We start from the raw sequence: 121896 nt of genomic DNA on the forward strand, positions 1-121896 counted from the left end.
TATAAACAGGTATTATCTTTTTTGAGGAAAGTGTAAAATCAGTACAAAAATAAAAGTAAAAGTAGTAAAAGTAAAATCAGGTGATATACTCTGATAACATATTAAGTCTTTTCGATATGGATGTGTGCAGGGTGTGTGCTCACTTCGTAGCTGTTTATACTTTTACCATGTCGTCTATATTCTCGTTAATTTTGCTTCTGTTACTTCTTACTCTCTGCTTTCCGTTTGACTACTTATAGGGGACATACAGTATCATGAAAACCAGACTTAAGTGTTTTTAATTACATACAACTAATTGGGTCTCTAGTGGACCTGCACATACATCAGATGTGATCTTAAAGGGACAATATGCAGTTTTTAAATAGTTGAATGAAGACTCATTTCAGTCCTCGCCATGCCCACTTCACACGTTTGCCCAGCGCAATGTTCCCAGGCTCTTTAATTTTGGGGAGCACAAAAGGACCACAAAGAGATCGGGCAGTCACAGTCACCTGGCTGCCTCGGAGTAGATCTCGGTGGACCGCAAGTGTGGACGGCCCTCTGGAATTGGCCTGGAGGAAGAAACTGCCGCGTACTGCTCACCCGCTGCTGCCTAACGATACGCCGCAGGGTTGACCACAAGCATGCAACATGACATGAATTCTTACCAATTTCATCTTGATCTTTGAATGCGCAAATCCCCACTACGACAAAATTGCGATCCATACATTATTCAAGCTGCTTATCCTCACAAGCGTCACGGGAGAGCAGGAGACTATCCCAACTAGCTTCGGGCCAAAGGCGGACTACACTCTAAACTCCTCCCCAGTCAGTCATAGGGTAGATAGACACCATCACTGAGCGGGAATCGAACCCATGCTGCCCAAACCAAAGTCAGGCGTGTGTACCATCATTGACTTGAAATGCAGATGTTTTGTGAAAATATCCTTGTCAACCTACATTCAGTTCAATACACTCCAAAAAAAAAAAAAAGTTTAATTTTCCATCTGGTGAATGTTTTTTGGGGCAAATACTCTCTCATTTTGAATTTATTGCTTTCAAAACGTTCGGGGAAAGATGTGATGGGCAATGTACGACCGGAAAAGTTAAGGAATTATCGAAAAACTTTGTTGTGGTTCTCATGAAAAATTGACATGATCTTCACGTCTTGTATAAGACCGGGTTGTTTAATGTCACAACGGTCCGTTACGCCTCGCAAAGCATAAACGCTCACCTTTCATGTCGCGCTCAATTAGTCTCCCAGAATATTTTTACCTCCGTCTCTGTGGGCCGTGTTTAGAAAACAAATTTGAATTTGCATGCTGGCATTTGGTAATTGGGTCACCCGCAGAAGCAGTATGGAGTCGAGTAGAGGTGTAATGATGAGACTTTTGAGATACACAAACACAGAGTGACAAAGCAATTATTAATGAAATGTAACTCTACAAGTTGTACAAATCTATGCATATAAAGTACATACTCTCTTTGTCTGTGTATATGTTGTCATAAAATGGCTCCGTATATTGTGTGCTAAAAGTTGGGAAGTGGAACACTTTAATCACTTATCCCAGAGCTTGTTTGGTTGCATATTACTGATGAAAATCTCAATTTTGTAGTAGGGGATTCATTTTGGTCGGATGTGGTTGATGTTTAACCCATGTGGGCACTTTGGGGCTGTGGGATCACCACCGATTCCTGGGTGGGTTGTGTCCTCTGGTCTGGTTGATACTTATGTGGGATCTTATGGGCAAACACGTGAGTGTTGCGCTGGTCGTCCCTTCACATTGTCCTGCACAGCAACTTTTTGACACCTGATAAGGAAACCCGTGAAATACTTTTCATGTTTATCACGATGACTTCCTAGACAGCCTTCTGAGGGATTAAATGGCTTGGTGCTGGGGAAGTCTCAATGGGTGTTTCTTTGATTTTAGGAACTATTGATTGTCATTTTTCTCATAAACAAAATGTCATCAAAATTATATATCCCTTACATTACTTTGCCATGTTTCTGTGAGTCAGCGCTGTGTTGCCAGGTTGGCACGCATTTTCTGTTGTGTCTCGAATTGTTGGTCTCTTTGTCTGGTGTCACCCTTCTGGTGAGTCCCTGTCTCCAGCCTCGGGCTGCATTTCCTCATAAGATGGTGGTCAAATAATGGTCTTAAATTTGAATTAAGCTGTCAAAGTTTTAAGAAATAAACTTAACGCAAGACTCTAAATAAAACCAGAGGACAAAAAGTTGGCGCTAATTACTGAATGCTTATTCAAGTAATCAAACAACCAGATCACTTCGCCTAGAGTCGATGAAAATACTGCAGAATCAGAATGAAACAGGTGTTTAAATACACTCCATCTGGGAGTTGCCCACCTTAACCTAAAACCCACCTTTTGGTCTAGATTGTCTCAATCCGAGTTTTCCCTAAAATGGGAGTTACTAATCATGACACAGCAGATTTTACCCAAAGATGTTGGTTTATAATTGTCTCTGAATCTTTCTTGATATGTTTTATCATAATCATGTCATCCAATATAAGCGCACGTATTAGTTATTTTTAATGCTATCTTCTGTTCTTTTAATACGAGGTAGCTAGATATTCCTTATTCCTTATGTCAGGGGCACGAGGCACGGGGCTGGACCCAAACGCAGGACTCCAAGTCGAGGACATAATGTTAGGCGTGGTTTTATTCAAGATGAAGTTCATACATAGTGTAGCAGTCCGACAAGGCTGAGGCACAAAGTCACTAACCAAAAGCAGGATCCAGAAACATGAAATGGGTTCTGATAACTGTGAGGCAAAACTTGAAAACATTAACAAAACTAGACTGGACTATGATGGCACAGAATCACTGTGACGAGGATAACTGAACACTACACTTACTCTCAGTGGTGGAGAATCCAACTTGCAGTGAACACAACACACTGACACAAGGCAACGAACTGGCAACGCCAGTGACAAAACTCCAAACTTAAATACATGGTCTAATTCGGGTCCACAAGGAAAACAGCTGTGGCCGGTGACAGGTGTTAGAAGTGAGTCTGCCCGAGCAGTGGCCTGGTCACGCCCCCTGTTGGCAGTGGTCCAGCCTTGCTCATGACACCTTAATCCTTGCTTCCTAATAGTGTCTGAAGTGTTAAGGTTAAGATAACCGTGTTTGGAGCATGAACATTTGAGTTTTCCACACAGACATCTCGTGCATCCTAATTTAGCCTTATTGCATGAACCGATAATAACTGCTCAGATGAAATGCATTGCATCTTCTGAGCCTTTGTGAGGATAAGCACCTCAGAAAATGGATGGATGGATAGAGGTAATTTTCTATAAACATTTTGGCCATAACCTGACTTGTTCATAAAACAGGTCATTTCCACTATGTATGTCTGTTTGCATATATGTGTGTTTTAGGGCAGCAAGTTATTTTGTTTGAGCATCGCGAGTGTGAATGAGTTTAGTGTCAAAATTTGCATTATAAACTATGAACTGAATTAGCGCTCCCATTGTTTCCCCCAGCTTCCCTTCCAATATCTAAACATGTGACTGTCTGATCTATGAAGAGAAGCTGAAGTGTGTGTGTGTGTGTGTTTGTTTGTGTTCATACAGTATTTGAATTGTATTGTTAATTTCAGTGAGTGGTGCAGCGTCACGTAATGAAGCATGCAGTCAATTGTGGCATGGTGTGTTTTTTTTTTTTATTTTGTACAGTATGTCGAGCTGAATATGGCACAAGCACAACTGGAAGTAAACAGAAACCCATCTGCACGTGCGCGCACACACATACGATGGATGAGCAATCAGCTAATGACGCTTGTGAGGGTACACAATTGGAATGGAGGAGTATGGAAGCTATGAAAAGACGGAAGGAGCGTAGTGAAGAAGGAGACGAGGTGCAACTACAAGTGAGGCGTGTCCAACATCTTGTGTTGTGTACGTCCAGCATGTTGGCTCCTGTTCAGCATGAATACGGCTGCAGCTATTGTTAGTTGTGCTGTTGTCCCAGCAAAGTCTCTGTCTTGTGTTATTAACCCGTTACTCTTTGTCTTTCTCTCTTTGACAGCAGTGCTGTCATTATGGCACTGCTACTGCTGTTGCTATGGCTGTTGTTGTCCCCGTTGTTCTCTCATCCCCCAGCATTCGCTCAGGCCCTCTATTCTGTTATATCGCTCCAACTACCCTCTGTCCCTTTATGTTGTCTCTCCTTCTCAACGCAACCGGTCGCTTGGTCGTGTGGGCTTCAGTCAGTTTTCTTTAAAGTGTGAGGAATGTGGTTCTTGACCTGTTTATGTATAAAGTGCCTTTAGATAACTTTGCTTGTGAATAAATCACATTTTCTCGACTTGTGTAGCTGAATTCAATCCGTACACTCACCCATTCATCATGCAAGGATTAAGACTTTTATGAGGATACAGATTTGGGCTCCGGTCGATCCATCTCACGAATCTACGCTCTCTACCGAAGGAAATGGATGAGCTTCTGACAAAGATCAGTCAAGACTTTAGACGTTCAGTCCCCCTATACTTTATGGAGACTTGACTTCATCTTCATCGGGCAGACTCTATCAATAGGCGAAGGGATAAGATTCCATATCAATGAAAAATGGTGTTCGAACATCACGGAGCTCAGCACACACTGGAACCCACATTTAGAGTCACCTTTTTTGAAATGTAAGCCATTCTACTCGCCTCGAGATAGTTCACGTCTATCATTCCTACCGATGCTTGCATTCTGCCCAAAGCTAATAGCTAGCGCTCATTGAACAAGTAAACGGAATCCAAAAAATAAAACCACCCAGACTCAGCCCTCATTATTCTGAGGGTTTTTAACAAAGCTAAACTCAACCCTGAACTCCCAAATTACAGGCAGCACTTTGCATATTCCACCAGGGGAAAGAACATTTTCATCCCCAGCTATACTACACTAAATAACTCAAAAGTATACCCATGAAGCAAAAATGGAACTTTAAAGCTGTCTGGCAGGGACTGGAATGTCTTTGAAAATTCAGCTGACTGTCTGGATGAATATGCGGACACTGTTTCAGTTTCTGATGGGGTGTGTATACCAACAAAGTGATTTGGTATGTTCAATAACAAAAAAACAAAAAAACAAAACTGTAAGTCACTGCCAAATCCAAGCAACTTTGCCAGGCTAAAGAGGATGGATCATTCCAGAAACGAACCATCCATTTCCAAATCGCATAATCTCACAAGGGTCACGAAATTGCTGGAGCCTATCCCAGCTATCTTGGAGCAGGAGGCGGGGTACACCCTGAACTGGTTGCCAGCCAATTACAGGGCACACTGAGACAAACAGCCACACTCACAATCACACTTAGGGGCAATTTATCTATCCATTTTCCTTAGCCGCTTATCCTCACAAGGGTCGCGGGGAGTGCTGGAGCCTATCCCAGCTGTCAACGGGCAGGAGGCGGGGTACACCCTGAACTAGTTGCCAGCCAATTGCAGGGCACACTGAGACAAACAGCCGCACTCACAATCACCCCAAGGGGCAATTTAGAGTGTCCAAATAATATTGCATTTTTTGGGATGTGGGAGGAAACTGGAGTGCACGGAGAAAACCCACGCAGGCACGGGGAGAACATGCAAATTCCACACAGGCGGGTCCGGGATTGAACCCAGGACCTCAGAACTGTCATGCTTTCCATCTGAGACACCATGCTGCCCCAGGTCATATATATATGTTTTTTTTCTCATTTGGGATCCCACCAAGGGCTTTCCCAGTTCCATGAGAAAGAGGCATCTGTTCTGGAGTGCTCTTTTCCACTCAAATCTAAGCAACTTTGTCAGGCTAAAGAGGATTGCTCATTCCAGAAACCACCCATCCATTTCCAAGTCGCCTAATCTTACAATGGTCACGAAATTGCTGCGCCTATCCCAGCTATTTTGGGGCAGGAGGCGGGGTACACCCTGAACTGGTTGCCAGCCAATTCCAGGGCACATAGAAGCCATTAACAAGTTGTACAACCAGTCACACCAACGCTTAATTGACAGTCTCTAGTTAATCTTCCAGATCCCAATTGACTATGCAATAAAGTTTGAAAAACAGTTTACCGCAAATGACATTAAATCAGTCGGCATGCATTATAATTGCTAATCAAATACAATAATACAAGCAACCAAACCCCTAAATTGAAAGGAATAAAGGACTAGCCGACGACTTGAAAACCTCCTATTGCAGATTTGGAAAGGACATTTTCACACCCCACACCCGACGAACCGCACCACCGACCAATATCACACCTCTGACTTCTGTGTTGACCATCCACGCACAGGAAGGGAGATGTTATCTTCCAACAACAAAAGATTGACAAAGTGGCAGGCCCAGACCTTGTGTCCACATCCTGTCTCAAAGTCAGTGCGGACCAGCTCGGATAAGTTTTCACACATCTTCAAAAGAACTCTCGAACTTTGCGTACTACCATCCCATTTTAAACACTCCACCATCATCCCAGAATCCTGCAATCTCGGGTTTGAATGACGACAGGCCTTTTGCGTTGACATCTGTGGTCATGAAGTACTTTGAACGCCTTGTGCTGGAGCATCTCAAGAGTGTCGCAAGTCCCCTGCTGGAACCCTTGCGGTTTGCATAGCAAGCAAACAAGTCTGCAGATAATGCAGTCAACATGGGACTGCACCTCATTCTAGAACACTTTAACACCGCTGGGACCTACGCGAAGATCCTACTCGTGAACTTCAACCCTGCAGTCAACACCATCGTCTCCTCCAAGCTTCTCTGGCTCAACGTCTCACCAGCCCTCTGCCAATGGATTTACAGCTTCCTTAAAGGCAGTACACAGCAAGTGAGGCCGGAGGACAAAACCTCACCCACATGCACCATCAGCTCCCGGGGGACCCCAAGGTTGCGCCCTTTATCCTGAAATTGCCACATTCACTGCCGTTTTTTTTTTTTTTTTTTTTAATTTCCGTTTTCCTGGCTGAATGTTGGTGGTAATGACAATCAGTTGGTTATTTCGATAGAAGAGAAACAGAAGGAGAGCACCAAATAATTGAATTGCATTGCTCTCTTCCATTCCTCCTCGTTGTTCTAATCCTGTGTGTATTTCACAAAGGCTTCAAGTACCGCAGTATTAACTAACAATAACACAAAAATACAATTGTACTAACAATGCTAACAATTTCGTTCCAACATGCTGCAACTTTTTTGTCTTGAGTTTGTTGTCACATTTCTGTTGGGCCAATTATTCATTAATCGTGCACTCACCGTAGCAGTCTCGCCACTCTGCACTATTTGCATAATGTAATGGAATATTGTTGCCCAATACTGAACACTCACGTGCTTGAGTAGCATCTGCAACATTTTCTCAATCTACTTTGTCATAGATTATTGCATTACTTGTCACTTTAAACTGCATACTTTCCTTGAAGTCACGGCAGTTTTTTGCACAATGGTCATTGTACCAGACTATTGTTCCATTAGTGAATTAAAAAAAAAAAAAACTACCGGCATTACTAGATTATGAGCAACATTTTAATGCTCAGTGACAGTTTTTTTAATGTCTTTATGTCTCAAAAGTATTCTCTGTCTCTGCCTTGTCATACTAGAGTGGCTCCACCTACCAGAGACAATTTCCTTGTGTATTTTTGACATACTTGTCAAGTAAAGATGATTCTGAAAATATTAATTATTTTTCATGTTTATGTAAAACTGGTTCCCCTCCATCTCTTTAGTGCTGTAATTTTTCCAAGAATGTTATTCTTACTTGGGGGCAAATGAAGCTGTGTCTGGATAATTATTGTTCTTGCTTGGATGTTTTTTTTTTTTTTTTTTTAATTTTGTTGTGTTTTTATGATATGATTGGTTGGGCCCAGCTTCATGACAACTGCAACTGAATTGCTTTTCTCCATCAATGTAATTTAATATGTAGGGGGGGATTCTGGTAGGGACTGTTTATTTTGAGGAAGAGATGCTGCATTTATAAGACAAAGTGTAGTTTGATTTCAGATTTGAACAGTGGCATTTTCTTAATATAATTTGAAACAGACTCACATTTTGAATTGTTAACAATAAACACTGGCAATACACAAAACGCTACTCAATGAAACAAGTCAATGAGAAGACGTAATTTCGGAAGCCGCTTATTAGTTTGAGTCTGCTGTGTTGCAAAACCACCATTTATATTATTTTGCTAAATCCCCAGATTAGTTTTTTTACTGTTAACTTAATTAAGTGTCAGAATGCAACACTTAAAACCAAATTAAAAAACCTTGGCCCAGAATAATTTAGACAAACAACACTGATGACATGATTGAATCTGCTTTAATTATTAAAGCAATAATTACTGGCAGTGGACTTTCCTTAATATTATGAATGTTTTAGGTATCGCGTTACCAAACAGCTACCCTTATGAGGTATTTATGATATGGGATTAATGACTACGTCCAAACGTGATGAAATCTTATTAGGCTGCTGCATCAGATGAAAACAACAGGAATGACGTAGTGCTTGCTATATTCTTGGCGTCTTTATCCATTAAAAGTGATAGCATCTCATTCATCGTTAATGATAAGCGTTACAGCACCAACAGCACATCAGCAAGCTATACTGTGATCCTACACCGACTGATGAGAACTGATATTTGTGACACATCTGTACTGTTTCATTGAATTGATGTTTTATAAATCCTTAATTCGACAACCATGTGCAATAGTACCACCAAAGAGGAAACGTGTAAATATGGTTATAGCAGAAAATACAACACATCTCTGTCCTTTCTGCTCACACAATATGGCAAAACAAAAACAACATGCTGACAATAATGATAATAATAATAATAATAAAAGAAAAAGAACAGACTGTACATTGTAAAGTCAGCTGTTTTTTTTTTTTTTTTTTTGGTTAAAGCAGTGGTCCCCAACCTTTTTATCACTGCAAAGCTTGACAATTTTTACCGCGCACCGGGGGTTACGTAGTTTGTTTTGAAAATTGTTTGTATTGAATATCAAATACAATAAACATCCATCCATCCATTTTCTTTTGCTGCTTATCCTCACAAGGGTTACGGGGAGTGCTGGAGGCAGGGTACACCCTGAACTGGCTGCCAGCCAATCGCAGGCCACATAGAGACAAACAGCCACACTTGCAATCACACCTATGGGCAATTTAGAATGTCCAATTAATATTGCATGATTTTGGGATGTGGGAGGAAACCGGAGTGCCCGGAGAAAACCCACCCAGGCACAGGAAGAACATGCAAACTCCACACAGACGGGTCCGGGATTGAACCTGGGACCTCAGACCTGTGAGGCCAACGCTCTACCAGCTGAAACACCGTGCCACCACAATAAACATGATAATGAATAATAAAATAAGAATATAATAATGAAATACATAAAATAAACATAAAAAATACACATGGAAAAATAAAGAACAAGAACCAGCTATTCCAAATTTATTTTTCTTTTATCTAAATTATACCTACACAACTGTTCTTTTTTTGTTTTTATTAAACGCTCCATGAATGTTATTATTCAACAGCTGAAATAAATTTGTCAGTTTGAGCCATTTCCCTCTGTTGGCGACCACAGCCCGAGCACTCTCTTAACTGGTCGCTGGAGTAACGTTTAAAACAAGCCTTCAAAATAAGATACAGATACGCCATGAAAATGAATTTCAAGTGCATGAAAATTTTAACTCACCATAACGCTAAATCAATGGGAGCCCTGAGCTTGTTTCCCTGCAACGAGATGGTAACGTAATTGGAGACAATGACACCCGAAGTGTGTTGTTTATATCCAGCCTATTACGTTGTTTTGTTTTGGTTGCTGTCACTCCAGAAAACCCTGGTTCACAGATATGTCGGAAATGAGAGATATCTTTCCAGCGGCTCTCGTAATTTAAACAATCTTGCGAGTGATTTCCCTCTGGATAACCATCTTATTTCCGTGTGTAAAAGAAGAGTCTGCGTCCATCTCTTCACAAAGCTCCTCAAAAAGGTGCGAGTTAAAAGGAGTGTTTTGATGTGGTTAATAACTTTCTTTTTCCTGTAAGTTGTAGGCTCTTCTTCAATCTCTTCACTGGGCCTTTTTCCCATTGAAAAGAAATTTTCCCAAGATGTGTTTTTTCTAGCTTGTGGGGGTAAAATTGGCGCTCAAGTGACCGAGATATAAAACAGGGAATCCGGTCATTTTTCAAAATAAAATATTTGTCAGACTCGGATAATGAATACAACGGAACTAATTATTACTTCGGTGGCCCGGTACCAATTGATCCACGGACCAGTACCGGTCCATGCCCCGATGGTTGGGGACCGCTGTCTTAAAGGCCTACAAGCTTGAATCTCCCTCTCTGTGTTCATCACTGCATTACCAGTGTTAATAATGAATAGACATTATTGTTTGAAAATTGAACTATTAAGTGGGCATACCTTCAGCAAGCCTTCCTTTCCTCACTTCTGTATTCTCTACATCACATTTCACGGAAGCGTGGGTCATTTTAGTTTACTTTCATTTTGTTAAGTCTTATAATCAGAGGTGTGGACTTGAGTCACATGACTTGGACTCAAGTCTGACTTGAGTCATGAATTTGATGGCTTTAGAGTCGACTTAATAATATGTTAAAAGACTTTCAACTCGACCTGAAGTTGAACAGCAATGACTCTTGTACACATTGACTTGAAAGACTTGAAGACTTGAAAAGACTTGCAGCTTCTTTCAGCAAAGCACTCAGAAATCAATTTTCATTAATAAGAGTAATGTTGTCAGTGTCCGTGATGATTGTCTTTGAAGGTGCAAACATTTTAATCAGCCCCCGAGTTTTATTAGAAAGGTTAAATGCACTTACCGTATTTTCTGCACTATAAGGCGCACTGCATCATAAGGCGCACCTCCAATGAATGGCCTATTTCAAAACTTTTTTTCATATATAGGGCACACCACATTATAAGGCGCATAGAATAGACACTACAGTAAAGGTTGGGGTTACGTTATGCATCCATTAGATGGAGCTGCACTAAAGGCTCAATATTGATCCATATATAAGGCACACCTGATTATAAGGCGCACTGTCAGCTTTTGAGAAAATTAAAGGGTCTTAGGTACGCCTTATAGTACGGAAAATGTGGTATTTAACAAACGTATTGTGATAAATATATGGATTTTCAAGGAGTGAACTCGAGTCCAATCAAGTAGACTGGTACCAAGGCCCAAACTGTGTGTTGAGGTGAGCCTCTACTAAATCTTGTTGGAATTTCTCAACCAGGTTTCGTAGCCAATGAGCGGACCGCAGAGGTTTCTGCCTTCAGCGGCCGGCCAGCTCTCTGGGCACCCAACCGCCTTGGCCCCTCCCACAGGTGATGAGCCCACGCGAAGCAGGTCCCATATTCCTTCTCCGGCCACTTGAGGGTAAATATGTAAGACTCACTTGTGGCTTGCAAAGCAATGACTTGGTCCCGGCTCGGTGCCATTCAAATTTTGTCACACAGTCATTCTCTCTGTGCTTCTCACTTCACCGTGGCTAAGGCAACAAACAGAGTTAAAGAAATAAATGTTAGGCAATTGACTAAATTGAATGGCTAACATATTTTACAACTGTGTGACAGTTAGTAATTACTTGATGTCAACCGGCATGCCAGAACATATTGCATTCAACCTTTAACATTGTTCATTCCTTTAACTGTTTTGATAGGCTCTGTGAAGGAAAACTAACATCTTTTTTTCCCTTTTCATCATTATTATTATTATTATTATTATTCTGTGTGTGTGTGTGTGTGTGTGTGCCTATTGCCACTGCATGACAGCAGTGCAACTGAAATGACTGAAATGTCTCCCACTCACAGTCACAACAACAGAATAACGCTTTGTCTTATGAGTCACTCTGAATGTGTCCCATACTTGTAGCCCTCCCGATGTGCAAGTTTACACTGACGCAAACAACACGACAAAAGAAAATGTCATAAAGTGCATTAAGTGCTGCAGTCATCTGCTGTCACTTACAATGAGTGACACACCAGATGCTTTGTCTGACAAATGCATCTAGCAAAACGCTGTAAATGTTTAAAAAAGAACAGGAACTTTAAAATCACCCAGAGCCAAAACTGAGTGCTTCAGAAATTTCATTGTGCCTACTTTTCATTAAGACTTTACGTTCACTGTTTTACAATTGACCAGTTTTTTTTATCTATACCAATTGGATGTCATTTTACTTTCAACTAGAAAATCCTAATTTTATTGAAACCTGCTTCCTGGTTTACCCTGTATTCCTCGAACAGTTGAATTTTCCCTTAATAACAATGTGACTGACTGTCGGTGGTGCGGTGATCAACCAGTTAGCATGTCTGGAGTGGGGTTCAAATTCCAGGCCCTTGCTCGTGTGGAGTTTGCATGTTCTCCCATTGCATGCATGAGTCTTCTCCAGGTCATCCAGTTTCCTCCCACATCTCCAAAACATGGGAACATTAACACTGATGTCAATTGCAGACTAAATTGCTTGTAGAGTGGGAGCAATTACTGCTCAGTGATGGTGTTAATTTGTCCACTGTGATTGAATGGTGACCAGTTAAGGGTGTGGTCCGCCTTTCGACCGACGTTATCTGGGATAGGCTCCGGCACTCCTGCGACCCTTGTGGGGATAAGCGGCTTGGAAAATGGGCATGGATTCAGGGTGTAACACCCCTCTTGCCTGAAGATTGCTTGGATAGACACCAGCACGCCCGTGACTCTCATGAGGATAAGTAGCAGAGAAAATGAATTAATATAATATTTCTCTGGAAATTGACAGATTAATAATGAGTTCATCCAAATTCATCTGCTCACAAGCCGCTCATTTTTTTTTTCCCTCAGGGCTCCTGGGAGCACATGTGGGTGACTCTGATGACCCCATAAGGTTAATGGCATGTATTTTTATAACTCACAACAAATGCGTTCATGCATTAACCTACACTTAGCCTTATGAGATAAAGGTCAATGTGTAAATGTATGTAAGATGGTATTTGTAATCAATCTTTTAAAGTCAAATGGAAGCACACCAGCATATCAAAGAGGATATCGAAAACTTGGACTCCTGTTTGATTACTCAATTAATAATTTTAAAACACAGGAGAGAAAAACTGAAAAAAAGTCCTCTGATCTCACTTCATCTGAAATTGTACATTGGTTGCGCATGATTGAATATGTTAAAATGACATCTCCTCAAAAACATCATTTTAATTTTCAGCATTTACAGTAGGCAGCTAAAGAATCCCATACCGGATCGGTCAACGTCCGCCCCCGGCACCGTTAACCTGCAGGGGCCGGGTGTTAAATCTGTGGAAATTCAGCAACCGTGGGTCAAAGACAAAGAAGAGGAGGAAAGCGGATTTGTCAGCAGAAGAAGTCCGAGACAAAGCGAAGTCTCCATGAAGCACAAAGCCGCAGACTGTCCAAAGTCTTTGCAGGTCTTAATCAGAAGCTGAAGTTAACCCATTTTGTTGGCTCGGGAATGTAGGTCCGCAAGATGGATCATCGGAAGCGTTAGGCGATGTCCCCTCTTTCGCAGGCGAACCTGTGTACCGGCTTGTGTCCTTCTTCGTCATGAGGCTTATAAGAGCGCCCAGACTAGCAACTCCGGAAAAAGATTCAGCGAATTGGCAAGAGTTGTCAGAAAAAAAGTCAGGAGAAGACCCTCTGATGGTTAGGAAGTCCTCTGTTGTGTACTTGAGTCCCAAGACGCCTGAAAAACACAAACAAATACAGTACCAGGGAGAACGTGCTGAAGGCTACCACACTAGTAGGCGCCACCTTGGCAATCGAGAGCAATGGTGAGTGTGGTAAGGAAGTGAAGAAACGGGTCCATGCAGGTTGGAACTGCTTGTGGAAGGTGTCTGGTGTGTTATGTGGGAGAAGAGTCTCTGCTAGGATGAAGGGTAAAGTTGATAAAACTAAGGTAAACTAACCCTAACCCATAATGTACGGATAGGAGATGGTTGCACTGAAGAGACATCAGGATGCAGAACTGGAGGTAGCAAAATGAAAATGTTGAGTTTCTCTCTAGTAGTGAGGAGGTTGGATAGGATTGCAAATGACCTCATTAGAAGGACAGCCAAAGTTGGATGTTTTGGAGACAACGTTCGAAAGAGCAGACTTCAATAGTTTGGGCATGTCCAGAGGCGGGTAGAGTGAGTATATTGGTAGAAACCTCCTGAGGATGGAGCTGCCAGGCAAAAGAGCGAGAGGAAGACCAAAGAGAAGGTTGATGGATGTGGTGGGGGAAGAAATGAGGGCAGTTGTTGTGAGAGAGGGAGATGCAGGAGATGGGGTTAGATGAAAAAAGATGACACGCTGTGGCGAAGAACCCTTATGGGACAAGCCGAAGGGAAAAGAAGATTTGGCTAGTCTACCCACCTCTGATTATAATGCTCTACAATCTCCACTTTCCAGTTAAAGGAAACTGAGAAGGTCCTCATCCTTCTTAATTGTTATTGTGTATAATCAGAGACAATTACACACGATTGTTTCAGTGTCCTTTTATAACCAATGGTTGGCTCACATTCGTAGCCGTATGTCAGTTAACAATGGCAAAACATGAGTTTAAACTTTAACAAGGAATAACAGTTTCGGGAGAGTGAAGGAGGCTGTTACTGTAATTTATTTGTTTTGAAACTTGGAAGTCAGCCAAACTGTTTTGCGGCAACCTATTACTGTAAATGTCATTAACGTTATTTGAAGCATGGTCGCTAATGGTGTACTGCAGGGGTTTAGTCGCTTGACTTCTGTACAGGTGGTCCGCGTTAGGGGCACTGCCCGATTGGTGATGGTGTGAATGTGCCTGTCTCTATATTGTACGTACCTTAAACAGGACAAGCAGTATAGGAAATAGATGGACAGATTGTAAAGGAGAATATTTAGAACGCATCTGGTGAGACTTAGAATCCATTGGTTCATTGGTCTTGAACTCTGCTAATCTGGACAAAGACATTTGGTCCCAAGCACCTTATTGTTTAACTCTTTGGTGTTTGTGTCCATTTCGAAAGACCGACTCTGAGAGGTTGAAAGAAATGGAATGGGCAGCCGATTTGAATGGACGATATGTAAGACCTTGAGTTGATTTATACAGAACGTCTGCCAACACATCTAAACACACACACAGCTCACCTTGTCATAGACGCATGACAGATGCCCCGCCCTCCTCCAGTCATCTCCTGTGTTCAAACACTCTTTGCTTGTCTCCTTCCGATCTAACTTGTCATTCCTCATCCTGATCTTCAATCTTCCCCTCACCTTCCTCCTTCTCACATGACATGTTGAATGTGATCGAAAAAGAAAAACAAGTTTTGGGTAGATTGTGTCCCAGCCAAGGTTGTCAAATGATTCCATTTGCACGTAACAATGAAACAACACCCCCACTCCACCCTGCGTCTTCTTCATCCTGAGAAAACCGGGACTTCAGTCGATCGAAAGACTCGTTTTCTCACCATGTAGCTGTATTAGACTACACATCTTCATCGTAACCTATTAGATCACTGGTTTGACCTCTATTCATTCGGATTTAATTAGTTCACATTTTTATGGCATGGAATTGGAAAGCAGGGATTAACTATAGCCATAAAACCTTTATTAACTATCGAGGAACTGATTCCAGTTCACATTTTAACAGGCTTTGTCGTTCAAGTACACAATTAAGATGACCACAATTGATGATAAACAACTGAAACGTTAAAGATTCACAAATGAAGTAAAAGTACTAAAATGAAAGTCAGTTTAGTCGTAGATGCAAGTCATGCATCGCATATTGTCGTTCTAAGACATCCAAAGTTCTGCACCATAGTGCACCAATCCAGGCAGAATGAAAATGTTCGTTAAGGGACTTAAAATCCAACAATATGTTACAGTCACTACATTCCACTTTGCATCAAAGCCAAATTCAATGTTGCAAAAAACAACTACAACATTTGTGCAGTCGTGTCAAGACAAGGTGGACACATTCGCTATTCAACGAGTGAACAACTGCCACAGTGGATCTTCTGAGATAAAAGGAGTGTCATATGTTATCCTGATCCAAACTTTCTTCTTCTGGATCCAAGGGATAAAAAAAAGAACAATAAACATATGCACAAACAAATGGTCAGCCTCCCCTCATGAAATTTGAAACAATTACTAGTATACATGTATGAACGTTTTGCAGTGGGATTAAAAATGTTATGTTTGCTTTGCTGTGGCATTGGGATCAAATCAGATGTGGAATAAAGTTTCCTTGACATTCCATAGTACAATCATTTTCATTCATTCATTTTCATTCTTCTGATTGCCTATGCTAACGGTTCATGGTTCACCACTGGTAAATTCCACAAATCACTTTTATTTTATTTCTTTGCTCAGACTCTGTTATTCACAGAAATCCACAGCTACTTCGCATTTTCTGTAACTTTGCAAGTTGTTGTACTACATCGTATCTTGTAACAACAAACAGTTACGATCAGCTTATACTGGCCCCAAAAACATCAAACGACAAAACCAATTCCAATGACTTGGGATGTTATCCATCCAGCCATCCAGTTTCTTTGCCGCTTATCCTCACAAGGAGGAGGGGTACACCCTGAACTGGTTACCAGCCAATTGCAGGGCACATTGAGACAAACAGCCACACACTCACAATCACACCTAGCGGCAATTTAGAGTATGCAATTAATGTTGCATGTTTTTGGAATGTGGGAGGAAACCGGAGTGACACGGAGGAAACCCACGCAGGCACGGGGAGAACACGCAAATGCCACACAGGCGGGGCCGGGATCGAACCCGGGACCTCAGAACTTTTAGGCCAACGCTCTGCCAGCTGACCCACCGTGCCACCCCTTGGGATGTTATGTTAAACATAAATAAAAACAATGATTTGCAAATCATGTTCGACCTATATTTAATTGAATACAGTACAAAGACTAGATAATAAGTGTTCAAACTTTATGAAGTGTACCTGAGCCCATGTGGTGAAATCCTTTACACATTGATGTCGGTTTTTGTTGCGCCTCAGGGATCGATGGTCACGGGCATTCAGTGTTGTTTTTTAGGCCTTGCCACTTACCTGCAGTGATTTCTTCAGATTTTCTGAACCTTTTGATGATATTGTGTTCAAACTAAGTCCTGCGATTGGCTCGCAACCAGCTCAGGGTGTACCCTGCCTCCTGCCCGATGACAGCTGGAATAGGCTCTTAGCACTCCTGTGACCCTCGTGAGGATAAGCAGGTCAGAAAATGGATGGATGCATGGTTCAAACTGCCCTTGGAGAACAGTTGCCCCAACGCTGAACTGGATTTGCTTCTGTAACAAAAATAGGGCTTGAACACTTTAAAAAAAGAAGAAATTTCTTTCTTGCTTTTTATCATTCCTATAATTGGGCCAATGAGTGCGGTTTTAGGTCACATTTTGCATGCAGGAGCCTGAAAGAAGCAAACAAAATCACAGTGTCAATCAGGCGCAGGAGCTACAATACATGTAAACAATTGCAGGGGTGCTTGTATTGTAGGAATCTGTTCAGATATTTGGGGTAATCTGGCCTACATTGTAGCCGGGCTCATTAAGGACGACAGCAGGCTATGTTAGCACGGGATGTGTTTTGATATTAGACTATTTCATGAGCAGTGTTTTTTTTTCCAAGATTCCACCTGAGAGTTCTGTGAAGGATTTTGTGAGACGAAAAAAACAAATTAAGACAGATAAATGAAGGATCATGCCGAGCATGAAAAATTAGCCCCTATGCTGGAAATCCCGTAATATACTCACCTCACATATCTCAGGGACCCACAATAGACACACAAAAACACGTGGTTGAGATGTCAGCTGGTACCCTCAGATTGCAGATAGCCATTCAGTCCCTGATGAAGGCCTTGCTAAATAAATTTGCCTACATGAACTATGCGATTGAGATTTACAGACATGGAATTATTATTATTACACAGTTATTTTCTAACAATTACTAACCCTCCAAGTTGACAAATGAGTCCTTCCCTTTTTCTAACAATTTTTTCACTTCTGTTCCACGTGGATTTGTCAAGCAAACCATCTCTGTCAGGTTAGTTAACAAAATAAAATACACACACACACACACACACAAACTAATACCGCCGAGGCACTCTGTGTGTGAGTTGTCAATTTACTGCTAACTGCCATTGTCTCATAGGGTTGTGTGTTGCTATGGCAACAACCGGAGACAATAATCAGGGTGAGAGAGATAAGCAGCCGAAGTGAGGTTAAACCAATAAACTTTGCCTCCCTTAGCTTTCACATGTATAGGCGGCACGGTGGTTCAGATGGAAAAGCGTTGGCCTCGCAGTTCTGAGGTCCCAGACCCGCTTGTGTGGAGTTTGCATGTTCTCCCCGTGCCTGCGTGGGTTTTCTCTGGGCACTCCGGTTTCCTCCCACATCGCAAAAATATGCATTCATTGGAGACTCTAAATTTCCCCTAGGTGTGATTGTAAGTGCGACTGTTGTCTGTCTCCATGTGCCCTGCGATAGCCTAGCAACCAGTTCAGGGAGAACCCCGCCTCCTGCCCGTTTACAGCCGGGATCGGCTCCAGCGCTCCCCGTGACCCTTGTGAGGATAAGCGGCAAAGAATATGGATGGAAATGAATTTGCTATATTTAAAAAAAAAAACCTTTTCTCACTATTTAGTAGAAGCACCATTTGAGCTAATACAGGCATGAGTCTTTTGGGGAATGATGCAACAGATTTTTCACACCTGAATTCGAGGATCATCTGCCATTCCTCCTTGCAGATCCTCTCCATGTCTGTCAGGGTGAATGGTGACCTTTTGTTGGGGAGCCATTTTCATATCCATCTAAGATATCCTCAGTTTGGTTTAAGTCTGGGCTCTGGCCGGTCCATTTAAGGACAGTCACGGAGTTGTCTGAAGTCACTCCTTCATTATTTTAGCTGTGTGCTTATGGCCATTGTCTTGTTGGAAGGTCACCAACCTTCGACACAGTCTGAATCTCCTGAGCACTCTGGAGAAGGTCTTCACCCAGCATATCCATATTCTTTCCTTCGATTGCTAGCACCCATGTCCCTGCAGCTAAAAAAACACCCCCACCCCATGATGCTGCCCCCACCATGCTTCACTGTTGGGACTTTATTGGACAGGTGATGTGTGTGCCTTGTTTTCTCCAACCATATTGCTTCGAATTAGGACTAAAAAGTTTCTTGATTTCTTTGTTGGTCCCATCAGACCAGGGAATCATATTTGGCACTAGCTTGGAATGCTTCATTTGTTTGTTTTTTTCAAACTTTATGCAGCTTCCATGTGTCTTGCATTAAAGGGATGCTTTTGTTATTTTGAAAGCAGATACACTGTTGCCTAAAATTGAGTTTATTCCCTTGTAGTCAGCCAATCTGACCCATGTTTGTTAAGTCTTTGCCTCCCTTTTAAACACCTGTGTTACGGTTGGTAACCAAATTGTATTAGACTGAACCCACAAGCTAACTGAGATGGAAGAAGGAGTTGGAAGGGAATTTATCGATGATAGGAACAAGAAGCATGCAGGAGACTGGAGCATGATCAGGTGGGTGAGCTTGAAAGATTGGATGGGGCGGGCGTCGTAGCAGGAAACAGGGGAAGGGACTGAAGGAGGAGGAAAACAAGAGAGTGAAGACCGGCACGGCATACAAGGTCATATTTCTCACAAGCAGGAGCAACGAGTTGGCCAGTATACCGCGAAGAATATTTTGACAGGCTTAAGTGCAGGCTGTGATGAATGCTTGAAACCAGGTGCACATGCAAGGAGGTCATTAGTGCTGGAGAGAGAGAAAAAGAGGAACAAAGCACCGCTCACACCCCACAGAGGAACTGCAGGGCGCAGATCATGCAATTGCTTGCCACTTACAAATACACAGTGACTGCAAATTGAACTTTTTAATAGCGAGTAACTGTGGCTCATTCTCTAATGTAGCTTTATTGATGTTTTGTGGCTGATAAAATTGCTGAGTGGTTATAACTCTGGGAAAGTACTAAACACAGTGACCGGTGAGCAAAAAATGTTGTCAAGCCCTAGGTATTTCCTTGAGAGCATAGAATGTTGTATTTGGGCTTGATTTTAGTATTAATGGCCGATTCCAAGCACTGTGTTTTGCATTCATTGCATCAGACAAAAAAGTATATCATGTTGAACAATTGTAAGATGAATTGTTGACTGTGATCTTGAGGTTTATTGAATATTGGTACTACAAGGTCATTGGCTACATTGTAGAACATTTGGATGTTGCCACACAAGCAAGGGCGAATTTGAACCTTGGTCGCCAGAATTGTGAGGCAACTATGGCGCTGCCACTCAAGTAAATCATTTGAAAACAATGAAATACATGATGGTTGTAGTTAACTTAGCTAGAAGTGATGTGTGAGTGTGTCATGATGCTTTCCTTGTCTCTTATTTTCCACATTTCTGGGCTCTGCGTCCGCTAATTGAGAACAGCATTCGGCTGACACGAATACGCGAGGCGTAAAAGGAGACGGCCAATAACTTTTGTCAATGGAAGAAAAGCTGGGCTCCTCATTGGCCCAGCAGTTTGTAGGGCAGGATGACGGCTGGCTCACTGCATGGGACTGATCCGGCACTAAATCGAGCCAATTCCACTATGGCGATATGCTGTAAAAACATGTCTCCAATTCTTGATCCTTTGAATATTTTGACAAAATGAGGTTCATTTGATTTATACAGTACTTTTCACGGATAGAGTCACCTCCTTTTGCATCTCCTATAATAAAATATATTTTAACGGATGTATCATCGTGACAAAGGACTCTTTAGTGGCTGTTAACCAGCAATGTGTACTCTGCATAATGACTGGGAAGCACATGAATATTCAAACAGGAAGCAATCTGATTCTGATTCTACATTGACGATCTCTATGGAGCAACTTGTGACATCAGAGACTTGACTCACCATGGAAAGACATTTGATGATATTACTATCTGGTCCGCATGATGAGCCACTCCTCAGTCACTGGAATAAATACAAATGAAGACAGCTAAATATGATCATAGGCAGAATAAGCGGAACCGAGCCAGAATTTCAAGCACAAAATTAACTCAACGCATGTAAGTTGTGTTTACTCTTCCCTACGAATGTGTGATATAGTGACCGAGTAAAGTTAATCTATTGAGTTTTGATTTCAGGTACATTGGAACCATATTTTCCATTCATGTACTGGAGCACCAAATACTTTTGGAGATTATTTCATATACTCTGAGGCAGGGGTGTCAAACTCATTGTAGCCCAGGGGTCACATGGAGGAAAATCTATTACCAATCTATTACCAATCTCTTACCATCTATTACCAGGCAGATATACAACAGTCAATAATGTTCATGCTTTCACCAATGGCAACTGAAAACGCAATAAATGACTTCACTTTGTGGTGTAACTAGCTGTCCGAATCCACTGAAAGATCGGAAATCTCGTCTGCAGCAGTGTTCCTCGTCAAGCTCAAATTTGCAAAAGCCTGGCTCCTTTCAGGACACACAATCTCCGCTGCCTTCATCATGCATGTTTTTACAAATTCAGCCTCATTAAATGGTTTTGAAGCCACTGCGATTTCATTAGCATCGAAGTAGCTAGCCTTCACAGCAGCGTGACTGATGTCTCTGCTGTGAGTAAACACAGACTCTTGTTTCTTCAGACCGACCAACAGTTCATTCACCTCCTTTCTCTTCCGCTGTCCTTGAAAGTTGTTGTATTTTTCGGCATGAAGACTTAAATAGCGACAACGCAGGTTGTATTCTTTCAGCACTGCAACATGCTATGAACACACAAAACAAAATAATAAATAAATTGCGTGGGCAGTGCACATAGCAGCTCATCCAGACTGCATGATTGATTTACTTTGGAAATAAAAACACGGTTTGATTGCTTGGCACAATTGTTATTGCGCCACCCAGTGGATGCAATCAAAACAGCAGTTGTTTTTATTGAAAAGTCGATGCTCAATTTGTGTCTGTGTCCATGCCATTGTTTTACACTTTGCAAAATCATCTCGCGGGCCAGATTAAACCGCTTTGCAGGGGGATCCGGCCCACGGGCCATATGTTTGACACCCCTGGTTTAGAATCTTCAACATTGTAAGGTATCTTATTATTTTTTTAAACAGTGCTTGTGGACTTTCCGGGATCCCGTCTTGATGTCAACACTTCGCTGCGACCACAGCTACCGCTTGACAGAATGAAACCATGATCGTCTCTTGTCTTGGCTTCCCGGCAGATGAACTGAGTAAACAAGGAGAATGGTGGAAAGCTCAGCCGGTGTTCTTCTTTGAATCGTGAACCAGCAGTAACCCACTTAGAATGGAAGCCAGTGGGCAGGAGTATCAAGATAGGAGAGCCCAGGTAAGAAAGCATCTTGCTTGCTGCGTTCAGTTCCATAAGGAGGTCTCCTAGTTCTCGGAGTTGATAGTTTTCTCTTGAAGACAATTTTGGAAAGTTGTCTAGCCGAAAAGGGCGTTCTCTCTGAATTCTGCGCCGGCATAACACTCTCTGAGTCTAGTCCAAGTCATCTGTAGAGCAGCACGAGGGTTGGAGAGATAGACAGCACAAATTCTTCTGGGATGGTCCGCTGATTCCTAAACTGACAAGCCCAAAAGAAAAGAAGATGAGTCTTCAAAAAAAACAACATACGAGGTTATGTAATAATCGATAACAGTACAATGAGCGAATTATACTTTTTTACAAGCATCAAAGACCTTCATTTACAACAATGTTTTGTGTAGAAATATCAAAGACAAGTGAAATTATTCAACAAGTCTGACCTATAAATTTCTATGACCATTAATCACAATTTTGAGTCATTAAAAAAAACAGCTAATAATTAATTTAAAAAAGTCAGTTTCTTTTTTATACATAATAGATTGATAATCCGGTCTTCAAAAAACCTAATGTACATTAAGTAGTTTTATAAATATCAGAGAATTTTGTGTCTTGAATTAATAAATAACAAGTGCTTTTGTAGATATTGATGATATTTCATAGTTTTCAGTTCACCTAATGGATTTTGATGGAAATGTGGAATGAAACCTGATTACAAAATGGCACAAAATGAGAGTTGAACCTTGAGTGTTCTTGATGGCAGACAAAAGTGCTAACCCCTCTTCCACTACATCAAACATAATGGCTATATTCTCACAACGTTCGCCTGTGTGAAGAGCATCTTCACATCTGTACAGGCCTGTATAAATAAAAAAACTCCCACCTGTGTCATCCAATTTTCTTCTTATTCCTTGGCACTACACTGGATTATGGGCGGCACGGTGGAGCAGCTGTAGAGCGTTGGCCTCCCAGTTCTGAGGACCGCGGGTTCAAATCCCAGCCCCGCCTTTGTGGAGTTCTCCCCGTGTCTGCGCGGGTTTTCTCCGGGTACTATAGTCTCCATGTGGCCTGTGAATGGCTGGCAACCAGTTCACGGTGTACCCCGCTTCCTGCCCGATGACAGCTGGGATTGGGTCCAGCACACCTGCGACCCTCGTGAGGATAAGTGGCTCAGAGAATGGATGGATGGATGGATGGATAATAGCCTTCTATGACCTCCCTTCAACGGTCACTAATTGATCTAATGGTTGATTGTTCCACGATGGCGCCTGTTCCAAGAGCTCCACAAACTCTCTCTGTGCCTTTGCTTTTCCACCCTTCTTTGTAGTTTTATTGTTCATTGGAACCATTGAGGACTGTTTTTGGTGGTCTTGCCTTTGGCACGTTGACCCAACTTCAAATTAACTGAAAAAAAAACGCTGGATGGATGGAGGCAAAGGTGACTAGGGAAGCATGTGCCCTGCACTTTTTCAGAGGGCAGATTTGATCCACGGCAGATGTTTAATACTCATTATATATTATTTATTAGGCTTGAGCTGATGCGGCACGGAGGCACGATTAAAACGTGGAAATGTATGTTCACTGTAAGGGATGGCTTTTGTGGATTTAGCTGGAAACTATTGTACCGAAGTTTTACTGCTTCAGGGAACATCTGCTCAAATGACTTTTCTCGAAATTTTATTCAGCATGTGCAACGATGTAATGTAATACTGTATGTTAGTTGTTACAATATCAGATTGTACAGTTTTAGAAAGTATTTGCTTCGATTTTGCATTCTTTTACTCTGTGGTCTAGCCAGGTTGGCACTTCATATCCCCTGCCTGACCTGGATTAGGTTAAATAAATAAATAAAACCACAAATATAGACAGGTTTCAGTGAGTTTTTAAGTACAGCAGTATGAAGGTATCTGTAAATATGTCTGCATGTGAAAATAAAGAAATATTGCACATTGCAAATGTTTATGTGTGCGCAAATAAACACAGACAAAAAGCCAGGCTTCATTTCCTTGTCTTACAATATCGTAAACGTGACATTTTCCGCTGGCTGGAGGTGCTGGCACAGTTTGTTGTTTATCTAAAGTTGGTTTTATTTGACTCTGCTGTCTAAAGCAAGGTCAGGGTTGCAAAGCCGAATCTGTTCTCAGTAGCATTTCCTAAGTAAAGATAAATATATGGTAAATCAAATTTAAAAAAAAAAATCTATTCAGTATATCTCGTGTGGACTCTTGTGTTGATGAATCACTCTTCCTTTGTGACTCCACACTTTTTTGATCCCTCCAGATAAACTGCTTTCATCCTCCTCCCACCCCAGATTGTTGTCTTCCTCTTCAACTCCTCCCCATAAAAAAAGAGCACTGTGGGTTGAATCCATGACCGACACCACCGCAACTGGGAGGCGTGCGTGTGAATTCTGTTTGTGAGGTCCTGAGAGCACGCATGCAATTGTGTTTCCACATATAATTGTGCCTCTCGATGTATTTACAGTAATTGCAGCTTTCTTTCCTGAGCATTTTGTCTCAAGGGAGTCGTGCTGATACCCTTTGACGTTATTAGCTCAACAACAACAAAGAAAAAACATCACCTGGATACGGTCACTCTGTTCTCTGTGCACACACATCCTCTTGTGTTTTCTGCATCCGACCACAGGCCCGAAAATGCCTGAGAGAGAAAAAAAAATGTCGTTGTTGTGGTTATTGAACGTCTGCCATTAGCTGAATGACATTGGGATCCTCGACCCCGGATGGCCCACTAGCTTCATTTGTAAGCTGTTGCGCGGGAATCTCATAAAACAAAGTCTTGTAATTTTGAAAGTCGGAAACTGTGTATGGGAACCTGTGTGTGCCCATCTTGTGTAACATTATGTGTGAAACTCGGAAAACATTAATTAGGATAATCATCAAGAGACATCTGATTTTCTGACTTTATGCCTCAATGTGGACTGTGTGCGTGCACATGCATGTGAGTGTCTGTGTGTGTGTGTGTGTGTGTGTGTGTGTGTGTGTGTGAGAAAGACAGCCTCTTCATTTGTGACAGGTGAAGCTACTTGATTTCAATAACCATGAGCATGTTAGGCACGTCTATTTTATTGATAGACTTCCAAACATGCATTCTGATTGAATTTTCATTTTCTTCACGGCTTATCCCCACGAGGTTCACGGGGAGTCCTGGAGCCTATTCCAGCTCTCAACGGGCAGAAGGTGAGGTACACCCTGAACTGGTTGCCAGTCAATCGCAGGGCACATCGAGACAAACAGCCGCACTCACAACCACACCTCGGGGCAATTTAGAGTGTCCAATTAATGTTGCATGTTTTTTGGGATGCGGGGGAAAACCAGGGTGCACGGACGAAACCCACGCAGGTACGGGGGAACAAGCAAACTCCACACAGGCGGGGCCGGGATTGAATCCGGGACCTCAGTACTGTGAGCCCAACGCTCTATCAGCTGACCCACCATGTCGCCTTACTTTTATTGGAATTACTCAAAAACATGTGCTCCTGTAAAATGTGAGCTTTTCAAACGACTACAATGACATGCACAAGTCTCAGCAAAACTCTGAGTTGAATGACTGCCAGACAAACCTCCACTGTGAACGAGTCACACCTCTGCAATCTTTATTCACAGTTTCCGCGCAGTGGGTGTGTTTGAAGTCTAAAAGGAAGAATTTGCGTGAATGAACTGAGTAAGTTCAGGGTCTTAAAAGGGACTTAGAGTACACCCAAACGGGAGAATTGGACCCTCACTTCGTAACTCCACACAGTGACACAGCAACTACCGAACCCAGATGCTTGTGTATTGATGCTATATTTCCAGGTAGTGCAATATTGATGTTTTTTTCCCAAATGTCACCTATTGTATGCTGTATACCATTAAATGTTCCTTGCCACTAGTGTAAAAGACCCAAGGGCTATGTCACCCCAAGCTGCTGGCAACCTCACACTGAATTCAGAGAAAATTGAGAGGTGCAGGACAAATGGGGTTAACTGGACACAAGATAGACTTGTCTTGGTAAATCAATGTGTATCTCTCTCAGTAATTACCCATCTGCAGTCCCCTCTAACACTGAAATATTTGAAGCCTGGCCAAAGCCTTGTATTCTGAGACAGAGTGTTCATTTGAGGAGAATTTTCTGCTTTAAAGAGATCATTATAAAGGCCTTGCAGCAAGTTCATTTCAACTAACATTTGGAGCGAGGCCAATGACAAAACCACTTATTCCTTAACACAAGAGACGATGAGCCAAACACAACAACACAGCTGGGTAAAACTCTCCAAAAATCTGTAATCCACAACAAAGATGCAGTGACGAAGAGTGTAGAAGAAGTGTAGGGCCAAACCAGCCTTACAAAAAATTCAAATGGAGAAACAGCACCAAGCTCAAGTCCAGGGCCGGCCTGGCCATTGGATGGGGTTCAAATTAGTTCAGGGCACCGGTCCCTCGCGTTGGCCTCACAGTTCTGAGGTCCCAGGTTCGATCCTGGACTCGCATGTGTGGAGTTTGCGTGTTCTCCCCGTGCCTGCGTGGGTTTTCCTCCGGGCACACACATCCCCAAAACATGCAACGTTATTTGGACACTGTAAATTGCCCATAGGTGTGATTGTGAGTGGGGCTGTATGTCTCGATGTGCCCTGCGATTGACCGGCAACCAGTTCAGGGTGTACCCCGCCTCCTGCCCGTTGACAGCTGGGATAGGCTCCAGCACTCCTCACGACCCTTGTGAGGATGGATGGATGGATGAATCTATTATATTACATATGTATTTTCAAATTATTTAATTATTTAATGCACATTGAGTATGAAATGTGTATGTGCACTGTATAAGATACCTGTCCTTTGCTTTAAATAAAATATATACATTTTTTTAAAGAGTTTTGGGACAGGAGCGGGAAATCACCTTCGATATAATTATAAAACGAAATAGTAAGTGTGTGCTCTGCGACTGACTGGCAACCAGTTCAGAAAACGGAGGATTCGCGGCTTGAAAAATGGACATGGAATTAGTAAACATAGATTCAAATTGAAAGAAATGCCCAACAATATCGTTCCAAATGATTCTAGCGAAATACTCCCTCCTCTGGTGAGGGAAAATGTATTGATGTGACCCCAGTGAACTTTGGAAACGTGTCAAAAAAGTCCCATACTGTCCAGAACACAGGAGAAGAAAGAAAATTGGAGAACGAGAGGTCACTTTCTTGCTAATTTTGTCCCATTAAAACTGTCACAACAGCAATTTACTCACATGATTTGTTTGGCTGTATCGATCCAGTAAGGAAATGAAGAGAGATACTTGTAGCTGAAATTATGTGGCATGTTATCTAAAAAAAAATGAAGAGCACTGTTAAAAACTATTGCCATTCAACATTTTTTTGTCAGCTGATGTACATCATTGATGGAACGGAGCGACGTATAAAATCTCACCTCGGGTGCCGCTTGGTCCTGGATCGGCCCTGCTTAGTCACTCAGGTGTACTTGATGGATTATTGCAATATCTTTCTAAGGGGAGCGCTACTACTTGAGGGCACTTAGCAGAAGATTAAAATGGGTTATTCGATTAATGAAGTATCGCCCACTCAACGCCTACTGGATCGACATGTATCCCGACGGACACCCAGGAGAACTCAGCTGGATATTTCACTTGGCCTCAATAAGGCCCGCCGCAAACTGAGCAACACCGGCGAAAAAGACTACGCCAAAAAAAATTGTCGGTGACTCTTCACGGCATACGGCTGTAATACAACGGAATAACTGCAACCTTGAACTGTATGTAGTTGTGAGGCGCCACATACAACCGCAGAAAAAACATGAAAAAACAAGCTGCTGTATCGTATACTTTGTGCAACACTTTACATAGCTTGGTGCTGCAAAACTCGGCTTATGATAGTCATGTTGTGACCTTTCTGTAGGCTGTTTCTTTCCTGAATATTTATATTTAAATGTAGTATTTTCTCTTTGACGCACTGTTGGACTTTTGGGATTGAACGAGATCCACTGAACCCTGAATAATAATAATGAATTGGATCTTGAGTCAGGAGTGGGAAAACCTATATAATCAAGGAGCACATTTGACTTTAAACAAAGCCCTCTAAAATCTTGCCTACAATTTAAATTCACCCAAAAGAAAATTGCTAAAGTAGACTTGGTGGCTCAGCTGGTAAAGGGTTGGCCTCACAGTTCTGAGGTCCCTGGTTCAATCCCCGACCCGCCTGTGGGGAGTTTGCATGTTCTCCCCGTACCTGCATGGGTTTTCTCTGGGCACTCCGGTTTCCTCCCACATTCCCCAAAAAACATCCAACATTAATTGGACACTCTAAATTGCCCCTAGGTGTGATTGTGAGTGCGGCTGTTTGTCTCTATGTGCCCTGCGATTGGCTGGCAACCAGTTCAGGGTGTACCCCGCCTCCTCCCCATTGACAGCTGGGATAGGCTCCAGCACTCACACAAGGAGCAGGTGGAGGAACAATTGGAAAGATGGAGGCACACAATGGAAAGGAGAGGAATGAAGATTAACCGAAGTAAAACAGAATATAGGTGCATGAATGTGAGGGGCGGAGGAGGAGGAGTGATGCTTCAGGGAGAAGTGATAGCGAGGGTGGATGACTTCATACTTCATACTTGGGGTCAACAATAGAGAGCAATGGAGAGTGTGGTAAAGAAGTGAAGAAACTGGTCCAAGCGAGGTGGAACAGTTGGCAGAGGGTGTCTGGTGTTCTATGTGACAGAAGAGTCTCCGCTAGGATGAAGGGCAAAGTTTATGAACCAGGTGTGAGGCCAGCCATGATGTACGGATTAGAGACAGTGGCACTGAAGAAACAACAGGAAGCAGAACTGAAGGAAGCAGAAATGAAGATGTTGAGGTTTTTGCTCTGAGTGAGCAGGTCGGATAGGATTAGAAATTAGCTCATTAGAAGGACAGCCACAGTTGGATGTTTTGGAGACAAGGTTAGAGAGAGCAGACTTAGATGGTTTGGGCATGTTCAGAGGCGACAGAGTGAGTATATTGGTAGAAGGATGCTGAGGATGGAGCTCCCAGGCAAAAGAGCGAGAGGAAGACCAAAGAGAAGGTTTAAGGATGTGGTGAGGGAAGACATAAGGACAGTGGGTGTTAGAGAGGAAGAGGCACGAGATATGCCTAGATGGAAAAAGATGACACGCTGTGGCGACCCCTAACGGGACAAACGGAAAGAAAAAGAAGAAGTTAGTAACCAGTTATAATAAACAGTTATTACATGCACAGAACTATATTATTATGTACATAGTATTCAACTCTATTCTTAAGAAATAAAAAAAAAGCCCTGTTCATTCAGTACAAATCACTGCCATCATTACCAAATAACAGCACTTTCTCATTTGATTCCTCACTTTGCTGTGAATGGTCAGATGTTGATATCGAAAAAAAAAATCTCCACTGTGGTTGGCCTAATTTATTAGAGGGGAATAATTTGTCAAGTTACTCTGCTTTGAAATGTCACAATAATTTTGACGCACTGACTTCGAGAACCCAACCGATTTTTGTTTTCTTTAGGGAAAGGACTCCATTTTCCTCCTACATTCCACAAACATGCATGTTAAGTTGACTAAGGACTCTAAATTGCCTGTAAGTCTGAATGTGATTTCTATTTGCCCTGTGATTGGCTGGCGACCAGTTCAGGGTGTCCCGTGCCTGTTACCCGAAGATTGCTGGAATGGGCTCCAGCATGCCCAACGACCCGTGTGAGGATAAGAATGGATGGAAGTTCTCATAGTATTTTGACAGGCTCTCGGTTGGGTGAAATCTGTCGTATTGTCACAATAATGTCAACAATTTGTCATCTGGTATATCCACAGCCTACTTCCAGTATTTTCAGTAAAAAATAAAAAAATCAGTAAAAACGATAGAACTTCTTTCTTCTTTGGGTGAATGAGGATGGGGACTGTTTCAGATCACCTGTAAGAACTTTAAATGTCCACAGTGTCTTTTTTTTTTTTAAAACAAGATGTCACCACAGAACCACCAAAGATGATAATAGATGATATTTAGATGACATACATCATATCATGTTTGTATAAATAAATGAAAGGCATACCCCCACTCCACGACTCAAGCCATAAAAAAACTTAATTTTTAGCAAGTTCTGCTTTAAACAATAATGTCAGTAATCCTAGTTAAGATTGTTAGCATAACGTTCCCAGGAAGTCACATATCCCATGTTCCGCTTCATTGATAGTTTTAGCGTGTTTAATCAGTTCGTTGAAGAATTTCAAAATCACCCTTGCATCCTTTCATAACCCTGTATAAGTGAGGAAACAGTTTGGACACCGCTAAATTGTTATTAACTCAACCTTATTGATAATGAGTGACAAACAAGCAGAATTATGGACCCCTCACATAGATACAGCTCAGTCTTCCATCTACATTGCATTGTTCTTTTCTTAACTTTTTATATGTGGCCACATATTGCCATCTTGCAGTGAGCATCCTACATAACTATATCATAATAGCTTAAATTTTGTGCTACACATTTGGTGTCTTTGCCTGCAACAAATACCCTGCTTGAATCATAACATTCTAATTATTATTATAACCTTATAATTACAAAAAAATTGGTTGAGGGTCATTTGCTTGGTCTCTTTTTGCTAGAATATAATCATTTGTGCCTCCAGTGATATGTCATGAGAAGCTGGACCACTGGAGCACATCTTAGATGACTTTAGGCGAAAGAAGGACGACACGCTGGATTGATTGCCAGTCAATCATAAAAGCACAGAGAGACAGACGATAATTTACAATATAATTCACACTGTCGCTGAGTGGGAAGTGAATCAAATCGGATGAAGGAACCATTTAGAGCATCAGTGACTTAAATATTTAAACCTGCGGCATGTACCTAGCTTGTGAGAAGAGTAGAAAAATAAATAATGAAAGTTATGTGAAGAGATGAATTCACAAAACAATTTAAAATCATAGTACCAGTGTAGCGAAAGGCAACATTATCATATTGAGTTACCTCATCTTAAGCATTGCAAAGGAAGAGCCTTAAATAAATAAATTGACTGACAAACACACAATATTCCTACATCTTTGATGGCTGATTTTTTTTTTTTTTGGGGGGGGGGGATAAATGAGACCTGGACCATGGTCTCTAAATTGAATCCTTTAATTATTGTATTCTAGTATGTTTTGCCCTCTTCAATCAGCTCCTTGAGCAATGGCGCTCACCCTGCAGACTCATGGGACACTTCATGCGCAATCTAATGAGATCCAAGAGAGCTGATTTTAAAATGACAATAATTATGTTAGGTGATCAAGTTGTACTTTGCAGTGATTGTATTACGTTATGGTGCCATGAAAAAAAGTCCCCTTCTTTCTTTCTTTCTTTCTTTCTTACTTTCGTTCGTTCTTTCTTTCTTTCTTTCTTTCTTTCTTTCTTTCTTTCTTTCTTTCTTTCTAATACCGCACAAGAACAACCAGAGTAGATGCAAAATACCGTTTCTAAATGATAATTGTACTTATTACAAAAAAACTAGTACTAAAAAATATCAAATAGAGCAAATAATATCAAAATAAAAATAAAAATAAAACTGTTATATATGGTATAAAAAGTATTAATTGAATGTGTAAATATCAAAGACTAGGTCATGTACGACATAGTAAAGGTCAGAAAACCACATCAAGACAGAGAGAGAGAGAGAGAGAGCGAGAAAGAGAGAGAGAGAGAGAGAGAGAGAAAGAGAGCGAGAGAAAGAGAGAGAGAGTGCTGAGGACAGAGGTAGAGGGGGCAGATCAGGCAGAGTTCAGATACTTGACAGCCTGATGAATAAAATACACAGACTCGGCAGTCTCCACCCTGATGGCAGCAGACTGGAGAGGCTGTGTGATGGATGGATGGATGGATGGATGGATGGATGGATGGATGGATGGATGGATGGCATCCCCCGCAATGAGGAGGACTTGTGGGTGAAGCAGGTGGTGTAAATGTCCAACAGGGAGGGAAGAGAGGTTCCACTGATCTTCTTGGCTCCCCTCACTATGTGATGGATGGTTTACTAGCAGAATGCGGTGTAGACTTTGTACCACGTCGTGATACAATTGGTCAGCATGCGCTCTATGCTCGCTCGGTAGAACAAGCACATGACGGGGGCCTGGGCTCTGGCTCTTCTCAGCTGGCGCAGGAATTAGAGACACTGGTCGGGTTTCTTGGCCATTGATGACGTGTTGCTGGTCCAGGAGAGGTCCTCGGTGATATGCACTACCAGGAATTTGGTGTCGCTCACTCTCTCCACCGCTGCACAGTATATGTTGAAGGAAGCATGCTGGGACAACAATATCCTTACTGTCTTCCACATCTAGTGAGAGATATTTGCCTGTGCACCACTTGACCAGGCGACTCATCTCACACCTGGAGTTCCGTTCCCGTTTCTGAGGAAACCCACCACAGTTGTGTTGTCTGCAAACTTGATGAAGAGTTTGGAGCAATGTGCCAGTGTGCAGTCATTGGTCAATAGCCTGAAGAGAAGGGGACTCAACACACAACCTTAACGGGGCCCCCTGTTCACAGTGATAGTTCTGGATGTGTTGCTGCCGATGCGTACTGCCTGCGGTCTCTGTCAGAAACTCCAGCAAGTTGCATATTGAAATGTTGAGCACTAGCTGGTGTGATTTGTATATCAGTTGTTGAGGGATGATGGGGATGAATCCTGAGCTGAAGTCTATGAACAGTAGTGTGGCATATGAGTCCTTATAGTCCAGGTGTGTGAGGACATAGAGGATGGTGTTGGAGATGGCATCACCAGTTGATCGGTTGAAAGGATATGCAAAGTTTAAGGAGTCCAAGGTGAGGGAGGAGGGAGGACTGGACTACGTGCATGACTAGCCACTTGAGGCACTTCTTCAATTTGAGACCAAGATGAGGGTGGCGGCTTTGAAGCAAGTTGGGGACAACACTCTGACACAAGAGGATGTTGAAGATGTTTGTGAAGACATCGGTGAGTTCAGTTACACAGTACCTCAGAACACGATCAGGTATGTTATGTAGGTATGTATGGACCCTGGTCTTCCCGTGTGTTGATCCTGTCAAGAGATCTTTTCACTCTGTGCGGGGTCAGTTTCAGCACTCGTGTGCCTCAAAGCGAGCAAAGAAGTATTTTGTCTTAGAGAGAGGTACCGCTGTTATAGGTCTGTGGTGAGGCTTAATAGTCCGTAATGCTCTGAATACCACAGACTCCGGGTGGGCCCGTAGTCCCTGAAGTGGTGGGTGATCTTCCTAAAGTACTTCCTCTTCCCCTCGCTGATTCCACAGAACAAATTCACCCTCGTCGACCTCAGAACCTCCTCATTTCCTGATCTAAAACTCACATTGCAGGCTTTCAATAGTATAGACCTTTAGTCATGGATTCTGATTAGCAGGTACAGTGATGACACCATCCATACACTTGTACTAATGTACATGGTCCAGTCTGTGGTGACGAAACATTCTTGAAGTGATTCCAGGAATCCTTCCGGCCTCCTGGCCTCGTACCTTGGGAAGGGCCTTGTAATAAGTGAGTAATTAAGTCAACGTTTGAGTAGAGTTTAGGAAACTCAGCCATTATTAAAGTCCCCAGGTAAGATGAGGAAAGCATCTGGGTGGGCTGCCAGCTGTTCACTGATATGATGGTATAGCTCGTTTAGTGCTATTATTAGCGCATCGTGTTATTGCTTGGGTTTGGAGGAATATAAACTGCCACAAGGAGTATGGCAGCGAATTCCCCTCAGTGAATAAAATGTCTGGTACTTCAGAGCAATAAATCCCAGTGGCAGTGAGCAGTGTTGACTGACCAATATAGCGTCCCGGCATCAGGCGTCATTGATGAAACATACAGTGTGGTGCCGCCGGAACGCTAAACTCCCACGGGAGTTCTGTCGGCTTGGTAGCATGCTATTCCCCCAACCTTCAGGGCCTACGATGCAGCCTGTTCCCACTCAGCCCAATGTGTGTATGTGTGTGTGTGTGGTGTGTGTGTGTGGGGGGGGGGGGGATCCCTTGTTGGAACAAATCATTGTCAAACATAGCTGGACTCCAATGAAGGTGTAGAACTGTCTTAAGAATGATCACAAGAAATGGACAGCACTTGAGTTACATAAATGAGTGTCTGAGCAAAGGGTCGGAATATTTATGGATGTGTTATAGTTCACAGTCAGAGCTACAAAAAAATCAAAGGCTATATTTTTCCCATCAATATGGGGTGCTGTGTGTACACAGGAAAAATTAACTTTAATGATTTTAGCAAATGGCTGCAATATAACGAAAATAAATCATCTGAATACTTTCTTCACCGAAAGTGTATACTGGAGAGGAAGGAATACAATATGGAAGCTCGTTGAGGTCTAGGTGAGGTGTAAAAATACGTAGAATTTAATAGTCTGTGAAATAAACAGTACATGAGGTCACATGTTTTTATTGCACAGGCCAAGTTTTCATGTACAGATTTTGAAGACTTAAATTACAAGCATAAATATACAATATGGTGATTTAAAGTTAAGATTGGATTGAATGAATTGCTTGGATGAATTGAACTCAAACAGCTGAGCTCTTTGTGCTCATTTGCGTCTTTGTGTTGAAACGGATTGCATCAACTATCTTTTTTTTTAATGTGTAATTTTGTGATTACGATGTCTGAAAAAGCACTTTGTCACTTCACACTGCAACACCGCCTCCAAATGTGGCTGGCAAACAGTTGGTGGCATCTCACTTTGGAGACCTCATGCTCATTTATGGACTTGTCCCAAGCTGGAGTGACATTCATTTTTAGCCCTGGAGTTTCATAGCCAAGAACAGACCACTTGCATGTTCGTCAGTGCACTAGAGAACCTATCCAAAGAAATGTAAAGTCCTGTGCTGACTGTTCCCTGATTAAAAACAAATGATATAGGGTTATGTGTGTGTGCGTGTGTGTGTGTGTAAGTGTGTGTGTGTGTGTGTGTGTGGTGTGTGTGTGTGTGTGTGTGTGTGTGTGTGGGTATGAGGCAGGCCACACCTTGAACAGGTCACCAGCCAACCACTGGGAACATAGAAACAAACAACCATTCGCACTCACAATCAAACCCAAGAGTAATTTAGAGTCTCCAAGTAATGCATGTTTTCGCGACATGTGAGGAAACCGGAGCGCCCAGACAAAACCCACACAGGCTGTGATTGTGAGTCCGACTGTTGTTTGTTTCTCGGTGCCCTGCGATAGATACTTTTCACGTGTCGTCAATCGTCACATGACTTTTGTTTATCACGCCTACTGGACGGACAAACTCCAATACAGACCACGTGTTGTAGTGGTCTTTTTGCGAATACTGACTTGTTTCTCAGCGTGTTACAGTCTTTTCATCATGTTTTTTTTTTTTTTTTTTATTGTGTGGCTTACGGTTGTAAGAACAAACAAAAAGGGGTTCGGTATACACTTTTATCACTTCCCAGCGAACAAAGAAAAATGCGGTGGATGGGTATCTGCCATGAAGAGGGACAACTGGGCACCCACCGTATACTCTCGGCTGTTCAGCAAGCATTTCATTTCTGGTAGGTACATGTTCTATACATATTTTGGGTGGTGGTGAGGGCTAAATTACGTAAATTACACTAGATTTGATTGCCGACAGGAATGTTTGTTACAATGTATCGGTAGTTTCTTGCCACGAACGCCGATTATGTAGAACTAAACTTTCAGCATTTTCAAAACATTGCAGTTATTTTAGCTTTGTTTTGTTATTTTTAATTTTCAGTTATGTTATATTAATATGTTAAGAAGTTTTAAAATGATGTTTTTTTTTCCATACGTAGTGATACCATCTAAAGTTGTACTGTTCAAAATTCAATTATCTGATAAATGATATATGTTTAGTCAAGTGATCTGATACCACATTAAAATAACTTCCACACGTATAATTATTCCAGGGTACTTAAACTCTTTGTCATCGGCTACATATCACAACACACAGTGACATTGTTACACATACACCTTTCGATACTAGTATATCATTTGTGACATGCAGTCTCAAATGTCACGACATAACATTTTAGGTGTTAATTATAATATACTTACTCTAGCTTTCAATACTAAGAAATCCGTACGTTCAATTGGTGAAATAACAACAAAATCAATAATCAATATCAATAAAACTAGTAAAATTGTGTAAAGGTATCCAATAGGGATAAATACTGATTGCTTGTATCTTTTCTGTATACCGTTGTTAATAATAACTATCCAAGCGTTGTGCAATATCTGATAAAACCATTGCATTTAGGTCCGACGACGACGAGTCCGCCATGAAAAGAAGGCACGATCTGTACGTCCAAAATGGCAATGTAAACAAAGACCACGTGGTCAGCGTGACATCAGTGAAAAGTATCTATTGGCTAGCAACCAGTTCAGGGTGTACCCCGCTTCCTCCCCGAAGATAGCTGGGATAGGCTCCTGCACTCCTATGACCCTTGTGAGGATAAACATATACGCAGTATATATGGAAAGAGAGAGAGAGCATACAGTATAAGACAAACATTAGGTAATCTAATTATCTGGTGACCTCTTTGTTTCTGCCCTACATCTTTTATTTTTATGATGAATTTTAATACATATAAACTTTACATAACATTATTGCTATTGTACCCCCCTCCCCCCTCATTGTTAAGATATGCGGTTACATCACATGTCTAACAAGGTCTCTGCTCCCTTGAAAAAATTATGTTTCTTGCTTTGGGTCAATGGAGATGAGCTCAGGAGACAACTTACTGCAGCGTGTCTCTGGCTCAGCTTTATGGTGCATATTTCTCTCTCATGAATTATTCAAATGCGCTCGCCAACATAAGTCACTGCAGTGGGATATGTTGACTCGGGCGTCTTGGGTGGGGAGGGTTCTGGCAACTGCGGCAGTTGCTCACAAAGTGGTCCTCCATTGTCCAAAATGCAATTGTTATAATTACTTTAGGTTCATCAAGATTGCTTCAATATTTCCTTAAAGTCCCCTTAAAGTGAAAAATAAAAAGGTCTTGTAATTTGACATACCTTAAAGAAGTTTGCTGGAAAGTTTGAATGAATAAAAAAAAAAAAAACACCTGCTAGGAGAGTACATGAAATGGGGCAGCAGAGTGGACAAATGGTTAAGACATCTGCCTCACACTTCTGACGACCTGGGTTCAAATCTAACCTCGCCGGTGCAGAGTTTGCATGTTTTCATTCCGCCTGCATGAGTTTTTTCCGGGGACTCAGGTTTCCTCCCGCACCCCAAAATCATGCATGGTAGGTTAACTGAAGACTCTAAAGTGTCCATATATGTGAATGGTTTTTGTTTTTATTTTGCCGGTGATTGGCTGGCAACCAGTGCAGGGTGTCCTCCACTTATTGCCCAAAGACAGCTGGGATGGGCGCCAGCACACACAAGTGGAAAAGTGGACCGGAAAGTGGATGGACAAATTTACATATAAAGAGGCTCGAAAGTCATGAAAAATAGAGACCTCCTCTGAGCTGTCAGTTGTGTCCACTAAATTCTAAAACCAATTGTCAACAAGGTTTTTTTTTTCCCTGTCCTAAAATTATAAGGCGGGAAGCGGCGTGGAGATTACTGATGGATGTTTGGATGAAAAATGAAAAACCCACAATGATGAAAAGAAATCGTCAAAGGGTGGGCGGAACTTTTATCACAATTTCACTATATTTTTTTCATCAATAAATGCCCACTGCACACAAGTCTGTGGTTGCAGCGACCACCACCAGGCTAATTTTGACTGAATTATTTTCATTTGATTATTATTATCCATCCATTTTCTTCTGCGCTTGTCCTCACAAGGGTTGCGGGGTGTGCTGGAGCCTATCCCAGTTGTCAATGGGCAGGAGGCGGGGTACACCCTGAAGTGGTTGCCAGCCAATCATAGGGCACATGGAGACAAACAGCCACACTCACAATCACACCTCGGGGTAATTTTCAGCGAGTGTCCAATTCATGTTGCATGTTTTTGGAATGTGGGAGAAAACTTGAGTGCCCAGAGAAAACCCAAGCATTGGGAGAACATGCAAACGCCACACAGTCGGGTCGTGGACTGAACACGGGACCTCAGAATTGTGAAACCAACACTTTCCAGCTGAGCCACCGTGCCACCATCTGAGACAGAACATTTCTTTTGCAATGGTGATCTGAACTTGACTATCTCAAATTATTTTCACATCGCCTCTTAAAAATATTTCAAAATTTAAAAAAACAACAATTCTGTTGTGTAAATTGTGTCACATTAAATTGGACAAAGTTTTATATATATATCACAAAAACCTGGTAATGGAACTGGGGTGTGTAGACATTTTATATCCACTAAACAGCATTTCTTCGATCTGAATTTGCCTTTTCAGTAAAGCCTCTGTTCTTGACTGTTTTTGAACAAATCGGTTTTCAAACGAAAATTTCAAGATTTTTTTGCTTCAGTTTTCGGATGAAAACCAGCACTCGAACATATATATACACACACACACACACACACACATATATTGCGCACGGCCAGACCAGCTGACACACAACACGCTTTGTTAACATATTGGGTCACTAAATTCATAAAGTAACATTAACAGCAATGGATAATTTTGTATGAGTGGACTGGCCTCTGTTGAGATTAAGACTAGTTTAGGAGTTCTAAAAGAAAATTTTCTTTTACTGGAGTTTTGATTTTTAAAAAGATACATCCATCCATTTTCTTTGCCACTTATCCTCACGAGGGTCACGGGGAGTGCTGGGACCTACCCCAGCTGTCAACGGGCAGGAGGCGAAGTACACCCTGAACTGGTTGCCAGCCAATCGAAGGGCACACAGAAACAAACAGTCGCACTCACAATCACTCCTCGGGACACTTTAGAGTGTACAATTCATGTTGCATGTTTTTGGGATGTGGGAGGAAACCGAAGTGCCCGGAGAAAACCCACAACAGGCATGGGAAGAACATGCAAACTCCACACAAGCGGGGCCGGGATTGAGCCCAGGTCCTTAGAACTGTGAGGCCAACACTTTACCAGCTGAGCAATGGTGCTGCCTTTTAAAACTATTATAACTATATTAATACAGTATATATAATTAGTAAAGGGTATTTGAATGTGTCCAGTAAGATATGATCACCTTTGCAGTCCCTCAATCACGAAATTTGCAAGTAGGTATAACGTAATCATACTAGTATCATCAGTAGCCTAACAGCCGAACTTCACAAAAATGAGCAATCACGGTAAATTGGTGAGCTGGCATCAGTCAACAATTTATCGTACATCTGCTTTCAATGTCCTGCTTTCAATTGCGACAAGATAATTCACTTTGTAACCCACGTGGATGAAAAGAAAGAAGGAAGTTACTCTTGACAAATCATTTTACCTTGTGCAGAAGCCAATTGCGCCTACGTTTTTATCCATTGAGGGGGAAAAAAAAATACTGAAGTCATGATCTAGTTGTCCTCGATGGTAATTGTAGCCATGATTGTGAAGAAACATCCTGAAATACGGGAACTTCACTTTCCTCCACATCTAAAAAAATCCTCCATGGTTTGTTCGTTGAAGATTCTAAATTGCCCGTAGGTATGAATGGGAGTGTGAATGGTTGTTTGCTTATATGTGCCCTGCGATTGGGTGGCGACCAGTACATTGTCTACCCCACCCCTTGGCCTAAGATAGCTGGGATAGGCTCCAGGCACTCTCGCAACATTTGTGAGGATAGGCAGTATGGAAATGGATGGATGGATGGATGGATGGATGGTGATCAGTCCAACGGTTAGGAGGGGGGAGGGATTCACCGATGGTGTAATGGTACAATCGCCTGACTGTCATGACCAGAAAACAGGGTTGGACACCAATGCCCAACTCGGGAGACGTCGAGGCGGTTCAGGAAACGTTTTTATTCAGTCCAGTGTCGGAGATCGAGCAGCCAGTCCACGGAAGCAGCAGTAAAGCAGTAAGAAGGTCGTCAGGCGTGAGAGGCAGGTCAGTGGGCAGGCAGGGGTCGGTACGCGGGAGATCAGGAACGGAATCAAGAGAGTGTGGGAACGAGGGATGAGGCAACGATCTGGCAAAGGCCAGACCTTACAAGGAGTCCTATTTGTATCTGTCGTAAATACAGGGAACGAGGTGCAGGAGATGATTTCATGCTAATTGGACTCCTTCCTTCTGTCGATGTTCTTCAATGGATCATCATAGTGTGTTCCACATATGATACAAGCAAAAGATTTCACATTTATTACAATACGCTAAATCCTGACCCTTTGGTATTTTCAGTCACCTCAAAAATGAAGAACAAAATGGAAAAGGGGGAAATGTGCCTCTAACACAAATCCAGCGACTCGTAACTGAACCAGCTTAACGTTGGTGCCTGGTGAGGCGGATAAATAGCAGCCTGATTGCGGCGCTCAGCTTCAATCAGTCAAAAAAAAAAAAAAAAGCTGCAGCGGAGCCGAGGATGCAGCTGGATTCTGAATCGTGAAGAGCACAACTCTGCTTGTCAAGCTCCAACACCTCCACCTTAATATTTCTCGCTCTTTTGAACCATTTTAACTCATGTGTGGCAGCCCGGACTCAACTGACTTCACTGTTTAAAAAAAGCACTTGAAGATGGTGTGGAAGACTAAATAGTTTGTGATATTCTCAAAGACACCTTTGTTAGCTTTCCCTCATTGTAAATGTACTTTAATCTTTCCTGTATTGAAATCCACTCGCACACATATTAATAATTTCAGCCCAGTGGGACGCGTTAAACATGACGTTTTTGCCGTGATTTGTGGGGAAACTACGGTAAATATGGAATATGCTCAATATTTGCGGTGAAAAATGTCTGTGCACCTGTGTTAGGTCGGCTGAAGGCACAAGATTCTTAAATGACAAACAAACAAAAAGGCAAGATTTGTTCGGAAAGACTTTTATTGAATGCCCGTTTGCTAACATAGCAGCAGCTAGCCTACAACCTTACACATTATTCACATGAAAGCACCGCTGGACACAATTATATTCGTTTGTCTCTGTGGTGGCTTTCCTCCCACCGGAGGCCATCACTTCCCACTTCACACGCCCTCGCATGGAGTTTAAAATCAAATGAGTTCAGTTAGCCGCTGCGCTCGCCAGATTTCGTTTTGCATTTATTAGGCGACAGTACATGGACAAGAATTGATACGGTTTATTACGGTTTGAGCGTAGGGGACTCTTAATTGTATAAACGCAGTGGATGCCAATAGTATACCCAACCCTGTTCAAATTCCAAGTTTTTGTGATGTAAAAAAGTGAGACAAAGATAAATCATTTTTTCCACCCTGTAAAAGTGATGGTAGTTATCTCTTGTAAATTCAACAAGCCACAAAAACAGTTTTCTAACACCCTTGTCAAATCCATCCATCCATCCATCCATCGATTTTCTTGGCCGCTTATCCTCACGAGGGTCACGGGGAGTGCCGGAGCCTATCCCAGCTGTCAACAGTCACAAGGCGGAGTACACCCTGAACTGCACGCCAGCCAATCGCAGGGGGCATGGAGACAAACAACCGCACTCACAATCACACCTGGGGGCAATTTAGAGTGTCAAATTAATATTGCATGTTTTTGGGATGTGGGAGGAAACCGGAGTGCCCGGCGGAAACCCACGCAGGCACGGGGAGAACATGCACACTCCACACAGGCATGGCTTGGATCGAACCCGGGTCTTCAGAACTGTGAGGCCAACGCTTTACCACACCGTTAGACACCGAGCTGCCCCCTTGTCAAATTACGTGTTTGAGCTACCAGAGTCAGAATCCAATTCTGAGGCAGAAGAAATTTAACTACAGTATCTGAACATCAACCTCATTCCTCTGTGTGTGCAGCAGTTTGTTTTTTTTTCTTCCAATTTATATCCAACAATATTATAATGTTCAGATGTTTGTTCATCATTGCTGACATTACAATCGCCAATCACCAGGCCCACAATCAAATTTATAAATGTTAAAATATGTATTATGTACTCTCTTGAGGCCTCACGTAGCCACATAAAGCTGCAATATTAATAAATACAGCAAACATATTTTGCCAATTTATCATATTGTTTTCTCAAGTAGTCCGGGAATAGGGACTCGTGCCCCAACCGGGCAGACCTTTTTGACCCGTGACCCAAAAATTACAATAACAGAAGAAGTGCAAAAAAAGAGTTTTTCAAATACAGTATACCTCTACATTTCAGTACCACAAAGCACTGCTTTGAGATCTCCACTTTTGAATATTTTATGCATTAAGTAACAAATCGATGACTTTACAGGGTCTTTAATGTGAACTATCGCTAGTAGTACAACTCCATCCATCCATCCATCCATCCATCCATTTTCTTTGCCGCTAATCCTCACGAGGGTCGCGGGGAGTGCTGGAGCCAATCCCAGCTGTCAACGGCCAGGAGGCGGGGTACACCCTGAACTGGTCGCCAGCCATTCGGAGGGCACAGAGACAAACAGTCGCACTCACAATCACACCTAGGGGCAATTTAGAGTCTACAATTAATGTTAGATGTTTTTGGAATGTGGGAGGAAACCGCAGTGCCCAGCGGAAACCCACGCAGGCATGGGGAGAACATGCAAACTCCACACAGGAGGGTCTGGGATTGAACCCGGGATTCTCAGGCCAACGCTTTACCAGGTGGCGCCCTCTTTCAAACATGCAAATACACATAACTGAAATAATGCTGCTTCACATGCTCTTATAACCAAGATGTGATTTTGTTATTAAAAAAAATAAAACACATTCAAACTCATGTCCAAAGGAGGTCAGCGCACACATTTGCCACCATTTAAAGTGCAAATGAATAACATTCAAGTCCAGTACACAAAACAATCATCATAATCCTAAATAACAAATTGCAATCTTGTTTTATTAATCTATACGTGGGTGCACGTTATATCGACATTTTGCACACAAGAGGTGCAGTTTCCGCGCACGTTGTCTGAAGCTGTTAGTAGATGAGTGATAAGAGCAGTGTTGAAGCCTCCATCGACCAGTACGAAGGCGCCGGATCCTTCACGTAGATACCACGGAGTGCATGCAACTGTAGTTTTCAAACAGTCAATATTTCGACCGTTGGCGAGTAACACATACATCTTTCACTTCGTCGTACTTCATTTCAGTCTCAGCTCTAAACCCTCTCCGCACCTCCTCTGGGACTCTTTTGGCTGCACATTGGGACAAAGCACCTCCCGGTTGCCAATTCTTGCAGTCACGACACCATAGATAAGCGGTGAAAGTCTAAAAATGCCAAAATGTTTGACTCACCAAAAAATGGGGCTATTGTGGACATGCACCTGGTGAAAGAGACGAACAACACCACCGATAGTCTTCACAAAAGAAGGGACCAAAACACAAAAAAACAGCCCACAACTGGTTTATACAGTGCAAAATCAAAGTTGAATGACGAGCACCTGCACCGAAACAGAATATGAAAATGACGTGAATATGAAATGAACACTTGAGACTTTGGTCTTTCATCTGGTACACGTTTCGTTTCAATATGGATACAGTATGTATTGATTCCAAACGAGGCAGTATATAAGTGAGTAAACAAGTCGGACATCCAACCCTGCTCTCCCCCTAATGTATAACCAATAACTGTGTGCTACATACAAACTTGACATATTATCTATTAAAAAAATAAATTGAAATAGCACATTTTATTGTACCTACACGTTCTACTTTTCATTATTCTTAGTCTTGATTTCCCTTGTTTGTAGATCTTTTTCTCTTACCCAATGGTGTTTTGTCATCATCATTCTGACCCTGTGTTGTGTGTATTTGTTTCTATGTGTACGTCCGTTGACCTTGCTTTTACCGAGGATAGCATTTTGTTATGCAACGTTTGTATGAAAAAAATGTCACGAATGATTGCAGAACTATTCTCACCAAGGCGACTTCAACGTGTGGATCTTTTGAATTGGTTTGAGTGCAAATAAATGTGGTTTTATCGAACTGTGAAAATTATGACCTTACCTTTGGGCTCACTTTGTGACCAGCTTCAAACCTGCTTCAGCGTTACCATGGTGATGGACTGCCGGTTGATGAACACTGAGGACAAATCACAAAGTGACAACACTTTTTTATTTTCTCTAACCTTGAGAGTGCTTGATCATACTCATTTTGACATTTTTTTTTCCCGGTGTATTTTATGCAAGATACCGTTGAGCTTTTCTCTCATTAACTGTTTTTTAAGCATACTGTTATGGGTTATCTATTATGAAACAAAATGATACAAATTAAATCCAATTAAATTCAATCAGATTAATGACTGCTTCTCTTGCTGCTTTTGGCAGTCACTGTGTTGTCACTGTACAATTACTGTGTTTTTACATTTGGAACAATACATTGCTATATATAATGTGTGTGTTTCTGTACCCGAGGATCGGATCGCCAAGGTCCCCACCTTTGGCCACCGCCCAGTTCACATTGCATCCGGGTGGGTGGTGCAGGGTGTGAAGCTCGGTCATCCGGGAGAGGCTCAATGTCAAGCCGCTGCTCCTTCGCATTGAGAGGAGACAGATGAGGTGGCTGGGGCATCTTATCCGGATGACTCCCTGGTGAAGTGTTCCAGGCACGACCCACCACAAAGAGACCCTGGAGACGACCCAGGGCACGCTGGAGAGACCATGTCTCTCGGATGACCTGGGAACGGCTCGAGATCCTTCCGGGAGAGCTGGAAGACGTGACTGAGGAAAGGGAAGTCTGGGTATCCTTGCTGAACTACTTCCCCCGCGATCCAACCTGGAGAAGCGGTAGAAAATGGATGGATGGATGGATGGATGGATGGAATCTATGTGTGTGTGTGTGAGAGAGAGAGAGAGAGAGAGAGAGAGAGAGAGACTGGCATCCTCTGAGATTTTTACCAACAATTTTGATCATGTGTGCATTTTTTTTATGTAAATAAATTTGAACTGAGAAAAGATGTCCACTTTTTTCATCAGTGACCGATTAGTTTTTAATGCATTCAAGATTTTAAAAGGAAAATGTGAAAATTGTTACATTATCTGTTAAGCTGTGAGTTAAGCTGTGATGAGGAACCAGCATGACTGAGGAATTCTTAGAAAGAATCAAATGTTTCTAAAAGATAGTACTCGTATCTAAAAAAGTGTAGATTGAAATGATAAAAACCAAACAACAAACCTAACATAAAAGCAACATATGTGAAGATACAAATATTCATAATAGAAAGGGAGGTATTGCAGTTTAATGCAATTAAACACACGAATAAGTTAAAGAAAAAAATCAAAACACATGGAGAAAATATATATATTAATATGTGTTCCTGTTATCTGTAATACTGTTTTTTTCATACAACGTTCTCTCTCTCTCTCTCTCTCTCTCTCTCTCTCTCTCTCTCTATATATATATATATATATATATATATATATATATATAACTGACCACTGGTCAAACTAAAAGTGTGAGGTCCACGCCATGACGTGAGAAAAAAGGGAAAAATAAAATAAAAAATCAATGCATCACACTTTAAACACCTTCTTTGATATAGGAAAATTAATTCAAGTTGTCAAAGGAAATGGAGAATAAAAGGGAAAAAAAAAAGTCTTGATACATATAGAAAACTGAAGAAAACCCATGCAAGCACGGGGAGAAAATATGCAAATTCCACACAGGCAGGACCGAGATTTGAACCCCGGTCCTCAGAACTGTGAGCTGGATGTGCTAACGAGTTGCTTACCATGCCACCTTGTTAATTTTTTCCAAAAATCTTTGTTCTGGTTTATATTAGTTACAATCATGACATGACATGATGTAGTATGTAAGATAAATGATGAAATGTAAATTATTAAATGCATCCCACGTATTACAGTTTTGAAGGAATTAAAAGACTATAATTATATTTTATAGTTGTTTTTTTTTTTATTTTATTTTACCCTGTTTGGCCTTTAGGTAAAGCAGAAAGCTTGATCCATATCCCTTTTTTTGCCAGAATAGTTTTACTGTGCCAGAGAGGAGTTTTTAAGATGCCACTGTGGTACTTTTCATTTTTATGGATTTTTCTTAAAGTTACAATACATTTTTGAATGGGAGCAACATGAAAGACAAAAGTGGGAGATAAGGACAAGATAACCAAATAATCGTCTATAGCAGGGGTGTCAAACTCGTTTTTATCGCGAGCCACATTGTACTTAAGGTTTCTGTCAGAGGGCCATTATGACTGAAACAATGAAAATCGTTAATTGAGCCATCATATTTACACATTAAAATGTTTCAACTAGTTTTGGAGCCAGAATTCAAGTGTAGTGAGTTTTGGTTGGGTTTATATGACAATTTAAATTGTTGGTCCAGATTTTAACAAAAATTATGGAATCTCACAGCGGCACAGTGGGTCAGCTGGTAAAGCATTGGCCTCACAGCTCTGAGGACCCGGGTTCGATTCCGGACCCGCCTGTGCGGAGTTTGCATGTTCTTCCCGTGCATGCATGGATTTTCTCCAGGCGCTCTGGTTTCCTCCCAGAAGCAGAACTTGAGGTCGCAGAAATGAAGATGTTGAGGGTCTCGCTCGTAGTGAGCAGGTTGGATAGGATTAGAAATGGGCTCATTAGTGGGACAGCCAAAGTTGGATGTTTTGGAGACAAGGTGAGAGAGAGCAGATGGTTTGGACATGTTCAGAGGTGAGGGAGTGAGTATATTGGTGGAAGGGTGCTGAGGATGGAGCTGCCAGGCAAAAGAGCGAGAGGAAGAGCAAAGAGAAGGTTGATGGATGTTGTGAGGGAGGACATGAGGACAACTGGAGTTAGAGGAGAAGATGCAGGAGATAGGCTTAGATGGAAAAAGATGACCCCTAAAGGGAGAAGCCAAAAGGAAAAGAAGACTCTGGTTTCCTCCCACATCCCAAAAACATATCTAAGTTGCCCAAAGGTGTGATTGTGATTGTTTGTCTCTGTGTGCCCTAACAGTCATCAGACATAGGCTTTCTTCCTATTTAGTCATTGGTAAACGTGTTATTTTTTTTTACATGAAATTAATTTATAAACCTTTGAGAGTTGCTTCCCTCCCTCCCTCCCCCCATTTTGTTTGTTTGAGAAGCTTCATTATTTGCTAAACAAACTCCAGTGACTGAAGGGTACTCCGAACTGTTGGGATTATTTTTTTTGGTCACTGTTTTTAATTTTTTTTCTGAACAATTCACCGCATGTCAGTAGTTGTTGAAGGTGGTCAATTCTACATCGTTCCCATATGTTAAAATAAAGGGATATGTTGCCAATTTCAAATTCTGAATTGTGCCTGATTATACTGGGGGCGAATTGAGATTGCGTATCTTCTAATTTTTTCCAGCAAGCCGTTAAAGTGGATGCAATTATTGGGTTCTTGAAACACTTACGGCATTTGAGACTTGTAGAAATAAATGGGAGTTTTGAGAGTTTGTTGTTATTGCATCCCGTCTGTTCCATTTCGAGCCTCCTCTTTGTGGTGCATCCATTCGATGAGGTATTGTAATCGGTTTGCTCAATAAATGTGATTAAAGTCGGGAGCATTTAGGCTTCACTCCTGTTTACTTTTCTCAAGAATGGGTAAACTAATTCCAGTTTTCTTATTCTTTCAGTCATATTTATAACTTAACGTGACAGAGGGTTGGAGCCTCAGCTGGTAAAGCGTTGGCCTCACAGTTCTGAGGACCCGAATTCAGTAGCAGCCCTACCTGTGTGGACTTTTCATGTTCTCCCTGTGCCTGTGGGGGTTTTCTCCAGGGGCTCGGGTTTCCTCCCACATCCCAAAAACATGCATTCATTGGAGACTCTAAATTGCCCTTCGGTGTTACTCTGAGAGCAAATGGTTGTTTGTCTCTGTGTGCTCCGGAATCACGTGAGAACTAATTCAGGTAGGTCCTGCCCGAAGGTAGCTGGGATAGGCTACAGCACTCAACGTGACCCTTGTGAGGATAAGCGGCTTCGAAAATGGATGGATAAATGACTGAAAGAAAATGTCACTCGCCTTGAAACAGATTTCAAAATAATAATGTGACTCACATAGCATTTTAACTTTGTATTTTCTAGCTCATTTATAAGATAATTTCTAATTGGTTGGACAAAGACTTTACAGGCTGCATCTGAAGAGTTTGTTTTCAAAATGAGACATATCCATTTTTTTCATTTTGAGAAAAGGGCTTGGTATTGAAGTGAAAACAATAAACTCAATTTATGTTTCTAACTATTGGGGATGGAAAGAGATGCTAAAAAGTAACTAAACACCATACTACAAAAAAATATTGGCTTTAATATTCACCGAGTTTTTTGATGACGAATTTCATTTTTTCTCCAAAATGAGACATATCCAAACATTCTATTCTTGGCAAAGTGAGACATATCCAAATTTCGACTTCAACCTTCAGGAGCAGCTGTATTTTTTTTAAAAAATCAGTTTCTTTTGATAGGCAATCATGAAAACTATTTGCCTTTCAACATTTCAAGCATTTTAAAATAATATTTAAGACCATGACCACCACATTTAGAGAGTTAGGTATCAGAAATAAGGGTCAGTCACCAGTCACAATTTTCACAATTAGCTCATTAATGTCAGATGTTGAAAAAGGAGATGAAAAAATGGGAATTTCTTTTAAAAAGGTGTTTTTCAGTTATTTAGAAACTGTTTGTTTGTTCAGTATGAGGTCTTGGAAAGGCTGAGTTTACATCATTGTAATTTTGTGTATCTGTATGCGATTCTGCAATCCGACATCTGCAGGCATTGTGTCACTCAGTTGATTAATTTTGTTTACAAGTTGATGTGAGATCATTAAGAAAGTAAACTGCTTCAAACCAGTCTACCAAGGTTAATATGGGTTGCGAGGGATACCAGCAGAAAAAAAATAGGTAGTCGATCTCATACACATCTCCAAAATGAAATCAGTTTCAAACTCACAAATTCACTGTTTGAAATCTGACTCATTGAGTCTGCTTTCTTTTGATTTTATTTATAGCTGTAAAATCAAACTCAGCATTAGCATCTCTCTCAAACGTGGGCGCAGCCATTTTGGATGATGATGTGGTAGATACCGGAACTTCCCTCTAGACGAATTCTGATTGGATGCTGCTTGCTTCAGCAGCGCATGCTGATTGAACGAAATTATGTCGCATTTTGCTCTAAATAAGATCTTGATATGTCGCATTTTGAAATAAAACGCGATCTTCCTTGGCTGATATAGAACGATATACCGCACTTTGAACAAAAATCAGAGTATCCCGATAACTACCATTCGGAGCTGGATAATTTTGGCGCGAGTTTCGTAAATCTGAAAAAAATGCCTATGTCGCGTTTTGAAAACAAATCTTCATCTGTATTTTGAAAGGAAACAGAAAAGAAGAAAAGAGCAGCAAGGCTGGACAGAAGAAAATGAGCAAGGAAGGAGGAGGACAATTTGGTATGCCAGAAGAAAAAAAAAAGAAAAAAAATGAATCAATCAAAAGGGCAAAAATGAGGAAAAGAATAACAGGGAGAGCATTACAGTGCTTCACACATCTGCCTCACAATCAAGTATGGTGGGTTTGTAGCCCGGCTTGAGACGCAGGAAAGAATGAATAATGAGGAAGACATGAGAGGAAAAGGACAAAGGGGAAGAAATTAATCAAGGAGAGAAAAAGCAGAGCATGAATATGAAAGCGGAAAGAAGCAAAGACAAAAAGTCTGTGGTCTTCAGAGTGAATCACGTATTCACTTTGTAAATTGCTTACTAAGTGAAACTTTTGATTGGGTCAAACGAGAATTGAAGCTATGAAATAAAATCATAGATTAAATTTGAGCTCTACCCTTAGAATTGAGCCGCAAGTTCTTTTTCTAAGACGGTCCACAGCATCGTGTGTTTTCCTGCGTTTGCGAGCACTCAGTGGAAATGGAGATGCCGAGCTTCCATCGATCTGTCAGAGTGGAGGTGAGGAAGGAGGGTGCATCTCTATCTCCTCCCTTCTCGGTCTCGCAAACCGAGCCCCCCCCTCCCGCCCCACCGGCACACCAGCCTCACCCTCCCCCCCCCCCCACACACACACACACACCCTCACCCCCTCCCCCTGCGGGTTTGCCACCCGACTGATGCGCCGCATCAGCGAGGTAAAGCCCTTCGTCCCTCCCCCTCCTGCCTCCTTCTTCCTCATCCGCACCAGTCCGACTGCTTCTGGACCAACTCGTCCCTCCACTTCTTCATCTTCTTTTTCCTCAGTTTTACGCAGGAGCAAGACGTCGCTGCAGGACGCTACAGTCAGCAGAGAACTACTTGCGGTGGTCCGTAAAGCAAAGGTAAGACCGCGACCAGCACCGGGACCTAGACTAGTAGAGGTGGGCTTCACTCGATCCAGCCCGCTGCAGCAGAACGTGAGGATGCGCCGATCGTCGCAGGGAGGTGGTTTCAGACATCCGCAGTACGTCGGCTTGTGTCAACGCGCCGTGCAGTTGTCGCGTTGAGTGTGCAGAAATGCGGCTGCAGTTTGAGTGACAGCTTGCACGCGAGACGGAGAAAAGCTGCAATGTGTTGCGTTCATTTGTGGACGTACTAATCAACACCCGTCTGTCTGGCTAGTTGACTGAGGAGACTTCTTCCACGCGTGTGCGTGATGCATTTTATTTTTGTTTGTTTTTCCTGTGATGTATGGACTCCAGTTGTTGTGTTCACTGACAGCGTGCTCCTCATTTGCATATGTCAACCAAACAAGATAGGTTTCTAACGTAATGGGCTCACCTGCACAAAAAATAACTACATGTGGAAAACACTTTTAGTGTGTGAAGTCGAGGCAAAGTGTGCACATTCATTGTGTTTGTGTTCTGGTAAGGTCAAGCACAAATTCAGTCAGAATGATATGACAGCACTGAAGCAAAATATATTAATTATGTGACTTTTTTTTTCATTTTTTTTACATAAGTTTCATTATGGCCCCAAACTTTAAACTTGTATACTGTATATATTCCGTTGGGGCGGCACTGTCAAAAAACTGGTTGGAGCGTTGGCCTCACAGTTCTGAGGTCCGGGGTCCAAATCTCAGCCCCGCCTGTGTGGGGTTTGCATGTTCTCCCTGTGGGTTTTCTCCGGGCACTCCGCTTTCCTCCTACATCCCAAAAATATGCATTCATTGGAGACTCTAAATGTCCTGCGATTGGCTGGCAACCAATTCAGGGTGTACCCCGCCTCCGTGTCTTTGTGTCTGTCTCTGTGTGTGTGTCTGTATATATCCATCAATTTTCTTTGCTGCTTATCCTCACGAGGGCCGGAGGGAGTGCTGGAGCCTATCCCAGCTGTCAACGGGCAGTAGGCTGGGTACACCCTGAACTGGTTGCCAGCCAATTGCAGGGCGCATAGGGACAGAGACAGACAGACGCAGTCACAATCACACCGAGGGGAAATTTAGAGTCTCCAATGAATGCTTATCTTTGGGATGTAGGAGGAATGCGGAGTGCCCGGAGAAAACCCACAGGGAGAACATGCAAACTCCACAGAGGCGGGGCTGAGATTTGACCCCGGACCTCAGAACTGTGAGGCCAGTGATCCACCATGCCAGGGTCGCGGGAGTGCTGGAGCCTCGAGACAAACAGCCGCACTCACAATCACACATAGGGGCAATTTAGAATGTCCAATTAATATTGCATGTTTTTGGGATGTGGGAGGTAACAAGGGTGCCTGGAAAAAAAAACCCACACAGGCACAGGGAGAACATGCAAACTCCACACAGGTTTTTATCCCCTGTCCTCAGAACTGTGAGACCAACGCTCTTACCAGTTGGACCAGCATGCACCTCACTAAATAATGTTTATTAATATTGTTTGCTGTAGTTATTGCCCTTGGAACACACCTTTTAGCAGGGAAGCCAAGACTTCCTTCTCCACAGTCACTTCCCCCAGCTCTTCCAAGGGGATCCCAAGGCTTTCCCAAGGAAGCCAAGAGACATAGTCTGTCCAGCATAACCTGGGTCGTCCCCGGGCTCTCCTCCTTGTGGAACATGCCCAGAACACATCACGAGGGAGAAATCCAAGGGGCATCCTAAACAGATACCTGAATCACCTCATCTAGCTCCTATGAGAGAAGCAGCGGGTCTACTCTGACCTCCTCCCGGATGACCAAGCTTTTCACCCTGTCTGTAAGGGAGAGGCCAGTGGAAACTCATTTTGGCCACTTGTATCTAGGATCTCATTCTTTCAATCATGAACCACAGCTTGTGACCCTAGGTGAGGGTAAGAACCTAAATCCAGTGGTAAATAGAAAGATTTGACTTACGGCTTACTTTGACTTCACCACAATGGACTGATACAAAGTCTGCATTACTGTAGAAACTGCACCGATCCACGTGTCGATCTCAACTTCCATTCTGCTCTCACTTGTGAACAATACTCCAAGATATTTGAAGGATCTCATTCCTGACCTGGAGAGCCCACTTCTCCCTTTTCAGACTGAGGACCATGCTCTCAGATTTAGAGATGCTGATTCTCCTTCACTTCACACTCAGTTTGCGAACCAACCCAACCCGTTGGACATCACAACTTGATGAAGCCAATAGAAACAGATCATGCCAAGAAATTATGTCCATAAAATTATGAACAGAATCAATGACAAGGGGCAGCCTCAGTGGAGTCCAACCCTCACTGGAAACAAGTGTGACTTACTGCTGACAATGTGAACTAAACACTGACACCGGTCGTACAGGGACCAAACAGCTCGTATCAAGGGGCCCGGTACCCCCATACTCCCGAAGCACCCCCCACAGTTGAATGCCTCGATTGGTAGATTGGTCGGCGTGAATTCTCATGCACCCTCAACGACTCTCCTCCCAGCCACGCCCTTCCAGTTCTCACTGCCATTTCTCACGTGAGCATTGAAGTCTCCCAGCAGAACATTGGAGTCTACCGTCTATAATAGTGTACAACTAACTATTCAGTCCTGAATTGTTATGTTTTTGCACATTTTCAGCACGCATCTGCAAGCTTATTGAATGTATTTTAAAAATATATATACTGAAATCCTTTTACATGGTTTTTAAATCCAAACAAAAATGTAAAGTAGTCTGAATATAGGCTCTCAATCGGAATTGCATTCACACATCTTGTATTCACTGTCTTCACTCCTTTTTCTTAGCTTGTATTCGTAACAGTTTATTGTGAGCTATAACAAGCTAGTGTGAGGTAGCAGTGGAAACAAAGGCTGTGCGTGTGCGTGGGCGCATTTGTTTCTGTGTGTTCTTTATCGTCAGTGTCATCACACCCAGATCGTAACTATTTATGTAACCAAAACCGAAGTGGTGAAGACTAAACAGTTCTATGTCTTCCATTTTCACTGAACCATTCATGTTTACAACAAGCGACCTGTTTGCACGCTTCATCACATAAGCTTAATTATAAACAATTATAAATATGCACTTTGCATTCATTAATAACATGATATTGGATTTTTTTATGTTAATAATGCAATAAATCCATCTGATTCTGATGAAAAGAGTGGCTTTGTTCTCTTATTCACTGTCATAGAAGAGAAGGAAGCCTTAAATGGACACACACTTTGGAATGACTTGAATGCATATTTATCAAAGCTCAGACATACAAATGTGTGCGAGCGCGTGTGCGCACACATACATACACACACACACGCACAGACTGAACCTGCAAAACACAACACACTCAGACAGATTTATTGACGCACAGAGCATGTGGTGTATTCATCAGACGCAGTGAGCCCGTCTTGGGCGCACATTCATTTAGGGAAAAGTCGACTGCTTTGATTACATTTTTTTTTTTTTTTTGTGACTGCTTCCTGAAAATTCACCTTTTTAAAATTGTCCATGTAAAAAGTGAAACAAAGAATGTTGTCAGCAGAATTAAAGAACTGTCGTTCCAATCCATGACACGCAATAAAAAAAAAAAAGTGTGGTGACGCAACAGAATTTTAACTTTTACTACTATTACAGTTACTCCTACTACTATGAGTATTACATGGAAACAAACCGCAACTACACAAACAATAAACTATCATGAGCAAGCTGCACAGGGGCGGACCCAAATGCAGGACTCCGAGACGAGGACATAATATTCAGCGTGTTTTTTTCCAAGCTGAGGTGGTATACCAATAAGCAGTCCAAAATAGAAAAAAACACAAAACGCTAGGCTATAGGCAAGATCCAAAAACATGAAGCAAAGTCTGATGACTATGAGGCAACACTTGACACATGAACAAAAATGTAACTAGACTAAGGAGGCGCAGATACGCAGTGACAAGTGGATGCTCTACACAACACTTGGAAACTTACGCACAGTAGCAGAGTATCCCAAAATGCAGTCATGCAAACGCAAGAAACATTCACCATTTAAATGCCTGGTCTAATTAGTGTCCATTGTACAGCAGCTGCATGACAGCTGTCAGAGGTTGGACCTACCAGGTCAGTGGTTTGCCCATACCCCTCACAGGAAGCACTCCCCAAAACGGTGCTTTGGCCATGCCCCTGACAATAAACATCATTCCTAGAATGATTTTGTTGCGTTATTCCTAATTTCGTGCTTATAAGTAAATGGTGTTTTTTTTATGGTATGGTCACAATAGTTAGAGGCCCCGTAGCTCAGTGGTTAGAGCACTAGTTTGGTAAACCAGGGGTTGTGGGTTTGTATCCCACTGGGGCCTCCACTCCCTGAGAAGGGTTGTGTCAGCAAGGGCATCCGGTGTAAAAAATTGTGCCAAAATTGAACTTCAAGTTAAGTAAATGTTCTGTTTTGTGAAGCGCTTTTTCGTTTTACAGTGAGTGGGACAAGATCAAAAGGAATTTGATTGTGGCCGATGTTTATTTACCAAAAGAGCCTCGACCCGAAGCAAATCTGAAATGTTTCCTTCTCATCTCTTGAGTGACTCATCAATGCAACAGAAACGTAACATATTATAGGGGGAAAATTGTTCCATCTTGAAATTGTTAATTATCTCTCATATAAAGATGATTTTGTATTGAGTTAATATTTTAACAATTTAATACATAAAAATAGATAAAAACCACTGTGCTGGAAAACAGTCAAAATTATTGCATTAAAGGGGCTCTGTTTTATTTTACATACATTTGTGCAATGCAAGATTTCTTTTCCAGAATTACTGTATATTTGCGTTCTTTGTCACTGTATTCTTATTTGTTTATGTTTTACAACATTTTAAAGAAAATGTACTCCATGCTAGTGTGTTTTTGATTAGTGCGTGTGTGTATGTCAGTGGTGGGCTGTTGCGCGCCAAAAGGGTGTGTTGCTCGTGGCGCCATTCAAACTAGGACCACCCCTGCATGTAGCGTAGGTTGTATAATGAGACCGCCAGGGTCAGTGACACTTTGTCCCAGGAAACTGGACAATCTCAAATTGAAGACAAAAATCACCAAAAATAATAACAAGATTTAGGTTGCAGCTGAGTTGGAGTCTCCCACTATCACTGCTGTTTTCTACTAGCCAGCTAAACACAACAAAGATTTTGTTTTTTAACTGACTTCACTGTTCCTATCTGTCTTCACCATCTCCTCGGGGATTTTAATATTCATATGGACATCTCCAGTAACATTTTCCAGTAAGTTCTCATCTGGTCTAAAGAACTTTGGTCTACTGTTTTTCCACTCATTGCAAAAGGACACAACCTGGATCTAGTATGCAGTTCTGGTGTCACTTCATCCAACTTTAATTCCCCCTCCCTTTCAGACCGTGTACTAACTACAGTACATCTTTATACTTCCACATCATTTCTCCATCTTTTTTGTCTAACCTAACCTTTACCAAAATCAATCTTCCCCATTGCAATCTCTTTTCACCAAATCACAAAAAACAGCACAGAAACTCTCCCCACTTTTATCGACAGTTTTCTCAGTACGGACTCTCTCTCCACCCCTGATGAACTGGTTACTCACTACAATGATAAGGTCCATCATCTCCTCAACATAACGTGCATCATTAACAAACAGATGTGTAGCTCTCACCGCCTCTGCGCCCTGGTTCTGCAATGCAACAATTAAAATCCGAAGGTCGTCAAGTCAAATGCGTCCTTAAGAAAATCGGCTTCCGTACACACAAGCATATTTACAATCATGATCTTGACCACTGCAAAGACTTTTTAATTCAGTCAACTCTACTGTATGTACTACGCAACCCGAATCCACAAAAACCAGGGCAACTCGAAGGCAGCGTTCACCCTGATTCTCCCACTGGACTCCCTTCCTAAAACCCTACTCCTAAATTCCAAGTCCAGGCTAGCCAAAATTGAGTTTTTACGTTACCACTTGATAATTCCTCTGTTTTCCCCTGCCCTCAGGTTAAAAGTCTGGGTGTCATCCTCAACAGCGCACTCAACATCACCCAGTCTGCATACTTTCACTTACAAAACTTCCTCCGTTCATCTCTCAGCTCCCACACTGCTGCTGTCCTTGTTTATGGTTTCATCACTTCCCGCCTGGATTATTGAAACTTCTTTCTGTTTTTTTTTCTTTCCCCCACAAATCACTACAAAAACTACACGTTCTCCAGAACTCTGCCATTGATATTACAAGGACTCCCACACACAGCACACTCCTCCGGTCCTGCATTAATTCTTCTTGCACATCCAATATAAAATACTGATCTGCACATTCAACGCCATAGATAACCTTGCCTCACCGTGTCTTGCTGACCTTCTTCACCTCTGGACTAAGGTTTTCACCTTGGACCTCTCAACTGAGAGACAGATGCACTAACCACTAAGTTTGGTGGAATTCTAAATTTTGAAAACACTTGAGTGTTTGAATTTTGTGACAATGCCGTAAATAAAAACCACAAAGTAAACATTAGAAAGACACTCCAAACACTCGGGTTGCTATTACTCGACTGTGTGGCCACAGTAACGCAAATATTGTGAGGAGTTGGAACATGACCATGGTTGGTTCAAATGCTTCCACACTCCTCCACAACTTGGTTTATACTGTCCTTGCCAGCCAAGCAACATTTTGACTAAAAGGAACTCCTCTGGCACCCACAGAGCAGTGGAACATTTCCAAACAAGAGCATTGGTTGAGATAACAAAAGAGCAGAGGCTTTTTCTTAATTCCTTCTGCTAATGAATTCACTTTTAGTTCCTGGCACTTACTAAAATTTATATGGGCAGGACAACCATTTATTTTTCTACAGTGTTTGTCCTCATTTGAGTTGTGGCTGAGCTGGAACTGAGTATACCGGCTGAGTTTGGGCGTGAGACAGGTATACCCTGGCCAGGATTGGCTGCCAGCTAATTCAGGCACATCATATATTACTGTGTACTGTATCACCCAATTGAATATATCCTTTAGGTTTTACTAAATGCTTTTCCATATATTTTTATAGGCAAACACTGAAGAACTTTGCTAAAAGGTAAAAACCCCCCATGCCCTCACCCAGTTCACCCCGGGGTTATGTGAATCATTAATGTTACAATATTTCAGCTGTGAAGAAGGTAAAGCATTATTCCCTTTGGTACCTAATGGAAAAGAACTCTCTGCAGATCAGAAAGATATGATATATGTTGTTATAAAATAGATAATGTTACTCTACATAAAGAAGGCTGTACAGACAACTTCAAATACTTGGGGTCAGCAATACAGAGCAATGGAGAGTGTGGTAAGGAAATGAAGAAATGGATCCAAGCGAGGTGGAACAGTTGGCAGAGGGTGTCTGGTGTTTTATGTGACAGAAGAGTTTCCGCTAGGATGAAGGGCAAAGTTTATTAAACGGTGGTGAGGCCGGCCATGATGTACGGATTAGAGACGGTGGCACTGAAGAGACAACAGGAAGCAGAACTGGAGGTAGCAGAAATGAAGACACTGAGGTTCTCATTCGGAGTAAGCAGGTTGGTTAGGATTAGAAATGAGCTCATTAGAGGGGCAGCCATAAGTTGGATGTTTTGGAGACAAGGTGAGAGAGAGCAGACTTCGATGGTTTGGACATGTTCAGAGGCGAGAGAGTGAGTATGTTGGTAGAAGGGTGCTGAGGATAGAGCTGCCAGGCAAAAGAGCGAGAGGAAGACCAAAGAAAAGGTTGATGGATGTTGTGAGGGAGGACATGAGGATGAGAGGAAGCTGCACGAGATAGGCTTTGATGGAAAAAGATGACACACTGTGGCGACCCCTAACAAGACAAGCCGAAAGGAAAAGAAGAAGAAGAAGGAGATACGAGCTAAATGCTGACTACTTCAATTTGTGGCAAAGTATCATTTCATCAGTGTTGTCCCTTGGAAGATATAAAATATATGCAAAATTGAGAGGGGTATACTCACGTTTGTCAATATACCAAGCTGACATTCACACCTGTCAACAATTTAGATTCAATAATTGAACAAAAAGGTATATATTTTGAGAATATGGGGGGGAATAATATGGAGAGAAAACCTAAGGAAGCACACCGAAAACATGTAAATGCCACATAAGGGGGCTGAGGCGAGATTCAATGCCGGGGCCTCTGGACTGTGAGGCAGATTTCCTAACCACAATTGCACCGTGGGAGTACTGTAGTCTCAAATCTAATCTTCAAGATGGAGGCGGGGTACACCATGAGCTGCTAATTGTAGGGAACATACAAACAGACAACCTTTTGGACACACATTCACAACCTACAAGCAATTTAGAGCCCTCAATTTAATCTCCCCTGGAAAAATGTCAAAATACCTGGAGAAAACCCAAACAGGTACCAGAAGAATAATGTCATCAACCCATAGTTATGTTCTTTAGCGTCCAATTCACAGGAAGCCAGCCGTTCGCTTTTCAGGGTTTGATCATCTGGTCTGCATATAGCAGATGAATCTACCACTTGTTGTTTATAATGAGATGAGAGACTCTCTCTTTAAACGACTGACCTCCTGTTTGAATTCCAGTGTCACTGTGAGCAAAATAATGCTTCCCGGAACATGTTGTGACAGCATAGATGTCGTGAATTTCCCACACAGACGTGTGTCACGTCCCATCGGAACGAGAGGTAGGACCCAAATGCAGGAACTCGGAAGACGCAAGGTAGTTCAAGAAGAGACACGTTTATTGTACGCAGAGGTCGGGGATCCAGCCAGCAGTCCGGTGCAGCAGTGGTAGTTGTGACGTCGGGCGAGAGAGCAGATGAGCGGACAGGCAGGAGTCGGTACACGGGGAAACAATCAACGCAGGCAGAAGTGTCAAGGAGTCAGGCTTACAGGGTTGGTCAGAGAACGGACGGAGGTCAGTACACACAGGTTCAGTCAGGAATACGAGAGTGCTGGAACGGGACATAAAGCTCAACGAACTGGCGGAGGGCCAGTCGTCACCGGGTCCTATATATACGGGGGATGATCAGGCCTCATGAGGCACAGGTGTGTGCCTCCCAATCAGCGCAGCTGCACAGCTCGTGCTGAAGCGGCAGGATCATGACAACGTGGTCTTCTTGTGTGTATTTTTTATTTTTTTTACTCGGGGAAAAAAAATGAAAACCAGTCATATGATAAGATAGTGTTGTACTTTCAGGGTTTATGTGAAGGTCATTTCTGTGTTGATGCACGTAAAGATGACAACTTTGTCAAAAGGAAACACACACAAAAAAAAAACACGAATATACTTCTCGGGGCTGTATTTGGCAATACTACATACATATGCGCACACAATATTTTTGACTACCCTTCAGTAGTGAACATGTATTAGTTTAAAGTGTGACACCTTCTGCCCAAGAGAGGGATAACTTTATTGAACATCTTTGATTATAAAAGGAACACATTGAGTTGCACTAATGCACCTTACTTATCCACTGGCAGTGTCTGGATGTGGATGAAGAAGCAGCGTTGGGGGGGGGGGGGAATGCAGAAAAAAAGGGTTGCTGAATTAATGCATATGTAGCACCCATGTATTGAGGCTGGCAGTCACCGCGGGGTTGCTGCAGCCGCAATTAAGGTTTTGATGAATATTCATGATCGGAGAGGGGGATAGTCAGTTTTGTGGCGCGAAATTGAGGTGTTGATGCAGCAGCTGATCCGGGAGAGCAAGAAGTATACAGTAGAACCCCCACATTTTCATGTTTCTTCACAACCAACCTTTGCCGGTCCTGGTTTGAATGATGCTTTGTGTAAGACTCTAGGATGGACCCACCACACCCTAACTTCCTTGGTATAACCATAGTACTCCAAAGAACCCTGTTTATGCACTTTACTTGAAATGCATATAAGAAAAAAATAACATCAAATGTTCCTGTTTGATTGAGGTCCAAGTATATAAACGATGGACAATTGGAAGTAATATTTCGTGTCTAAATCAGTTATTCTCCAAATTTGGTATGAACATCACGAGTGGTATTCTGCATTAATCTAGACTGTAAGAATGGAAAAGAATCTCAAAACTATATGCCAGTACAATTTACAAAAATGAAAATATGAAATCAAACATATTGCAACCAAGATTTGAATGTTGCACAAGGCCTGTTTCAATTTTATTTCCAAACAATACAGAACTTTTTTCACTTTAAATGTACCCTACAGTCCAATTTTTAAGTACCTTTCAGTTTTTATCTATCTATCTATCTATCTATCTATCTATCTATCTATCTATCTATCTATCTATCTATCTATCTATCTATCTATCTATCTATCTATCTATCTATCTATCTATCTATCTATGTGTGTGTGTGTGTGTGTGTGTGTACAGGACAATACATTTGAAAGGAACTATGAATAAAATTGGTAATTTTTTCCCATCATTCAACTAAAATAAATAAAATAAAAATACATTTGAAAAATTCTAAATATTTAAGTGCAGTGTTTATACACATCATATTACAGTGGCTTACAAGTATGACATGCAAAGATGTGTGTTGCTTCCCCCTCCAATTGTCAACAGTTTGTGTGTGTGCGCGCGCGCGCTTGTGTGTGTATACGTATATATTTCACCAAATATTTCACTTACACACACATACACACACACATACACACACACAGTCTAGTTTTATAGATTTTGACAAGCAGACAGAGAGTCAAAGTCTTCTTTGTGTCCTCAGGTTAAATTGATGAATTAGTGGGCATCTCCTCACCCGGTGACCTCTGACCCGCCCCGAACATGGACTTCCCCGACGAGCTCCTGCTGGCCGAGCTGAGTCACCTCCAGCTCTACAACGACTCGCTTTTCCAGCACAATTTCAGTAGCGCCTACAACGACACCGACGCCCTGCTGCCGACCGGAGTGAGGGTCACCATTGTGGTGGTCTACATGATCGTTTGTGTCATCGGCCTGGTGGGGAACTTCCTGGTCATGTATGTCATCATAAGGTGAGAAAAAACAGTTTGTTGAACTGACTTTGTCAGGATCAAAAGTTGTATAACTGAGAAACATCTGCTGTGTAGCAACAGGATAAATTGAACACCTTCTGTAATGGTGAGATCACTGTTGCTATAGCAATGATTAGTTGCTTGTTTTAAACAATATATTGGTCTCATGTGATCCAAACCTACCTACAGGCAATTTGATTATATTTCCTCTACTAGATACACCACAGCTGAGGTGCCAGAGCTCTGGCCTCATATCAAACTCTTACTATTGCTACGTCGTCATTGTACAGCTCCAAATGAGGTCTTCTTGTTTTTTAGATTGTGATTTGTGGCCAGCCGTGAGAAAATCAGCAACCACTCTCCCAAGGGACATTTTAAATTATCGATACAGTAGATTCTGAAGTTGTAATGTCTGAGCTTTTCGATGATGTCTAACATATGCTGATCTGAAATGTATATTTAAATGACTATCTGATATTTAAATGGGCAGCACGGTGGTTCAACTGGAAAGCGATTGCCTCACAGGTCTGAGGTCCCGGGTTCAATCCCAGACCCGCCTGAGTGGAGTTTGCATGTTTTCTCCATCCCTGCCTGCGTTTTCTCCGGGCACTTCGCTTTCTTCCCACGTCACAAAAATATGCAACAATAATTGGGCACTCTAAATTGCCTCTCGGCGTGACTGTGAGTGCAGCTGTTTGTCTCTCTGTGTCTTGGGATTGGCAGGCAATCAGTTGAGGGTGTACCCTGCCTCCTGCCTGTAGACAGCTAGGATAGGCTCTAGCAATCCAAGGACCCTGGTGAGGATAAGCAGCTAAAAAATGGATGGATGGATGGATGGATGGATATTTAAATAAGGTGGTTGGTGCCTGTTGTGGCTGCAATGGGTAAAACTGTTGGTGGACACTAACAGTGAGGGATGCCGTCAAGCTGAGGAAGGAGTCCTATCAGGCATTTCTGCCTGGTATCAATGAATCATGAGTAACTGCTGCATTGATGAGGATAATTATGTCATGTATTTAAGCCTTGGGTGTCGTTTCTTAGTTGGTCAGTTCGTTGTGCAAGTGGAGCCTAAATTTACAAGCTTCTTGTGAGTATATTCCTTGGTACCATGTCCCAGCATTCCTGTGCCACCACAGCCAAGTCGAGTCACGTCTTGTTTTTGCCTTGAAGTTATTGGACCTCGTTTTCATGTTTTTGGACTGCTACCTGTGTATGACCTCTGCCAGGTATTGAACCTGTCTCGAAAAAACCATGTCACTGTCTCGGAGTCCTGCATTTGGGTCCCACCCCATGCCGCTGGCTCATGACAATACCAGCTGCTGCTTGAGACACTCACTGATATTTTCACCAAAATACTTCACCTAGAGCACGAAAATAGTTAATACGCAAAGTAATTTTGCATGTGCTCGCCAGCACTTGCTGTAACATTTGAAGTCAAATTTGCACTGTACCAACCAAAAAGAACATTTCGTCCGTCAAAACTTCAAATGTAGCATAGGTACTCACCCCAGAAGAAACTGACAAGTATTTCTGCAGATGTTATTGTCTCCAAACAAAAAAGACAGGCATGAAACCTAAAGCCCGGGGGAAAGATCCAACCAGCTAAATCATTTTAGGTGGCCTGTAAAAGCAAATCATGTGTGTGTGTGAACTTCAGTGATTCCTGCAAAAATCTCTCAACATTTCAAATTGTCATACGTAATCAATTATATGGTGGCAGAGAATTATGTTAAAATAGTACAGGACATGTATGAAGGCAGCAGAACAGTGGTGAAGTGTGCCACAGGTGTGACTGAAGAATTTAAGGTGGAGGTGGGACTGCATCAGGGATCAGTTCTGAGCCTCTTCCTGTTTGCTGTGATAATGTGACAGATGAGGTTTGACTGGAATCCCCTTGGAGCATGTTGTTCACAGATGATATCGTGATATGCAGTGAAAGTACGGAGCAGGTGGATGAGGATGGAGCTGCCAGGCAAACTACCGAGAGGAAGACCAAAGAGAAGGTTGATGGATGTTGTGAGGAAAGACATGAGGACAGTGGGTGTTAGAGAGGAAGATGCACAAGATAGGGTTGGATGGAAAAAGATGCCACCCTGTGGCGACCCCGAACAGGACAAGCCGAAAGGAGAAGAAGAAGAAGAATGAATTATATGGTTCAAACAGTGAAAGCAATTTTTTAAATTCTCACAACCTTTTCTTGTAGCCACTTGCTCAATAGTTCAACAAAGTACTGTCCTTGATGACTGATTTCAAAAGTAGCTATTCATGCATTTTTTGTGTCTATGGAGTAATATGAGGAGGCGATTAAACATTTGTACGGTTTCACAGCCCTAATGGCCCTCTGAGGGAAACTATAACTACAATGTGGCCCATGACACAAATGAGCTTGAAATAAGACATCCATTAGCTTTCTTTTCATCGTTGTCGTTCACTGGTGTAGCTAAGTCAATCACTTTCTGTGACTTTTTGGAGTCAGATTTGCACCACAACTATGAATTGCTGTGCAATATGACTTCATTCAATCAATAACAAACATCGCTCTCAAAATTAGAAGTAACAATTACTAGATAACTTTCAATGCATGAACAGATGCATCATTAACCATGTTATCCTCTGAAACTGGCACGGGATTGGCTGATTGTAATATCACCATGGCCCGGAGATGCAACAAAAATTTGCCCTGCGACGTCCCATAATCTCAAGCAAAATTCAAGATTTTATGAAAAGTGAAATGAATCACCTTCACAGTAATGTTTTTCACCTTTCTATATTAACAATGTTTGTAATAATGTATTTCTGCACTTGCACGACAGTGAAGAACATCATGCATTTTTTCCCTATGATTTAAAACATTTCCAAGGTGTCTTTTGTGGTTCATTTACGCAAATGCAAAGGGATTACATCATATTTAACATTCGCTTGTAATACTCCACAGCTGGTTCTAAAATACAGTAATTTATTATACAAATCTATCCATCCATCCATTTTCTTTGCCACTTATATTCACGAGGGTCGAGGGGAGTGCTGGAGCCTATCCCAGTTGTCAACAGGCAGGAGGCGGGGTACACCCTGAACTGGTTGCCAGCCAATCGCAGGGCACATAGAGACAGACAACAGGCGCACTCACAATCACACCGAGGGGCATTTTAGAATGTCCAATTAATGTTGCATGTTTTTGGGATGTGAGAGGAAACTGGAGTGGCCAGAGAAAACCCAATCAGGCACGGGGAGAACATGCAAACTCTACACAGGCAGGGCCGGGATCGAACCTGGGTCCTCAGAACTGTGAGGCCAATGCTTTACCAGCTGAGCCACCGTGCCACTTTATTAATCTAATCAAATCATATCTGTTCCTTTGGAAACTTTGTTGTCAATTAGTTTAGGCATAAAAGGTCTACTCTGACAATCTGCCAATAGAACTAGTATGAACTGACTTGATAAGATCCTAAAAATATGATCTTGCATGACTTTTGGTCTTGCTGAATATTTAGGAGAAAAAGTCAAAGTACAGTAAGTACAGTAAGATGTTTCCACAAGTAATAAGATACATTCACTATTTTGCAGTGTTCACACTTAATTTTGCACTTGGAGTCCTCTCCAAGACACAACATAGATTGTAGAACTGATCAGAGGTACTTGAAGTGGACTTTTACCATCCATCCATCCATTTTCCTAGCCGCTTATACTCACGAGGGTCGTGGGGAGTGCTGGAGCCTATCTCAGCTGTGAAATGGCTGGAGGCGGGGTACACCCTGAACTGGTTGCCAGCCAATCGCAGGGCACACAGAGACAAAAGACTCACACCTAGGGGCAATTTGGAGGGTCCAATTAACGTTGCATGTTTTTGGAATGTGGGAGGAAACCGGAGTGGCCGGAGGAAACCCATGTAGGCACGGGGGAGAACATGCAAACTCCACACAGGCGGAGCCAGGAGTAAACCTTGGTCCTTAGAACTGTGAGGCCAACGCTTTCCAGATGAGCCACCATGCCACCCCTGGACTTTTACCACCGCTTTTAAACCTGTCGCTAACGGAGCGTGTAATGTGAAACATAGTGCCAGCTATTTGCTGTATGAGTAGATCAGGCCCAAAGTGAGGTGTTGTCATGACAACAGTGACGGAAGAAAACGTAAGGAATGATTTTGTGTAAACCTTAAGAATAACCCTTTTCAGTTATCTGTTTTCATTTTGTTGCTAAAAGGACTGTACAGCCACCAGTCTTGTTGTGTCCAGTCTCTAATTAGGGAACCTGAGCAAAGAAAGGTGTGAATTTCGAAGTAGAGGGGGCTCAAACATGATTCAAAACTTTATTTTTCTACCCTAAATCAAAACTTAAATAATGTCTGCTCTTACTCATGACCTTAGAAGGCCTCTTGTTTTAGCACCTTGAGATGTAGGAGATGGCAACCACAGACACTCGGAGGCGTGTCACAATGACTCGGCTGTGATAGAGGGAGGCAGCAACAGTGGGAGGCGGGAAAAAAGTGAAAGGGTGATTCACTTTCATAGAAGCACCCAGAGAGGGGTCGGAATGCCAATAAAGATGATGTCATGCCTTGAGAAATCCAAGACATTTGGGATATTTTGGAGGGAAGCAATCACACATTATAATGAGACATTTCAAAATCCATCCATCCATTCATCCATCATCTACCGCTTCTCCGAGGGGGTTGCGGGGGAAGTAGCTTCAGGAGGGATACCCAGACTTCCCTTTCCCCAACCACTTCTTCCAGCTCTTCCGGAAGGATCTCGAGGCGTTCCCAAGCCAGCCGAGAGACATAGTCTCTCCAGCGTGTCCTGGGTCGTCCTTGGGGTCCCTTTCCGGTGGGACGTACCCGGAACACCTCACCAGGAAGGCATCCAGGAGGCATCCGGATCAGTTGCCCCAGCCACCTCGTCTGGCTCCTCTCAATGCGGAGGAGCAGCGGCTTGACACTGAGCCCCTCCCGGATGACCGAGCTTCTCATCCTATCTCTAAGGGAGAGCTCGGACACCCTGCGGAGGAAACTCGTTACGTATCCGGAATCTTGTTCTTTCGGTCACGACATTTCAAAATAGTTCTTTTAATTCATTTACTCTTCAGAGCCATCATTCCTTGTAATCTTAGTCAGATTTTATATTCATAAAGGTAATTTGATTGACAGGAGAAAAGTCCAGATTGAGCATTATATGAGATCTAATCGGGCATGCTATACGAGTAAATCCGTCACTCTTGTCGATCGCATAGAACTGGATCGACCTGGTGTTCACCTCAGTGATCTTAAGACACCACTACAACTTGAATCAACGTTTAAACGACTGAATTTGCTCGATGGATGGATGGATGGATGGATGGATGGATGGATGGATGGATGGATGGATGGATGGATGGATGGAATGGAACACTCCTTCAGTTGGTCCACAGTGCCCTTTTTTGAACTGCTTCATACTTGCTTTGTTGCCCGGCGCAGTTCTACTCACAATTTAGAAAATGTCATAATTCAAGAACTATAACATACTATTTCTAGGACCTGAGTAGCTGCGTTTCCAAATTTTGTGTGATGAAAACCATTGCATTCACTTATCAGTAATTACATTATTATTTCACATGTGCCACTTTTACTTGTAGCTTTGTTTCCCATGAATTGTGATTTTTTTCTATGCAGTTTTCGGGCGTTTGTTGAAGCACTAAGAGGAAAGAAAGGAGAAAATGAATGGAGAGGAGGAATCTTTCTTCTTGTTATTCTCTCATCCCTTATTATCAGATTTTATTCCCTTTCATCCTTGTGGCCCTCCTCGTCTTGTAGAAGCCGCGAGCGTCAGCTAATGATCTCTATAGACACGTGGCACAAAGCTACATTCGGTTGCATTAGGAAAGTGATCAGCCATGTGCAACCTCTTTGCTTGTTTCATAATGGTCATAAAAAAAAAAAAGCCTGGTTCAGAAACAACGTGCGACAAATTAGATTCGATCTTGTCAGCTGCCTCCGACTGCACTGAAAATGGTAGCCTTTTTCAGTCAGGCCTGCATATTTTTTTCCCCTCGGAAGTATTCTTTCCCTTTGTTTACATTATGCGTGTGCATGAATGGAAAGACAGTTGCAATGCGACAAACTATAAATGAAGGAGCCTCTATCGATGTCACCGTGAAATTGTCCCATTGAACTTTTCTGCGTCTTCTTCTTTCTTCCTCATCATCTGCTTTTCCCCTTTCGCTTTCCATCTTCCTGCATCCTCCTCTCTAACTTCCACTGCCCTATCTATCCATCTTCTCATTGGTCTTCCTCTCGCTCTCTTGCTTGGCAGCTCCATCCTCATCACCCACCATCTCTCCTCTGAACGTATTCAATTCATCCAAGTCTACTCTTTCTGACTTTATCTCCAAAACATCTAACCTTGGCTGTCCCTCACTTCTAATCCTATCCAACCTCGTCACTCCTCCAGTGTACCTTAACGTCTTCCTTTTCACCAACTCCTTCCTTTTTTCTCTTCAGTGCCAATATGTCTAAGCCACACATCATGACCGCTCTCACCAGTCTATGAACATTCCTCTTTTTAGCAAAGACTCTTTTATCTAATAATTATTTCCTTCACTTGTTTCAACCTGCTATAATATGAGAATGTTGCAACGGGCTGGGCTCCCCAACCTTTGGCCAAAGCCCAAATTCAGCCGTGATCAGCTCCAGCTTACTTGTGACCCTAAAGAGGACAAGCGAACTAGAAACTGGATGGCTGGACATGATGTCAGGTTTGACCCTGAGCATAGTGACAAAACTACATGACGCATGTAATCACATGATCATTTGATACCAATAAAGGACAATTTAACTCAATTTTGTCTTTGTTAGTAAGTTTACAAACTCATTTATCCCAGTGAGAGAACTATCGGTGTGGAGGCCACCTCCACAGACTAAAAGAGCAAATCAATAAAATATTATGACAAAAATACTTTACATCGTCCAGAAATCACCAGTGAGTATGTGTACTGTAGTTGCTGCATAAATGAAAATTCCAATTTTTCTTTCAATGCTTTTAATATAACATTTATCTACATTAGTCCCTTCCAAAACGATGTGTTTGTTGTTTATGCGGATCTTTGTTTGTTCTCACCGGCAGGAGAGTTCGGACCCGGTTGGGCACTCTCATGTACACACAAAAGGGTGAGGTTAACAATGTATGCAGTCAAGCCTTTTCTGGGGTTTTGAGAGCTATTTCCCTCGATGAAAGACTCAGGTGGTAAAACAAAGCCTGAATATTTTTCAATCAATTTTGGCGAGAAAACGATAGGAGCTCGGTGCTGCTTCCTTTCAAACTGAATGTGGCGACTTCCCCAACCTCCATACTTGACTGAAGACCATCAAGTCATCATGTTTGTTCAACGATCAATATCTTTTTAAAGGAGTTTGGGTGACCCCATGTCTGATATCTCTGTATATATCTACGTTTTGAGACTCCACCTGGAATGAGTTGAAAAACAAGTCAGACTTTAGTGTACAGTAGAACGATGAACTAGATGTACATGCAGTCCTGCACAGATCTCCATTAAGCTGAAATGACTGTGGTCAACATATCAACACAATGAATTACTGGGAAATGACTTGGAGTTTGTCCGATCACCGACCAGAATTCCTTCATTAATTATTTAGTGCATATTTTGTTTGAGATCGCGGGTGAGCTGGAGCGATTCCTAAAGGACTCTGGACAAGAGGTGGGGTACTCCCTTGAGAGGTTTCCGGTCAATCCAAGATCAACCAGAATTATTTTTAACAACATTTAGAGTTGCCTAATTATCTATGAAGAGGCATAATGTGTTGTCAGCGCAATGCAGTGTTTGGATTTTTGTCACATCTTTTACATTCACTCAAAATACAAAATTATTGAAAAAAAATTGTGCTATGCTCTTTTCGATGTGACCCAAGTGCTGAAGTTCAAACAGTCACAGTTGGCTTCCATTTGTTTATATATGTGGCTCTCCAGCCACATTTTTGTTTGACACGTGACTTTCCTTGTCTAGAACACCTTCAGGTTGGGCCTGATAGCATTCCAAGTTTTATGTACATGCCACAGCTGGTCAAGGGGAGCTTCACTGCTGTCATTCTTTTGGCTCATTTGCTCTGTGTTTACGTCCTGTCTCTACTTCTGTCCTCAGTCCTCGAGCATCAAATTTTGTTTGTTTAAATTCAGTCGTAAATCTTTTCCTGGCTTCGGGTCTTCCTCGCTTCAACAAAACGGCAATTGTTGTCGTTGTTGTAGTTCAGAGCTAAAACCACCTGCTTATTCGGCAACAAGAGATTATTTATGGATGTTGAACTTTTCTACATTTTCATTTGTGTCATTAAACGACTTATCGGACTTGTGTGGCTGTTGTGTACTTTTTCTTCTCCCTGAACACCAGCCTCGGTATGTATCCAAAGCTTTTAGAAGATGTAACCAGCTGTTAAATGTTAAAAACATAGAATAGGAATACACGTTGTTCACAAGTTGGGTTGTTTTGAAATGAAATGCACAGGCATAAATCTAGACATCATGCCCCTGATATGCCCATTTGTTGGGAACGGAGTGTGAGACCACTGTTGTGAAGAGTAAAAAATAAAAATGGAAAAATATTGATTAAATGGGCGGCACGGTGGATGACTGGTTCGGTTAGCACATATCCCTCACAGTTCCGAGGCCCAGGGTTCAGATCCTGGCCCCGCCTGTGTGGAGTTTTCTCCTTGTGCCTACTTTGGTTTTCTCCAACCAGTCCGGTTTCTTCCCACATCCCAAAAACATACACGGTAGGTTATGAAGTCTCTAAATTGCCTGTAGGTGTGAATGTGAGTATGAATAGCTGTTTGTTTATATGTGTTCTGTGATTGGCTGGCAAGCAATTCAGGGCGTACGTCGCCTCTTGCCCGGAGTCAGGTGGAACTGGCTCCAGCACCGCCACGACCCTAGTAAGGAGAAGTGGTACGGAAAATGAATGATTAAATGAAATTATTTTTAAGGTTAATTCTCTGGTATGTACTTTATATTAATTTTCTTTCAGCTTCCAATAATGGCAACAAATTGTCAAAACTCCTGAATTCTTGTATTTGCTGTAAAAATACAAAACTGTTTGAGGAAGGAACTTTCTCTTCGAGCATGACCGTGCCACAGTGCGCAAAAGTAGGTTTATAAAGGCACGCTTTGGTGAGTTTGTTGTAGAACAAGGCCATCAAGCGCACTTGGGAAGTGACAGAAATGGAGCAGATGGGCAAATGGTCCCACACAGCCTGTAACATCTTGCCAAACCCCCTCGAAGATGCGTCAAAGTCGTTACAGTTCTACAAGGGGGAGAATAACATTTGGCTTCTTTTCCAAATACTTTTTTTTTGTTTGTTTGTTTTGGGATTTGTATGTAGACTAGCTTGTTCACAGACCCAAAGGTACTCATATTTAATAGCAGTGTATACGTTAACCGACAATCTGGGCCATTTAACAAACTTACACTGGCCTTCAGGTCAAGTGTCCCTTGGCAAAATGTGAAAAACAGTTGTCAAAGTGGGCAGAACTGGAATCTTGTTGGCAGCGAGCTGAGAGACAAACGCATTTCACCAGAGAAGGATGAAGAAAGGTGAGATGAGATGTTGCCTGTAATGACCACTATCCTATGACATAAAGGTCACATGTTCAATCACACCATTTCCCCCCTGGCCCCCACCTCCACCTCCACCTCCACGCAAACACACACACACACACACAGACTTCCCTTGGGACACTCCATCAGTTGGCCAATTTGACAAAGCAGGAGCTGAAAGCTATTATGATTATAGTATGTGTGACATTATAGCCAGAAGACAGCCATCGAGTGTCCTCGGGCTACTGTCGCTCTCGCCGCTTTCTTCCATTTGGTGGAGCTTGGAGCTCTGCTGAAAAGTCGATCAAATGTTATCACATCAGCACCTGCACACATGGATTCGGAGTGAAGTCATTAATGATTTACATGCTCCAGGGAGGACAGCTGCTTTATGGGACCGAGGAAAAGGCGTGACTAGGGTAGACAACTTATTGTAACTAGCGTAGACAACTTTATTGCACAGTAGCAGCAAAGCTATATTACTCTCTCATCTATTGAACTTTTTCAGAATTCATAGAGACTTAAACAATTATTTGCCTTACATTCATTCACTTGGGTTGCAGGTCAGCTGTAACAGAACTGACTTTGGTTTGGCAAAACCAAGGACTGGTCATCGGCCACTCACAGGCCATATTTGTCTTACATTACAACAAAAAAATGAGGTCCTTGTAACGTGTGTGTCTGTGTGTGTGTGTGCTTGTGTGTGTGTGTGTGTGTGTGTGTGGTGTGTGTGTGTGTGTCTGTGTGTGTGTCTGTGTGTGAGTGTACGCCATTAATGTTACAATAATACACTGAAGCCAGCCATGAGAGGTGCAAGATATCTCATCAGAGATTATGGGCTCAGTTTCATGTTCAAGGACACTTTGGGATCGGGTCTGGCGGAACACTCAGAACCATTTTTTGTGTTTTATCCTGTTCAGATAATACTGAGAAAACTATTTTTGTTTTCAGTCATTTTACCCTTTAGATGATATTCTTTCAGGTTACCCAGCAACAGCATTTCTGACAAGTTTAATAGCTCATAACTTCTCTTTGGGAAAAGAAGATCACTAAAGTTGTGTGAATGCTTTTGAAGCAAAGAATTCCATCAAGTTTCAAACTTTGTGGATTAGAGTCATTTTGGCCACATTGAAGTCTAAAAATTTGACAGGGAGGACAAGACAGGACCAGATGCCTACATATCAAAAAGAAACAAACAATTAAGGAATTTGTTGTGGTAATACATAGTTTTACTTGTGATATTTTTTTTATCAATTTTCAGTACGGATTGGAGGAGTTCATCACTCATCTGTAGGATGTTTTGTTGGTGTTCTAAAAATTCTGTTCACACACGTGTGTAGAGCCAAACAACCGCAGCATCCTCTGTGCCATCTTCCGGATTGTTGGAAATGTGTTTGTGTTTACTGAACCATAAAACTTATCCAGTTTGATAGTTGAACTTCTCTTTAAGACAGTATCACATTGGCGATCAATAAGAGACAGCAAACAAAAAAAGCAAAAGACCATCTTTCATAAGTGCCTCCGTTTCGACAAAATCTCGCTTCAAACCCTTTCAAAATACATGTGGCACTTTGACCAGAACAGAAAGAGAAGTCTGTCACATTGGAATGGAAAAATCTGCTATCATGATTTTACAGACTATAATATGTCTGTTCGACAATAAGCTTCCCACCGACTAACTGTTTGATTCATCCACAGTCCTGCTGTGTAAAACTTCTTTTGCATCCCATTCATCAGGGTTTGTGAATACCAATGAAAATCTTCACTGGCTGAGTTTTGGCACACAGATTGGGAACCAAACTTGAAAAGAATAAGACAGAATTGGAACCAATACTTACATAGAACATAATGAGATCCTTCATAAATACAACAAATGACAAGATCTGATGAAATTTGACAAAGATATACAGTAAGGGGTCTGATCATTGTCTTTTTTTTTCATATTAATTTATTTTTAGATTTTTTTTTAAATAAAACATTTTGGGCTTCTAATTCATAAAAACTGACAAATAATTCACATTCACTACAGTTTTCAGCTGTCCATATATCTTAATTATTTGTCCAAGCAAGAACGCTTGGGCAAATTTTTGCAGCAATCTTTGGTAAACCGTTGAAGGAGGGACATTTTTTCTTAAAGTAGAGCCTAGGTTCACTTGAGAAGATCTCCTTGGAAATTACAGTATCTCCTAAATTTTGCTCATTCAAATTCTGATATTCCAAGCTTTCGATTCTTGTTATAGTCACCAGATTGTCTGTACTAAAGAATCCACCCATTTAGTGTTTTGATTAGCAATTATAAAAGTTACATTTGATAATTTGTTACGTGAAAGAAAATCAAACGATATTTTAACTGCTCTAGCGCAGTGGTGTGTTTAAAATTAAAACAAAAAAAAGAAAAGTTTATAAATCCTCTGACAGTATATTTTCCATTCATGGGGTGACGAGCTAGCACAGTGCTGGCTGTGGTATCTGAATTATTCAAAGCGGTGATTAATATTTGAAAGCGAACAGCACGCCGGATGAAAGAGTCATCAGATTGCATATTCCTTTCATCCTGGTTCCTCTCGCCATCTTTCATGGAGAAAAGAGGGAATGCAGAAGTCTGCTCGAAGATCGACTCGTGTAACCGAGGAACATCGATATATTTTTTACACCAATTGGACAACCAAATGGTGCCGTGGATTTAAAAGCCGATCATCATCTGCAATGAAAGTAAACTGATGGAGATGTACGCAAAGTTATTCGCTTGTAGTGCTGATTTATTTGTACTGCATTAGCATTGATTACACTGATGAAGGTGAAGTAACAAAAACTACACACTGCATTAAAGATCCTGTACTATAAATGTTACGCTTAATTTACCGCTTTTTAGGGCCAAAAACACACAGTCATGTTCTCATGGTCGAAGAGTCAAAAGTTCAAAAACAGGATCGATCATGATAACGCTATAGTGAGGACATGATACACTCTACAAGTACAATACTTAAGGACAGTCCCCTCCTGGTTTGCTTAATTTGACTTTGGCGCCATTCTTATGAAAACCTGTTGAATGGTTACAAGAGCCAAACAAGTTGATAAGGTAAAAGTGTTTCTCGATTTGTTAGGTCAGGACACGGAAGCCGTCATGGATGTGTCACAGGCGGGCAATACAAAATTACACAGGGTCCTTAGGTTATGATAATATCCAAAGACAATGTTTTAAGGTTATTGGATGCCTTGCAATACACTAGTTTGTGCAGTGGCGTAAAAAAAACATGGTCAACGCCGCAGGAAGGCACTTTCAGTGAGCCCCATTCTTAATGTTTTTTTACTGGCTCCTTTAATACTGTGTTTATCGAGTGTCATGTCATGCAAATAATTACTATAATCTTGAATTTACTACTGTGTGAGTGTAGGTTAGTGATAGACTATGGCGTGTTCCAATTTAAGTATAAATTTGTGTGCCAGTCAGACATGCTTTTTTATTTGAGTAAAAGATTTTCCTTAAAACAGAACATCAGTGCCAAGATTTTAGTGAAATTCCACAGCTGAATTTGTGCAGTTCTTACATCCATCCATCCATTTTCTTTGCCGCTTATCCTCACAACGGTCGTAGGGAGTGCTGGAGCCTATCCCAGCTGTCAACAGGGAGGAGGCGGGGTACACCCTGAACTGGGTGCCAGCCAATCGCAAGGCACATGGAGACAAACAGTCACACTCCCAATCACACCTAGTGGCAATTTATGCGTCCAATTAATGTTGCATGTTTTGGGACGTGAGTGGAAACCAGAATACCCAGAGAAAACCCACGCAGGCACGGGGAAAACATGCAAACTCCACACAGGCGGGGCCAGGATCGAACTCGGGTCCTCAGAACTGTGAGGCTAGCGCTCTACCAGCTGATCCACTGTGCCACCTTCTAAGATTTAATTTTTATATATTTAATGTACATTAAGTTGTCATGTTTGTCTTTAGTTTCTTGTACTCTGAAAGGCACTTTAAATATGTAAACATATGTAGTCGTGTTTTTAAATAATTTTCAGATATTTTCATGATTATTTTTTAAATTAATGTTAATTTCTCTAAATTGTGTTGTGGATCCTAGTAAAAATCTCTTTCCTCGTGTGACATATGTTGAGAACCACTCCTTTAAAATGCTATCATGTTTTTTAAAGATTGCCATGGTAACGTGATAATTTGCACATTTTATCATTCACCCGGCTTTCAACAGTCATATCAAATTATTTCCTAAAACTCCCTATTACCATCTGAAGAACATATCCAGAGTGAAGGCATGCATGTGTCCAGCAGAACAGGAGATGGTCATCCATCCTTTTATCTCAAGTAGACTTGACTATTGTAATGGTCTTCTGATTGGACTCCCTCCAAAACAGTATGAAACAGCTTCAGCTCATTCAAAATGCTGCAGTTTAGGTTCTGACCAGAAAAAAATAGGTCAGAGCGTATTGCTCCAATTCTGAGAGTCTAGAGAGCAAACATGAGAGAGCAGGGAGTTCAAAGCAAACATGGTGAAGCAGTATTTAGCTATCATGCTGAACAAAAATGGAAAAGGTTGCCAAGACAAGTGATATCAGACACAACTTTGAATGTTACAAAGGAGTTTAAAGATAGAGTCAATATTTTGGAGTGGCCATTACAGCCCCCTGATCTCAATCCTGTTGAAAATGTATTAACAGACCACAAAGGCATGTGCGAATAGTTTTACATTTTAAAGGGAATGATACTTAATATTTTTAAATATACAGTATGCAAAATTCTAACTTTGAAGAAAGTATTGAGAAATGTAGACAACAAATCCACCTCTCGCTTCTCTTGCATTGAGCAAAGGGAAATTATTTTGATTATCCAAAATAACATAAAATTTTAATCTGATTTCATGTGGAGAAAAAAAGAATAAGTACCTGTATGTCTTTATACATCATGTGTGCAATCATCTGGTTTCAACTGTATGTGCTTTTGAACCCTCCACAACTCAAATTCAGAGATTTAAAATGTGGTTTTGAAGAGTACAAGTACAAATTGAAGTGGGTTCATGATCCAATTTGTTTTGCATTGTACCATGCAGCTGTGTGGCTTGTACCAGTCCATATGTCTTCCTCGTAAAGACATTTACAATCAAGATTTATTTTTATACCAACCTTCCCACCGTGACCATAACCCCAAACATCTGACAGCAACAATAATGAAGTTAACGTTTATTTGCTTAAATTGTGCACCATGCACGTGTGAATGGGAAACGTTTCTCTCTCTGCTGCAAAGATCAGACGCGAAGCGAAGAGTGAGGGGGATTGTATATGTCCTGTTGTCTGCAATACGTTTTTATGCGTGAAAATGGCAAAGTTAAGTGTTAAATTCCTACGTAGAAAAACGTATTAGAACTGCCATCTCACAGCAGCTAATGTGTCTATGAAAATATTCATGCAAATCCTCAGTTTGTGGATGTGAACAAAACATTTCAACTCATGCACAGCTTGTTCCATCACTCACACTAATAACAGCTGAAAAAGTCCAAGTCGGACCAGTGATACTAGGGTCAGCCTATTTAGAGTGATGCTTCGAGCGAATCCTGATGCTGCAAGCTCTGATTAGAGTGCCCCATATTCCTGCCTCCAGTATCAACAGTAGACAGCAGATTGCCTTTGTGCATTTTAATACAGCAACTTCTTCTATTTGTCATGCAGATCAACTGAAACTCTGTGGCTGTGTGCGTGTATATGCGTATGCGTATGCGTGTGCGTGCGTGTGTGTGTGTGTGTGTGTGTGTGTGTGTTCACAGATACACTAAGATGAAGACGGCCACCAACATCTACATCTTCAACCTGGCTCTGGCTGACTCTTTATTCCTGGCCACTTTACCATTCCAGGTGAGCTCATGATGAATTTAGATATTTAGGGGCCCATAGCAACAATTTATGACAGAGAAATCTCCAAGGTTACGGTTACACAATAATCCCCACATCAATGGAAAACCTCTGATTAGTTTTTATTCAGAAACAATTTCTACCATTGGAGATAACAAGGGTAAAACCTTTATTAACTGTACAGGCAATGTTTTAAGGAACATTCTTGTCAAAAAAAAAAAGAACACATAAAAAAAGAACACTACAAAAAAACAACTATAATTGGCCTAAAAATATATGGCCAAAAAAAAAGACAATGGGAATGATAGAAAGGACTCTACTCGATGATTACTAGGTGGGTCCAGTCCATGGTGGGGTTGTGCTTCTTGAGCCAAGGAATACTCCTAGTTTTAATGGAGTGTCTGGGAAAGGAAAGACAAGTCCAAGGTACCAAGTATCACAGAGGAATTAAGACACAGGGCCGTTGCCCATTTAGCTCCGCTGGCATGTAAAGTTTGACAATAAATGGGACTTTGGATCGGATGGCACAGTGGATCAGCAGGTAAAGCGTTGGCCTTACAGTTCTGAGGACCCGGGTTCAATGTCGGCGCCGCCAGTGTGGAATTTGCAGGTTCTCCCCGTGCCTGCATGGGTTTTCTCCCGGCACTCCGGTTTCCTCCCACATCCCAAAAACATGCAACATTAATTGGACACTCTAAATTGCCCCAAGGTGTGATTGTGAGTTCAAGTGTTTGTCTCTATGTGCCCTGCGATTGCCTGGCAACCAGTTTAAGGTGTACCCCGCCTCCTGCCCGTTGACAGCTGAGATAGGCTCCACCACTCCCCGCGACCCTTGTGAGGCTAAACGACAAAGAAAATGGATGGATGGATGGATGGACGGATGGATGGATGGATGGATGGATGGATGGATGGATGGATGGATGGATGGATGGATGGATGGATGGGACTTTGGATCTATCTGTGGGATAATTTAATGGTCGAAGGTAAAAAATGTATGAAGAGGTCAACAGGAAATAATTACATAAACCTAGATCCCCCGAGTATGGTTCGAGAGTTGGGACGTGAGGCTCTTAGAACGTGATGCAGAGTTGATCAGAGGCTGCGGAGGAATACTCATGGAAGGGTTCCTGTGAGGATATGAGAAAAACTAGTTGTGTGAGGTTGTTGAGGGAGTCCATAATCTCAAGGAGAGCTTTGTCCTATCTCCCAAGGTGAGTGCCTTGGAGGGTGAGATTTTTCCTCAGTGCTTCTGGTTTTACTGATTCCATTTTCTGGCCAGAGTATTCTGTTACATTCTACACCCATAAGACATTGAACTGGACCCAAAAACAGCTGGAGGCAGAGAAAGTAGATGGAAATGGCTTATTATGGGATATTTTGGAAGCAAGATATCTGAAGTGTGCGGGTGGAACTGTGAACATGCATTAAGTGGGAGCTTGGCAGCATGGCTGCAACAGATGGCGGGGCATGTGACATGGAAAGAGCGCTGGAGGCAAAAACGAACACAATGGGATGAACACAATCGCTGTGAGTTGAGTAACTTAAGAGTAATGTTGAGATACCACGGGTGTACGTCAATACTCTGGCGTAGGATTTCCGGATTTGGCAGCGTTAAATGCAAGGAGTGATGATGGCTGATAGAGAACAAGTGTGCAAGTGGGTGGAGGTGAGTAGGGAGAGAGAGAGAGAGAGAGAGAGAGAGAGAGAGAGAGAGAGAAAAAAAAAGTGGGGGCGAGGTGGGGCACAAAGCGTCACTCAAGTTCCAAAAACGGGACAGCAGGTTACAGACTCTGACATATGACACAATTGAACGTGTATCTCAAGGTGGCAATGTACATTATTTCGCAACAGATGAAGGTGAGAATTTATTATCAGCCCATCTGTCTCTTTTTATTCTTTACTGAGTTTTAATTTGTTGAAAAATTGGCATGTGTAAGTGTACCATGGAAAGCAATTAATCATGGTAATCTAAGATATTGTCACCATTTTACTTTTTTGATGTGTAATGAATATTCTTTTAGGCTCTCTGCTTGACTCATACTCCATTCATTTACCAAGTTGTTTGTGCAATCTCAGCAACAAAGACAAACAATCAGTGACCTCAACCGATCAACCAATCTTCTCTCAAAAATCATCAAGGCCAAATGACAATTGACATTTTTTAATTAATGTGCAAATGAAGTCTAATCTGCGTAAGGATTAATTAATGGTGTGAGAGAAAGATGAAGTGTATTCACACTCCACTCAACGAAATCATGAACTATCCGTGGAAGCGGTTGAGGGACGTGGCAGCTTCAGATCCTTATTGTTTTACTTTTGGAATGTTTCCAGGGCACTGACGTGTTCCTGGGCTTTTGGCCATTTGGAAATGCTCTGTGCAAGGCGGTAGTCTCCATCGACTACTACAACATGTTCACCAGCACCTTCACCCTGACAGTGATGAGCATGGACAGGTATGTGGCTGTCTGCCACCCCGTCAAAGCTCTGGACATGAGGACCCCTCACAAGGCCAAGGTACGACAATCTTTTAGCATAATGACACAACATACTATGACCAAAACACAAATGTGACTGTGAGTTATGAAGTACCAGGCTTGATTTACGCTGCAATTCCTATTTTCCTCTTATGGGTGACTGGTGAATCTGACCCAATCTTAAACAATATTTTATTTTTCTGTTGGCTCCATATTGATTAGAAAATGTAGAAGGGCACGAAAATGAAATTGGACACTAAGCTATATTCGATAAATTTTGCCAGAGTCTCTAGTAGCAATGCTGAACTCCTCCAGTATCCCAGCAGATCTGACATATGCTGCTGCTTTTACAAGCCTCGGATAAAGTGGTCTCACAAAATTCGTATTTTAAGCCTCCTAAAACAGTTGCAAAAGCAAAGCTGATTGTATGCTGTGCTCAACGGCAGCACGGACGTGACGACGTCGTCAGTGAAAAGGCAAAAGCGTAGCGAAGCTTGGTTGCTTGCACATGAAGCTCAAAGTTGAATTGATATAAAACGTAAGTGCTAAAGATTCAAAATGGCAACAGTGTGACAGCATTTCACAGTGAAATGCATGGCAAGCACCCACAACGTGTAAGGTTGTAACACGGAGCTTTCACTTTTCCGAAGACTTCTAGTATAACGGCTGGACTCCATCTGAACACACTATATACATACGAGCCTTCAGTATGTCAGGAGATATACCGACAAACAAAGGTAAACACGCCTGACTTTGGTGCGGACAGTGAGGGATCACTTCCTGCTCAGTGATGGTGTCGATATGTACCCTGCGACTGCCTGGCGACCTGTTCAGTGTGTAGTCCGCCTTTCACCCGAAGATAGTAGCCATATGCTCTAGCACTCCCGCGGCCCTTGTGAGGATAAGCGGCTTGGAAAATTAATTAGTAGATGAAGGCTCATCTATAGTGTTTTCAGTTGTCATACCTGGTGGCATTTATCATGAACTCAACATTTGGCAAACGATTCTGTGTGGCCACTGCCGCCATTCAGCAGCTTGTCATTGAGCAAGATGCCTTCAGTGACACCGAGTAAATAGAAGTAAAAATCTTCCTTTGCAATACAGGAAATTATTTGAATTGTATCATAATACCTCAGTTTGTTCAGTATTTTCACACTTTTATAATACGCAAAACTGGTCGCCAGTCAATCCCATCTGAGTCGTGCTGGTGAAAAATGATGGCAAATGGGGTCAGAGAGGAGTAACGGCTAAAATGGCTCATGCACCCAAACGGGAGACGGTTTCAAAGGATACCCAAGTACTAAAATATTCAATAGCTGCAGCAGTCCATTTAATTCGCCCATTATATTGTCATATTTACATGGTTTAATGAAACCCCTGCCCTGTGCAATAAATCTGTTTAAAAAAAAAATGCTTCTCAAATTTAGGAGCTTGCTCCTCACAGGAAGAAATGATTAGCAAAATTGCTCCTCAAAGAAAGAAATATATACCTTTTGAGCCTTGGTTTCAGGTTTAGTTTGCTTTTATTGAATACATTGCAACAATTAAATCGGAGACTATCTCATAATGTTTGTAATTTTCTGTGTGTGACTTTCCGCTTCCCCGTTCTTGGCTCTCACGGCGCCATCAGCGCCATTCCGACAACCTAGTGAGGGTGGCTTTCATTAGCCTACTGGGCAATTACAATTGAGCCCTCTGCTTGGCATAGAAAGTAATTACTTGTCATTTTTTTTTTCGTTCAGATGGTGAATATCTGTGTGTGGGTGTTGGCCTCAGCCTTTGGAGTTCCGGCCATGGTGATGGGGAACGTTGAGGAGGAGCAAGAGCATAACAGTGAGTAACCCGTGCATTGTGTCCACGTGCACACTCTATTTTCCTGATGCACTATACACTCGAGCTGGTATATATTTACATTTGATTGATATGCAAAGCAAGGCCACACAGCAGTTATTTTTCATTATGCATGAGTGAAGATGGTTTCTGGGAACAAAAGGGCTCAAAGCTACCTTTCAGGGGGGCCCTGCGGGGCTGCAGCATGCATGGGCTTGTTTCCGAATGTGCTTCCACTTGGTTTTTATTGCTTTTACGACAAAGCATCTCACTAATGGGATCGACACATGCGATTTATGACCGATTAAGTTATTCACCATCAAAGTGACTCATCATGCTTCATGTCTCACACTGTGGCATTTATACAACATATGTCATTATGGGACATTTGTATCATTACAGAATTGAGTAACACCTCATATTTCAATTTGGGGCAAGCAATTAAGCGTTGGGTCTTCCATGAGGACAAGGTGCTGCAAACATATGCAAAAACATAATATTGTAAAGTGCTGAATTTTTAAGCTATAGTTTAAGTGTCTTTTTCACTATTTGATTTTTCCTGATTTTGTGGGCGGGGTTGAAACACAGCCTCTGACTTCACTGGGTTGCAGCGTATACCTTGGAGCATGACATCCCTCCCCTAATAGAGAAGCGCAAAGTCACGTCATGTTTTTTGGCCATGCTCCTCACTTGTGAGTTTGCCATGCTTACCTTCCATTACAAAGTCCATTTACCACCGCAGCGTGCAGTCAGCAAGATAACAATGGTTACATCCCAAAAATATTTTAGTCGTTGGTGGATCCCACAATTTACAGAACAGCTTGGTGATGTTTTTTTTTTTTTTTTTTTGAAAATAAAAAAAAAAGATGGATTTAATTTTGGAAGACCCATGCCGTTGGCTAGCTGAACATCAACAGCAACATCTGACTTCAAGGTGTACATTTTACAATGGATAGTTTTGTAAACTTTGACCAGAGACAACATGGCTTCATGGGTAACTTGATATTGATCCTATTATTATTATTATTATTCCACTTTAACGAGATATTTGAGTAAAGATGGAGCTAGAAGCAATGACGCGCATCGGTGGATCCACAGAGAAGAGTCCACTTTTATTAAATCACAGAAATAAATGTAGTTCTTTAACACTCACCTCTGTCTAAATGGTATATATTAAAAAAAAAAATATATATATATATATAATATATATATATATATATATATATATATATATATATATATATATAGGGTTAGAACCCAGAGATGCTCGACACAGCTTTGAAAGGGCTGGATTTTCCTCTTTTTCTCACAACTGTGATGAGACGCAGGCTGTGTTCACACTTTCCAGTTTAGGTTTGATTAAGGTGTACCCCATTTGCTTCAACGGTGTGGTTTAGTTTGTCAACCGTGCAAGTAATCATCTGCGATGGTGCACATGTGGGTTGTTGCAGGTCTTTGGTAAATGTAAGCACAGCAATATTGGATGTGGCTCAGTAAAAAAAAAAAAAAAATCTGACATGGTCAGTACACCTGCAGTATTCAGTAAATGTGGCCCAAGACTATGCAGTACTGAGGAATGAAGCAATATTATATAGATATGTAAACAGATGCGGGCAGCACGGTATCACAGCTGTTGAGCGATGGCCTCACAGTTCTAAGGACCAGGGTTCAAATCCCAGCCCCACCTGTGTGGAGTTTGCTTGTTCTCCCCGTGCCTGTGTGGGTTTTCTCCGGGCGCTCCGGTTTCCTCCCACATCCCCAAAACGTGCATTGATTGGAGACTCCAAATTACCCTCAGTTGTGACTGTTGTCTGTCTCCATGTGCCCTGTGATTGGTTGGCAACCAGTTCCGGGTGTACCCCGCCTCCTGCCCGACGACAGCTGGGATAGACTCCAGAATTCCCGTGACCCTTGTGAGGATAAGCGGCTCTGAAAATGTATGCCCACCATTGATGACTCATCATCTTGACTTGTGAACACTCATCTATTACATTTCTACTCGTGACACATTAATCTACAGTCAGTTTATCTGGCTCTAAAAGCAGTTGTAGAGTTCAATCATCTCACCCTGAAACCTCTTTTAGTCCCGCATGCCCCCCCCCCACCCCCAAACTCCCTTGATCCTCCAGTGAACTCCATTTCATTTCATGAGATGTCTATTAGCCCAACGCACAATCGCTCCATTCCAGTTACACTTTACTGGCGCTGCTGGTCCTCAAACACGACACAGTGAGTCACTCCAGGGATGATCCGTGTGAACCTTTTGCTTGCTTTCTGCAAATATTTAATGTTTTCCTTCTGTCACTTCTTGAATGTCCTTCTTCCATTCTGACTTGGATTTCAATTGTTCCGAGCCATAAGAAACCCTGTTTGCACCTTCTACATACCTGTCAACTTTTCGGAGCGCCAACCTGTATAAACTACCAAAAAAAATCCTTATAGAAAGCAAAAAAAATCCTTATAATATACCGAAGCAAATTATATGTCAAAATAACGGAGGGAAAAAAAACACAAAGTTTTTCAATGATTTTTATTGTAGATCTCCGTAATGATAATATCTGAAGTTAATGTCTAATTCTACTAAGTAGAATGATAAAAAATACCGCAGATATTTGTAAGAAAGAAAGATTCACCAAAGAGAATCACTGATGGGAAAAGAAAAATGTTAAAAGATTACATACATATCTACTCAATGCCGATGATCAATTGATTATTTTTAGTGAATAAGGAAGAAGTTGACCTGTATGATAAGGCTAACAATAAGCTATAGATGCTGACATTACCTATTGTTCCTATGAAGCCATTCTCAATCGTAGTAAATGGAACGTCTATCTTGACATACATATGACACCCTTGTGGTGAAAACACAGCATTCAATTATATTAGTCAGCTTTTATAAAAACACAACCATGAGCTAGAATGCTACCAAGAGAGCTACAATGTCAGCTACAATAATTCCATGTATTTGTATTAAGGCCCAAGCGGCTAACTAGCAAGCATGCACACTACATTAGCTACAAGCTAAGTCAACTTAATTTGAACCACAAATGATCAAAGACAAGATAAAAAATAACACTCACTTTTTGTAGCAGTCAAGTAATATCCTTGTATAGCTCGATAGGTCAGCGTCACCAATAGTCTATCGTTAACGATTTGATCGATTGTGACAGGGAACCGAGAGCTGGCCAGCTGCTCCTCGGGCGCAGCCTCCATGTTTCCCGTGGTGAGGTGTCCCGCTCGGCCGTGCTCGATCCGGGCCAAGGATTTACAGGAAAGTTACCGGAAATGAAAGTATTTTGCTAATCTAAATCAACATCATGCCTGCTGCGCCAAAATCTTTGATGCAGGCAACATTTGGAATTCCCCAGCTTTGGGTTTTCCTCACAATAGAGTAGACTAGCACAGTTCTGGGCAAAAGCAAACGTAAATTTTCAGAATCTGTATGATTTGTGATACACGGCCGTATACGTAATATTCACCACAAAATCCGTATGAACTACAGCAAAACCGTACGAGTTGACAGGTATGCTTCTAAGAAGTGCAAGTCCCAAATTACTTAATACTGCAATATTTGGGGAACATCAATCGAAACGAGGCATCTTTTTGGTGGTAGGACTTAAAAGTCATTTCTAAGTTGAGACTGAGCCAATTGCTTTATAAATTGTGCAGGAAGTGTGTGCAAGTGTTTTGTCTTCCTTGTTGCTGTTGCACTCGGATGTTTCCCATTGGCTAAATGTAGCAGTCATGCACGTCCAACCTGAAATGATGTTTGGGATTGGTCGGCCTTAACTTTGCACTTAACGGCAAGCGTAAGAGTGAGCTTTACGTGCAGTTGCAAGATGGGGAAAATCCATACGGCATCTTTATTGTTCACGGTGAGATTCAGTGAGCCGCTGCAAAGTGTCCGGCACACCCGGGAATTTATGTTGCATTGCATGTATCCACTTTTTGGCTTTAAATTAACATTACATGCCCTTTTATAATTAATATTATTCATGATCATTAAACTTGTCTTAGCTGGTGAAGAACTATGTTATACTATGTTATATAATTACATACGAAAAAACTATCTATTTACTCAAACCGATGAACTCCAAACATTTTCTACAATGTCAGGATTCCTCGATCTGTTGCCTCAATTGACCAATTTCCTTTCAGAGATTTGTGTATTCTGCTGGTGTGGGGTCAACATCTGTTGGATCAGGACACATTCCTCATCAGTGAGAATTGTATAAAAAATAAGAATGCTGTTGTACTTACTAGAAGCCTGACATTAAGGTACACTGGAATGCTAGTCCGTAGTGCCTCAGGTTTGCTAAAATTTTAACTTGTTCAATGTCGTTTACGAGTGTTGCATTGACGAGCATTATTATGATGAGCATGCATTACAAGGGCATACACCATGTGTGTGTTGCACGCGTGTGTTGTTGGTGCCGTTATGCAGCTCGGCATGAGGTTCAATAACTTCACCCAAGGCGGTGAGGTTTTGCCAGCTGGCCTGCTGACAGAATGGCAAGCCCGTCTTAATCCTGTGGTCACACCACCTGCCAAGATACTTTGTCTTTTTGGGAGAACCATTTAATATTAATCCACAGAAGTGCCAGACAAATTCCAGGCTTACTGAGCGCACCTGATTACAAGCCTCCGCCAGTATTTTGTAAAGGAAATACCATTTGGTACATACATTGGGCGCAGCTGTGTAAAAGCCGCAAGTGCCCACATTGAAACTCACATTAAAACACGAGATATTTACAAAGAAAGACAGTACACAGGGGGAGTTTAACTAAACTATAACTAGGGCTAATGCTAGCGCTAACGCTAACAGGGCCGGTTAAAATGAAACTTACCCGTAAATATCACTGAGACACGCCAGTAACACAGCAGGAACATGCAAGGACAGCGCTAACAGGGCCGGTAAAAGTCACTTCCTCGGCACATATATTCCACCGGTCTCATTCTTACCTTTTCCGCTCGAGTGCCCTCTTGCGGCCGTTCGAAAAAAAATGCACAAATTAAGCGCATCACCGCATAAACCGCAGATTTGAAAGCGTGTGAAAAACGTCACGGCTTGAAGGCCGGAAATCACGGAATATCCATCCATTTTCTGAGCTGCTTATCCTCACAAGGGAGTCTACCCCAGCCATATTCCGGCAGGAGGCGGTGTACACCCTGAATCTGTCCTCAGAACTACGAGGTAGATGCGCTAACCAATCGTTCCACCATGTCTCCTTATCTGATTACATATTTTAGGAAATACTTTGTGTTGGTGAAGCTTTGCACTGTCTGGGTGTTTGCTCATGTGCGTTCCTTCATTCATCCCTCTGAGCCTAATTACGGTATATGTGATGATTCAGTGGCAGGTTTCACACTCACAAGTCTTGTCCTCCCAATGCAAATAAAAGCATTTTTGAAAATTGAAACAAAGTTTTGTCACTTCTAAGTCAGCAGACCACATTTTTTTTATCTTTTCAAATCGGCGCTATGCAGCATTTAGAGACAACAAGTTAATCGAGTCCTCACCATAGTCGAGATCCTCTAGCTTCATGATGCAGCGGCTGTTACCATGGCAACATCAGCTCAGCTAACTGAAAGGCATGCTGTTTGTTGTACTCCAGTGTTAGCAGTAAATATAGTTTAATTATTTTGCATATAAAAACAAAAGAACAAGAGATGTTGTTGACATGGTACTCCCTATCTTTTCTTCATATCAAACAAGTTTATTACTTTTGGCAAAGGCATGGAAGGGATCATATTTCATGAGTTCTTATTTGTGTTTTTAAATTTGTGAATTACCTTTTTTTTATACCCTAGGGGACTATGCAAAAGAAATACTTCACCAAAAAGAGTGAAAGAAGAAATTACAATAAAAAAGTTGGTGAGGGTTCTAATTTTTTAATTCTTGCTCTTATCGTGATTAAAAAGTCTCATCCACAGAAAATTATAGACACGGCTTCGTCTGTTTCAGCTGCTTTCGACCACTTTGTAGTGCGCACGATCAACACTTACTGTACAAGACCGGAATGCAACGATACTGTACAAAAGCAGGAATTCCCTGACTGCGGTGCACACCAGTTCATACACAGTCTTCTGTGATGTAAAATCAACACATCTTCTTCTTCTTTCGTCTTTGGGCTTGTCCCGTTTTAGGCGTCATCCTTTCCCATGTAAGCCAAAAGTCCTGCAGCCTCCTCTCAAACATCAATTTTCCTCATGTCTTCCCTCAACTTTCTCTATTTACAGTACACCTTGATTTAGTTGTGATGATGTGAAGTATTTCCATCGGTGTTGTATGGCAACTAAACATTTTTTTGTCGTGTAGTGTTTCTGTGTATCAATGGAATGAAAGCTGCCCATAAAGTGAGTGGTTCTACATCAATCCAGTTTTAGCCTCCAGCAAGCTCGCCTGGCTTTATTAATGGACTCCAGCAATTCTTTTCCCTTGACCACACCTGCTTTCTCACTTTTGTCTTACGGTTTCTGCCTCCACGTTTCCTTTATACATCACTGATCTTGTTTCATTTTTACCTCTTTTTTACCTTTTTTTTTCTTATCATTTTTATTGTCTCCTTTCTACTTCCCATTCTTCCCATAACATGATGTTCCTTCCTTCTTTCATTTTATCATTTCTTTCTTTCCATCCTTCTTTCCTTTCTTCATTTATTGATTCCTTGTCCCTTCTTCAATCATTTCCATTCCACTCCGCCTTTCATGCGCCTTCTCTTCGTCATTGCTACCCATCTAGATATAATTTTGTGACCGTTATAAACTTATTGGCGGCACAGTGGATCAGCTGGTAAAACGTTGGCCTCACAGTTCTGAGGTCTCGGGTTCAATACCGGACCCGCCTGTGTGGAGTTTGCATGTTCTCCCCGCGCCTGCGTGGGTCTCCTCCGGCCACTCGGGTTTCCTCCCACATCCCAAAAACATGCAACAGTAATTGGACACTTGAAATTACCCCTAGGTGTGATTGTGAGTGTGGCTGTTTGTCTCTATGTGCCCTTCGATTGGCTGGCGAACAGTTGAGGTTGTACCGCGCCTCCTGCCCATTGACAGCTGGGATAGGTTCAAGCACTTCCCGCGAGGATAAGCGGCAAAGAAAATGGATGGATGGATATAAACTTACTTATTTCTGCTTGATTTCGTTTTGTCCGTTCATCTCATTCCTTTAATGACGTAAAATTGATTTTGAATTTGTCTCAATTTCTTTTTTTTGCTTTTCATCACACACTTGTCATTAACTTAAAAATTTGTGACTTTTTAATTAAAGAGTGGACCCCCATATATGCACAGTTCGTTATCTGCTGTTTTTTTCACATTTTCCAAATTTAATTTCATTTTTGTTGACATATATACAGGATATATTTTTTGTTGTTGTTGTTGTTGTAGGGGGGGGATAACCAACTCTGAAAACACTCATAGGTGGTTTATCCCTGCTTATTCAATATGTTTTAGGGTTATGCAAAACATTTTTTTGTTTCAATGCACTTATATTGGCTGAGCCCCTTCCTGTATGCGGTAGTAATGGATAGGCTGACAAATGAGGTTAGACTGGAATCCCCTTGGACTATGATGTTCAGAGATGATATTGTGATCTGCAGTGAAAAAAGGAAGCAGGCGGAGGAACAATTAGAAAGATGGAGGCATGCACTGGAAAGCAGAGGAATGAAGATTAGCCGAAGTAAAACAGAATATATGTGCGTGAATGAGAGGGGTGGAGGGGGAAGAGTGAGGCGACAGGGAGAAGAGATAGCGAGAGGGTACGACGACTTCAAATACTTGGGGTCAACAACCCAGAGCAATGGTGAGTGTGGTAAGGAAGTGAAGAAACGGGTCAAAGCGGGTGGAACAGTTAGCGGAAGGTGCCTGGTGTTCCATGTGACAGAAGACTCTCCCCCAGGATCAAGGGCAAAGTTTATAAAACAGTGGTGAGGCCGGGCATGCTGCACGAATTAGAGACAGTGGCACTGAAAAGGCAACAGGAAGCAGAACTGGAGGTGTCAGAAATGAAGATGTTGAGGTTCTCGCTCGTAGTGTGCAGGTTGGATAGGTTTAGAAATGGGCTCATTGGAGGGACAGCCAAAGTTGGATGTTTTGGAGACAAGGTGAGAGAGAGCAGACTTCGATGGTTTAGACATGTTCACAGGCGAGAGAGTGAGTATGTTGGTAGAAGGGTGCTGAGGATAGAGCTGCCAGGCAAAAGAACGAGAGGAAGACCAAAGAAAAGGTTGATGGATGTTGTGAGGGTGGACAGTGGGTGTCACCTACAAATAGCAGGAGACCATTGGATGCACATGTAAATTAAACAAAATGGGTGTGGGGGGGAGCCAATGTTGACCAGTAGTTTCTTGTCAACTGAATAAACATATTTGTACCTTTTAAAATATTGATTCATAATAATTTTAATAATAATTTGGATTCAATGGAAATCATGTGAAATTGAAATTGACACGGACACTTTGCGACCAAAAAACAAGTCTTTCGATCTGCAGTGTTGGAGTGTAAGAAAGCAGGGCATCTTATTCTGATATAACAGCAAGTAATGTGCAGTACTTGAATAGCCCAGCCAAGGACACATTGGCAGGAAGGAGGTGATTCAGGTTTCGCTAATAAAAGCTTGCACCAATCCATTAAAAACAAATGTGTTGAGCATGGCGTCCTCTTGTTTGCTTTGAGTCCACATTCAATTACATGTACGTGTAGGCTGAAACATGACCATAATGGATTTATTATGGAGACATACCCCCAGTTCTCAGAAAGAAGCAAACACAGCTTTTAGCCCTACACACCTATACACATAATCTACAGTATAATTTGGAATGTTAACAATAACAGCATTTTCTGAATTTGCCTCAACACACCGCCACATTAGATCCTTCAACCCATCTTTCATTTATCTGAGGTCAGGTAGCGGGGCCAGCAGCCAAAGCAGGGAAAAACAAAAACCCTTGTGACCGGAATTAATGAAGGCCATTTCAGTACACACATGCATTACTGCAAAAATGGCAACGCACAGAACATAGCAATTGCACGAAGAGAGGAAGTGGAAGGGGACGATTAACATTTGGGAGGGTGACACGTTCCGAAAGAATGATTGCCACTAAAAGCTATCGATTGATTGACCTTTTCCTCTGCTGTTTGTCTACATTCTGCATCAGAGTTCCTGCAATGAGGCTCAAACCTGACATAGTTCTTGACTAAAAGATAAATAACCGAATCAAAGAATCAAAGTGTAACCTGCACATACTCATTGAGTGCAGGGAGCATGTGGAAAATTTTCCATGGAAATAGAAGCAATCATTTCCAGGGTCAAACTGTCATCGTCACAAATCCTTTACTTTATCAAATGATGTGTCTCAGCATCATATAAATATTCATCACTAGCCAATCAATGGGCACATATAAAATGACCATTTCGTCTCACATTCACAACTATGGAAAATGTTGTCTTCACTGATCTATGATTTATTTTTTTTTAATGTGGGGCGAGGCTGGGGAAAAAAATTACATATGCGTGAGGAGAATAACTCCACATAAAAAGCCACAAGATGACATTTAGATCCAAAACCTCACTACTATGAAGCAGACATACAAACCATGACCCAATCACTGTGCCTGTTCCATGTCCAGATTTTTTTTTTACTGTACAAGATTGGTGATGGTTGAAATGAGTCGTACAACAATCAATAGAAAATCGGATTTCTCATCATCAGCTTGATCCTGTGCTTGGAGTTGCACATTCTTAAAATCACTGCATCAATGAGCTGTCACGGCATGTAAAGTAATGAGATTACATTGAAATCCCACATGATAGATCAAAGTATTGATAAAATGCCAACACTGTACGAAACAAAAAAAGAGAGATGGAGGGGAATTATATTAGGCGACGTCACGCATGGTGGAAAAATGCTAAAGTGGCCAAGAAAACTTTGTGAGAGCAAACACATTTGTGGACCATCAACTTCTGCTATGTTTTAAATGTTTTGTTAAATAAATATATCAATAATGCATGAAAACAAAAAAAAATTCAGCCCATTTGTTGTGCTTGAATGGGATTGTGTCCGTATAACATAGGAGTTTGATATGATCTTCTGACATGCCATATTATCTTATCCAAATTCCAATTCCAATGTGCTTAGAATGATGCGTAAAATGTCAATAAAAACAAAATCCAGTGATTTGAAAATCCTTTTCAATCTATATTTGCATGAATACACTACAAAGAGAAGATATCTAATGTTCATACTGATAAGCTTTATTGTTTTGTTTTGTTTTTGTAATATTGACAAATTAGATGCCTGCAACTGGAAAACCGGGATAGGGGGGAAAAGACTAGGTTCCTTTATAATAATAATTTGGAAAAAAAACATCTTGTTAGGAACATCCGATAGATCAACAGGATAATTCGAAAGACTTAAGTCCAACATTTGGAATTATAAAAGGAAAATCCCGATGGGCTGAGTTATGTACAAGCAAGGGTAGGGTGAGGTTCATCAAGTCGTCAACAATTGCGTGAGCAGATAGTCAAACACTTTAAGAACATTTAATTGCAAGGGTTTTGTGGTTACGTCATCTGCGGCCAAAGTTTCATCAAAAGAGTAAGAGAATTTGGAGAAATGCCTGGAGATTAGGGGCAATGTCGACCTGACATCAGTGGTCATGAAATTATTCAAAAGCTTTGTGCTGGACAACCTCAAGAGCATCACAGGACCGTGCGAAGAGGTCTGTGGATGTGGATGACAGTCAACAAGGGACTGGATTGGATCCTAGAACACCTCGATGGAACTTTATCAAGGTTCCTTTTCGTGGACTTCAGATCTGCGTTCAATAATGTCATCCTGAAGTCCTCTCCTCCAATTTTCTCCATCTTAACATCTCAACCGCCATCTGCCAGTGGATTTACAGGTTCCTGACGGGCAGGATAAAGCAGGTATGGCTGTTGGGCACCACCTCATCCACATGCGCCTTTGGCTGTGCAGGCCCCCAAAATGTGTCCTCTCTCCGCTGCTCTTCTCTCTCTACATGAATGACTGCACCTCAACAAACTCAGCTGTCAAACTCCTGAAGACTGCAGATGACACCAGTCACCGGCATCATCAAAGATGGTGACATGTCGTCATATCGGTAGGGAAGTGGCGCATCTGGAGCTTTAGTGCAGCCGACTCAACCTGGAGCTGAACACGCTTAAGACTGTAGAGATGATCATAGACGTCAGGAAGCATCCACAACTGGCCCTCACACTGTCCGACTTGCCTGTTTCAACAGTCAAGACCTTTCAGTTGCTGGGAATTACAATCTCTCAGTACTTGAAGTGGGAGACCAACATCAACTCTGTCACCATAGAGGTCCCAGCAGAGGATGAACTTCTGAGGAGGCACGGCCTGCCACAGTAGCTGTTGAGGCAGTTTTACCAAGCAATCATCCACTCAGTCCTGCGTTCATCCAACATCGTCTTGTTTGGTGCTGTCACAATAAAGGACAAACTCTTGACTGTAACAGACAAGCAGCCAACCAGGACTGCTAGAAAAGTCACCCATACCCTCCTACGCATATTTGAGGACTTGCACACTGCCAGAACTAAGAAATTAGGAAATTAGATCCTTTTCACATCCTGGTCACCACTTTTCCTCAGCTAGGAATGCATTAAAAACACGTATCATTGTGTAAAGGCTTGCCATGTGGGCTCAGAAATTATTCAGAAAGCTATTATCAGGTACCATTGATTGTTGTTACATCGACAAATGCAAGTTAAAAGCAAAGCAAAGGCCACGTAAAATATCTACAATACACAGAAACGCCACCGGCTTCTCTGGGCCCGACCTCATATAAGATGGACTGAAGGAAAGTTGCAAAGTATACTGCAGTCTGACGAGTCCACATTTAAGATTGTTTTGGGAAATCATGGACCTCATGTCCTTCGAGCCAAAGAGGAGAAGGACCATCCAGATTGGTATAAGCGCTAAGTTCAAAGCCTCACATCTGTGATAGTGAAGTGATTTCTTAGTGACCATGGCATGGGTAGCTTTAACATCTGTGAAAGCAACATTAATGTTGAAAGGTACATGCAGATTTTGGAGCAACATTTGCTAATAATTTATTTTTAAAGGACATCCCCGCTTATTTCAGCACAGCACATTCTGCTTGTGTTATAACACCATGGAAAGAAAGAGGACAAGACTGTCCTGCCAGCATTCCAGACTTGTCTTTCATTGAAAATGTAAATTACAATAGAGACCCCAGACAGTTGAGCAACTCAAGTTGTACATCAAGCAAGAATAGAAAAGAATTCTAACGACAGAGCTTCAACAATTAAGTGTCCTCAGTTCCGAAATCCTTATTTAGGGTTGTTAAAACGAAAGGTGATGTCAGACAATGGTAAACATGACCCTGTTTGTTAGAATGTGTTGCGGGCATCAAATTCAAAATGAACAAATATGTTTTATTTTACGTTTCGCACAATGTCACAACTTTATGGAAATATGGGTTTGCAAATGGTACAACTGCATTCCACTTTGATGCAACGGGAAGTTCTGATTTGGATGACCTCTTTTTCGCATTTAAGATTTTAAGTGATAGCTATCCAGTTATTGATTTCACAGGTGACAAATGCCCTGGTGAAGGTGTGCTGTGTCTGTACTTGTCACTACCGTATTGCTCCTTATCAGTCCATACCTACCCTCAGACACATTAGTCTCAGACTGCATCTACGTAATTATAAGCAATTAAGCAGCCGTCTCATCTTCTGTCATGGTCCCTCTATGCGCGTGTCATCCTTTTGTCTTCCTGCGATCATGTCCCATTACACATGCATAGATTCCCCTCCCGTTTTCTTTTCCCATCTTTTAACATTCACACCGCTGCCTAATCACATCCATTATTTGCATCTTTCTTGTGCTCCTAATGTGCTCCCTCATCGTCTATATAACAAAGGTTTTCATTGCATTTATTAGGTAGTGTTTTACTTACGGTTTATTCTGTAAAACCGCACACATGGTATGTTTCCCCTCCCATAAACCTGCTCATACGTGTCATAGGTTCAGACTCCGTTCTAGAGTCACAGACACCTTAAAGCAGGGGTGCTCAATGCGTCGATTGCGATCGACTGGTCGGCGTGCCAAAAAAAAAAAAAAAGAAATGTTAGCCAATGTTCCCTCAAAACTGCGCAATTATTCTCCGCTGATGCAGTCTCTTCGCAGATATTCTGCATTGTGCGCAAAAAAAAAAAATCGAATGCAAATTGAAAGTATAACATCCAGCTATTCGGTTTGTGGCACAAAAAACAAATTATGTATTTTAAATATATATATATATATATATATATATATATATATATATATATATATATATATTATAATATATCACATAACATTAATAACATAACATTGGAAGCATTATTATCCCCCCCACCCCCGTCGTGGGTAGCTCACGAGAGGCTGGCTGCTTGAAAAATAGATCTTGGGGTAAAAGAAAGTCTGGGCACCCCTGCCTTAAAGCATTTGGAAACCTTTTTGGCATGGCAATGTCATTCTATAAATACTGTACACGTATCATCACTTCACATTTGGTACATGCTAATTACATCGCAGTGTTACCTTGACTTATGTGTTTAATCAATTCCCTGTCCAAGCTCCTAAATATATTTAATCATATATCAAATCAACATTCCCCATTGAAAATGTTTTAGTGTGCGTTTTTTTTAATAAAAAGAAAAGTAACCCTGTCATAAAATAGGGGTAGCACAGACTGGTTAGAACATTTGCCTCACAGTTCTGAGGACCCATGTCCAAAGGCTGCCTCACATCTGTGCATGTTTTCCCCGTGTTTTCTCTGGGTACTCTGGTTTCCTCCCGCATCCCAAAAACATGGATGGTAGGTTCATTTAAGACATTAAATTTCCCGTAATTGTGAATATGTGTGTGACTGTTTCTTTGTGTGTGTGTGTGTGCCTGCAATTGACTGGCATGGGGCAAATGTTTTTACTAGTCCAGTCCAGAGTGTACCTCACCTCTCTTCCAGAGTCAGATGGGTAGCCTCTAGCTCGCTCGTGACCCAAGTGAGGATACGCGGTATGGAAAATGGATGGATGGAATAAAAGAGAAAGTAAAAAATATATATATTTTTAAAAGTGTAATTACTGTACGTTGGGTCAAGCCAAGTCTAAACAACAACTATCGGTATGTGTGTTAAGGGTTGAGGCTTAAAGAGTGACATCAGAAAGGTACTGAACCTTGTCAGGGTGTGGATTGCTACTATAGCTGCTAGCAAGTGTTTTCATTTTGTATATGTGTTTGACTCTTTGTCCCATTAAAAATAAAAATGGCTGAACATCCATGTGTTGATTTTTATATTAATTTCTCTCAAACGGTAAATACTTGACTCAAACTTTGGATTGCAACACAAAGTGATGGTCCTTAATTCAAATGTTGGGGATCCCAAGGTACCACTTTTGCAATTCCAACTGAGCAACATTAGAGAGTCTACAGAAAAGAGACTTGAGGATTTTTTGTGTTACTCAGCTCAAGGTGCTTGAGGTAGACAAGGTAATAGGTCATGTGTGTGTGTGTTTGTGTGTAAAAGCTGTTATGATTTTGTTTTGACTCAACTCACTGACAGTTTCAACACACTGTTGATTTGATTAGTTTTCATGAATATTTATAGTTTGACTCTTTTCATTCTTCCCTGCTTCTAGGCGTTGAGTGCATCGTCGTCCTGCCGGAGCCACGTAGTCACTGGGATCCGGTTTTCGGCACATGCGTCTTCCTCTTCTCCTTTCTCATCCCCGTGGCAATCATCAGTGTCTGCTACAGCCTGATGGTCAAGCGGCTACGCAGCGTTCGCATCCTGTCAGGCTCAAAGGAGAAGGACCGCAACCTCCGGCGCATCACCAGAATGGTTCTGGTGGTGGTGGCGGTGTTTGTGGTGTGCTGGACCCCCATCCAGATCATGGTCCTGGCCCAGTCGCTGGGCTTCAACCTGAGCAGCTTGTCTACATTGGTCTTGATGCATTTCTGTATTGCTCTGGGCTATGTCAACAGTAGTCTCAACCCTGTGCTGTACGCCTTCCTGGATGAGAACTTCAAGCGCTGCTTCCGGGAGTTCTGCCAACCTTCTCCGTTCCGTCTTGATACCCAGCAGTCGGGCCGTATGAGGAGCATCGCCAGGGAGGTGGCGGCCGCCTACAGCTGTAAGGCCGACGGCGGTGGGCCCGGCGGAGGGACTCCCAATCCCGCATGACTAGGCGTGGAGCTGCCTTTGGTGGGCGTAGACCACCCACAGAGGGGAGAGACACCAGGGACGGGGAACTCCAACACGGAACTGACTCAGATTACAGCTCTCTAGCGGCACGAGCCCCCCCACCCCCCAACAATACGATTGGCCTGGGGTGGGGGGGAGTCTGAGGAGGATGATGATGACGCAGAAGGGAAAAGAATCTGAGAACATGTAAAGTTGGACAAATTGTGTGAACAGGATTAAGGGTTGGAGTTTAGAATCAAACTGACTGTATGGCAGACATTTGGTTTGATATATGGTGAAAGATTTGAAGGTGGTTACATCCTGATTCTTGGAATGGTCCATCATTTTAGGAAAATGACATTTATGTGTCTGGGGATAAACCCCATTAAGGGTTTATTTTTAAAACAAATTCCCTTGCTCAGAAGACTTACTGATGGAAAATCAGTCAGAAAGAGGAGGAAGGAGCTGAAGTTCAAACCACTAATTTGGTGCTTTTAAGGAGATTCTATATCAACAGTGGAGGTGAAAGGACCACACACAGAATCTCTTTGGGCTAGTGAGAGGAAGGATTAACACCGTTGATTATTACATTTTTCATGATGACGTTTTCAGCCAGTTCGAGCAAATAGATCGCCTTTCTTAAATCACTCACAGTCATGTAACCAGGTCTTAAACAGATTTGAATTTGGTCGTGAAAATATATGGGACGTAAGATCTCTCGTTTCAAAACCTGTAAAGGGTCTTATGAGTGTGACTTTGAATGTTCTTAGAATCACTTAAGAGTGGGTTGAATTGAAGCAGTTGTTATGCTGCATTCCAGAAAACTGGGAATGCCAAGGTTTCAGATATCCCGCGAGGTAAAGTGCAATGAAATGCCAATCAAAGGCCAAAGTACTGCAGGAGAATGTATAGAAATTCAGTGATTTGTCATAACACATGCTGCAAATGTAAAGCGCTTTATAAATTGTCTTTATTTGTATCAACTGCTTTACTTTATCAATAATAGCAACCTGTTTTGCACGGAATTTGGTGGTTTACTGAAGGTATGTTTCTATATTCTTTCTGCATGCAGTCATACACCAAGACATAACAAAAAAAAAAAAAAAAAAAAAAAAGTGACTCGAAGGTATCGTTTGTGTATATTTGCTTCACTTGGAACGTCGGGATGCTCAGATCACTAAAGATCCTGCTTTCACGTTTTCTGGAATGCAACATCAGCCCATATTAAACACTGGGCTGCTTTGAACAATGAAATTGTTCCTCATCTGTCTTTTTCTGTGGAAGAGGCATGATTAATACAAATCCAGTATCTTTGCAGGTACTTTATGAATGCTGCATGGAGGTGCTACGTTGCAGTACACAGGCTCAAGGTTAAATTGTAAGGGTTCGGTTAGGTTGGGGGGGTCTCATTTGAGTGCAACGCAGGACAAGGTGGTCACCGAACTTTGACCCAACTCCAAGGGATGAAGGGGCTCACCCCCACTCTCGTTTTAGTGTCTGAAAAGTGACATTAACCCTGGAACACAAACGACATGGTGTCGTCGTGATGCTGTACATACAATTATTTAGAAGGAAAAAAATGTAAAGACCATTTTTTGTTGTGTTTAATCAATGTAATAAATATCAAATCCCCTGGGCTGGATTCACACTGCATGCTCAATTGGCCAATTCCTATTATATACCCAACAGCTTTTTCGATCTGTCTATTTACACATAAATTTTCAGTGACACGTAACTAATTTGTCTGCGTACATTTAGCAAACACATGAGACAACCCGCATGCTCAGAGAATCAACTGAATGCAAATAGCTCCACATATGCCAACTCTGGGCAGCAGCAACAACATGAAAGTAAAGAAAAATGAATAATAAACATTATGTAGCTAAACTAGTTGGCTTGGGATGATTCCTTCCTACTGATTGAAGTAAGTGATTGAGTAACTCTGCCTGCCATTATTTTTGCTCATTTAATGATGGATTCACCTCTTGTTTTACATGTATCCTTTCATAATACATGTACATTTTTGTATTGTTCTTATTTGTGTTGTCTGGGCATCCGCCACTGCTGGCATACGTTGTGAGTAATCCGATCCGTCACTTTATGTTGCACATATGTGATCCGTATCAAATTTGTTTCCGCTTTGGGAAAAGTCCTTGTTCCGATTTGCCGATGTCATATTCCATTTATTCCATTCGTTTCTCGTGTGCTGCCGTAATGTGTATCTGAATCCTGTCATTTAGAAGCAAAAAAAAAAAAAAGAATTGTGTCACTTGTAGTGTAAATCCAGCCCAAGACATAGATGGTGCTCATTGTTTAACGTTGGGTTAAGATGATGTAACTCAATCGAACAACTGCAACTTCTTTTAGTTAGCATTATTCTTAGAATTTGTATTACAAGTCCACCGAAAAATATAAAATCCTTTTTAATAGAAAATGTTTTTTTTTTTTTTTAATTTAAGTGCTTTCTTGAACAGCCACAAGAAAAAGAAAAAAAAACAGTATGAGTTTAACTTTCACTTTAATCTCTAATTGTGTTGCTCAGTGTTCCTCGTGTGGTGTTTGCTGGGTCTCCTTTCGTCGGACTCAGTTTGGAGAAAAACGAACACTTGCCTTAAGTATTGAAATACTGAAAATATTGTTTTCACACTGGGTAGCTCAAATATTTCTGTCGACAAAAGAATCAGTAGGATAGCAGTGGGGGGAAAAAACATTTTTTTCGGATTTATTTCTTACAAACATTTCCATGTAATCAAAGTTTAATGATCACCCACTAACAGGATTTTTTTTTTTTTAATATTCTTACATAATATGTTCAGAAAACAGTGCTTCTCCTGAGTTTACGGTCGCAAGTGGGAGAGGTCCATGATTGATGGCAATATACAGGCCAATGGAACAATCCCACGATATTGAAGGGATGGAAAGTATCCGTCTGTGCCATCTCATGCCAATTTCCAGGCCACAGTGGACAGAACAGCTCAGCTTTCAGCAACAAATAAAATCTAAAAAATTGAAAAAGAAATAAAAACAACATACAAATATCATCGAGTTAAAACCTGGATGTTGTTTGGCTGACTCATCCTTATGTATGAAACGACCGAGGTAGCCATGGCAACAATGTTTTTCTTCAACCGAGATGAAAATGAGTACTAAAACAAACATCAGCCATTCACACGATTATACACTTGAAAGTGAGCATGTAAACCAAACAATTTCAATGTTATAGTGTGAAAATAATGCTGTAGCAGTTCAACTCAATTCAAAGGCATCGCTGCACTTACCGAAAACGTTCTTTGTAATTTAAGGTCACGTTCTGCACATTTGCTGTTCTTTTTTTTGTTGTTGTTTTTGCACAAAAAGACGTAGAGAGGACATTGATGCCAAGAGGCTGCACACGCTGCCCTGTCGGTGCAGGGTGAGCACTCATTTGCAGCCTTTTAAATCCCTGTAGATATTCCATCCCAGCTGTGTAAAGACATTAACACAGCTCTAACCACCATTTACCTCTGACCTCTTGTTTCTCAGTGTTCTCAGTGTACAAAAACATCTGTATGATGCCTCTCAGAGGAGGAAAAAGCATCGAAGTGCACCTGATTCCTCTCATCTGTTTACATTTTACAGACCACATGAATGTCAAGCCAATAACTGTTGAAAATCCAAATGTAAAACAAAAAAAAGTGTATATTGTTGACGTCGTTATATGATAATTGCTATGACAATGTTGTGTTGCTTCTCTGTTTTTGTGTTGAAGATGACGCTGATGTATGTTTCTAGCCCAGCTGATTGGAATCGTGACACAAAGACAGTTCTCAGGCCTTGAGCTTTGAAAGCTTTCCATCCTATTGGGGGTCACATGATGCTACATTTCGAACTAGAACAAAGTTATTTGGCTATCCGTGGTCAATGTGATCATGTGTTGGAGCTGTTTGTATCACCTGACTTCAGCTAAAGCTATGTGCTCCTCCATACTAGCGTTCTCATTATAACATGGAGAATGTTTTACTCGAGCTTACGTTTAACTGTGTATTGACTGCATTTATCTTTTTGCACATTACATTAATAAAGAGATTGATGTACATGAATGTGAGCTTATGAGAGAATATTTCCCAAAACTGTGTATCATATCTTTATAATTTAGGAAACCGATATAAAAGGTTGGTAAACAACAGCATTCACTTCCGTCTTAGTCTGAGTTACCCTTTATCGTTAAAATCAAACTAGTTTGTCTCGTAAAGGGCATCACGGCACTTTTTTACATGTAGAAAATTTAGGAGAAAGCGACACCACATGATGTAAAGATTGCAAAACTTTATGAAATATGAGTTCAAGATGATAGCAAATTACTGAAAATCAAAACACACCTTAGGGTGGAATTTTATGAAATATTTAATGAAATTTATAAACATCTAAAGGGAAACAGAAAGATGCTAACTACAAGAAGAAAATAACACTAATACTGGTGAAAGAAGAAAAAATAGGTATGTAAAAGGGGAAATAGGATATTGTGTGCTGTTGGGCTGAAAATGTGAATGCGAACTTTTAGATGTTATCAAACTCATTTTTGTCATGGGCCAAAATGTAGTCACAGTTTCCCTCAGGGGGCCGTTATGAATGAAACCGTAAAAATTTTTAATCACCGAATATTTCCACATTAAATTTATGTCCTAGTTTTGGAATCGGAAATTAAGAGTAATGGATTTTTCGACTATTTGTGACCTTTGGCAACACAAAAAGGGTTGTGCTATCATATATAAAAAGCCAATGATGAAATCTTGACTGAGATTTTAACAAGAATCTTGGAAGTTGATACACATGATCTGGCTTCGCCAGTCACATAAAATCATGTGGCGGGCTGGCTCTGGCCCCCGGACCTTGAGTTTGACATCTGTGGTTTAATGTGTTGAGTCGGAGCGAGAGAAAGCAAAATTGGGATTTTGTGTGATGCTAGTAATTTCCCCAAAATTATTGGGCACTTATCCTGTACATCCTGGAAACAATTGCAGTGTGTAGTCACAAAAGTAGATTGGCTGGTCTCTGGGAGGGGACTTTCTGAGTGCTCAGGAGATGAGGAGGTAGGTTTGCCTAAAGAAAAGATGCACAAAAATAAAACAAAAACGGTGGAAAAAACTGAAAGAAGTTGTTCTTCACACGTTCTGTGGGAGGTTGGAACTGTTTCTCAGCTTCCTGCTTTTTCGGGGATTCGCTAGCAATTACAATTACCTTGTGTTCAGGTCTCTCTGGAGATCCTCAATTGGATTTAAGTCAGGGCTCTGGATGGGTCATTTAAGAACAGTCATAGTTATTCTAAAGCCACTTCTTCTGATTAGCTATGTGCTTAGGGTAATAGTTTTTTTAAGGTGAACTTTCACTCCAGTCTGAGGTCCTTAGCTCTCTGGGGAACGTTTTCATCCAGGATATCTCTGTTCTTAGCCAGCTTCATATTTCTTTCGATTGCAACTGTTCATCCTGTCCCTGCAGCTGAAAAACACCCAGACAGCATGATGTTGCCACCACCATGCTTCACTATTGGGACTATATTTGACAGGTGATTAACAGTGCTAGGTTGTCTCCACATATATCGGTGAGAATTAAGGTGAAAAAGTTCTACCTTTCTCATCAAACCATAGAATCTTATTTCTAGCCATCTTGAAGTCCTTGAGGTGTTTTTTTTTTTTCTCGAGCAAACTCCATGCAGGCTTTCATCTGTCCTGCACTGATAAAAGACTTCAGTCAAGCTACTCTCCCATAAAGCCCCGACTGGTGGAGGGGTGCAGTGATGATTGACTTTCTAGAACTTTCACACATCTCCCAACTGCATATCTGGAACTCAGACAGAGTGATGTTTTCATTCTTCTTTACCTCTCTCACCAAGGAGCTTATACCCCAATGACCTTTCCGACTGGCGATCTAAAGCTCTGCCCCCCTTAGCAACATTTGCGATGTCCCACAAGCTTCCAAAATGATGACTGAACAGAACAGGTTTGAAGTGGATTCTCTGTCCCGTATTCCAGATAATATTGCAGTATGTCTTTTTTCCAATTGCGTCAGACTTGTCCAAGAGAGTTCTACAGAGAGGTCTCAGCCACTGTATTTCACGCAATGATATATACATGGAATTAAGATTTTGGACGGAGCAAGACGCAATGTCAGAGTTACAGCGAAATGTTGGCGATCAATGCAAAAAAGTTTGACGCCACACAAACTTCATATTGAAATCCAACTGGATAAAATAGTGGAATCATACTACACATGTAAAGCAGGGTGAGTACTTTTTACTTGGAAAGATCATGAGTAATATCATTGTAGTCTTTATAAGTGAGTTAGGTTTGATTTTCTACAAGTGCATTTAAGCAATGGTGATTAACTCAGTCAGTACCGTAGTCACCAGATGAACAAGGTTGACTTGGCTCGTAATGGAACCCGGTGCTCTGTCTTAAAAGTCTGATGTGATACAGACGAGCAAATAGACATTTCTCTTGCATTCATTTCTCGCACATTTACGTATCACTAACCCGACTCTTCAGCATAAAACATTACACACTTCATTCAGCAGGTCAGTGATACGCTACCAAAGTGAAAGTTGTTCTCCTAAAATGTAGAAAGCAGTGATAATAATTCAGTCAAACTCAGAAAAGATACAGCCTTGTGTTTTTTTGATATTGTTCACATTTAGTTGTACGTGCGGTTCTCCGAAAGCCTTAATCCATCGTAAACACTTCGTCAACTGTGTTTTCGGGTTTGAAAAATGAATCAACCAGGCCCCTTGTAACCTAGCAGGATATCTTTCATCAGAATTACACGTTCCCCATTTGAGGACCATTGTCTTCGTAACATTAACTTTTCCAAGCGCACGCTACTAACAACTAGGATTGCTTGTGGGACAATATGGCGAGAGGAGCGTGTCAAGCCAGGGGTTAAGACAATGCGGGTATCTAATTGGCTATTACTGTACGAGTGATTGACAGGTCGAAAAGGTCCATTGTTCAGTTTAGATTACTCAAATCATTCTAAGCACGTAAACAAGATCTCGTCTTTCACCTACAGATGGTGCACCATCGAGAGCAATTTAGATCTCAGTACCCACCGTATGAATACTTTGGGATGGTCACAGTGGCTCAGGATCAAAACCATAACCTTCCATTTGGGGGATGACCACTCAACCACCTGAACCATACCATCAGTACAGAAGAAATTAATAAATGGGGAGCAGGAAATAATAAGGGGAGAACAACAGATCACATCATCCACCCATCTTAGTTTTGCTTTTTTCACCTTGATCGCGTGAATAATTATACAACCTCCAACCCCCCCCAAAATGATGCGCTTTCACAGACAAGTAATTTCATACGGAATGTGTTCGGTTATTTCTGGGTTCGTGGTGGCTGGTGGGAGTCAATGATATGGCACTCTGGTATATTACTTATTCAATCCATTGTAGTCTGACTGTTCAAGTGGATATGTGAAATGTGTTTACAGATGCAAATGTAGAATGGTTCTTTGTGATGTCAACTCTCATCAGTGTGGAAAAAAAATTGCACAATGTCAAGTCGACACCAAATGTTAACAACACAAATTATTACTGTATACTGGAATCAATTGCAGCCAACCAGTCTGAAGGGATCGTAGCGATCAGGGTCACTAATTCAAGTCAGAACAAAAACATGTCGTTATCATTATCATCATCAACGTCATCACCATCATCTCTGAGTCATACAGAACTGCTTATTACCTGTAATCTGCCAGAATTCGAAGCCAAGATGGAAATTCAAGGAAAGTGCAAATAAACAAGCAGACCAACGTATACTTTGGACATTTTGGCTCTGCTCAATGGACAATAATTGGAAAATTGTATGTTTGTTATGATTGTGTAACCAAATTTCATAAATGTATGTTTGGATGTGTTTAGGTGCTGAAGGACAAGCCTGCCAAATACCTTTGGGATGAATTACTACAGCAGAGCCCTGCAAGTCCTCTAATAGGTCTTCCTCTTCTTTTCCTTACGGTTTGTCCCATTAGGGGTCGCCACAGCGCACCATCTTTTTCCATGTCAGCCTATCTCGTGCATCTTCCTCTCTAACACCCACTGTCCTCCCGCACAACATCCATCAACCTTGTCTTTGGTCTTCCTCTCACTCTTTTGCATGGCAGCTCCATCCTCAGCACCCTTCTACCAATATACTATACTCACTCTCTCGCCTCTGGACATGCGTCAATGTCAAAGCGATCAAAGTCTGCTCTCTCGAACCTTGTCTCCAAAACATCCAACTTTGGCTGTCCCTCTAATGAGCTCATTTCTAATCCTATCCAACTTCCTCACTACGAGAGAGAAACTCAACATTTTCCTTTTGCTACCACCAGTTCTGCGTCCTGTTGTCTCTTCGGTGCCAGTGTCTCTAATCCATAAATCATGGCTGACCTTACCGCTGTCTTATAAATTTTGCCCTTCACACTAGCAGAGACTTTTCTGCAACAAAAGACGCCTGAAAACTTCCTCCACCTGTTCCAACTGACTTGGACCCATTTCGCCACTTCTTTACCACACTGAGGATTGCTCCGGACTGTTGACCCTAAGTATTTAAAATCCTACACCCTTGCTATCTCTCCTGCCTGTAGCTTCACTCTTCCACCTCAACCCCCCTCATTCATGCACATATATTCTCTTCAATCTTCATTCCTCTCCTTTCCAGTGCATGCCTCCATCTTTTTAATTGTTCCTCCACCTGATCCTTGCTTTCACTGCATATCACGATATCATTTGCGAACATCATAGTCCAAGCGGATTCCAGTCTAACCTCATCTGTCAGCCTATCCATTGCCAAACAGGAAGGTGCTCAGAGATGATCTCTGATGTAGTCCCACCTCCACCTTAAATTCTTCTGTCACACCGAGGGCACACCTCACCATTGTTCTGCTGTCATCAGAAATGTCCTGTACTATTCTAACGTAATTTTCTGCCACAGCAGACTTACACATGCAGTACCACAGTTCCTCTCTTGGTGCGCTGTCATAGGCTTTCTCTAGATCCACAAAGACACAATGTAACTCCTTCTGACTGCTGTACTTTTCCTCTAGCATTCTCAAGGCAAATAGTGCATCTGTGGTACTCTGTCTAGGCATGAAACCATACTGTTGCTCGCAGATACTTACTTCTGTCCTGAGTCTAGCCTCCACTACTCTTTCCCATAACTTCATTGTGTGACTCATCATCTTTATTCCTCTGTAGTTTCCACAGTTCTACAAATCACCTTTGTTCTTAAAAATGGGAACACGCACACTTTTCCTCCATTCTTTAGGCATCTTCTCGCCTGCTAGTATTTTGCTGAAGATGTTGGTGAAAAATTCCACATCCACCTCTGCAAATTGCTTGCATACCTCCACAGGTATCTCATCAGGACCAACTACCTTTCCATTTTTCATCCTCTTTAGTGCCTTTCTAACTTCCCCCTTACTAATCATTGCCGCTTTCTGGTCCATCACACTTGCCTCTTCTACTCTTTCTTCTCACTCATTTTCTTCATTCATCAACTTCTCAAAGTGCTTTTTAAAACTATTTAGCACACTCTTGGCACCAGTCAACACATTTCCATCTCTATCCTTTATCACTCTTACCTGCTGCACATCCCTCACATCTATCCCTCTGCCTGGCCAACTTTTAGAGATCTTTTTCTCCTTCATTCATGTCAAACCTGGTGTACATGTCGTCATATGCCTCTTGTTTAGCCTTCACCGCCTACCTTTGCCCTACGTCGTATCTCAATGTACTCCTTTCCTCTCCTCAGTCCTCTCCATGTCCTTCTTCTTCTTCGCTAATCTTTTTCCTTGAATGACTTCCTGTATTTTGGGGTTCCACCACCAAGTTTCCTTCCCGTTTTATAAAGTCCAACACCATCTTCCCTAGAGAGTGGAAATTGTGGTGAGTGCAAAGCACTATAAACAGTATTCTCTTTACTGTCACGATATGTAATCACAATAAATTATGCCACATCATTTGTCATGTTGTGGGGACAATATGTTCGACATTTCCCTCTCAAATGTGATTTAGTGCATTATCTACAAAAGTGAGAAACTGGTAAATAGCACCATAATATTTCCCAAAGGATAGCTTATTAGGGGACTCTTTGTTTCCTTGGAAACCTATTACTGATTGTGTTCAATTTCCTTTACATATTTGTTGAAATCCACCAAAAGTCCATAACATTAGCTAAACATACAGTCTTGCCAATCCCACACAAGCACTGTATCAAATATAACAATATAATCCAATAACGTTCACAGTGTTTGTTATTATGCTGTTGTACTTTCATCACCAATGTTATATAGATGAGGACTCAGGGTATGCTGGTATAAATTTTAAAGTAAAAATAAATAAATAAAAATGAACTGAAAGTTTTTGGTGTTACACACCAAGTGATTCTACTCAGGAAAGACAACAAAATTTGTAATCGCAAGAGGATCCTCAAACAATATTGCCCCGTATGGTCCACCCTCAACAAATCTCCAGTGCTGTACACTGAACCTATGTGACCTCCATTAACAGGAGGACCTCAGCAGTGGATTTTTTTTTTTTTTTTTATGATGAGACCATTACGAACGATCAGAACAATGAAAAGCACCCACACAAACCTTCATTCTCCTGAACAAATTACAGAAGGTGCAGGCTTGACAAAGTAAGTGAGACACACTAATAACATAATCTAGAGTTTTTAGTGAACCTAAGGCCAGGCAAACATGTGGATTTATCCTTATTATTATTATTAAAACATATTTCTGTATATTGCAGACTCTGGACATCAAGATAAAAAAAAAAATCGACATAACAGTTTTGATCGATCTCATCACAACACACTGTGGTGTTATCTGGATATGACCAGGAAACATCAACTACCTTTAGTCATCTTTATTCTAAGCTCTCAACGTAACACCTTGTGGATGATCGACGAGTTTGATGCTCGATGCATTTTCATGTTGTCATTTACCCTTCCCCCTTATGCTATACACATACTGTATAATATTGTACCATACCACAGCGGTTATGAACTGTTGGGTCTGGACCCAAATGTGAATCACAGTCCTATTTTGGGTGGGTCTCAGACAACTATCAAAATAAATAAATACATAAAGTGCCAAGTTGCCACATGGAACATGATAGGCAACTGGCAATGTCTTAGTGCTTTAGCCGCTAGTTCACTCCCTAAACAAATCCGACACAACTCAGCTTCTGGCTTCTGATTGTGGAGGCTAAAATGCTTTTCCCATTACATCAAATTCATTTGAAACAGCTTTTGATAACATACTATATGTTCTCGGTTTTGATAGGGTTGCGTTGGGTTAGTTTGGTTTTTCTCGTGTTCCATGTCTTGTATGTTCGTGCTTTTTCTTTTCTGAGAGACATACTCTATATAGAAGACAATAACACAAATAGAATTATAACGAAAAACAAGGTGACATATGACAGGTCAAAGGGTTGCTGGGAGTCTATACTTTTTGTGGCCAAAGAAAGTTGTAGTGCCCCAAAAAAAGAGCACTGCACTGACTCCTCTGTTCTGTGATTGCCCTTCTTGAAATCTTTTCTGCCCCTAGAGGTTACCACTGTTACCTCCTCCAAACTCAATTTAGAAACCGTGTGTGTGCTTAACATGTGAGCAAAGCCACATACCCACGTGGGAAGACAAAAAACAATATGATTATACGGAATGCTTTGACCACATTTGGCCTTAGACTCATGGAGGCTATTACCAAGGCTATTCAATTGTGGTCACTACAACACTGTTGTTTATTCTAATAAGGGATGACAGCAAGCGTTGTGTGCATTACTGGCCCCAACAGTAGGTACAATAATTTTAAATCAGCCGTTAAAGAGATCATACACGCCCCCATTCCAAAGAAGTTGGGACACTATGAAAACATAAATTGAAAACAGAATAGAGACATTTGGTAATACTTGCAATGTATATGTATGTATGTATATTAAACTGAATACACATTTAATGTTCAAAGTGATGAGCTTAATGTGTAATTTTATCCATTTATTTTTATTTTTTGTACTCCCATACCATGACGGGCAGTTTTCCATTTTGCATCTGTCCATTTCAGAGGAGCTGGGGCCCAGAGAAGCCGACGGAGTTTCATGATGTTTTTGATACAGTACATGGCCTTTGCGCTGCATGGTAGAGATTTAACTTGCGTTTGTAGATGTAGCAATGAACTGAGGATGGAGCTGCCAGGCAAAAAGAGCGAGAAGAAGAGAGGCCAGTGGGTGTTAGAGAGGAAGATGTAGGAGAGAGGCTTACATGGAATCCCTAAATTCTAAGAAATTGTATGTTGACAAATGTTCTTAAACTGTTGGACTATTTGGTCATGCAGTTCTTCAAAAAGTGATGAACTTTTCCCCATCCTTTCTTTTGAACAAATATATCTATTTCCAATTTACCTGTTCACCTGTTGAATGTTCCACACAGGTGCTGATTTTGTTTTAGCATTCCTCATATTTCCCTGTCCCTGTGTCTGTGTGAGTTTTCTCCAGGACTTCCCTTTTCCTCCCGCATCCCAAAACCTGCATGGCATGTTTAATGAACACTCTAAATTGCCCATAGGTGTGAATGTAATTGTAAATGGTTGTTTGCATGTGGGAGGCACGGTGGGTCAGCTGGTAAAGCGTTGGTCTCACAGTTCTGAGGACAAGGGTTCGATCTCAGCACTGTCTGTGTGGCGTTTGCATGTTCTGCCCATGCCTGCGTGGTTTCCTCCGGGCACTCCGGTTTCCTCCCACATTCAAAAAACTTGGAACATTAATTGGACACTCTAAATTGCCCCTAGGTTTGATTGTGAGTGTGGTTGTTTGTGTCTATGTGGCCTGCAATTAGCTGGCAACCAGTTCAGGGTGTACCCCGCCTCCTGCCCGTTGACAGCTGAGATAGGCTCCAGCACTCCCTCGTGAGGATAAGCGGCAAAGAAAATAGATGAATGGATGGTTGTTTGCATGTGCCCTGTGATTGGCTGGCAACCAATTCAATCCTAAAATACATCCCCCCCAAACGATTTTGGGGGGGATGTATTTTAGGACAGGGAAATCAACAAATACATTTACAATATCATCCATGTATTTAAACGGAAGAAAAAAAATCAAAGCTGTTGTTTCATAAAGTCATTTAAATTCAACTCAGAAGTGGGAAACGGCTGGCTAGGAAGCAGAAAAATTATCCAACTACAATAAAATAATTCACAATGCGCGTAAGACACTTTTTCTTATTTCCACTACAAGAAAAAAAAAGGATATATGATATGCATTTTTAGGATTCCAACAAAGTTATAGGTCGGACACGTCCTGCTCCAGTATTACTGGCTGCAGGACACCAGCCGCTGCACAATGATAGGTTGGCACAACCTACTGCTTCTAAACCACCCTAATCGTAAATTCTTCATTTTTAAACCTGACCATATCAAACTTCTTTGTTTTATTTCATACAAATGTGATTCATGCTTGGGACGCAGGAGCCAATCACGTTGCAGCAGGGCGTGTCCTGCCTGGAAACTGTGTTGGAATCCCAATAACGCCGGGCGTACTCCTCTTCCCTTTCGCTTCTGACGTCGAATAATAAACATGTGACGTCAGAAGCGCCGCATTCCGTCGTCATGACAAAGTGGTATGTGTCACCAACTAATTTGAGACACCTTGTACAATATTTGAGTAGTGCATTTTGAACCTATTAGTTCATGGAGGCTTCCGTCTGTTCGGAGCATCAATGAAAGGACGGAGGGTGCCGGACTTCAATGAGATGATTATTTCTTCCACCATTTGACTTTGTGACGTGAATACGACAGAGAGGGAGATATAGTGTGTATGAGTGTGTGTCTGTGTGTAGAGAGCGAGAGACTGTATGTATGTATGTATGTATGTATGTATATGTATGTGTGTCTGTCCGCCCGCGCCGTCTCGGGCACTTATGTGCAGACTCAAACTCAGTCGCTTGTATCATTAGCATGCTGCTGAAATCTCGGAAATGTACCGCCTTCACCTCAACGGTGTGACTATGATGTGCTTCTGTGTAGATCGTTGGAACGTTTATCAATTCTGACAACAACTCTTATCTTGTTGGACTATTTCAATCATGTTACCCAATAAGTTGATCCAAACCAATTCCCATGCAGAACGGGTTGTCTTAAAATGATCTATCTATCTATCTTGTATAATCTATTTTTTAAAAGCAAGGCAGTTTTATATAGTCTTGAAGTGCATCCTTAGGTTGCAGTCACCAAGTTTATGAAAAGTGTTCCGGGGAATTTTCCCAGTAGGGCAGAAATGTACGGCTCCCTAAAATTCTGCAATGTAGAATGAGTAGAGTAAATTAAAAAGGTGATCATTTTATTTTAAAATTCTTATTTGAAGGTTTTAAGACACCAATGGAAGCACCATGTTCTCAACAACAAAGACTATGTTGTTAATTTGAGCCACCACTCACGCTCGAAGGTCTTCGGTCATAAGCCTGACCCTCTCCAAAAGAGGCCTGTGCATGTTTCCGCTCTTAATTCTCCTCCTCCTCGCCAAGGCGTGGAGCTACGAGGCTCCCAAGGAAAAGCAGGATGTGTTTGCAAAAAAAGCCTGCCCGGCTTTCCTGTTATTTTTCAACGCCGCTTACCAGGCGGGGGCCACGGTGGAGCTGCCGTGCCACTGTAAGCCCGAAGAGGTGAGTTCAGTCACAGCCACCACACACAACGTTTGCTTTCATGAACAATCGTTTGCTTATCAGCGATTCAGTGAATATTGTTGGTCAAAGTGAAACATCAAGATGGAGTACAATCAACTGCTTCATCTCTGGTTCGTTGGAATTTGGGTCAAAATCATCTCTATTGGCTATGTATGCTGAAAACAGATAACGAATTGTGTCTCCCGGGTATTGTAAAATAGCAAACAACCCACTAGTGCAAAAAAGAAGGAAACAATGTTGAAATGTGTTTGATTTTTTTCCCCTATCATATAACCAAATTAAAAGCAATCTATTATTAATTTTTCATGAATGATCCGTAAAACATTTTAACATTCGTAATTGTCATACAATTGGAACATTACCTGTGTTTCAGGTGCAGTCAGTCGTTTGGTTCTATAGGAAACACAAGTCCAGCTCAGAAGAGACCCGAGCCCTGACCGATTACCATGGGAACAAGCTGCTGGACTCAAGTCAAATCCCCCACAATGCCGACCTGCGCAGTCGCTTCTCAATTCGTCTCTTCAGCCTTCTGATCTTTCGAACAACTGTGGACGACTCGGGTGTTTATATCTGTGGATCGGCCCGAGGCGACTACTTCTATGCCTACGATCTGGACATCCAGGAGGTGCGGGAATTCAGCTTCACGTCAAGGTTAGGGTTCACGCTTGGGATTGTCATTGTCAGTGTAATGTTGAAGTTAGTTTGGTGTTATGCTTGCAACAAATGGTTTTCTCTTGATCATCCTGCCTGGTAGGGTTAAGACGTGCTACCATCAGCCCGTCATTTGAATGCTGTGTCTCGTGACGAATTATGAATTCAGGACACAAATCGGTTTGCTATAGTAAGAAATCAGCCAGATGGATTGGATTGAGGTTGGAAGTTTATTGAGATCCACGCCTGATCTTGATCACATGTTTTTTTTTTTTTCCCTGACCAAATGAACCACACCAAAGGGGGGAAAAAAGTACGATGTTTCCCAAAATGCTCTCACATCTCTCGTATTGCTACAGGAACGAAAATCCAAGCAAAAGCAAATATGCTCGTTCCACCAAAATATTTTCAAGGGAAATCAAGCTCATTATACCATGAGAACAACTGGAGAATGTCACCCATCCTGAAGGGGAAGAACCTGACAAATATTATCCTCAGTACTTCTGAGGGTATGTTTTTATTGCTAGTTGACCCACGTGCTCCAAACCTGCTCTGCTTAATAAGTGGCGGCAATCTCGAAGGACCATCTCCCACTAATTACAACAACAACATTCAGCACAGTGGTGACTTGTATAATGTTTTTGTTTTTTCTCTTCCCTATGCTGATCCTTCAAAAATATATTTGTGAAATTGTTCCAATTGCACAAAATAAGCTTGAAAACCGCTGCACACCTGGCCTTTGCACCACTTCCGGTCATAAGGCACATATCAACCAGAAATGAGAGACAGAAAAAATTGATGAAAGACAAGCCGACTACAGGAAAGGTTTTATTAACCTCTCTCACAAATGCATAGAACTGGAGGCCCAATCAAATGACAGAGATGAAAACCAAGCTGTCACGCGGCCTTGTGAAGCGGGCATGTGAGACAACATGTATAGATGTGGCTATGCAAATGACTCCAAATGTCAGTTGGGAGAAATAGAGGCCATAGGAAACGTGCAACACCAATCTCTTCTTGGTCTGAATCATACTGAAATTTGCATCTTTTTGGATTTGCATCATGACCAGTATTTCATCGGAGGAATTGCACGATCACACTCAGGTTCTTCTTTGTTGATTCCAGGCACACTCCTGAAAGTCAGAGCAACTCGATGGAATACGTAAAGGGACAAAGCTCTGGTCAGCAGCTCTATCAAGTCTTCACCACTTTCCGCCCGTGGTCACGGTGCGACCGCTGTGGCGTGCGGGGCGAGCAGGTCCGAGTGGGGCTCTGCTACGTCCGCTCCCGCTTCCTGCACGTGCGTTACAGGCGGGTCAACCACACCGTGGCGTCCTGCGGCTCAGGGGCGGTGCCTCAGGCATTCGGTCACATAAAGCAAAGCGGAACTGGAGCCAGGCTGGAGGTCAGAAGCTGCCGTGTGACTTGTCCAACTGAAGCGCCGCCTCCTTCCAAACTGGATAAAATGATGGCATCTGTGGGGCACAGGTAAGCACACTTGACTATTTTAATTATTATTATTAGCATTCTGGTCTGCCTATTCAGGATTTAGTTGTTGAAGTTGTTCAATAGAAGTACTGTACTGTGCCATATTGACTCTGGGTGAAAAAAATACCAACGTGTTTGGAATGCTTTTCACCCACTTCCACCTCCAAATCATAAAATCTTATATCATGGCTGTAATGTGACATTCAATGTACATGGCAAGACAGTATCCTGTACAATGAGGGGAAACCCATCTAAAGGTTAAAGGTTTAGCCTACAAAAATGCAGTTATTTTGTCCCAAATAGTTATGTCAAGGTGGCACAGTGGTGACCGGTTAGATCCCGCCCCCGCCTGTGTGGACTTTGTATGTTCTCCCCATGCCTATATGAGTTTTCTCCGGGGTTTACAGTTTCCTCCCACATCCCAAAAACATGCGTTAATTGGAGACCTCAAATTGCCTTTACGTCTGTTTGTGAGTAAAAATGGTTCTTTGTCTCTATATGTGCCCTGTGATTGGGTGGCAACCAGTCCAGGGTGTACCCCGCCTCCTGCCCAAAGATAGCCGGGATAGGCTCCGGCACTCCCAAGACTCCGGTGAGGATAAGTGGCTCAGAAAATGGATGGATGAATCGTAAAGTTAAAGTATCTTGACCATGTGTCTTTGGATTTCATGTCACCGCTTGCATGCCTCACAAACACCCATTTGTTCCAATCACAACTCTCTACTGAATAGACTTATTGATTTACTAAAAGTCACATGCAATGAAATTCCACCCCCAGTTCTATGCATAACAGAGGTCAAAAAGAGTCTGTGACATGGTTTAAATTTGACATCCATGTTTTTGTTGATGTTAGGCAACAGGTAATGTTTGGTTCACACTCAACTCAAAATTCATGTGATTGTGTGGTGAAAGCCAATCGGTGTTGAAAATATAAAATATAATATCCTGGAGTTTAAAAAAAAAAAAAAAAAAAAGCTTGTCGGTGTTTGCGGGTATCTGCAACTTTTTGATAACTCCTGCTGGCAATATCTGCACTGTACAAAAAAATAGGGTCGGCATGCAAAATGGTGAGCGAGAAACTTGCCGCAGGGTCAGCGCACACATTTGACGAGATTAGCACGTGCTAAAAGAGTCGGCGCTTTGTGGGGGCGCCAAATAATTGGATGAAATTCCACCTTTGGTATATCCATCCATCCATTTATCCACCCAAAACATTGTGCAGGAGTGAATAATCTACACAAGGCTGAAGTAAGACACCAAGAGGCAGGCAGAGCAACGCTTCCACACTGTGCGTCATTTGCTTTGAATGACCTCTTAGAGTGCCTGGGTTAGTTGCTCTGTACTATATTTCTACATTTATGATGGTTTTAGTTTCCCTGATATGAAAAAGAAATGATCCCATTTAAAACAAGAACATGTAAATGCATTAGTTAATGTTAAAGTGAAAAGTTACAAGAGTGACTGTCTCTCCCATGGAAAAACGATGGGTTGCCCCAAGTTGGTGTGCCGCATATATGTTAAAAGAATCCTTGATTGGAATGACAAATACAACCACTGACTTGTACTTGTCAAATATGGTGTTATACACTACACGTCTAAATTATTCCTTTATGCACAGTATTTCTGAGTTTAAAAGTACAACAAAAACCTGTTCTGACAAAATGGTTAAAACATGGCCGTGCCCTACATTGCACTCGGGTTTGGGCCTGCGCACATGCTTCCAATGGGGAGAAGAAGAAGGAGACTTTACTTTCAGTGGGTGTAGAAGGAGAATCTACCTTAATTGTGGATAGAAGAAGAATAATCTACCTCAATTGTGCATAGAAGAATAATAATCGACCTCAATTGTGCATAGAAGAGGAAGAATCAACCTCAATTGCCTGCTGATCTCATCACGGGTGTTGTTAATCTTTGGGGAATCGAACAACATCTAATTTTTAACTTTTTTCACAGGATTTTGGAAATACAGTAAATGAACATTTGTTTCCATGATATTGTATTTGTTCGTAAAGGCCGTATACATACATTATTGCAGTTAATCCTCTCTCCGTTGCAGTTCTGATTCCATAAAGAGCCAGGAGATGCATGTTTCCCACGTGAACCACCCAGCTGACCAAATCCTGATCCTCGGCTGCCCAGGGGCACAGCCATACATTGCAGTGGCGTGGGACAGAGGATCTGAGCCCATTTATCGATCACACCGTTTGGTCGGACGGGATGCAAACGTCACGTCTTTGAGAATTCAAATTGATGCTGGACATCATCTTGTCTTCACTCCTGCTCAGCTTCAGGATTCGGGTATGGAGTAAATTTGGAAGATCTACAATTTCACCACATGGTTTAACAGAAGGCCCGTTGTTCAGTTGTTTTTGCCGGGCGCTTCGACTTATAGCCCAGGTCCCAAACACATGGATGTTAGGTTAATGGTTGGTTGTCTATATGTGGCCTGTGAATAGATGGCGACCAGTCGGAGGTGTAATTGAATATGCTGAAAATAGATGGAATTTTTGTTTGGTTTTTGAGATGCTTTCACTTAGGTTTTTTTTTTCTTCTCAGGTGTCTACTTCTGCTGGCTAAAGGGGCGCCGTGTGACCGAAATACACCTGCTGGTCTACCCCCATTTTGGGCGGGGCATGTTCTTCACATCTCATCCAGACTTGCCCTTGGCCTTGGAGATCATTTTCAAATCATATGCTGCTATGACAGCAGTGTTCTGCCTACTGATTCTCATTCGAGTCTGCATTAGACAACTCCGGAGGGACACGCATCGGGACCCAACTTAATCGAGGTGAAACTTTTTAGTTTGGATTTTAATCATATCGAATAAACTAACCAAGTTTTGAAAGACATTACCCAAAAAGTAGGTCATCTCTTGTTTGTTCCAAAGTAAGTGCATGGAATTTTTCATTTTATCAAGAAGCAGAATAATATTCTGTAGTCTCATCCAAATAATAATTTCTTAGTATAGATCATTTCTTTATAAGACCTATTTTGTAACAGCCTGGCACGAGTTAGAAGAAGAAAACAAGAAACATGGTCTAGATGGCGATAACGGGTCTTAGATAACTATTATGCTTTCACAGAAAGAGAATCGGAATCCTTTTTATTTGCCAAGTATGTCAAAAAACACAAGGAATTAAAATATATTTAAGACATAAAAGCACAAGACAGAGAGTCACTTACCCTCTTGCAGTTGAATGGAAAGAGGGGAGAAGCTGTTAGAATATCTGCTGTTTTTTACTCTATTGATCAATAGATCCTACCTGAGGAAAGGAACTGGAAGAGGTCGTGACCAGGATGTGGAGGGTCTAAGTGGATTTTGCTCTTTTCTTAATTCTGACAGCATGAATGTCCTCATGGGTTGCTAGGGGAGTACTGACAATAATTTCAGTTTTGATTGTCTGTTGCAGTTGCAGTTGGAGTTGGAGTTGGTCTTTTTTTTTTTTTTTTTTGTGGCAGCACCAAACCAGACTGTGATGGATGGACACAGGACTGATTTGATGGCTGTTGTGTAGAACTACCCCAACGTCTCTTGTGGCAGGCCGGGCTTCCTATGAACCTGCATGAAGTACATCCTCTGCTGGGCCTCTTTTGAGGATGGAGTTGGTCTCCTACTTCAGGCCCGGAGAAACTAATTTTTCCAGAAGTTTGAAGGTCTTGACGGTTGACGCAGGGTACTTGAACAGCGTAAGGGAAAGTTCTGGCCAAGGATGCTTCCTGAAGTCCACTATCATCTCTAGTCTTAAGCGTGTTCCACACCTGGTTTTGTCAGCTGGTCCAAGGTCCACCCGTGCCACTTCGTGTCAATATGCAACCCGTCACCATCTTTGATGAGGCCGATGGTTATGTTGTTTACTGCAAATGTCAGAATAAGTGCAATCGTTTGGAGTCCATTTGGACATTTGTTGCATACCCATCCTATGGAGGGTTTCCTGACGGGTACCATTTGGCCAACTGAAATGCAGCTTTGGTAGTCTGTGAACCAAAAACTCAGGCATGGGAAGACTTTGGTGAAGCCATTAAAAAAGACTTTCAGACCGGTTCAAGGAAATTCTGATCCACCATCTTGTGTCTCAGGAGGGAGAAGCAGTGCACCGTCAACACTGTGTATAGTGGGTAAGGGACACTGCTGACCTTTTAAATTAGTGGGGAATCGAACAATATCTAAAGACCAGCAGGACTCACTGGCCACAGTTAAGTTCAGTATTCGTGACACTACCATAAGAAAGACCCTGGCCAAAAATCGCATCCCCTGGAGAGCTCCCATGCAAAATGCTATGCAGTCAGCAAAGAATACAAAGGCTCATCTCACATTTGCCCCAAAACATCTTGATCCTCAAGACGTTTGGAGAAGCATTCTGTTGACTGACAAGTCAAAAATTGAAGGTGTGTAGCCTGTTACATCTGGTGTAAACGTGGCACAGCATTTGATAAAAATAACATTCCGCCCAGAGTGAAGCATGGTGGCGGCACTGTGATGGTCTGGGGGTGCTTTTCTGCCTCAGGACTAGAACAACTTGGTGTGACTGATTGGAACATTGAATTCACCTATTTACCAGAAAGTCCAGCCATCAGTTCATTGCCTCAAACTCAAACACTCTTGGATCATGCAGCAGGACAACGATCTGAAACACATTTGCAAGTCCACTTCTGAATAGCTAAAACAAATGTTAAAATTAAGGTTTTGCAGTGACCAAGATAAAGTCTGGATTTAAATCCAATTGAGATGCTCAATATGGCGGAGTTAAAACAATTCTGCAAAGAAGAGTAGGACAAAATTCCTCCAGAGCAATGTGAAAGACTCACCACCAATTATCGCAATGCTTGATTTCAGTTATTGCTGCCAAGGGTGGTTGAGCCCGTTATTAGGTTCAGGGCGTAATTACTTTTTCACAGAATTTCAGAAAGGTTTGAATATTTGCGCTTTAATCAAGTGAATTGTCATTTGAAAACTGTATTTTGTATTTCTTTGGGTTGTTTCTGAATGATATTAAAACTGGTTGGTTGATTTGAAACCTTTGTGTGCGATATGCAAAATAAAAAAAAAAATAATAATTTACGGCACTGTAGAATGTCCGACTATTCTCTTCTTGCAAGCCCAGAGACTATCCACTCAACCCAAGGGTGAAAATAAATCCTGAATGTTGAAATTGTGAGGATTCTTAAAACATGTTTCATTATAATTCATTCAAATTTTAAATAATCAATTATTAAAAGACGTATTTTACATATTCTGAAATTGAGTGGCGACCAGTTAGTTGAGGGTCTACTCCCCTTCTTGGTTAAAGTCAACTGTGATAGGCTCCAGCTCACTTGCAACCCGAGTGAAGATAAGCGCCACAGAGAATGGATGTCTTTTACATATTTTAAATTCACATTTCAACTTTTTTTCTGATAATAATGGACAAATGACCTGGTCCATTTGTCCAGTATAAAAATCTAATGTGACCCTTGAGTACAAAGGTTTGCATTTGTCTGTTGGTTTCAGTGCGAGGAGAACACATGGAGGTGATTTGTTCCACTGAAGCACCTCGTAGGCCTGATGAAGCGGCGACTAGGTAAGTGCGTGTGTTTGGGCTCCTGCCAAAAGTGACATCTTTTCACCAACTCGATGTGACAGTCATCATTAGCACTCCTGATGGACTCATGTCGTTTGTTTAGAGGCAACAAAATGGAGAGAGTGTGAAGAGGATGCCACCTGTGGAGGAACAAGAGTCCAACTCGTACTTTCTCAACAAATGAGAGAATATACAACAGAAATTTCAGTCCCCCCAACCCACCCTTTGGACGATTGTCGCTCTTCTCTAACAGCACCCAAATTCTCCAGTCTCTAAAACACCTGCAGGTCCTATATGAAGCCATACAAGGCTCAAGCTATTAGGAGTCATTACAAGATCACATGCAACAATTTAACATTCATAACTTCTACTCAGTTGCTGAACACAAGTGGTAATAGTTACATTACACAGTTGAAGGGCCAGGCGACAGTTGGCATACGACTGAGCACATCGGGAGGTTCTGGGTTTGAATCTTGGCTCCAGCCTTCATGTCTTGAGTTTGCTTGTTCACCACATCAGGAGTTGAGTGTCTAAAGATTTTGCAGCCAACCATAACATGATGAAAATCAAGTTAAATTTGGTTAATCAATGTCATCATTGATATCTTTTCAAAACAGTACAGTGGTTCCCAACCATTGCTGGACCACAAACAGCTCAAACATGAAGACATTTTGGTGGAGCGACATGGAAAGTAAATGATTAAAAATGAAAATCACCAATATGTGGAATGATGGGGGCGCAGTGACTCACCTGGTAAAGCGTTGGCCTCACAGTTCTGAGGTCCCGGGTTCTATCTTGGTCCCGCCTGTGTGGAGTTTGCATGTTCTCCCCGTGCTTGCGTGGATTTCCTCCAGGCACTCCGGTCTCCTCCCACATCCCAAAAATATGCAACATTGATTGGACATTCCAAATTGCCCCTATGTGTGATTGTGAGTGCGGATATTTGTCTCCATGTGCCCTGCAATTGGTTGGCAACCAGTTCGGGGTGTACCCCGCCTCCTGCCCGTTGACGGCTGGGATAGGCTCCAGTGCTCCCCGTGACCTCGTGAGGATAAGCAGCAAAGACACTGGATGAATGGATGGATGGATGTTGAATGATGTAATACAGAAAATGGTAAAATAAACCCCCCTTAAATTATTTTTCTGGGTGTGATTTACCAAAGTTTTCATTATTACGAGTTCATTCACTACCAAACCAGCTGGTGGTGGTGTACATGAGCTGTAGACTAGAGGGTAAGCACTGGTGCATCTTCAGATGTAAATGCTGTGGCTGACTGAGGAATATGTCCTTTTGTTTTTTACATAGGTACATCAAAAAATAGGTTATTTCGCTAGATCTCGGCTGTAAAGGTTTAAATTTTTTGTATTCTATTTTGTAAAGTATTGTATGATATTGATTGAGGCTAGGACAGTAAAATTTATTGGGTTATGTAAGGTTTGTATATTGTGTACTTAAGGTTAATTTGAACGTAAAAAGGCGCGTCACCTTCATTTAATTTTTTTTCAACGCTTTAATTAGCTTTTTGGTTTGTTTATATACTTGTTTATATGATTGTTTGTGTAGACCATGTATGGTAAATAGGAAAATAAAATCAAATCCAACTTTGGCTCAGCCACCATTTTCCCTTTCCACAAAATCTCCAAAGACACTTTTGCTGCCGTTTTTAAGTACTGTTAATTGCCGCACTGTGTGTGTGTGTGTGTGTGTGTGTGTGTGGTGTGTGTGTTAGAGATAGACAAAAGAGAGAAATGTACTGTAAGTATAAGGTATGGCTTTGTGTGTAATGGTATAGAGTGCTCCCTTGAATATTCGTGGCTCACCGTTCGCGGTCCCGCATACTCACGGATTTTGCTCTCCAAATTGTTTATTTCATAATGTGTTTAAATTTGTGATAGTTGCATTCGTTACCATATTTTCCCGACAACAGTGCACGTCTGTGTAGTGTTTTTTGTTTGTTTCCATACACGAGTTGCACCAGACCATCCACCGCAAATATACTGCATACCGCACACACTGGTATGTTGTAAAAATTATTCACAAAGAAAGACTTTGTAAATGTTTATTTACATATGTTGTTTCTAAGCGTTGATTGTAACATAGCAGTAAAACGGCTCCGAAAACATTACAGAAAAGTTATTGTTTTTACTTATCCTCCTCCTGTTCACTCAGACCTCTTCATTATCGGGGTTGAACAGCCTCAGAGAGTCTCATATTTCAGCTTCTCAGTTGCTCCCAATGTCATTTTCATCTTGAGTTACCACTGTTGTGCTGTTCTCCTCGCGTAGCAGTCCAGCCTTTTAATTCCTTAGTGATCATAGATTTTTCGCTGCATGCTCCACACGTTTAAAATCCTCCAGAAGAGCTTCACATGTGGCCATTTTTTGCGAAAGATTTTTAAATGAATTAGGCAGCGTGGTGGCACAGCTGGAAACCATTGGCCTCACAGTTCTGAGATCCCGGGTTCAATCCTGGACCCGCCTGTGTGGAGTTTGCATGTTCTCCCGTACCTGCGTGGGTTTTCTCCGGGCACTCCGGTTTCTTCCCACATCCCCAAACATGCAACATTGATTGGACACTCTAAATTGCCCCAAGGTGTGATTGTGAGTGCGACTGTTTGTCTCCATGTCACCTAACCCTAACCCTGGCCTGTGATTGGTTGGCAACCAGTTCCGGGTGTACCCCGCCTCCTGCCCGTTCACAGCTTGGATAGGCTCCGGCACAGTCCGTGACCCATGTGAGGTTATGGGGCTAAGAAAATGGATGGATAAATTTAAAATTTATATTTTGCGTTTGTGAGTGTCATGCACCATTTTCTATTCAGGGCATTGGAAATTAGCGCTGTTGTCTTCTATGACCAATTTAGGTACATTTTTCTTCTTCTACTGCCAATTGAGGTAGATTCTTCTTTGGACAATGTATTATATATAGTGTTTATATAGTATTATACATGGGCAACAGGGTACGCTATCATTTATTTTGTGCATTGCTGTATTCTTTTATTGAATATATGCAATGTTTGTGTTATACAGATGTTAAAGTGGTGGCTGACTGATAAACGTGTTCCCCTTGTCTGTCCAC

The 121896-nt window shown here is 41.7% G+C and overlaps 2 protein-coding genes across 5 annotated transcripts; both read left to right on the forward strand.

The window, feature by feature from the left end:
- Nucleotides 1-59124: 59124 nt before the first annotated feature.
- On the forward strand, nt 59125-98817 carry LOC133511547 (delta-type opioid receptor-like). Its single transcript, XM_061840522.1, has 6 exons — nt 59125-59147; nt 61179-61446; nt 76799-76886; nt 79215-79397; nt 81100-81190; nt 95874-98817. The coding sequence occupies exons 2-6, from the start codon at nt 61238-61240 to the stop codon at nt 96416-96418; spliced, it is 1116 nt and encodes a 371-aa protein (XP_061696506.1). The 5' UTR covers nt 59125-59147; nt 61179-61237; the 3' UTR covers nt 96419-98817.
- Nucleotides 98818-110006: 11189 nt separating this feature from the next.
- On the forward strand, nt 110007-120494 carry LOC133511563 (Ig-like V-type domain-containing protein FAM187A). 4 transcript variants are annotated; one of them, XR_009797962.1, is made up of 8 exons: nt 110007-110058; nt 110802-111099; nt 111494-111771; nt 112897-113259; nt 115316-115557; nt 115816-116047; nt 118748-118817; nt 118921-120493. XR_009797962.1 is itself a non-coding variant. In XM_061840523.1 (6 exons), exons 1-5 carry the CDS (start codon nt 110926-110928, stop codon nt 116040-116042), a joined length of 1284 nt encoding a protein of 427 aa, XP_061696507.1. In that variant the 5' UTR covers nt 110069-110925; the 3' UTR covers nt 116043-116047; nt 116670-118730. The 4 variants fall into 4 exon arrangements, 1 of the variants encoding a protein (XP_061696507.1); XR_009797963.1 differs by lacking the exon at nt 110007-110058 and adding an exon at nt 116670-117645 and having other exon boundaries at nt 110069-111099; nt 118921-120494; XR_009797960.1 differs by lacking the exon at nt 110007-110058 and having other exon boundaries at nt 110069-111099.
- Nucleotides 120495-121896: the final 1402 nt, after the last annotated feature.

Source organism: Syngnathoides biaculeatus, chromosome 2 (assembly GCF_019802595.1).
Source record: "Syngnathoides biaculeatus isolate LvHL_M chromosome 2, ASM1980259v1, whole genome shotgun sequence".
In the NCBI taxonomy this organism is placed as follows: domain Eukaryota; kingdom Metazoa; phylum Chordata; class Actinopteri; order Syngnathiformes; family Syngnathidae; genus Syngnathoides; species Syngnathoides biaculeatus.

Excerpts from the sequence above, each read along its gene's own strand:
- LOC133511563 (XM_061840523.1), top strand. The coding sequence starts at position 110,926 with ATGTTTCCGCTCTTAATTCTCCTCCTCCTCGCCAAGGCGTGGAGCTAC. Across the intron at positions 111,772-112,896 it reads GAATTCAGCTTCACGTCAAG|GCACACTCCTGAAAGTCAGA; the intron begins GTTAGGGTTCAC and ends TGTTGATTCCAG. Across the intron at positions 115,558-115,815 it reads TGCTCAGCTTCAGGATTCGG|GTGTCTACTTCTGCTGGCTA; the intron begins GTATGGAGTAAA and ends TTTTCTTCTCAG.
- LOC133511547 (XM_061840522.1), top strand. The coding sequence starts at position 61,238 with ATGGACTTCCCCGACGAGCTCCTGCTGGCCGAGCTGAGTCACCTCCAG. Across the intron at positions 61,447-76,798 it reads GTCATGTATGTCATCATAAG|ATACACTAAGATGAAGACGG; the intron begins GTGAGAAAAAAC and ends GTGTGTTCACAG. Across the intron at positions 81,191-95,873 it reads GGAGGAGCAAGAGCATAACA|GCGTTGAGTGCATCGTCGTC; the intron begins GTGAGTAACCCG and ends CCCTGCTTCTAG.